Source organism: Thamnophis sirtalis, unplaced genomic scaffold (genome assembly GCF_051295495.1).
Source record: "Thamnophis sirtalis isolate CommonGarterSnake01/CBP01778 unplaced genomic scaffold, rThaSir2_p1.2 scaffold_1, whole genome shotgun sequence".
NCBI lineage: Eukaryota > Metazoa > Chordata > Lepidosauria > Squamata > Natricidae > Thamnophis > Thamnophis sirtalis.
The window spans coordinates 113,347,575-113,491,753 of record NW_028261381.1 but is presented as its reverse complement, the minus strand read 5'-3'; the positions used below and the strand labels follow the sequence as shown (position 1 = coordinate 113,491,753).

The window sequence follows — 144,179 nt, the reverse complement described above, 5'->3', positions numbered from 1 at the left end:
GTCTTGCGCCTTGTGCATTCCAACAGTTTTTATAAATGACTTAGGCAGGGTATAAAAGGGATGCTAAGAGCTTTAGTGGCACAGTGGTTAGAATGCAGTTTTGCAGGCTAATTCTGTTGACTGCCAGAAGTTTGCTTCTCATCAACTCAAGGTTGATTCAGCCTTCCATCCTTCCGAGGTCGGTAAAATGAGGACCCAGATTGTTGGGATCAATAAGCTGACTCTGTAAACCCCTTAGAGAAGGCTGTAAAAGCACTGTGAAATGGTACATAAGTCTAAGTGCTGTTGCTATTGTTACTTACCTAATCTGTAGATGGCACAAGGGGGATTGCTAGCAAACTCAGAAGATAAGTTCGAATAGGATTCGAACATAGGATTTCATCCAACAAAATGCTGTTCAGTGGCAAGAAATATAAGATCCTGCATTTGTATATGAAAGAAAAATCAGATGCACCAGTACAAAATAGGCATGACCTGGTTTAACAGCAGTACTTGTGAGAGGGAACAGGTGTCCTGGTAGAACCCAGATTAAGCATGAGCTAGCAGTGTCCTGAACCTGCCAAAAGAGCCTCATTTTTGGGGCTGTATTAATAGAGGCAAAGTACCCAGATCAAAGAAGAGATAGTTCCACTTTCTGCTGCACTAATTAAACTGCACTGGGTATACTGGGTCTAGTTTTAGTTGCCTCAATACAAGAAGAAGACTGATAAGCTGGATAGAATGCAGAGAGAATTAACAAAAATGACAAGGAACTTGAAGGTTAAATCCTGTAAACTCAATGCCAACTCAATGAAGCGGTGGACGTGATGAACCAGGGCCTTGAGGCCATTAAGAACTGGATGAGTGCTAACAAACTGGTACTCAACCCGGACAAGACCGAGTGGCTGTTGTGTTTCCCTCCCAATAATTTGGCCACTGTTCCATCGCTCAGGCTGGGGGGTCAAATTTTACACCCCTCAGATCGGGTTCGCAACTTGGGAGTCCTCCTGGACCCACAGCTGACTTTTGACCATCACTTATCGGCTGTGACCAGGGGGGGCGTTCGCCCAGGTTCGCCTGGTGCGCCAGTTGCGACCCTACCTGAACCGGGAGGCCCTCACAACAGTCACTCGAGCCCTTGTGATCTCTAGGCTGGAATACTGCAATGTGCTCTACATGGGGCTGCCCTTGAAGAGCATCCGGCGACTTCAGCTAGTCCAGAATGCGGCCGCGCGAGTGATTGTGGGCGCACCATGGTTCGCCCACATAACACCTATCCTCCGCGAGCTGTGCTGGCTACCTGTTGATCTCCGGGTGCGCTTCAAGGTGCTACTTACCATCCATAAATCTCTCCATGGTAGTGGATCTGCGTACTTGAGAGACCTCCTCCTGCCGATTACCTCCCTTCGACCTATCAGATCTCACAGATTAGGCCTCCTCCGAGTTCCATCCGCCAGTCAGTGCCGACTGGCGACTACGCGGAGGAGAGCCTTCTCAGTAGCAGCTCCGACCCTTTTGAACGATCTCCCCGTGGAGATTCGTACCCTCACCACCGTCCAGACCTTCCGCACAGCCCTTAAGATCTGGCTATCCCATCAGGCCTGGGGATAAGATTCTAATCCGCCCCACCCGAATGTTGAATGAAAATTGTGTTTTATTGTTATTTTCTTTTTTTATTATTCACACAGTTTTATGTTTTTTTTTGTCTTGCACTCCCCTTCCCATGATTTGTAAGCCGCCCTGAGTCCCCTCAGGGAAAAGGGCGGCCTATAAGCTTTAATAAAAATGAAAATGAAATGAAATGAAATAAACATGATTAAAGGAACTACCTTTGTTAGTCTGAAGAAGAGAAGGCTAAGTGCTCCATCACTGGAAGTTTTTTTTTCTAACAAAGGTTGAATAGCTATTTATCTGGGATGTTTTGAAGATTCCTGCCCTGAGCAAGGGGTCAGAACAAAAGACCACCAAAGTCCCTTCCAATTTTATGACTCTTTTGTTTGTTTGTTGCCTTTTTTGATGCTTTAAAATATGGAAGGACAGTGACCCAAGCATCTTGTTTATAAATGGGGTTGTACTCCATGGTATTTGTTTGGAAGTATAAAATTTCTCTCAGCCTCCTGTATTAAGTTCTAATGTGTGCTATGGAGTATGCCTCAAGGTCTTTCTTCTATCTGAGCTCTAGAGACTCTAAAAATGTTAGTAACGCAATGCCTCCTTCCTTCTGAGCGTAGTAGATGTTTACGGTTGTATGGAAGCTGCACAACTCCATTTGCCACGGTTTCCATTATTGTACATTCTCATTAGCCCTAATATTCTCATCCAAATTGTTCCTTTCTCTTGTCACATGAATCAAGATCTTAGGCTTCTGTTATATTACCCCCCCCCCAACTTGGCATTACATCATTACTAAGAAAATCAAGCGATTATGCAACAGGGGCAGAAACTGGGGAAAAATGAAAAAGATGTGGTGTGCCTGAAAGCTGGAATTCCTCAGGAAAATGATGTTGATAATACCTACAACCAGAGTTGCCCAACTTCAGAATTGAAAAATACAAGGCTAAATCTGTTTACACAGGGCAGGAAAAAAAGTACCAAAAATAGGGATTACAATTTAATGTTGACCAGAGCAATCAGCTGCTATAGTAGATTCATCTTAGTGTACAATACAGAGTTTGATCTAGCTCGGCCATATTATGTTCTGTGTTTGGAGTGATCAGCTGAATTGGAGCCTGCAAGGTTAATCAAAATGTACCAAGTTGAGTGTTTGGAAATTCTACTAAACTTCCACCACGAGTCTGTCACTTTGGTTCCTTCCTTCACAGAGTGTCTTTCTCATCCTTGGCACTCCAGCTATGATTTGATATCTTAGTAAAAGAGATTATTCAAAACAGGGCATTTCAGCACATAAGCTGTCATGGCCCCATCGGAGCCTGAGTCTGAGGAGGAGGATGAGCCGGAGCTGGGGCCGACGGAGGTTGAGGGGGCAGCCTCGTTGGCTCTGGAGGAACATGGGGAGGAACAGGATGAGGCAACCCTGGGTACCTCGGGTCTGGAATGGCTTTCCAGCAGGGAAGAATGGGGGCAGGATGACCAAGAGGGGGAGGAAGAGCGGGCAGACAGTAGAGATGAGGAGTGATGGAGCTCAGGCGATAAGCAAGAACCACCTCCTCCTGATCCCTGAGCACGGAGAGTGGAGAGGAGGCGGGAGCAGTACAGGCCGACCCGATGACTCAGGAGGAGAGCACCCAGACCCTCTTCACAAGGCACACCTGGGGACTGAGACTTAAGGAGACACTGTAGGCAGGGGCGCTTGTCAGGAACAAGCGCTGAATTCATGGAGTTTTGTGTGCCATTGCCGACATCTGGAGTTTACTGGGCTTCTTGTCTTATTGCTGCCTTATTCCTTTGCCTTGCTGGACTTCTTGCCTTGAAGCCATCATGCTAACAGCATTTTGCTGGACTACTTGCAGCCAGAGGCTGCTGGAGGTGTGTGTGTGAGAGCGCCTTGCTCCGGGACCTGCCACAAACATGGGAGGATTTGGGGGAAAGTTGGGGCAATAAAGGGGAGTTCAAACTATCAGCTGTCTGTGTTGCCTCCATGCCTTAACCTGGGTCATCACAGAATATTCACATAAACTCACAATTAAAAATCTAGCAGTAATTCCCTTTTCATGCAAAGTGTTATGGTTTTCTCCTATACAGGTAGTCCTCAATTTACAGCAGTTCATTTAGTGACCGTTCAAAGTTACAATGGCATTGAAAAAAGTGACTTAAGACTGTTTTCATACTTACAACCACTGTAGCATCCCCATGGTCATGTGACCAAAATTTGGACACTTCGCAATGGACTCCTATATATGACAGTTGCAGTGTCCTGAGGTCCTGTGATCCCCTTTTGCGACCTTCTGACAAGCAAAGTCAATGGGGAAGCAGATTCACTTAACAACTATGGCAAGAAAGATCGTAAGATGGGGAGGAATCATCTAACAACTGTCTGGCTTAGCAACAAAAATGTTGGGCTCTATTGTGGTAGTGTAAGTCAAGAACTACCTGCATTGTGCTTCAGATGGGGGACATCCTCTCAGGATTGCTTAGAGACTTCCATTCTCTGCCTGGTAAAGTGGCAGCTCTTAGTTCTGGGCTAAAGGAAGAAGCACAAAGATTTTGCTGAATTAATTTTATTGCACTGCATTAAAAGAGTCTGGAAGCCACTGCATACTAATGTGATGAAAATGATTTATTGTTATTCAATAAATGTTAATGTTGACAGATGGATAGCCGAGAGGCACATAGGTGTATCTATCCAACATCCGTAGTCAAAAGAAAGATGGGCATATCCAACATGCACCCATTGATGGGCTAAATTTGTCCTAATGTCGCAGGTTTAGGGGGGGTTGGATTACCAATTTCCAGATGCTCAGAACCATCTATTTGAGGATGCAGACCATTTTCACCCAATGCTGCCAGGATAAAGCACCTTTCTGCACCTGTGAGTTTTTATTTATGTATTTATTAGTTTGTACAAGATAGCAGGTATAAGTATAAACATGGACATGAACAAAGGAAATGAATACAAATAAATGGGGACAGTAGGACAGGGATGGTAGGTATGGTGATGCATGCCCTCTTTATGGATCTCTTAGGAATGGGGTGAGGTTCACGGTAGACAGTTTAAGGTTGAAGCTGTGAGGGTTAGAGGCAGTGGTGGGTTCTGGATCCTGTTCCAACTGGAACGGTTGGAATGGGCCCTGCGGCATCCACATGGACGCGTGCAGCACACACGCACACACATGCAGCATGCGCATGCATCTTAACGCCTCCATGAGCCTCCGCGATGCTCCAGCTGCTCAGTGGAGCATTGTACAGGCACTGTACATGGCGTGCGCATGCAAGAAGCGCGGAAGCCTTAAAAGACCAGTAAGGAGCTCGGGTGGGCGGGCAGGCCATCCGGAGCACCGTGCCGGAACGATATCCAGTGCTCCAGGCAGGCTCCGGTACGCCCGTACCGGGGCATACTGCCTGCAACCCACCACTGGTTTGAGGATGTAACAATGGAGTCGGGTAGAGCATGCCAGGTGTTGACCACTCTGTTGCTGAAGTGGCATTTTCTGCAATCGAGTTTGGAATGGTTTACTTTGTGTTTATATCGATTGTTTGTCCATGTATTATTGTGGTTAAAGCTGAAGTAGTCATTGACCGGTAGGACACTGTCACAATTTTGTGTAGTTTTGTGCAGTTAGGTCGAACCGCGGTCCGGTTTTGGTGGTTTGCAACCGAGACCATGTGCTGAGAAGTTGCATAGAATTTAGAATGGAAAAGACCACTGTTTGTATTATAGGTTGGAATGTATTTCTGGTAACTGAACTGTTTCTCAACGCAGTCTGTCATTGTGGTCATGAAAAGATAGGCGTAGTTCAGGACTGAAAGAGATTTTTCAACTACATTGAATTCAATTGCTCAGAGAAGCTGTGCATTTGAACTAGGTTCTGGCAGCATCATATCACAAGTAAGTATTTGGAAGACTGCAGTCACTTTGATTCATTGGCCTCAAAGGTACTCTTCAGAACTAACTTGGCAGGCTTCTTTTTATTGTTCAATGATGACTGTTCCCTCAAGGATCATTATACTCTCACTGTGATTTTTAAAAAAAAAAACTTGTGAACTATTTTAGGAACAATGGAATAACCCAGCGGCGTTACACATATATGCAGAAGCACTACTCAGAAAATGTGAAAGAGCAACATATCTCTGCAATGTATATTGGTATTTATACCTCCTGTTTTTCTTCACAGATGATGTATGGTTTTGACATTGTGGGTTTTTCACACTGTGTCATTGCTATGGATGGCTGTCATTCCATCTTTTTTTTTTCCTTCCTAGCAATTGTCAAATAGGTGCTGGGTCTGCTTTATCAAATCAACTTAATATTGATCTGTTGATTGCAACAGAAATGATCTGCTGGCCTGATGTTGTGGGATGAGAGAAAGCAACTGGGCCAAAAATATCCAGGCAGCTTTCATGCCTAAAGTGGGACTAAAATTCAAAGGTTTCTGGTTTCTAACCTAGACACTTAACCATTAGACCAACTGGCTCTCATTCCACTATGCTGTTTTTTGGGCAGTTTATAGACATTGATGTTAGGAATAGTAGCCTTTAGCATCATGCCTTTCTCTTTAGAAATTCCTCCCTGTGAAACAATAGATTTCCCCCCTCAATAATAACACATCATTTCCCATCCCCCAAAACTCAATGATAACACAAATGTGTTTACAATGACAAATAAAGTCATTTGTGGTCAGTTGAGTTGCTAAGCACTAGTTCATAATCATGTCTTTAAGAAAGTGCAGGAATGTTGAAGAGCATTTGGGAATCTCTGCTCTCCATTAACACCCCAAATCCGAAGTACAGGTAGTTCTTGACTTATAAGAATTCATTTAGTGACTATTCCATGTTACAACAGTACTTTAAAAAAGTAACTTGTAACCATTTTCCACATTTACAACCATTGTTGTATCCCGATAGTCATGTGATCAATATTCAGATGCTTAACCACTAGTTCATATTTATGACACTTGCAATGTCCCAGGGTCATATGATCCCCTTTTACAACCTTCTGGCAAACAAAGACAATGGGGAAGTCAGATTTACTTAATAACCATGTTACTAATTCAACAACTGCAGAGATTCACTTAACAACTGTGGCAAGAAAGATTTAAAAAATGGGCCAAAATGCACTTAGCAACACTCTCACCTAGCAACAGAAATGTTGGATTCAGTTGTGGTTGTAAATGAAGGACTACCTGTATTCCTGAACATATCAGTAGTTGCTCAAACTTGCAATCTGTCAGACTTCACAACTTCACTTGGCTGTAAATCATAGCTCTCCATATACTTAAACGTGATGGAAGAATTCCAGGTACCTCTCAGCTAGATTAGAATCCTGGAGAAGAATGAAATCTTAAACACAACAGCTGACTCTGCACAAGTCAGACATGTATTGTATATCTGTGCTTCAGGGTTTTAACCTAGGGTTCTTTATACCACCCTTCCATGTTAATGTATATTTGACAAGACCTAGTGGCCTTGGGCAATTGAGATGGGTTTATGATCCTTTCTAGTCTTCTCTAGCCCTCTCTAGCTTGGGAACTACTCATTTACACTTTGCCAACAGGCTTGAAACAATCAATAAGCAAAATATGGATGTGGCTAGGTCACCGAGGAAAGGGAGGCACCACAAATATATTTTTCCCCTAGCTCCCATGCCTTTATCTTTCACTGCCACACTCTTTAGTTTTCAGCACACATTGAATCTTAATGTCTTGTCAGTTAATCAATAGAAGAGCTGACGGGCACCATTGTTGAGCTGGGCTTTGGACATCCCTTGGTATATTTCTTCTTAGAAACTCAGCCGTAACATATCATTCCCCATTCTGCAAACACTCCATGACAACCCAAACCTGTTACAATGGAGACTATTTTCCAGAAGTTTTATTTTCTCAGTGTTTTTGTGAACGGAAAATCTAACTTGAGAGTAGCATTTCTGACCTAGCTCACTCATCATAACACCAACAGCAACATATTCTTGTCTCCTGAGAACACTTCATGCATTTCTTTGAGCGAGGCTTTTTCTATCTTAACATTCAGTTCCTTATTTTTCAAAATAATTGAGTCAGATTTTAACTCTTGCTAGACTGTGTATCTCCCGAAGGGAAAAGATGGGCTGAAACTTCTAGCCCCATTCCTGTAAGTTATTGAAGCCAGAAGGTTGTTTTACACAAATGATTTTTTTTTAGTATCTGTAAATTGGCAAAAGTAGTCTGGGTCTCTCTCACACACATACAGTACCTGGGGGTTGGGAAGAGGATTGTGAAATGAGGTAGCTCTGCGAAGACAGGTGGTGTCAACAGAAACCATCAAATTGCTACCCCAAGGCAGGGAAGCGAGGCTGGTTCTGTGCAGACCCAGGAGACTTCTGGGAGAGGAAATTTGGGGATTTTAGTCATTCGTTCTATGGGGTCTGCCTATGGGGACAGAAGTGAGACAAACTAAACACTAAAGGACACCAAAAGAGGGGAAATTCACTCTTTCACATTTATGAAAGCAAACTCCTCTTATTGCCTATAATTCCTCTTTTCTCAGTACTTTATACAAACCAGTGGCTTGCACAAACAAACATTATTGTTTAGTTTTTGGATTTGATGGAATTGTTAGGTTATTGTTAGGGGGTGGAGTTATCTTTTATGTTCTTGAGATTTGGGAAGACATCTTTGGCTGTCCAACTAGTTAAAGATATCTTTATGGATAACATATCAGTGTCATAAACTGTCACTTTAGAGACCGGGCACCCCATCCACCCACATTAGAAATCCAACATCAGTTAAAAAGGATAGAGCTAGGGTTTGAGCAGAAAGTGGGGAAAAAGAATTGGAAAAAAAGAAACCATTTTTAAATATGAAATTGGGGAAAGGAAAAAACCTTAAAAAGGATTAAATTAGAGCTGAGGAAAGAAGGAGCATGACTGTCAGGTAGAATATTTAAAAAATGGAATGTCTTCTATTGCATCCAGTCCAACGGTCCCAACCGTTTCTATGGAAAAGTGCACTTTTCCAGAATACAATGACAGGGTCTTTTTTACTTTGTGCATTTACTTTGGTTGTATTCTGTAGATGAATGGAAGTGATTGATGGTAGTAACCAGAAGCTCCACTACCCATACCCCAGAACAAGGTAAAGCATGACCCCATCTCTTTATCCCATCGAAAGTTGCATTGCAGGTCTTGTACAACTACAGAGAATATCTCCTCTGCACGTCAATTCACACATTGCTTAGAGAGAAGACTGCTTGGCAGATGGTTAGTTTCAGTTCTCCAAATGCAGAAGACCCAATAGTTGAACTGACATCACTAGAACATTATGTGTTCCTGACTATTTTGACACAAAGAGAACTAGCTTCCCACTGCATAATTGATGTATATTGGTGAAACACGGAGTCAAAGTGTTTGTTTACTTTAATCACAAGGTACTCTGAACTTGTGAGATGCCCAAATGAGGTGCTGGAAGAAGAGATGAAAAAGCAACCAGCAGGAATCCCTGAATTGTTCAATTTGCCAGATCAATCCTATTCGTGTAATTTTCTCCAATGGGCAGCCAAGAGAAAATCACTTATCTTGCCTACAATGATTGATTTGCTCACAAATCACAAACAATTCAATAGTGACTTAAAAGAGAAGCAATAACTAATCATGGGAATTATAAATGTTATACAAACATTGTTTTGTACAGGTTTAATGATGATCAGATAGCCCTTCAAAAGTTGAGGAAAGTCCCAAAGTTCTATCTTCCAAGATGACTATGGAGCTTATTACAGTTCTTCCCACTTTGAATTATTCTGCAATTTTCTGTTCATGATTTTTCACCAAAGAATAAAATTTGTATCTATAATCCAAGGGACAGATCAAAAATTCCAACAGAATTCCATATTTAACTGCAGGGAAGCAAATACCAAATCCAGTACTGTCAGTAAGAACCATGCTGTGCCATTTTTCTCCCATCTGCAAAAAATATATATTTGAAATGAGGACAAATTAATATATAATAATACTTTCATTAAACTGTTTATTCAATTAGCTATTCTACTCCTTAATTTAGTAAAATCTCCTTACTGATAAGCTCTTACTGGTTTGACAATACTGAAGCATATTTTTTACAAACTAAATGTTACCACATGCAAAATTAATAGGTTCAGAGGTTAAAGCAAAGGAAATAAATTATTTAAGTATCCTAGTGCTGTTTCCACAACTCTTGGGCACACTTTGTATGATTAGCGATGACTCCTATCATCTATTTAAAAACCTACTGTATATGCCAATCAAGCTTCAAAAACTGACAACAATGCTTAAGAATGTTGAAGTAGTTCAAATAAATATTTCAAACTGGAAACAACAATGCATTTCATGCTTAAATCTCTGAGATCCAGCCTAATTTCGACTTGTTTCAAACTAACCCAATTTAATATGTCTATAAAATTCACTTCTATAAAACAGTAATAGAAGCAAATGATTGAGATTCTAGAAGTGGAAATAATTGGATTCCATAGCAGCTAAAAAAATCTCCCACACAAATAAAGTGGAACTATTGTCAGGCCTCTAGGCAGGGGTGAAATTCAGCAGGTTGTGACAGGTTTGGGAGAACCAATAGTGGAAATTTTGAGTAGTTCGGAGAACCGGCAAATACCATCTCTGGCTAGTCCCAGAGTGAGATGGGAATGTAGATTTTGCAATATCCTTCCCCCAGCAGTGGGGACGGAACGGGAATTTTGCAGTATCCTTCCCCTGCCATGCCCACCAAGCCACACCCACAGAACCAGTAGTAAAAAAAAATGAATTTCACCACTACCTCTAGGTCTTAGTGACTATGGGTTAGAATATTAATTATCTTTGGCATATACATTTGGGACTATCAAGTATGAATTCTATATAGTGTAAGTCAGTACTTCAGACTGAGTAATAGGTGACTGAATGAAACTATCAACTTGCCCTGGTATTCACCTATTATAGAAATACAGATGGTCCTTGACTTACAACAGTTTATTTAGTGACTGAAGTTACAACATGCTAAAAATGACTTATGATCATTTTTCACACTTATGATCATTACAGCATCCCCAACATGATCAAAATTCAGACATTTGGCAACTGGCTCATATTTATGACAGTTGCAGTGTCCCGGGCTCATGTGACCACTTTTTGGGACCTTCTGACAAGCAAAGCCAATGGGGAAGCCAGATTCACTTAACAGCCATGTTATAACTTAACTGCAGTCACTTAACAGCTGTGGCAAGAATGGACGTAATATGGGACAATATTAGTTTAACAATTGTCTCATTTAAAAGCAGAAATGTTGGGCTTAATTGTGGTTTTAGGTTGAAGATAATAAATCATGTCATAAAAGTATGTTACAATAACCCCACCAGTGCTCTCATTTCCCTAATTTATTATTAATCTATATTCATATACTTGTATAAAAATGAGATTTGTGTATTTCAGTTCCAACCCCATTTTTCTTGTGGTTTTTTCCATAAACTCTGAATATTTGAATCCGATATGTGCAGAATTTTTGTCAGTTCAACTTTTCCACTAGGGAGACAAATCAATCTATTATTTCATCTCTGCAACATTTTTTTAAAATATACGAATATATAATATATTAAATATATAAATAAATGGAGTCATTTTAATTGATCTGAAAGTATTACTGTGTCAAATAATAGGCCAGGAAGTAGTGGCTAAAAATAATATTTTATTTGTAAATTGACATTCTCTAGTAAATTTGCACCTATCTCAACTTCTCTAATTGTCATTTTTGTGGTTGCCATGGTTTCCAGCTTATAGGCAGGTTGTATCATGGGAGCTGTTGATGCCTAGCATCATGGCCTTGGTTACCTTGGTGATGTTTTTCTCTATTGTGGCTATGGCTAGTTGCCCAGCTTGCAGTTTCCCAGCCAATAATTTGCTTAATTACATTTAGAGAAGTTATGTGTTCATCTCTGGATACAACTTGGAAAGCATCATCTCCCCAAAATATATATTTGTTTGTAAATGTTCATCTTCAGGAATTGATTCTTTCTATTATTCCTCCGTCTTTTTTGAATATATGTTGATTCAAATGATACAAAACTTTTTCAGTCAAGATTTCACCCATTTCATTCCCAAAGTATAGTTGTTTTCATAAGCTAGCCACATTTCTGCTGCCTGGAAAAAATGGTATTTTTTCCATTCTCTACTGGGCATATAACTTCCCAAATGAAATATTTTTTTAAACCATCACAATCTCAACTGGCATTTCCCAAAATACTAGAAGTTGGATTAGAAGACCTCCAAGGTCCATTGAAACTCTGCTATTCTGTTATTGTGTTAAAGAAGCCTTTTGCTCTGCCACATCTTCCTGTCCTCATCCAGGAAGCTGTAAAATGCATTGATTGATTTTTTTTAAAAAAAAAAATCCTAATCCTAAATTCTAAATCTACATCTAAATATTAAGAAATTATTTTCTAAGACCAACAAAGCCAAATATGTAAATATAAAAAAGATCTTATAGAGAAAAGGGAAATATAAGGAGGATAAGGGTAAGCAACAATCACACACAGGATTTTAAATAAAATCATTACAGTGTATCAGTATAGTTAAAGTGATAATATTACCTCTTTCATAAGGTTTTGAATTTCAGCACATGTTCATGGCATAAAGCTGGCTTAGGAGTTCTGGGAGTTGAAGTCATGCTGGCTTAGGAGTTCTGGGAATTGAAGTCCACAAGCCATAAAGGGATCATAGTTCCCCCACCAATGTGCCATAGAGGGTCAATCAGGAATTGTTAATAGGCTAAACCAAGGGTGTCAAACTCGCCACATCATGTTGCTCTCATGTGACATATCACAATGTTTTTCCTTTGCAGAGCTGGAGTGGGCGTGGCCTGCAGGTGATGCATCTGGCCCGTGGGCCGCCAGTTTGACACCCCTGATGGGCACTGAACTCATCTTAAGGATCCTTAATGGTATTAGGCAAAGTGTGGTTTTCACCAATTCTATGCATAAATGGGATTACATGGGAGGATCTCTCTAGGGAAATAAAATAAGGATGTAATGGGATTCAGGGCTTTCAGTATAAGGTCAATTTATCAGAAACTTTGTTTGCTTGTTTATGAACTGTGTCCATTGCCTGAAGCATAACAGAATCAATGCAGTTTACTGAAGTTAGCCAAATAACACTCTGTACATTACAAAAATCAATGTGATAATCAATTAAAATAGCAAAATCCAAAATTAAACCCCCAAATCGGGTAGCTAAAATTTGTTTGTTATGGTACTGCTTGTACCATAATTTCCCAAATATCTTAATTTCCCAAAGCTTTGGAAAAACCAGAATTTCACCTTCTTCCACGAGGCCATGGAGGGGGAGGGGATTGTTGTTTGAGGGAACAAGCTGTTCCAGACTCTGCTTCCCCTTCCCTGCTACACACATACAGCGAGAGTTCTATAGGTGTTTATTCAACCTCCCTCCCCAAAACAGGTCCTCGGAAAGCACATTCTGTTGTGTATGGCAGTTTCCTGGTTCCACTAAGGGGTGCCATACTCAGTTCTGATTGGTTCCTGCTTGACAGCTGGCATATATAAAGAGCTGTCAAGCAGGGTCTCAGTGTTGCCATTATCTGAGATACCCACGTAGTGAAATGCCATGTTGGCAACCTGTTAGCAATTAACTGTTAGCATTAAGAGATCTGGCTTGCCTCAGTTCTTCCCTCCACCCAAGTTCCCCCAGATAGAACACCCCCATTGTGCAGGTCCAGATTCTGAGTTCAGCACAGCAAGAGTCGCTGGGTAACCAAGTCCAACGGATACATAGAAGGTCCAGGAAAACACAATTCAAATGGCACGAGCACACAAGACACAGAACTGGACATGTTGGTCCAGCAACACTCGTCTTCGAGGCAGGATTAAGTAGGCAACGGGGCGCAGCCCTTCCTGAGATGCAAGGTTGCCTCTTCATGAATAATCTAGCTGACCAGCATTATGCCTGTCTCCTCTCTGTTCCATGTGCTCTTGGTTCAGGAGGAGGTGTGGACTCCACCTCTTCTTCATTGCAGCTGCTTCCAGTCCTCACCTGGAGCCTCCTGGCCAACAGATCCTCAGACTGTATTTCATCTAATTGACCCAGCTGAGGCTGCTCCATCAGGCTAGCACTGTCTGAGCCCTGATCCTGACCAATACTCAGCTCCGTGCTTTCCTCTGCAGACTCACTCACCCTCTTCCCCTGAACTCTCATCTGGAGAGAGTTCTGGGGGCAGATCCATGACACAGAGAATGTTTGCCCCTGGGCCCCCTCCTACCATACTTCCTGGCTGTTGGGCCCATTTTTAGCAGATGTTATGAAGAGTAAAGAGGATGTCTTGACACAGAGAGGAGATTCCTTACCTAAGCGCTGGGAGGGATACTGCTTAAGTCTAAACAATGGAACAGGAATGTGAATACCTCCTCGAGACCGATTAGATCTCATAGATTAGGCCTCCTCCGAGTGCCATCTGCCAGCCAGTGCCGGCTGGCTACTACGCGGAGGAGAGTTATGGAACGATCTCCCCGTGGAGATTCGTACCCTCACCACCCTTCAGACCTTCCGCGCAGCCCTCAAGAACTGGCTATCCCGCCAGGCCTGGGGGTAAAGATTTGATCCGCCCCCATCCGAATGTTGAATGAATGTTGTTTACTTTTTAACTATGTGTTATGTTATATGTTACTGTTTGTATCCCCCTCCCTATAAGTTGTTAGCCGCCCTGAGTCCCCTCAGGGAAAAGGGCGGCCTATAAATAAACTTATTCCTATTCCTATTCCTAATATTGTATGTTTCAGACACCTTCCCAATTTACATAGTATCAAAGAGGGAAGAAGTGAATCATAATCAGATTTTCAAGATTCTGTCACTAGAGCCAATCTTCATAACAGTAGCTTTAGCCTTAATATGGAGATGAATTCTTGGTCTGATCTTGGGGTTCAAAGATAGTTTAGTTTTTCAAGTAAGGTGAATAGAAGCTATTGAGGTGTTTTTGGTGCTCTCTGAGCTTGCTTGTTTTCTTACAGACATTTCATTACCCTAACTAGGTAACATCATCACTGCTAGTTCTTACTAGCACTGATGATGTTATCTAGTTAGAGTAATGAAATGTCTGCGAGAAAACAAGCAAGCTCAGAGAGCATCAAGGACCCTTTATTTCAACTCTGAGGTACAAATATTCTCCTTTATTAGAAGCTATTGAGAAATTGTATTTTTAAGGCTTTTGGTGACAACTAGCATCTTGAATGACATTTGGCAACATATGGACAACTAGTGCAGCTTCTGCAGCAGAGGTGCAGTGTGGAAATATCACAGCTGACATGAACATATATGCCACTGCATTCTGATTCAGCTGAAGTTTCCAAGTAGTCTTCAAGGGCAGCTTGATATATAATAAGTTATAGTACTCTAACCCACAAGTAAAAGGCATGAATGGCCATCTTCAGTGCATCCCGTTATGGCTAAGGCCAAAGGAACATCGTCTGAAATTACAAAACCTTCCTGATTGTGATCTCGGCCTACTCTTGGAGAAATAGCTGTGAGGCCAGGAGGACCCCAGACTGTGAGCTTGCTGTTTCTGGGGAAGCACAACTCCATCAAAAGTCAAAGATAGTCCAATTCTGGAATCAATCTAACGATAAAACAATAGTCGTCATTTTGTTTGGGATGAGTCTGAGCCTGTTTTCCCCCATCCAGGCCCTGTCAACTTTCAGATCAGGTCTGCATTGTATCAGTTTATGCAGACATTGATTTTTGGGGGTCGAATTGTTAGAGGCTTTAGGGGGCACTGCAGGGCCATATAAATCTAGAGGCTTATTTCAGTTAACTCTTTTTAATTATGTAGAACAAAATGTTCTCGCTGTGGGTACTGGAGTTACCAGAGTTGTTGTTAACTTTCTATATATTTGAAAGTATTTTTTTCTTGTTTTGTACAGAAAAGAGATTTTTTGTGGGTGGCTTCTATAAAATGTCAATAATTTTTCTAATTTCTTATGTGTTCAGAGCCAAATGTACTCAAGGCCAATAGCTTGGTAGGTGTGAAGGAACCGGAAGAATGTGAAAACTGAAGGTTTATTCTAAAATAACTATAGAAGTGATTACATAGCAATTGTCCTGCGAACAATTCAGTTACATACACAAACACACACACACACATACACCGATACATTCTATATATATAGAACGTATATATATAAACGTCTTCAGTGTGTCCATTTCTATTGAATTATACAGGAATGTAAAGGGAATCAATTATACTTAATATACTGGTTCACTATTGTTAATTTACTTGTTAATTGAAAATGGTTTGTAGCTCATAAAAGCTTATGTAGCTATTCTTTTTAAGGTACAGTTGCATTAGATGTAGTCCTCGACTTACAACCACAACTGTGTTAAGTCCTTGACTTGCGACCGGTCCTAGGTCCTTCACTTACGACTGGCCATAAATCATTGACTTACGTCTGACAGACGGCAACTGCTCAGCCATGCCTGATTGGCTAAGGCGCGGCAGGCTGAGCCCGGGCTGTTTGCACCATTTCTGCCACATCGGTCAGCAAGGCTTCAGCTGACGCAAAGAAAATCAGTCTCTTTAATGATCGAAGGGGCTCCTTGCGTCATGGAGGTGGACTCAGGATCCTCCTGCTCCCTCCTCTCCTGGAGTGCCCTCTAAGATGTGTCCATCTCTCTCCCACAACCAGCTGACGCCTGCTGATACCACCCTTAAGGACTACCAGGGTACTCAGATTCCCACCCTGGGCAGTTATGCGGTTTGGGTGCACTATGGGGATTTTCATGGGAAGCTTCCCATTCTAGTGGTTGAAAAGCCCATCGGCCCTGTTGGGCCTGGACTGATTCCCCTCGCTAGGCCTGTCACTCCTAGGGATTCACCAAACATCTGCCATGGCTCCTTCTGTCGTGGACATCACCTCCAAGTTCGCTGACGTTTTTGACGGAGCATTAGGTGAATATAGGAGTTCCCCAATTTCCCTAAACTTAGACCCCCCAGGTTGCCCCTATCAGGCTTAAGGCTCGCAGGGTGCCATTTGCCTTGAGGGCCAAGGTTGACATGGAGCTTGACAAATTTTTGGCACAGGGTGTCCTGGAGCCAGTCGACCACTCCAAATAGGAGACTCCCATAGTGGTCCCCGTTAAGGCCGATGGCTCTATCAGGATCTGCGCCGACTATAAATCGACCATCAACCTTGCCCTCCAGGCAAATCCATATCCAGTTCCGGTTGTGCAGCACCTGCTCCACTCTTTGGGGCAAGACTACATATTTGCGAAACTGGATATAGCCCAGGCCTACAAGCAGCTCCCGGTGGATGACGAGGCTGCCACTGCCCAGACCATCATCACCCACCAGGGTGCTTTCCACTGCCGCCATTTACAATTTGGCCTCTCCGTTGCCCTGGGGATCTTCCAGAGCCTCATGGAGCACTTGCTCCATGGGCTCCCTGACATGGTTCCCTACTTCTATGACGTCCTGATCACTGCCCACAGTCAATCAGGGCTCATCGAAGTTCTTTGGAAGGTTCTCGACTGTTTATTTGTGGACACCCAGGGCATCCACCCCACTCCCTCCAAACTTGAAGTTGTCAGGAACGCCCCCCCTTCTTCCTCCAAGGCAGAGCTGCAGGCATTCCTCGGCCTCTTGAATTTTTATGCGCCATTTTTGCCTCACAAGGCATCACTTGCTGAGCCGCTTCATCGGTTGCTCGACTGATCGGTGGCCTGGCGCTGGGAAAGCTGCGAAGCGCATGCATTCACGGCTGTCCAAGCCATGCTTACATCAGCAGCTGTCTTAGTACAATATAGTGACAAACTACCACTGATGTTAGCATGTGATGTCTCCCCTTTCGGTGAGGGGACTGTTCTGAGCCATGTCCTCCCAAATGGCCCAGAAGCCCCCATAGCTTTGTATTCCCAGACACTCTCCTCTGCCAAGAGGAATTACAGCCAGATCAACAAGGATGCTCTGGTGCTGTGTCCGGGATTAAAAAGTTCCATGACTACCTTTATGAATAGCACTTTACTTTATTCACCGACCACAAGCCTCTCCTTGGGCTTCTGGCCAGTGACCGTCCTACCCTGGCCATTCTGTCTCCCCTCATGTCTCGCTGGACAGAGTTCCTTGTGGTGTATACATATACGCTGCAATACCGTCCAGGCAAGCATATGGGGCATGCCAATGCCCTTAGCCACTGCCCACTTCCTTTCACTGACCCTACCCCTGTTCCCTCGTCCTCTGTCCTGTCCATTGCTGATTTGAACCTTCCCCTGTCTTCATCCAATGTAGTCACCCATTCCCTTGCTGATCTTGTGCTGTCCCAGGTGTTCACTTGGGTACAGAGGAGGTGGCCTTTGAGAAGGATTGGGGAGCACTTCTGCCCTTTCAAGACCTGCCAGCTAGAGCTCTCCCTCCACAGCAGGTGCTTGCTTTGGGGCGACAGGGTGATTATTCCTCTCTCCTTGTGCCACCAGGTGCTAGACCGTCTCCATCAGGGCCACCCAGGCATAGCTCGCATGAAAGCCCTGGCTCGCAGCTGTCTGGTGGCGCAAGATGGACAAGGAGGTAGCTACTTGGGTTGGCCATTGCACACCCTGCCAACTTTCCCGCCCTGCCCCTCCAGCTGTTCCCATTAGAGACTGGGAGGTTCCTAGAGGACCCTGGTCTAGGGTCCATTTGGATTTCACGGGCCCCTTCCATGGTCAGAATTTCCTGGTGGTCGTGGACACCTACTTCTGTTGGGTGGAACTCCTGCTCATGGCATCTACCACTGCGGAGTCCACCATATGGGCATTGCGGCGGGTGTTCCCCACACATGGGTTGTTGGACACAGTAGTGATCAACAACAGACCTCAATTCACCGCCGCAGCCTTCCAGGATTTCCTGACTGGGCAAGGGATCCACCACGCCCCAACGACCCCCTACCATCCTGCTTGCAATGTCCAAGTGGAATGAGCAGTCCGCTCAGCCAAAGAAGCGTTGGGGCACATGGACCAGGGGGATTGGCCGGACAAGGTGGCGACTTATCTCCTTGGCCAACACTCCACCCCATGTCCAACAAAAGCCCCACGGAGCTGCTGATGGGCCGCTATTTGCGAATTTCCCTAGACAGGCTGCACCCTCTTTATAATGCCATGCAGCCTCACGACCTGGGGGTGACTCCATGCCTCTTTGTGGAGGGGGACCTGGTCTTTGCCAGGAGTTTCTCAGGGGATCCAAGGTGGGTGCCTGCCACCATCACCAAAGTAACCGTTCCTGTTCTTATAGGGTCAGACTTTCCGATGGCAGCAAGTGGCGGCGCCATATGGATCAACTAAGGTGCCGCCTACCCACCGAGGCCTTCTCCCAATCAGGCCTCTCCTGCCTGGCCACGATCTTCGGGCAGCCTGCCCAGGCATCTCCTCAAGCCGTTCTGTCGCTGCTAATTCAACTACCTGTTCTAAGCTTGCCGTCGCCATTGGTAGGCTCGGATGATGTCACCCAGAGCTCCACTCCCATTGGGGAGGAGCTACTACAGGGATGACCTACCTCACTGACCGCTCCCCTGCAATGAATCATTCTGGGCGGGTCCGCCGCCACCGTGCCTATCTAAGCAAGTACGCATGCATTCTTACCACACATGCATACCCGCTGGGGGGGGGGAAGGACTGTTAAGTCCTCGACTTACGACCTGTCCTAGGTCCTCGACCTACGTCTGACAGCTCAGCCGTGTCTGATTTGCTAAGGCGCAGCTGGCTGAACGCGGGCTGTTTGCACCATTTCCATTGGTCGCCCTGCTTGACAGCTCGCGTATAAATAGCTGTCAAGCAGGGTGAGGTGCTGAACTCTGTACATAGTTATTCTGGTTAGCTGTTCTTTTGAAATAAAGCTGTTCTACTTACCTCAGCCATTCCACGTCTCTTCCACGTCTCCTCTCCCATATCATGACCTTCCTAGCCACAATTGTTAAGTGAATCACCACAATTTATAAATTAGTTACATGATTGTAAAGTGAATTTGGCTTCCCTTTTGTCGGGAGGTTGCAAAAGGTGATCACATGATCCCGGGACACGGCAATTATCATAAATATGGGCTGGTTACCAAGCATTGGAATTTTGATCATATGACCATGGGAATGCTACACAGAGGTGGTATTCAGCTGGTTCTGACCGGTTTTAGTGAACCAGTAGCAGAAATTTTGAGTAGCTTGGAGAACAGGCAAATACCACTTCTGACTGGTCCCGCCCCCATCTATTCGCTGCCTCCTGAGTCCCAACTGATTGGCTGGATCTTTTTTTGTTGCCCTGCACAGAAGGGAGCTGGAAAGCAGGTTAGTGGGGTGGGGAGGGAATGGGGATTTTGCAGTATCGTTCCCCTGCCATGCCCACCAAGCCACACCCATAGAACCGGTAGTAAAAAATGTTGAATCCCACCACTGATGTTGCAATGGTCATAAGTGTGAAAAACAATCATATGTCACTTTTTGAATATTGTTGTAAGTTTGAATGGTCGCTAAATAAATAGCTATAAATTACCTGTATTCTATACTAGAGTAGACTAGAGTTGATAATTATCAGGTGCAAAGAATCAAATCCAAAGTTCCAGTTAAGAAGATTCATTGCTCAAGCCTATGCACAAGAATATATTCAATTAATAGCATTAAATTGGCGCTAGGTAAGAGTTAATGGAACTCAAGGGGGAAAGCTGGATTTGGATTGCTTGTCAGAATGTAATGATTCCAGGCTGATTCTTCTCTTAACTCTGTCCCCATGCTCTGCCTCTTTTTCTCCTACAATAATTATTGTTAATTCGTATAATAGTTATGCTTGTATCTAAATTGGCCAGAAATTGGTTTTTTTAAAAAAAAAAATTCTTTAAAGTCCTGTCCTTAAATTCAGTGGAATTTTTAGAGTAATTTACAATATATATTTTAAAATAATATAACATCAAAAATGCTATATAGCTAAATAATATGGCTATATCTTCCAAAATTACAATATGGCAACTTTAATTGTTGAAAAGCAGACAGGAAAACTCACCTCTTAAAAAAGTCAAAATGATGGAGTGGTCTGAGACCAATCTCCTGTCTTTCCTGTCTCTCTCTTTTTTTTAATATATATACCGTATTTTCACGACCATAAGCCGCACCGGATTGTAAGCCGCAGTATCAGTTAATGTTAATTTTTTAAACTTTTTTCACATATAAAGCGCACCGGGTTATAAGCCGCGCTCAGAGACCCGGCTCCCCTTGGTTCCTCATCGAATCACGTGCGCAGGTTGCAACTGGAACTCCGTCTGCCCGAGTTGGGGCATTTTCTGGCTTGGGACGCTCCGGCGGCTTCTTCGGGAGGCAGCCCGCCGGCTTCGGCGAAGGCTGGGACGGAGAGCGCGGCGACTGTGGAGCATGTGCAAAGTACTTTCGCCTCCACGCCGGCCCCCCTCACCGCGCGCCGGCCTTCGGGGATGAAGGGGCAGGACTTCCCGGGCGGAAGGCATGCCTGGCTCTGCGGCTCCAGCCCCGGCACCTTTCAGCCGAGCCTCTCCCGCCAGGCGGCCGCCTTCCTCCGCTGAGCGGCCCCGCGCAGCCACGCCACCCCGGGAGATCGCCAGCGCGGGGGCCTGGGGCGCCGCGGTCAGGTCGCTCTGTCCTCTCCGCCTCCCGCGCCTTGCCCGCCGCCCGCCCGCCCAGGATGCTGACCTACTGCCATGCCCAGCGCCCGCCACTGGCCCGCTCCTGCGCCTCCGCTGCCGCCGCCGCCGCCCTGCTCGGAGTCCTCTGGCTGCACACCTGCTGCGGCATGCCCCATGTCATCCGCATCGGTGAGCCAGGTGGGGGGGATGGGGGCGGGCAGGGCGCCCGGGTTGCGGTCCCCGAGGCGGGCGGGTGGGCGCACATGGCAGGCGTCGGCTAGCGGGACATTTCTGGCGCGGGAGGCTTCGGGCTCCGCTGCTCTCCCGGCTCTTGCCCGGCCGGCGTGGTGTGCTGGGAAGACCGGCGCCGCACTGGCCACCCGCGCGCCCTTGACCGGCAGCGCAGAGTCGGCTGGGGCGCGGAGCGGAGTTAGGCAGGGCGACTGCCGGGGCGGATGGGGTGCTTGGCACCGGCAAATCCTGAAGGGCTGCGCCGGTCTGCCGTCCCTTCTTGCGGCGGCGGGGGTGACGGAACAGCCCAGTCTATAGGGGCTGGGAGCTGGGTGGCTCTCTGCTCCGACTCAGAAAGTAGCGAGGTTGAAGGGAGAGACCCGAGGGACGTGTGCATGCTTGCGAGCTTCAAGTTTGAGCGTCGGGAGGGAGAGATTTTCGATCTTTTTTCACACATAAAGCGCACCGGGTTATAAGCCGCACTGCTGGTTTTTGATAAAATTTTAGGATTTTAAGTGCGGCTTATAGTCGTGAAAATACGGTATATATATATATATATATATATATATATATATATATATATATATATATATATATATATATATATATATATATATATATATATATATATATATATATATATATATATATATATATAATAATTTATTTATTTTTTTAAAGCAGGAATATATCTTCAAAAGTGATAATATCTAAAAATGGACACTTTGTTACTGAAATTATACAACTGACACTTCTTATTTGTGGATAAAAGTTTCCAAGCACAATATTTTGAGTAGTTTTCATGATTTAAAAAACAGAAAATGTTGAGCTGCATCCCAAAATATTTATTATTGCTTATCAATTTTTTAAAAAGAATAAAAATACACCTTTGAAATACAGATAAATGTTTGATTTCAAAAGTATGTAAGTCTAAGTACTATTCCTAGTACTATTGCTATAAAAGCTAAGAAGGAAACGAAAAGATCAGAACGCAAAAGACCAGTCTTGAAACTACCATATCCATTTTCTAAACATGCAAAAGTCTGAAGGAGTCCATTGCCTTTATTCTTCAGTCTATCAGCATAATTGGCAGATATGAGACAGGGTGGATGTTACGTAATACAGTAAAGCGTGTGGGTCTTGCTAGTGTCAGGAAGATTTGCTATTTGCACATCAGAGTGACCTTGCTTGCATATAAAACAAGAACAAAATTACATTGCCAGGCAAGCAATTCTATATAGGGTTGTCAATTATTGCAGCTTTCTAGATTCTATGCACTTCACAAAATATATTCCCCTCCCCAACACACACACACACACGTGAAAAAGAAAATACATCCTCTTTGAGTTCTATGGTTTTAGGTATCAGGACATAATAGATAAAAGTAGGCAAATATAACCTCAGATGAACAACAACTCATGACATATTACACCATGTCATCTTTTATTTTACAAAAAGAAAGGTCATCTCTCCAACATTGTCTTGGCCAACATTGGATCATGCAACAGAACAATGATCCACGGCACAACAGCAAATCTACAACAGAATGACTGGGGTGGGGGTGGGGGAATCAAGATGTTGCATTGGATGTAACAAAGGTTAGAAGGGAGGGAGGGAGGACAGTAGGGAAGTCAGGATGGAGAGGAGAAAGGAGAGGAATAGGAAAGGCAGAAGAAGGGGGGAAGGATAAAGAGGAGGAAGAGAAAGAAGAGAAGGGAAAGAAGGTGGGAAGAAAGAAGGAGAGAAGAAAGAGAAGAAACTGGGGAAGGAAGGAGGGAGGGAAGAGAAGAGGGTAGTAAAGAGGGAAAGAGGGAGGGAAAGAAAGAGAGAAGGAGAGTTGAAAGGAAGGAAGGAGGGAGGGAGGAAAGGAGGGAGATTAAGAGAAAAGGAAGGAGGAGGGAAAGAGGCAGGGAAGGAGGAAAGGTATGTGAGAAGGAGGGGGGGATCGAGGGAGGGAAAGGAGGGGGAAGGAAAGGAGGAAAGGAGAAAAGAAAGGAGGGAAGGTAGGGGAGAAGGAAGTAAGGGGGGAGGGAAGAAAAGGGTATGGAAAAGAAGAAATGAGGGAAGAGAAGAGGGAGGGAAGGAATAAGATACCTAACCTTTGATGTTTATAATGATTTGATAGTATGGGAATATCTCGAAATGTAGTTGTATTGTTTTTTACAAGTTATGGATGTTGTATTTTCTTTTTACCAATAAAATCTTTAAAAAAAAAAAAAAGATGTTGCATTGGCCAGTAAAAGTCCAGACCTCAACCTGACTGAAATGCTGTGGTGGGACCACAAGAGAGCTGTGCATAAACAAATGCCCCCAACCCCCAATAAACTGAAGCTATGTTATAAAGAAGAGTAGGCCAAAATACTTTCACAACAATGTGAGAGACTGACGAAGTCACACAAAAAATGATTAGTTCAAGTTATTGCTGCTAATGGTGATTCTACAAGCTGTTGGATGGTACAAGGTGCACTTAGTTTTTCACACATGGTTTCTCCATTTTGGCTTTCTTTGTGTAAAATCAATAATAACATGGTGTAATATGTCATGAGTTGTTGTTCATCTGAGGTTGTATTTTACCTACATTGAAGAACTCATGTGCAAAAAGCACATTGCCACGACTGCCTTCTTGACAGCCCTGTTTATAATAAAGTTCTACTATTGGTGATTAATGACTACAGAAAACAATCAATCTTTACTATAGTCAAAGGTCAGCATAAATTCTAGTGAAGTTTTTCAGATCTGATGCCTGCCTTCCCACTCACCCCTTCTTAATTCCTGTTACGTCATCTTTTTTATACTCTAAGCCAGAGGACAAAGAAAGTCTACATAAACCATTGAAGCTGTTTGGGTTGGTACAGTAAACAGGGTTAAATGCTTGAAATAAATAAATGTCTCAGTTAAGCAAGCTTGGGCGACAACCAAGGAATTGCAGGGAACACCCCAGGAGAAGACACTGGCAAGCTACTGTCATAGTACTGCCAAGAAAACTGCAAAGTTGTGTCCAGGTAGTCACATTCACTTTAAAACAATATTTATGAATACTCTGAGACTGCTTTAAGAAGGGTGCGATATTGTCTAAAAGAGATTGAACACTACTATCCATACAAATAAACAAACATTTCCTTGAATGGTCATTCCACTGTCTCAAAATTCAAGTTCAGTTTATTGACCCTCAATCATTCTGTTACTGATTCCAAGCAGTCATTCCCTGAATTGCCTTTGGTAAAGATGAGCTGCAAAGAAAGCCGAGAAAACCAACAAATATCTGAATAGCAGGAGCTGTGGGAAAGCCAAAAGATTGGCACTGTTATATTTTTGATCCAATCACAAATAAGTTATGGGGAAGGGAGGTGAGAAGTAAGTGGAGTGAGGTAGGATCTGTCCAAAGTGCCATCAAAACTAATTCAGATAGGTCTTTGGTAAAGTCAGTGCCTTTCTTTGGCAGCACCTTTTAACAGATTAACAGACTTGGAAGGGACCTTGTAGGTCATCTAGTCCAATCTCTTACCCAAGCAGGAGACCCTAAACCATTTCGACAAATGGCAGTCCTGTCTCTTCTTAAAAGCTTCCAGTGATGAAGCTCCCACAACTTCTAAAAGCAAGCTGTTCCCTTGGTTGATTGTTCTCAGTCCAAAAATTTCTCTTTATTTCTAGGTTGAATCGCTCCTTGATTAGTTTCCATCCATTATTCCTTGTCCGGCCTTCAGCTGCTTTGGAAACTAGCTTTACCCCCTCCTCTCTATGGCAGCCCCTCAAATATTGGAACACCAACCCTAACCTTTTCTTTCACTTGTGCAGAGATTTTGTGTGATCCCAGTCAACCATATTAGTTAAGCAACATCCTCTGGCTGACAGAACTGCAGCTGAGTTTCTTTTGATTAAAAAGTGTTATCTTCTGTTCTTCATGACCTACTATCACTATAAGCTTACTGGTCACCTATATATGTGTAGAACAGAGACCACAAGGAAGTAGCATCAGTTGCTAACATGTAATCATGGTTGTCCAAGAGGCTATCTGCTTTCCCACAGTGCAGTCATCCACTCCCTCCTCAAACCTCTAGATTTAAACATAAAAGATGGTTTCCTACAGATTTCTTTGAGCATCTCAAGGAAACCGAAGAGAGAAGGACAAATGACATTCATGTACCGTATATGCATGTTTGGAGGCATCGTTCCATCAATCTCTGACACAAGCCAGAAAAGTTCTGATTTTAATCATTTTTGTTCATTGTTTTGTTTTGTGTTGTGTTGTTATAAGGTTTACATACCACTTTAGGCTAGGCAACTGTAAGCAATGTACAATTAGAGCAATTATATTATATGGGATATACCAATGCAAAGTTTAAAAGATTACATCAAATTTAACAACACTAGATAAAGCAATTTACTATTTCACTTTGAGCTCATCAGTTCCTGAAGGTCCTCTGAAGCAACTGGGTCTTACTGAGTTTTCAGATGTCCACAACGGGGAGTGCCATGTTAACTTCAAGGGGCCATCTCTTCCAAAGGAGGGAGCTCCTACCAAGACTGCCCAATTTTTAAGTCCTTCCCTTGCACCTGTTATGGGGGGGGGGCTTCAGCTGGGATTCTCTGTTTGCATGGTGTGGCTAGGCAATATCTACCTGGGAAAAGTGGTCTTGCAGATATACAGACTGTATACTGTATACTGATATACTGAGCTGTATATCTATATTAGGTTTTATAGGTGATGGCCAGCACCTTGAATTGCACTTGAAACATATCGGTAGACAGTGCAGCTTTTATGGCAGTGGCATTACATGGCAACAATGAGACAATTACATAAGCCTATAGGCTGTGCATTTTTGCATCAGATGAAGTTTCCAGATGTCCTTTAAAGGCAACCCCTTGCCAAGTAAATTGCAAATAATCTAGTTGCAAGGGTGACTTTTTGGAAGGGCTCCCATCTTAGGAAAGATAGACAAAATCCCTCTGTGTCATGGTTTCCATCTACTCTTGGAGCAGAAGCTGAGAGTCCACAAGGATTCCCAAGTAATGTAGGCTCATCACTTCTGGGCACAGGATTCTCCACCAATATGTGAAATGCAGAGAGATCAAGAAGAAGAGGGCAACAGTGACCCTTGGATTTTTGCTGCGCATAATAATCAAAATCTGTCATAAAATGAGAAACACTAAAGTAGAAATGCAAAACATGCAACCACAATTCTACTTTGAATCAAAAGAGTTTATTTCATGATTAGTTCAAACATGGCAATGCTAGAGATTTGCATCAATACTTAAGTTAGACTGTGCTCACATGACACGAGTTGCAACACGGGTCAGAGATAGCAGCTATGTCCAGTGAGGAGCAGCTACCATCAGTGGCCTCGACATGATCACAAACCTTCTTTTTTATATCTTTTCCCTCATATCTTCTGTTCCTTTGGAATATTACTAGAGAACTTCCTCTTTTTGCAGAGTTCTCCTTCATTTACTGTATCTTGATATGGCCCTCTGAGATCTGCTACCCTCTGCCATTTTCACTTTCCTCTTCACTTGATGTCCCAGACAAGCAATGTTTAAAAATATCAAAAAACTGCATTTTATAAGGCTTTCACAACAAGGATTATAAATGTCCATTTATCTGCAAGTTTTAGCAAGTTCTATAATATGCCAACTTATGGGTCTCTACTAAGAATACAGGTGTACAGGAGCATAGGTATAGAGTCAAATAATACTTGAACAGGAGGGGTATTTTTCCTCACACATACAATATCTTCCTTCTGCAGCAAGCAGAAAACTTTTCAATCTTTTTAAGTGGACCAAAAGGAAGGATTTCGTAGAAAAATATAGAAAGAGATTCAGTATAGAAGATTTTCGATCTTCACAGCAGCCCTTCAGTCATTTTTATAATCTCCAAGAAGCTAGCTTGGTATTTTTTTAAAAATTTGGCAACTTTAAGATGTGTGGACTTTAACTCCCAGAATTTCCCAGCCACAAATTCCCTAGTTAAGGTTAATGTCTTGATGTTGGCAAGTTTGAAAAACACTGAGCTATCAGGATTCTGTAACAGAGTTAAAAGATGGTTGTATTTTATCTTTAGAGGGGAAAAAGATGTTATCTATCTCTTATTGGCTCATCTGCCAAAGGAGATGGAAAGGGTTGAATCCGATAATTGCCTTAAAGATGTACCAGGTGTACTGGTGTACAGTAAAGGCATCAGGCAGAAACTGGGAGATCATGATTTCTAGTCCTGCCTTAAGTACAAAGCAGCTGGGTAAACTTGGGCCAGTCCCTTTCTCTCTGCCCTAGGCAGGAAGCAATGGTCAACTACTTTTGAAAAACATTATTTAAAAAAACTGCAGGGACTTATCCAGGCAATCTCTAAGAATCAGACATGATGGGAAAATCGCTACTTTAATTAGCTAAACTCTTTAATTAAATCATTTATTTTGGAGATATAATGTTTTGCTTGTTAAGTGAAGTGTATATAGATTTTCCATTAAGCTTTATTCTTTATTCTTTATTCTAGAGCCGAGGTGGCGCAGTGGTTAAATGCAGCACTGCAGGCTACTGCTAGATCAGCAGTTCAGCGGTTCAAATCTCACCGGCTCAGGGTTGACTCAGCCTTCCATCCTTCCGAGGTGGGTAAAATGAGGACCCGAATTGTTGGGGGCAATATGCTGACTCTCTGTAAACCGCTTAGAGAGGGCTGAAAGCCCTATGAAGCGGTATATAAGTCTACTGCTATTGCTATTTTCTACTTTTTTAATAGCTTTCTCTTTTTTTAACCTTGTTAAAAAAAAACTTGCATTGTCATGCTCATGAGAGGTATTGTGGGGACAACATACCAAAGAATGGCACTGTAATGAGAGGAGGGTCAAACCTAATGTTCTAAAGCAGGGGTGTCAAACTCAAGGCCCAGGGGCCGGATCCAGCCCACAGGGTGCTTAGATGTGGCCCATGGAGTCACCCTAGAAACAGCAAAAGACCAGCCTGTGGTGCCTCTGTCAGTGAAAATGGAGCTCAGGAGGGTCGCAGGCAGCCCTTATGAGCTTCATTTTCACTGGCAGAGGGTTGCAGGAAGCCGTCACAACCGAAAACGGAGCTTAGGAGCCCATTTTTGCTGACAGAGCACTTGGGTCATCACAGGCACTACCAACATGAGTAATGTTGAGCTGGCCACACCCACACCAGCCACATCCACCCCGCTCCCCAAGGTCAAACACAACCCTGATGCTGTCCTCAATGAAATTGAGTTTGACATCTCTGTTCTAAAGTTGGTGACCCAAAAGGAGTAATTCTTTGGGTGCAATACTTATATCTGAAATATTAAGAAGGGTTCTGAGTAAGTAAACCGCTAAATATATCAGGATTGGCCAGTTGAAATTTTGCTTCAACCTTTTCCCTAAGAAGATTTCCAATAATGAATAGATTTTTCAGGATAGAGAGGCCTTTTGGGGAACTAGTGTTCCTTTCTCCCATTTTTTATCACTTCTTTGCTAAAGGGGGTCTTATTCATGTTGTGTAAGAAAGGACAACCCTGGGAATAAGATTCAGTGAGGGATAGAAAAAGTTGAGCAAGAGAATCCTACGTTCTTAGTAACTGAAAGGGAAACATTGTCTTTTTTTAAGGCTTTAAGTCTCTAGCATTTTGTATATTGGATGGATGGGTGAATGGATGGATAGATACAGATAGATAGATAGATAGATAGATAGATAGGTAGGTAGGTAGGTAGGTAGGTAGGTAGGTAGGTAGGTAGGTAGGTAGGCAGGCAGGCAGGCAGGCAGGCAGGCAGGCAGGCAGGCAGGCAGGCAGGCAGGCAGGCAGGCAGGCAGGCAGGCAGAGATAGATAGATATCAAGGTAACAAGATAGTGAAGTATCTAGATATCAAGATATTCATGATATATTATATGGATATATGTACAGGTAGTCCTTGACTTACAACCATTTGTTTAATGAAAACTTAGAATGATGATAGCCTCAGAAAAAATGACATGACCAATTAAAAATACAAGTGTTGCATCATCTCTGTGGTTGTGCGATTGCACTTTAGGCACTTAGCAACTGGCTCTCGTTTAATGACTGGTTGCAATACTCTGTTGACATGCGATTGTAATTTGTGACATTTTTGCCAACTTATTCTAGCAAAAAAAAAACCATTGGGAGGGCTGAATTTGCTTAATGTCTGTGTGAACCACTTAACACTATAAAATGGTTGTAAAATAGGGTCCAACTCTACTTATGATCACAACAACGTATGATGGAAATCTGGGTCCCAATTGTGATTGTAAGTCAAGGACTACCTATAAATAAATCATATAACTAAAAAAAACCTACCCTAAGCATCCAGTAAGCCCATTTAAAGTAAACCAAATGCTGGTTGCAAAGCCACAGTTTAGAGTTAGTATCACTGCACTTGTACAGAGTAGCTTCAACACCAATGTATTAATCAAATTAGGAAGCTATATAGCAGTAGCAGTAGCACTTAGACTTATATACCGCCTCATAGTGTTTTACAGCCCTCTCTAAGCAGTTTACAGAGTCAAGATATTGGCCCCAACAATCTGACTCCTCATTCTACCGACCTCGGAAGGTAAAATAACTATTTAAATAACTATTAAAATAGAACAAGGAGTAACAACAGGGCAGACACCATTCCACTCCTCGAAAGAGCTATTATAATAGATGTTGCAGTATTTATCAATACACATATGGAAGGCTGAGTCAACCTTGAGCCTGGTGAAATTCGAACTGCCAAATTGCTGGCAGCCAGCAGTCAGCAGAAGTAGCCTGCAGAACTGCATTCTAACCACTGTGCCACCATGGCTCTGTCAGGACTAAACAGATGAAATTTTTCTCCAATCTTTTTCCTAAGATTTCCAATAAAGAACAGATTTTTTCAGGAAAATGAGGCCTTTTGGGGATAGACTAAGTTAAGAATTGGAATCTCTTTTCCTCCCTCCCCAGAGCTTCATCCTCAAGACCTCTACTAAGATGACAGAATCCATTTGGTGTCAGAATTATGATAAGCTGTGGAGCAAGCTCATATTAGTATTTCACCTTTTTAGTATGCATGGTTGAAAACAGGCAAGATTAAAGTAGTTTGAAAGCTTAACACTAAATCTTCACTCTTTGATCTATGAACTAAAATGTAAAATGTCAAAAAAGTTCACTGCAATTATTATTTTAATTATTTCTCCTTTTCCAGTTACATTGTCAGTTGTAGTTTTGAAGTAGCTGAGGAAGATAACGGTTAGCCCCAGCTATGTAATGCTCTGAAAGCATTGGTAGAAAGAATTAATCCCACATCCCCATTTACTACCCATGTGAAAAATTGCCTAGCTCTGATGTTCTGCTATTAAGAGATAAAATTAGCAGAGGGCATTTGCGTAAAATATGCCTCTATGTAAGGCATCCATCAAACATTTAGCATGGAATATATAATTAATGTGTATTAGAACAGGAAGAAAAAGAGGGCTCTTCTATACAAGTATTACTGATAAGGGATCCCATTGATGAAATCTCAGAATTATCTTCTTAACATGAATATTGAATACTTTTTCTGGAACGTGAATTTTTTGACTACTTTCCACCCTTGGGATGCTAAAACCAATCATAATTGCAGAATGTGAGCTACTTCTGAAACAACTCATCTGTTCTTTTCACTTTTAAAAGGGCTATTGTGCTTTCTTCCCATATTATGCTACTTTCCTTTAGAATGTTGTTGCAGAAAAATGCATTTAATAGTGAGAGCCAATTTATGTCTCTGTCAAGAAGCTTGATTGGATGTATTTTGTACCAACTTTGGCCATGACATTTCACTCAAGGAGAGAACTGCTGCCTTGAGGCTGTGGTCTAAATCTAAAAACATCTTATGATGCCCCAGTTCATCATTCACTAAACTGCTGTGATATTAAAAATCTTTGAATGCTTGAAGGACATCAATGAAGAGGGATGGTGGGTGTGCATTGTATGTGTGTGTGTGTGTTTTCTCACAATAACTACCAGCCAATAACCCACCTGCCTACTAAGCTACAGGACCATATGGACTAGGGTGCTTAAATCTGACCCACGGGGCCAGCCTAAAATAGCAAAGGACCAGCCCGTGGTGCCTCTGGCAGCCAAAATGGGGTAGCACAAGTACTGGTACTGCACATCAGATCTATAAAAGCTTGAGTCCACCACACTAGATAGGATGTGAAGCGCAAACTATGCAGAGAAACCTCAGAGACTGTCTAACACATATGGGCAGGGCTTAAGATGCAGGCAGGAATAAAATACAGTGAAGCACTGCACTCCCTACAGGAACATTTGCATAATATATGGGCTCGGCCCGTGATGGCAAACTTATGACACGCATGCCACAGGTAGCACACAGAGCCCTATCTGCAAGCCTATGAGTGGGTTTGCCCAGCTCAGCTCCACTGTGCATGCGTGTGCACCGCCCACCCACCAGCTGATTTTTGGGTAACTGCTGCACATGTGAGAGGTGTGCATGCATATGCGGGGGGACATGTGCACATGCATGGGGGGAGTGTGGAGGTGCAGCATCCCCCCACACCCTGTTTTTGGTTCCAGGAGGCTTCAGGGAGGCCTGCTAGATCCAAAACATGGCATGAGGGGGTCATGCGCATGCACAGGGGGCAGGGAAGCACAGTGGTCATGCACATGCATGGGGTCACGTGCATGCACAAGGGTCATGTGCATTTGCAGTGTCACACACATGCACGGGATCACATGTGCATGCACAGGGGACAGGGTGCATTGCATTATGGATGCGGGCTCATGTGTGCATGCATACCTTTAGCACGCGAGGACAAAAGGGTTAGCCATCACTGGGCTAGGCCCTCCTAAGTCCAGAAAGTCATGGAGAATAACTGGCTAAGATCCTTGGGACTCCCAGATTCAGATGGCCGTGCAAGTACTGGCCAATCAACCAGACACTGTGGTAGTAGATAAGGACCAGATGATCACAGTGGGGATAGATATAGCAATGCCAAATGAGCAACATCAGAGAGGAGGAGCATAAAAAACTGGAGAAGTACCAGGGCCTGAAAGAGAAACAATAGAAGATGTGGAAAGTAAAGGCCAAAGTGGTCCCAGGTATGATATAGGAGGGCTGTGATTCCTAAGCTGGGAGACTGTTTCCAACATATCCCAGGAATAACATCGGAGCCAGAAGATACAGTGCTAGGAACAGCTAAGAAACTGCAAGAACCCTCAAACTCCCACTGTGCTAAGATATAAACAGCCTGCATTTGGCTATTGCAGGAGGTGCATTGTATTTTAGTATAGATTGACTGAGACTCAATCAGGATATTTCTTTGTTAAAACTGCAACATATCTAGTTTTTCTCATAAACCGTCCTTATGTCTAAGGATAGATTTAGCACTGATATCGTGCTATCTCTGAAGGAGCCATTTGCAATTTGCATCCTCCATTAATTTGCAATTTAGACTCCATTAATGAGTACTTATTCAGTATGGCAACTCAACCAGCTATGGGTCTATTTTAGAACTCCCTGGCTTACATTGTACCATCTTGTCAGCAAGAAAACCATAGATCTTTTCATGTGCTTTGCTGAAATCAAAACAAATGTTGCCCAAGCATCTCCATGAACTATCAGACTGCCATCCCTATTTTGAAAAAAACAAACACCATATAGTCAAAATGAAGTGCTTGCTTGACCCACAAGACTCTTTTTAGCCCTCCAACAAGAAATAGGAAAAGATATGTACGGATCACAAATCATATGGGCATTCTTTGTTTCCCTTTATTTTGGTTTTCCTGAATCTCCTAGTTTCCTTGCTGCTCTCCAGTTTCCCTGTACTTTCTGATGATCTGATGATCCCCATCCCAATTTATTTATTTTTTTAAAATAGTTCCAGTTTTATACTCGATTTCTGCCAATTTGCCATGAATTTTATCTTATAGGAATCCTTCTACTGTATTACAAAATTTCCACTATCATTCGAAATCAATCCATTCATGCCACTGATAATTCAGTGTGTGTATGCTTCCTCCCATATTTGGGCATACCAGGGGTTGTGACACAAAACACATACCTATTTCCCTGGCTCAGCTGATAAAGGAGGAGAACCTCTGGCTTAGTGGCTAACACCACTGCTTAAGATGTAATACAGCACAGGTTCAAATCCCAGTAAGGGTATGGCTAGCTGATGAGAGCTAAATAGCTTGAAATAGATCTATACTAGTCTCCCTTTATTTATTTATCAGCACAAATTGCAACACGCACACACACACAAACACACACACACACACTCACACGTATATCCAATAGTAACTATATAAATAGTAGTTACTATATAAATTAGCTGAAAGAATAAATCTCAGATGTGGCTATGTTTCATCTAGAATCTAGTTCAAGAATAACCTTTGTATGGAGGGCCAGTTAGTGGCCAGTTGTTAAATTATATTTAGGATGTCAATGTTAGGCATTTAATGTCTTCCTGCTTTGGATAGGAGGTTGGATCAAAAGAGCTCTAAGATGCCTTCCAAGGATCCCTCCTTCTAATTCTATTCCCCACCCCCCAAACAGCTAATACTTGGCTGTCACCAAGAGGAGATGAGGAACACACCAAGGGATATCTGGTTCATATGTCAGGATAAAACAGAAAATGTTCAGTCAAAGGGTTTCTGGGACTTAACCTTGAGAGACTTTTGTGACTACCTAGTCCCAGAGAAGATCGATCTCTTTCCGTGCCAATCCTAAGCTTATCACTGGCTTATCACTTATCAGGAAGGGCTCCACAAAACATGCGTCATCCAGATATGTAGTGGAAGCTAGAGGGCTTTTCCCAGGGAAATCCCTCAGGCATCTTGGTTTCCCTCCCTTCTTTCTGACTGGCAGCCGGGAATGCCAAGTGACCAAAAAAAAAAAAAAAAACACCCAGAGAAACCCGAAGTTGGCAGCCAACTAATTCTACTGCAGAGTTGGGGGCTGCAGAGGATTTCTGGACGGAGAGAGCGGGCGGGGGAGAACAGCCGGCACCGTGCCCAGCAAGAAGGACCTTCAGTTGGCTCGGCCGCCTCTCCAGCGTCTCCCAGAGGCGTCTCCAGCCTCTTTCCTTCTAAAGTTAAAGAGCAGCCGCAGTCTATCCCGACTTGAACGGCAGGCAGTGAGCGCAGCAGCCGGAGCCCCTTTAGCCCTAAGGACGCACCTGACTCGGGAGCCGGGCGGGCTGGCGGCAAAGGCGCCCCGCTCGAAAACCTGGACTGGATCTCCCGTTTGGTCTGCGCAAGGAAAGCGGGACCAATTAGAGAGGAAGCTGCAGCCGGAGGCAGAATCCGGTGGATTCCCTCAGCTCTCTCCTCGCCAGCCCCCCCCGTCCCCCCCCTCTCCTTAGAGGGCCCGAGTCGGCTGCTCTGGAGCGGAACGGAGGAACTTTCCCGTCGACTGAACACCGGGAGCTGGGCTGCGGGATCTGTAATGGCCAAGGATGTCTTCGGAGGGGGAACCAGAGCCATCCGCTGGAAATAGTCCAGAAGCAGCAGTGGCGGCGACGGCTGCAACTACAGATGCTACCGAGGAGGTGAGAAGCCAAGGGCGTCTGGGGGGTCTAAGGCATCTTGTTTAGGCAACGCCAGGTGGACCAAGTCGGAGAAGCGGAGCTGTCTGTACCTGAGGATGCGTGTATAGTTGCACCCATCCTCAAAAGAGCCAGCGCGAAGAATATATCCGAACCCAGAATGAAGGGACGTTGTGTACCCATGCAACTTGGATGTGGCACTAGGAGAGTTAATTAGGGGGGGGGGGGCAAAAACCACAGATATCACTAGGATTCTTTCAGGTTAGGCCTTCATTAAACCCACACAAAAGTGTTGTTTAAAATAGACAGGTCAAGGAAAACAATAATAAGGCAGAAAGGGGTCCTTTTCATTTTCTTTTGTAGAAATGATTGAAAACACAGTTGGAGATCTGTACTGGTAATCTCTAGTGTGTGTGTTTGTGTGCGTGCATGTGCATTTGTGTATGCACACTCATCCTTTTCTTAGGATAAGATGGGTGAGCAAAAGAAGTTTTTGTTGTGTTATGTTGTGTAAACTTCTCTTCCTTGGAGCAGTACCCAGGGCCTATCTGGGGCACTAACCAGCCAACCAAAATGTATTGTTTAGCCAGTCAAAGGTGATCAAGTTTAAAGTCATTTCCAATTGCAGAGAAATGTTCCAAAAAACCTTTCTCTGGACTATGGATAAACATATGATTCATTCTTACTCTGTTAGGCTCAAGGATCTGAAAACTATAAGCTGGGTCCCCCCACCCCTTTTTTTTTTGCTCCTGATTTCCTCCCTACTTTTTATGAATATATCCAGAGTGAGTTTTCTCTGATAAACAAGTGCTCTCTCACTCATTGCTTTGCTGCTGGTTTGAGTGACATTTCGTACGATTGGGCTTCCAAACTAAAAATGTGCTGATCTGATAGATGGAGCAGAACCAATCTGTTTTCCACCTGGGTCCACAAAAAACATTGCAGATATATTTGTCTGTCGTGGTGCAAACTGCTAGCCCTGACAACAAAATGCCAATAGAATCCACTTGTACATGGTTTTGTAATCATAAATTTGACGTTGTAAATTCAAAGTCCTGCATGGTATACGAGGTCCCCGAATAAGATCTAAAAAAAGAATGTTGCTGAATCAAATCAAGGGCTTATCTAGCCTAACATAGGAATTCCTTGGGGGCCAACCAGGGAACCCGGCCAAATCCTTGTTGGATGTGAGCACAACACCATTATCCCATTACATTCATTTTTTATGTGTTAATGTATTCCATGCTTTTTTCTCCAGGAGCTTAAGCCAGCATACTTAGTATCCCCACAACTGTAAAATACATTCAGCTGAGGCAGTGCCAGATCAAGGGCATCCAGTGATTTCAGCCAATAAGGATTTGAAGTGGGTCTTTCCAGTTCCAGGACAATTCTTTAAATACTGGCCCATACTATTTCCTTTAGGCTCCCGATAATTAGTACTTAGGTAAAAGTTCCCCTCGCACATATATGCTAGTCATTCCTGACTCCAGGGGGCGGTACTCATCTCCATTTCAAAGTCGAAGAGCCAACGCTGTCCGAAGACATCTCCGTGGTCATGTGGCCGGTATGAGTAAATACCAAAGGCACAGGAAGCACTTTTACCTTCCCATCAAAGGTGGATCCTATTTTTCTACTTGCATTTTTACATGCTTTCGAACTGCTAGGTTGGCAGAAGCTGGGACAAGTAACAAGCTCATTCCATTAGGCGGTGCTAGGGATTTGAACCTCCAAACTGCTGACCTTTCTGATTGACAAGCTCAGTGTCTTAGTCACTCAGCCATGGCGTCCCTTTTAATTAGTACTTAGATGCGTATTTTTCTAATGTTATAGCAATAGCATTGGTAATAAATGCTATTCCTAAAGGAAATCAACCCTGATTATTTTTTGGAAGGACAGGTGCCGAATCTGAATTTCAAGCACTTGGACTACCTAATGAGAAGAGAGGAGTCTCTGGAAAAGACCCTCATGTTGGGGAATGATTGAAGGCAAAAGGAGGAGGGGATGGCAGAGGATGAGATGGTTAGATAGTGTCAATAATGCAGTGAACATAAATTTGGACAAACTCCAGGAGACAGTGGGGGGTAGGCTGGCATGCTATGGTCCATGGGTTTGCAAAGAGCCAGAGACAACTTAGCAACTGAACAACACTAAAATAAATATTACTATACTGTAATTGTATAATAATAAACCATCATTTTAGTATCTGTAAACAAACTTTAAACGTTGTCTAACTTTAAATTTAGTAGACCCCAATCTTTTGTTATTGGAATAGTGCAATAGAGTTTCCTTTCATTTGGTCTGAAATTCCCAACAGCAGCTTACTTGAAAAATTGTTTGTTCTAATATTGTGAGATCTCTATCCCTCCTCCCATTCCTTTTAAAAGATTAAAAGTACCCTTGAAATGGTTACTTTGAAAGTTGTTAAAGTGTTTAGGTTGTGGTTCTTGCTTTCTACACCTGTCCATCTCTACGGTATCTTTTTTAAGGTTTCGCGACCAGAATGTTAGACATTATCTAAACTGTAGTCGAACGCATTTTGGTTAAATTGCCATGATTTTGAAAATATTATTTTCCTAGTAATATTGTAATGATACCCAAGTAAAATGTGTCTTTCACAGTAGCTTTAAAATGGGTCAATATTTTAATCAAGTTTTGCAGCATCATTTTGCTGGGTACTTCCAATTCCAGAGAGAGAAGAGGAGAGACAAAAATGGACGTCGCTCTTTTGATAATTGCTTATATGATTATATTTGCCATTTTAATCCTTATTCCACTTATTTCTTGTAGTTCTTGAAAAAAATTGATTGATTTGATTTGATTTCAGTGCTGCCCATCTCATCTAGAGGCATTAGCCATTTAAAAAATAGTTGATCCCCTACCTTAATTATGCAGTTAATTTAAAACCAAGTTTAAAAACGTTGCTCTCAATAATAATTCTTTTCTAACCTTTCTGATGTTGTTGTTGTTATACTGTGTGTGTGTGTGTGTGTGTTTGTGTGTGTGAAACTCAGGGCAGCATGCATCACGCGCTAGCCACGCCTATGCCCAGTTTAGTGAAGGGGGGGAATGTCCCAATATGTCATGTAACACCGCCATGACGACACAAGTTTGAAACCCCTGTTATAAACTAATTTTTGTGGGTTTTTTAGAATTCAGTGCTCATCTCATTCCTAAGCAGCCAAGGGAAGGGCCCAGTCTTCAGTCTTAGAATGATTACAAAGTTAGTTTACAACTCTAGATAAGAAAAACAGATAGGACCAAAAGGAAACTAGGGTCATTTTCTTGTCTCCTATAGAAAATTATTCTCTGTATACCATGACCAGCACAACAAAGACATAAATACTTCAATTATCAATGCCTTGTTTACTATGATAATAAAAAAATAAATCACACTCCATAATAGGGGGTGGCAAGCTGTTGAAATTTACTATGTTTCCTTGAAATAATTACAACTACCAGCCAATTACTTACAAATCAAAGTGCTTGCAGGGTTGGGAGGCGGTTATGTTACTGGAAATGTATCTTCCAAGAAAGATTTATTTCTGTATCAATCTTTTTAGCTGATGACACAGGGTTGATGATATAGTATAGGCCAGCTTCAAGGAGACAGTTGTTCTGCTTGATCTGCTTCCATTGGTTGCTTTACTTTTTATCCCCACATTTGTTTTAAGAACTTTTCAGATGGACAGCATCTTGAGTCATAATGTATTTATTTTAAGTACATCAATAAGCCCGCTGAAGTCACTGCAAATTGCCTATGCTCTACAGCAGGGGTGTCAAACTCACATTGTCACATTGTCACTCCGGTGTCATGTGGCATATTAGGACTTTTTTTCCCCTTCACTAAACCGGGTGTGGGTGTGGCCAGCATGAGACACATCCGGCCCTAGGGCTGGGAGTTTGACAGCCCTGCTCTATAGGTTCCCTTCCTGATAATGACATTTCAGCATGGGTTTTACAAAGAAATCAGATGCAAAATAGTCAGTTCCTGAGCAATCTCTTCACCTCCTTTAGTATTGTTATGTCCTTGTTATCTGATTATACGAATGCTTATTTATCTGTCATAGTATTTCTGATGCATCTAATCATGTTGCTTTTATGGATGGTCTTGATGTTATTACAAATTTGTGCTTCAAGATCTCTTTGTTTGTCATCTACTGTCTGTTTCTGTTCCTTTTGTACAAAACTACAATCCTTTTCTATTAATTTATTTTTATTTATATGATTTATATGGCTGTCAATCTCACACAAGCAGTTCTGGCCAGTTTACAAGATTAAAAAGAAACAACCCTCCCAAAACATTTTTCCGTCTTCAACCTTTTTCTTGATATTTTTATTGACCATGCTGCTGATCTCTTTGTAGCAGTTTTCCTCACCGTCTCTAGCTGAAATTCTGCTATTTCTTCCTAAGCAGCATGACAAGACTAGACCCTTGACTTCTCCTCTGACCTCTCTTTTTACCAGATGCCTCATTTTAGAGAAATTGCTTCTTCTGAAGCACTTTCCTATGGCAATATTCCATTTATATTTTGATACGCATAATTATGTGATAGTCATTCCAATTAATTCAACAATGCTATGTGTTATACTACGTATGTGCAGGCTATTCTGATAATGTAGTTTCTTTACTATTGACTCATCCTGATTGATACCGCAGTGTATCGCCAGCTATGCTCACTAAATGGGATTGTGGCTGTTTAAATTACCCCGTTATTCAAACTGGGTTATTACACACCCACTGCACTCACATCAAGCAAGGGGCCTGCAGCCTCCTTCCATACTGAATGATTCCCAATTTTCTGGAATTATATTTTTAGGGGACTAAAAAAAATCCAGAGAGAGAAGCTCTGCTCACAACTCTTTGGAGTCTTTAATTAAAATTAGTCCTTTGTGATTGCAGCATTAAATGGCTATATCCAGAGAGCCTTTTAACTTAACTCCTATGTTTTAATGCGAATGCATGTTTAGTTAATGAAAGTAAATGAGTTGAGTTAATGGAAGTAGATGAAAGCAAGGTGGTTTAAGGTTACCAGAAACCTTATTGTTGAAATCTATTCCATGAGAAAAGCTATCGTGCATATGATGCTGCAAATATAAAAATGGAAGTTTTAAATTAACTTAGCTTGCATCCTGTTGCCAAAATGGAGACCTAAGGTAATTATATTTCCTATAATATAAAAAGCTCAGAAATATTGCTCATTGCTCTCAGATAAACACTGTCCTACATGTAATGCTGGTCTTAGTCAATTAAATAGTAAGGAGAGAAGGGGAAATAAGGCACATTTAAGAGATATTATAAAGCAAAACATAAAGAAAAATGAGATAATTGCAGTGGAGAAATATGGGGACAATGATTTATACTGATAGCTAATTTAGTGTATTGGTTAAGTCACCAGGCTAAAAATCTGGCAGATGGTGAATTCCAGTTCTGCCCTTTGGCATGAAGCCAGCTGGGTGAACTTGGGCCACCTATTCTGTCTGAGTCTTGGAAAGGAAGCAAAGGCATAACCCTTCCTCAAAAGTGGCAAAGAAAACCCAAACCCAAAACTGCAGGGACTTGTCCAGGCTACTGACTGAATTGAAGGCAACCCAAAAATACAATAATACAATACAATACAATACAATACCAGAGTTGGAAGGGACCTTGAGGTCTTCTAGTCCAACCCCCTGCCTAGGTAGGAAACCCTATACCATTTCAGACAAATGGCTATCCAACATCTTCTTAAAGACTTCCAGTGTTAGGGCATTCACAACTTCTGGAGGCAAGCTGTTCCACTGATTAATTGTTCTAACTGTCAGGAAATTTCTCCTCAGTTATAAGTTGCTTCTCTCCTTGATTGGTTTCCACCCATTGCTTCTTCTCAAAAAGGAGTCTCTAGTAAGTTAATCAGTTTAAAGTAAGCTCTCTATATAAGAAATAACTACATCTCTACAGAAATAGAGCACAACAATGATGAGAACTATCTTGAATGCATTTGGATCAATATTAAAGGTTTGGTGGGGGGGGAGGGAGACATTGCCATAGGTCTATGCTACAGGCCGCCCAACCAAGCAGAGGAAATATATGAACTTTTTGCTAGTCAGCAAACTAAGGTATGTAGGAAGCACATCACAATAGTAATGGGGGATTTTAACTACCCTGACATCAACTGGGAGACAAACTTGCACTTTCAGTGCATGGCGAACCGGTGGTAAAATTTTGTGAAACCCACCACTGGACCTATTTAAATATGTTACTACAAATCATCAACATATTAGTTCTCCTTCAGTTTGATACGTTTTAGCTATTCTCCATACCAACTCCACAATATTTAAATTTTGATAGTTTCTTAACATACGCTAAAAAGAACATTTTAATATCCAGCAACATCCAGAATTATATTAACAATCCTGTTGATTTCAGTATAAAATGTGATAGCCCAATGAGGGTAGCCAATGCTTAAAGATTTATTAACTTCATTTTAAGGTGATGTATGATGTAATTAAAGTGATCATCTACTGGTGGGATGGGACATTCACGTTCATAATTCCAGAAGTCATGTAAGTAACTAATATCAATTGCAATTCATTACATCATCTTCAACTGCTTTAAACAAGAAAAGTTACTAATTTTGAAGAAAGGGTTAATTCTTCCCAAAGTACCCACCACTGTGGAATTTCAGAAGCAGTGACAACATCTGGATCAGATAAGTTGAATAAACCACCAAGAAGTACCAGAGGATAAATTGGCATTGTTTTTAAAAAGGACTTTCTCAGAATTGAGTTGATCCAACATAGTAATGTTGAGAAAAGTCCAGTTTACCGTGTGTGTGTGTCTGTGTGTGTCTGTGTGTGTCTGTCTGTCTGTCTGTGTGTGTGTGTTAAACATGTCTAAGTTTAAACACTATTTTTAAATTGGAATGTAATTTTCATAGCTGTGCCATCCTGAGTGTCTATTTATGGACAAGGACTGGTTTCGTTTTTTTACTCTGATTGCTGTATTTGTACATTGTTCCTCCTAATTTCTGATTTTCTTTTCTTTTCTTTCTTATGATTATTTGGTATCTTTCTCCACTGAAGTGTTTGTTTTTTTTGGATGACCTGTTAGATTATGCAAAATCTTCTAGTGCAGACTGAAAATTAATAGTCTTTGATCATTGCTCCAGGAAGCTGGGTATTAAAAATATTCAGCATGAATGTAGCTGATTTTCAATAAGCATTCTATATATCCTTTTTTTAATGTAAGGTAGACCTTTGTACATAGTTCCAATTTTTGGAATGAGGGAAATTGTCACTTATGTCCTCATCATCTCACAACTGGATTATAGTTTTATAATGTGCTTTATTCAGGGCACATTGCCTTTGAAAGTTACTTAAAAATGGAATAGTCCAATTGCAGAGGGGCCAATCACAGTTGAGCAGCTTTATGCCCACTTAATGAGAACTTCCTAAATTTCAGATGCAAGTTAAAGTTCTCATTATTATTTATAGATCTCTTAATGTCTTGGGGCATCAGTTTTTAAGGACCATTTTCTTAAATGAGACTCTTCCCACCCTATGCATTCTAGTAGAAAGATATGTTTATGTTCCTTTTCCCCAAGGTTTTGGGCGACAGTAGCAGAAATGTTTTCTTCATACCTGCTCAATCCTTCAGTGTTCCCTTCTTCCCCAAATCAGAATAGCTCCTTCCTCAATGAACAACTTAACAACTAGGGCAAGAAAGGTCATGCAATGGGGCAAAATTCACTTAACTGTCTTGCTGAACAACAGAAATGTTGGGCTCAGTTGTGCTCATAAGCCGAGAACTACCTGTTATCTCTTTGTGCTTATGTGTAAATAAAGGTGTACTAATCTACCTTTCCAGCTCGGATCCTATTTTGGCGAAGGGCATTCCAGGGTAAGAACCTTGCCGTTGTTTATGGCTAACCATTTGGAGGAGGCTCTATGTATTTCACTTTGGCTCCATGAGGATATCAAAGCCTTTCCAAATATTGTATCATAAAAAGTTCTCTAATCTCAGAAATAATCATAAAGAAATAAATATACAGAAATCACTATTTGGATGTCTTCAATGGTTGAATTTACACAAAGGCTATCTAGAGTGTTACATACTGGGATGGAAAAGAAAGGGAAAAAGATCTATAAACAAGGACAATGTAAGGCTAAATTGCACAGGAGATATGTAGATACATATATTAATTTCTTGTAGCTCATATATAAATGTTGAGGAAAATCAGTGATATGAACCTGAATCTGAACAGGACTTAAGTTCAACTGACTGTAGTTCTTGAAATGTTTAGATGGACTCTTTAATAGTACTTTGCCATAAATTTTGCCCAATATTGGAAGAAACATGCACCATCAACAATACTTTATTGGAAATTCAAACCTGGATAGCAGCAATGGCACAATTAACAGCATACATCCAGAAGTAAAGTTATACTAAATATAAGGCAGAATGCAACAAAACAAAACAAAAAAACCCCAAGCAATGACAATAATGGTTTCTAAGACAGTCTAAATGTTTATAAATCGTGAAAATTAGTTGGAATATAGAGAAAGGGGAAGTTATTTGTTTTTCAAAGTTGCTTTTTATTTTTATTTTATGTTTGTTTTTTTCTTTATTCATAAACAAATATAAATAGTATTAGGAAGACTAGTTTCATGTAGTGGTTAAGGCATCAGACTAGAAATTTGGAGACTGGGAATGCCATTTTAGGCATTTTTTTTAAAGTTAGAAAATACAGCACTGTAGATCCAAATCATTACTTGCTAGAGGCAAAGAATAGAAAAATAGAATATACCTTTATTATGGTCATAGACCAGCAATAGACATCACTTTTTACAATATGTTAAAAAAATAGTACTGACATTAATAGTGGATAATAACATCCCTGTTAAGAAAATACATGTTCTCAAACTGTTAGGGTCACTTCCTACTTTACATGGGTGAAAAGCCGATAAGTATGTGAATTAATATAATGTTCCAAAAATTGTTCGAGATATCTCCAAAAAATTGTTGCAAGTTGACAGCTATAATTCTGTAACCATTTTTTTTTTCTGGTGGACATTGCAGCAACACGAGGCAAAGAATAAGGTAGTTCCTTTTCATTTAAAAACATCAACTGAATTGACCATTAAATTTTAGTTCAGTCCTTATGCTGGGACAACATTTAGTGCCTCATAGAAAAATAGCTCAGTAGTTCAGAGACTGCACAGCAAGCGGAAAAGTACTTTAACTGTGTCTTTTTAATCTTACTGCTGCCTCTCAGGATCAATTTTACCAAATTAGAGGGACTGTCTTGCTAGTAACTTTTAGAAATGCAGTCTCTTCTTTTATTTTCAGAACTCATTGAGTTGACACCATTCAACAGCTATTTCAGTTATATTAGTCAAGATTTTCTTGCATTTTCAGGATAACGTTAGTTGGTTTATTGATTGGATGGCTCATTAAAAACTTTTAAAAACTCAGGAGTTGGAGGCAAAAAGAATATTGTAGAAGCATTAATAAGATAATAATTATTCATAATATATTTAAATTCAAGTATCATGTACAGGCCTTTTTTTAATCCTTGTACAACCTCCTTGGTGGAAATTTTGAAATGCTATAACTGATAGATAATCAATTGTGCAATTGAGCCATACTTTCATATTTATAAAACACAAATTAATGTACATCTAAGATTATGTAGCTTGGAAAGAATAGCTGTTTAATTGAGCACGAGTTTCCCTTTAAACACACGACTAAATCATAGTTATCAGATTTTTCTATTGTTGTCAACTTGGCAAGATGTACTCTATATCAAAAATTATATTTCTAAATCTGAAAATACTAGAGTGTTAGGTAATTTAAATTTTCTTTCTAAACAAAATAGCACAACAAAATGCTATGGTCACACCATATGAAGAGTTCAAGCCATGAGTAATTTATTACCAACTTAATTAACTTCTAAAGAATTAAGCTTGGAAAAATGTTTATAAGATTTGCATGTGATGAATTCATTTATTGTTCATTTATAATAGTTTGTGACGAGCTTTATATAAATTTTTGTCCTGTTGCAGCTTGTGTTGTTAGATTGGGTAATTGTAAAGTGACCAAGATGTCAGTCTTAAATATGAAAAATGGTCATAAATCACTTTTTTCAGTGCCATTGTTTTAAAAACTTGGAGATATTTCTAAAGGGTTTATTTAAGTATAGCTTGACCATCATTTCCCTTCAGCCCTCTTCTGCTTTAAAGAAGATTCTTTAAAGCAGAAGTGGGCCAAAGAGAAATCTCGGTCTCTTAATCTATCCCTGAAAGATCTGCAGTGGATTAACAACCAACAACAAGCTGTAACAGTGACAAGAATGCTACTTTTCTACCTAAATTAGGCTGTGGAAATGAAGAAGGCTTGTGATACCCCTAACATTACTGAAATGATTTTACTTTTTCATTTTTCCTTAAAAATACCACATAGGGTGTAAGTACCTTCTTTGTCCCATATTCCCAGATTAGGGGCAAGACATTAGGTGAGGTGCCCCAAAGAAGATGTATAGCATATCTCCCTCCTGCCCCCAATACAGGGGAGGGGCCCTGAAGTGAAGACCCAGAAAGTTTTTGGGTGAGGGCAGGAGATTTGAAACTTCCAGTTTTCTACATGCTGGATGAACTGTTTTCTACATCCTGTAATGCCTTTCTCCCAAATCTAAGCAAGATAAAAGTAGTTAACTTTGTCTGGTTGTTAAATGGAAGCCAGAATTTCTCATGGAAAAGATGTCAATTGGGTCAAGAATAAACTATTTCCCAACTTCAAGGCCAAGAGGTACAGTAAATTTACCACTTTATAATGCTTTGGTAAGGCCACACTTGGAATACTGCATCCAGTTTTGGTCGATGTAAAAAAGATGTTGAGACTCTAGAAAGAGTGCAGAGAAGCACAACAAAGAAGACTAGGGAACTGGAGGCTCAAACCTATAAAGAATGGTTGCTGGAATTGAGTATGTATAGTTTAATAAAAAGAAGGACGGTGGTCATGATGGCGAACCTATGGCACACGTGCCAGAAGCGGCACGCAGAGCCCTCTGTGGGCACGCACGTCGTTACCAGCTGTTCTTCTGGTTCCCGGTGCATGCACATGCACCAGCCAGCTGGTCTTCATGTGCGCCAGAGTGCCAGAAACCTGAAAACCAGGTAGCCGGTACACGCATGCACACTGGCCAGCTGGTCTTCGGGTTTCCAGCACTCCTGTGTGTACATTGCCATGTTCTGGTTTGGGCACTTGGTGCTGAAAAGGTTACCATCACTTGACTAGAATGACATGATAGCAGTGTTCCAATATCTCAGGGGTTGCCACAAAGAAGAGGGAGTGAAGCTATTCTCCAAGGCACCCGAGGGCAGGACAAGAAGCAATGGGTAGAAACTAATCAAGGGAAGAAGCAACTTAGAACTAAGGAGAAATTTCCTGACAGTTAGAACAATTAGTCAGTGGAACAACTTGCCTCCAGAAGATGTGAATGCTCCAACACTGGAAATTTTTAAGAAGAGATTGGAGAACCATTTGTCTGAAGTGCTATAGGGATTCTTACTTGAGGAGGGGGTTGAACTAGAAGACCTCCAAGGTCCCTCCCAGTTCTGTTGTTCTGTTCTGTGGGGTTCTGTTCTGTTCTATTCACTGAAGTTTTTACTTAGGTTGTTGTATCTATTTTGAAAGTGTATAAAAGTATAGTTATCTGAGACTTGTACATCAAGAACTCTCCAACTAACTAGATAAATTACATGTTTCCTTAAAAATAATCATATAGCACATTATTATTTAAGAAAAGCAACCTGAAGTCTTCATCTTATTAAAGTGTGCTTACAATAGTCACTTAGTTGTATCAGCTTACGAATTGACTCAAATCCACTATTAACACTGGAGAATTGATAACACTTCTAGACACTTCCCACTCTGTTAAAAACAATTTTAAATAGAACAGATTGTTAAATAGAGCAGAGCTAACAAATCCTGCAAAATGCTTGTTTTCTTTCACTATGCTAAATTATTTCAAAGCAATTGTTTGTTTATTTATTGGAGGAGTCAACCTGGGACATATTGCAAGTTTGGAATACCCTCTACCTGAAAATCCTGATGAGATGTGCCTTATATCTCTGAAATATGAAAATTTAAAACATGTAAGATTAATTACTGTATTATTTGACCAAAAATGATCTTTCTCTCTTTTCATTACTGTTCTTTCTTTTTTCTTCTCTGTTATCTGATTTTCAGCAAAGACCAATCAAGCAATCTTTGAGTTCTTCACTGTGCAGAGAATCTCACTGGAAGTGTCTCCTTCTCTCAATTCTGATATATAGTTGCCTGGGGGCTATAGCTTGGTGCCAACTCACACAAGTCACTAAGCTCAGTTTTGATAGTTCTTTCAAAGGCAAGTCTATGATTTACCATGACAGTCCTTGCTCGGATGGCTATGTGTATATTCCATTAGCATTCCTTGTTATTCTTTATGTGGTCTACTTGGTGGAGTGTTGGCATTGCCGCACCAAAAGTGAACTTCAATACAAAGCTGATGTGGAAAGTGTCTATGATCGAATTGCCAGAATGAAACAGGCCACACCGTGTATATGGTGGAAAGCCATAAGCTACCACTTTGTCCGACGGACAAGGCAGGTAACTCGGTATCGCAATGGTGACTCTTATACAACAACTCAGGTTTACCATGAGAGAGTCAATACCCATGTGGCTGAAGCAGAGTTTGACTATTCCCACTGTGGATTCAAAGACATATCTAAGGAACTCATGGGCCTGGAATGGTTTTCCACCACAAGACTAAAGTTCACGAAATGTTTCAGTTTTGCCAACATGGAATCTGAGAACTCTTACTTGGCACAGAGAGCTCATTTCTTCACAGAAATAGAAGGTCTGGATGATTACATGGAGATCAGGGAAGGCATGAAACTCAAAAATATAGACTTCAAAGAAGTCATGATGGCTTATGGAGACCCAGAACATCTTCCCTGGTATGTATCCCATTATGCTTTCTGGGTGGCTGCTTTGATGATGATTTCATGGCCACTGAGAGTCTTCATGGAATATCAGACTGCACATGTACACTACCATGTGGAGAAACTTGTTGGCCTGGAGTACAGTGTGCCTTCTGTGGCAGAGGAGCCCCTCTACAGATACCGAATCCCCAGGGTAAGCACTCAGGACAGTACTGAGCTTGAGTGGCACATCTGCAGCAATCGCCAGCTGATTCCCAGCTATTCCGAGGCCATGCTCCTGAACCTGACCCATTCTTCCGTAGGCAACAGTTACTCGATTCGCAGATACAGTGAAATTACTCATGGCTGTGAGACTTGCCGTCATGCCTCCAGTACCTCCTCTATCTTTTCTCGCCACAATGGCAGTGCAAACTCACAGCTCTCTCTGAACACTAGCCGCTTCTCCTTATGCCAACTTCATGGCTCTCACAGGACAGGACTCTGGAGAAGTCACAGCAGCAGCATCACTGACCGTGGTTGTCAGGATGACCAATGCTGCTCCCACTCTAGCCAACTGGTTATCAACGAAAACCCACCCACTTACCAAGAAGCTCGTTTTTTCCCAGTACTAATTGTCCATAGGTCAGAGGGCCAGGAAAGGAGACACTTCTGTCTCCGCCGTGCTTCTTGCCTGGAGACCTCGCTCTGACTTTCTGTTAAGAGAGTTTTAAGGGCAACTACTTGTTTGCCAATAACAGCAATACATACAACATAAACTCATTAGTCTCAATTGTCCATTTATCCAAAAAAGAGACTCATTCATGTAGAAACCTAAGAAAAGTCAACTCTGAATCTAAGGGTCTCAATAAATACTGTAGGTTAGTTAGGATGTTATCATATGATTGCTTCTTCAGGGATTTTTACAGTTTGTATCGTTTTATCCCCCTTTAATCTAAAGCTCATGGTTAGGGTAAGAGAAATTTCTAAGGCCATCATGTGAACTATACTGAATTCAGGTCCCCCCTGAAAAGCTCCATATACACCTCAACTCCTATGCCATAATAACCTGGTTCCTGTGTATGCTACATGATGATAAGAGCCAGATTCCTTATTTTATTATCTAATTTTAAAATAAATAAAATATTGTGTGTCATTCAGAAGACATAATAAAAATGTTTATGCCTTCAATCATCCCATAACTTCTCTATGCTATTGGCTTCATTTCACTTTTCTTCTAAGACATCCCTGTCTCTATCTCTTTCTTTCACTCTCTCTTTGTCAAACTGATAGGAACACACTTTGCTTCCTCTCCTATTTAAAACTATTAAGGAAATATGTGGAAACATGTGACATGCAAAGACCCTTTCTTCAGTCCATGTTAGAGCAGTCTATAGCACAAAACTAGCTTGGTGGCTTTGGGCCCATTGCAGATAATCCTTAATTTACGGCTACAATTGAGCCCAGATTCTGTTGCTAATGAGATGTTTGTTAAGTGAATTTTGTTCCCCTTTGACTTTTCTCACCACAGTTGTTAAGAGAATCACTGCAGCTGTTACCTTAGTCATTCATTCATTCATTCATTGGCATCCTTCAGTCTCAAAAAGACTATGCTATCGTGCTCTGGAAAGAGGTAAAGCTGGAGTGTCCTCTCCAGAGCATGAGGCCTGGGTAGATTAATATGGAAGATAGACTGTTACCCAAGCAGCAGATCCCCCCTCTCCACGTTGCTGAAATAATCCAATGGAGCAGCAGAGCTGATATGATTGGTTCCAGCTGCGTCATAGGAGTTACAAGAAAGTGGTTGTACCCAGTCACGGACTGATTCTGGGACTCCGGTTCCGGATTTTGCCTCGAGGTTGACTCCTGGAGCCTTTTCCAGTAGTGGATATAGCCACAAGGCAGTGGAGGTTTGTAATCAAAGTTTCCCTTCTCCTAGGAGATGTTACCTTTTAACACCGTTATTAAGTGAATCTGGCTTCCCCATTGACTTTGCTTGTCAGAAGCTTGCAAAAGGAGATCACATGACCCTGGGACCCTGCAATTGTCATAAATGTCTGGATTTTGATCATGTGACTATGGGAGTGAGAAACTTTTTCCCCAGTGTTGTTGCAACTTCAATTGGTCACTAAATGAACAATTGTAAATCAAGGACTATACTTTCTCTCGGCCTTAGACAAGAAACAGTGGCAAATCACTTCTGAAAACCTGTGCCAAAAGAACTGCAGGGACTACTTTAGGCAGTTTGAGGATTGGAGACAAATGAATGAAAGGTTGGGGAGAGTTAAGTTCATGATTATTTAAATAGGGATTTTGTGTGTGTGTGTGTGTGTGTGTGTGTGTGTGTGTGTGTGAGAGAGAGAGAGAGAGAGAGAGAGAGAGAGAGAGAGAGATCTTAAAAGACAGATGTCTTAAGAGAAGTTCTTAGAAGAGACACTACTTCACTTCCCATCCTACCCCCTGCTCATAACAAGTTGTTTAGAAGTCAACAATCTAATCGTCTCCAGGTGTTTTTTCATAACACCTATTGACAGTACAGTCAGTGATGAAGGGTTCCAAAGTTCAGTTATGAAAATATCAAGAAATCACTAGATTCTTACTTCTAGCTTTCACCAATCTGATGTCCGTTAGATATATTGTACAATTGTACAAGTTCTACGCCAACACAATGCACCCAATTGTGTGGAATGCTATCTCAGTATCATGACTGAGTAGCACATCTAATTTACCGGTAATTCTTCTCATTTCCTCAAATGTTCCAACGCCTGAAATATGGGGGGCGGGGGAAGAGGAGGGTAGAAAAATACCTTATTTTCTATTTCCACTATGCAAGGGGAAAAAGCAAAATATGTGAACTGAGAGATTTAATAAGATCTTTCTCTGGTTCATCACAGATGTGTCTGCCATGTCTCACTATCTAACATTCTCTTCTTTTCTCTCCTCTTACTAAAATGTGCTTTGGCTTTCATTTACTCCCCCCCCCCCCGCAATTAGTTCCTTACCCACTTTCTTTAGTTCTTTATCCTCTCTCTGTTGGCTTTCGTTCTGGCCAATTTTCCAAGGTGAGTCCAAGTATGTATCCATCCTCCTTTTTTTTTTTTGCAATATACTGTAGTCTGCTGGTGCTGATGAAGTATATTTCTCTCCCACACAGTTTTAACAGGGCATCTTTCCAAAGAAGTAAATAGCATGCTTTAGTACCATTGGCTGAAGCAGTGATTTGCACTGCTGCACATCCAGTCCTGTGCTTTTCATAAAGAGCAGTCCCAAATGGACGTTTTTACAGTACATGCCAATTATTTGCTTAACATACAAAGGAGCTTGAGAAAATATAAGGTTCTGTTAAAATAGGCTTGAACAGAACGGCAGAACAAAAAAGGCATTCTTGTCTCACTGATGAGAGTCTATTTTTATGTTTTTAATATATTTCCACTGAGCAAAATGATTCTTTGGTCTGCTCACCTATTCTTAAAAGTCTGGGCATCTTTCAGGTACCCTCACAACCAAGGCGTCCACCTTCCTTCCTTTTTCCTCAGGTAAAAATATATTCTCAGAAGCTTCACATCAGCAGTCTGTGGACATAGAAACACATGCACACACACACACACACTCATGCATACATATTGAAGAAATCTTCAGAAGGAATATGGGTGTGGGCTGCATATGTCGATGATTCCTGAATTGCAACAGACTGCCAAACTGTATTATTGTCTTTTATAAACACCAATGCATATGCCGGTGTAAAGAAAATAAATTATTAACGATGTTGAATTTAAAAAAATCTTCTTCAGCCTAGTATTCCCTCAGAGGTATTGGCTATTGGCCAACATGCTGACAACAAAATGGAATCTGTGGTCTCATGGTGTAAGAATGAAAAAAGCATGAATTAGGGACTAACCCTACACCGCCTTTTATTTAGTCATATGTTGAAATATGTGTGAATACAGATGCCTTGGCAAGTCATTTTTCGGACTTCTGAAGCTAAGCAGAGTCTTGCCTCATTAGTATTTGGATAGGAGATTATATGGGATCCCAAGGCTAGAGGTCTCATATAATATCCTACAAAGAAGGCAGTAACAAAGCATTATTTCTATAACATTGCCAATAAAACCAACAACCCTGCATGAACATGCCTATGAAATTGTTTAATGTCAGCTCTCTCAGCCTTTATTATACACAGACTTACCTCGCACCTGCGTAATTGTTTCTGACAGCACTGTTTACCATCCAAAATATAAATATTTTACAAATCTTAATGTGTATATTTCATTAGCGATGTAGAAATTAATTTTCACTGTGCATATTGACTGGATGTACTAGAAGATCACTGCTTTTAGTGGAGAATGTCTTTGTAGCTTTCTTGCTTTGCTGATAATTAAACGGGTAGAAGCAGAGGTGGCATTCAGCAGGTTCCGACCAGTTCTGGAGAACTGGTAGTGGAAATTTTGAGTAGTTTGGAGAACCGGTAAATACCACCTCTGACTGGCCCCGCCCCCATCTATTCTCTGCCTCACGAGTCCCAACTGATCGGGAGGACATGGGGATTTTGCAATATCCTTCCCCTGGAGTGGGGGGGAAATGGAGATTTTACAATATCCTTCCCCTGCCATGCCCATCACATCATGCCCACCAAGCAATGCTATGCCTACTAAGCCATGCCCACAGAACCAGTAGTAAAAAAATTGAATCCCACCACTGGGTAGAAGTGTTTTGGTGCTGAGGTTCAATTATAAAACTGGTGCCCCTAATGGGCATAGAAGGCATGACGTGTATGTGTTTTACATAAATATAAGCATAACTATAATCTTTATTGTCATTGTACTTAAATACAACGAAATTGGTTATCAATACGTAGCAAAATGGTGAGTGGGACAATACTGCACCCCAGAACTGAAAAATAGCATTAAATGAATGCATTTTCCAGGACGTCTGATATACTTCAGAAACTTAGCAATATAGTTTTCATCTCAATTTTTTTTAAAAAATTAATTGATTTCACATCTTTATTATTCATCAGCCCCATTCAGAACTATATGAAGGCAGTGATGTTGTGCAGAGGCATTCACAACAACTGTCAGAATGGAAAACACAACCAGGGAAGCATAGTCCTACTCCTCTTTGTTGGATGCAAAACAAATTAAAAGGGGGCGGGGCTTAGATCACCCAGTCACACCCATAGTTTGTGCCCGTTGCTGCTGATGCCTATGGGGTTATGCTAAATGACCTACATTTACTGCTATCTGATAGTCAGTCTGGATTTACCTAGCAAAAGCACAATTGAATTCACTTTATCATGTTGCCTTAACGATCTTCATTCCTTTTAAAATCCTTTAAGAGATCCATATAGGAGAACTGTAATTTTGATTCATGACTATAGCCCACCCGCCCCACATGTCACTCCTTACTGTCTTTACAGCAGGGCTCAGAAAAATGTGTGGGCAGCTCTAATCTAATCTGCTCACCGAAAGCATGCAGAACCCAGAAGCCGAGAAATGTTACACTCGGAGGTACATGCTACAGCAGATACAGAGCTATTTACCAAACACAAATGAATTACCCAGTTGCTAGAATGTGTAAATCTATCATGTGACAATAATAGAAAGGGTAGAATATCGAGGCTGCAGTCACCAACCTTAAAGCAAGCAGTATTTATAGCATCAAGAAAAAGCTTATGAATTCTTTAGAACTAGCTATCATTCTGAAATGCTGTGACGTAGGTGTGCTCAGAGCTTCCTCTCTAAGCTCTATCAATGGATAAAGAGATGCTGGTTTAACAAACAAACTTTATGGAACACACTGAGCTAACCTTCATTCTACTTCTTAGGAAAAGTATGAGAAGTCCTAGGATACTCAGCTCTCCAAAGAAGGTAAATTGGGTCAAACTTTCCCATCCAAGAAATGACAATCAGGTGTTAAGTTTGAGGAGCACTCTCCTAAAAAAATGGTGCACAGACATTGACTGCCATCAGCAGAGACTGTTATTCATGACACGGGTTTATGCAGTGGTGGGTTCTTACCGGTTCGGCTGAACTGGTAGTGGTTTGGCAGCCTAGGTCGCTGGAACCGGCAGCAACCCAGGCCTGCCACGCCCCCGAACTGGTTCAACAGGCAGCGCCAACGGCACCACCATCTTGTCCTTTCAGTTCTGTGCATGTGCAGAACAATTTTAATTGCACTGCGCATGCACGCACTGCACGCATCAAGCCACACACAAGCGAACCAGCAGTAGTGTGCCTGCCGGAACCCACCCCTGAGTTTATGGATGTGAATTGAAAGAGATCCTTGTAGATCAAGATGCTCATAAAGCTAGAAAAGGCTACAAAATCGGTGCCAAAACCAATCCATAGCCAGGAAAATAGTGAACAGTACACCAATGAGAAAATGCAATATTGCTGTCCATTTTCCATTAGAAAATTGCCACAAGAGTGAGGCACAAATTACTTCGGGAGGCTGCTTTCATCTCTATACACCAGACTAAAAAGTCAGTGCCATATAGGTCAATACTACAGCTGCATTGCAAGACTTGGATGACTTTGCGGATACCAAAAGAGATGTCATGGTGCAGGAGTAAGATGTTCCCACTGAATTTATGGAGTGTCAGTCTCAGGAATCACCTAACGCTGATCAAACACAGCTTTAGTTGTCACATAATGAAGCATCCCCCCACCCCACAACCCTCAGACTCAGCAAGTAGAGCTGAGAACAGAACAAAAACATTCAGTGAGGGTCCCTGCCGAGCATCTTAATTGAAGATAGCTGGCTGCAGTAACCTGATTTAAGAGGCAGATCTGACCTATGTTTCTACATTAGAAATAGCTACCTAACCTCCTGCTCTAGTGTGTCGTTCCTGTGAATCCTGCTCATGAAACCGCCCTTTGGACTGACTGACAAACCTGATCTGGCTCTCTGAACTTCAAACTGGATTTTAAATTCTCTTCTGTATACTCCTGTTGAAAGCGAAACTGTGGAATCCTTGGTGTTCTCTGACCTTGGCTGTCCGCTTGCAAGTGTTTCATTACCCACCTAGGTAACACTCCACAATTCAACCCTGAGTTACATGCAGTATATTCTCCTCTATTGGAAAGTGAAACTACCAAAGCAAGCTCTCTTTCCAAAGATACTTTGTTGATTTCCTTTCCTTTCCTTTGTCTGTAGTTATCTGCTCACTACACTGCTCCATTTGAGGAAACTGCTGTGCTCACCTAGCAATTGGGTGGGAGTATTTGAAACAGGACAAGAGATGGGAGCAAATACACCATGGTAATAGCAAAAATTCAGCAGGCCATTCTTGAATTCCCTGTTGTCAATGCTGAGGACATCAAACACCCCATCCCCACCCCCAAAAAACAAAAGAAAACAAAAAACCCCACCTTATTAGGGGTCTTCTGTTAATTTATTGTGTCTGAACAAGTCAGAGGCTCACTTAATTAAAGAGCGTCAGAGCCAATTCTATGTTTTAGGGAATCTATAGCAGATCAAACCTAATATTAGCAGAGATTACCTAATCTCCTAATTTGGGAGAAGTTAGGTCAGGGTGAGGTATTGCAATATATAATTTAATTTAATCATTAAGTCATTTGTGGGCCAGCCCTGATGTGAACTGCTCCTATATAGTCACAGAGCAGAGTTCACAGCAAACATCATTCCTGTTTAGCTGTGTTTCAAACAATTGTAATCTCCTAGCATGCTCTACAATAACATATCAGCAGGGACACTGGAAATTAAAATGCTACAAAAAGATATTATTGAAGAGGGTTGCAAGATTGTAGTAGGCCCTTTCAGCATTCTTTGCCAGCTACCCTGGAATTTGAGATGTTGATACCAGTCATCTAGAATAACATGCTTCAAGCAAGATCTGTTGGAAGAATTTGCATAATTTCAAGATGTTGCTACATCAAAAGGAATTTATGCTGAAACTAAATCCCTAGTAAGAGTTGCCATGCAATATATTGTTATGCAACATGCACAGTGCAGTGGTTAAAGTGTTGGCTTAGGAAACAGGAGACTGTGAATTCTAGTCCCGCCTTTGGCATGAAAAACTGGCTGGGTGACTTTGGATCAGTTACTCTCTCTGAGCTGAACTCACCTTACAGGGTGGTGGTTGTGGGGAAAATAGGAGGAAGAAGAAGGTATAGGTATGTTTACCAGATTGAGTTGTATATGAAAAAAGAGATTAAATTGATTCCTAAGAGACTAAATAAATAATTCCATTGCTGAAATCAGCAGGGTAGAACAAAATAGCTACTTGCCCGAGATCACTGTGTTTGTCATTCATATGTGCAGAAATTTCATCAGATTATTCCTGATTTTCCTTCATTCCCTTTTCTCCTTCTTTGAACTGTCAAAATTTCTGTGTCTGAAGAATGTACCAAAGTTTACTTAGGCCACATAGATAACTATTCTGTTATCCATTATAAGAGCTCCAAGCCATGCTGTCTAACTTTAGGGCAGTGTTTCTCAACTGTGGCAACTTGAAGATCTGAGGTCTTCAACTCCCAGAATTCTCCAGCTAGTAGGCTTCAAACAATTCAATTCGGTTTCAAGCAAGCACATCTTTGGGTTGCTAGGATGGAGAAACATTGCCTTAGGATCTTTATTGGGCAACAAAGCAGAACAGAGACTATAACTTCCTTCAGGGGAGGACAGAAGCAGGTGGCGAACAAGTCTTGTAGTACCACAATTGCCAGCAGCAAAAGACCTTTGGAACTTTTGCTATTGGTTATCTATCTCACAAATGGAATAGGTCACCTTGCAAAGAAGGAGTTATTCTCTGCAACTGCTTTCCCCCTGCTTCTCCTGCCACCCAGAAGAAATCTGGTGGGAAGGGAGAAGACCCGGGTTCTCTTACCACAGGGGACAAAACAGGAACAGGAAGAGAAATGGGTCTTTTTGTCCTTTCCCATAGGAATGTGGAGGCTGCAGGTTGCAGAGCTCCAGAGTTCCCCAGGTAGGGAAGCATTGCTATACTGCAAGGGGAACAGTTGTACCGAACAGCTACCAACATCCATTTAGCTTTGCCACTGACAAATTTACAGAAGGGCGTTTTAAATGTGTCTAGCACTCCAGGGTATGACTGCTAGCCTAGCACTTAAAAGTACTCCCCCAGCTTAACTTGCTGCAATGCCTAAATTGCAAGCTGGAACTTTTTCTACATGTGTCCAGAGATCTTCTGGAAGCCTGCTGGACATGTATTATGCTGTCACTTTGGCAAATCCAATGAAGCCTGAAAGAATTGGAGATTTTACTGCAGGGGTGCTGGCTGCTTTTTCCATGATTCAGCTTCCCTGCCCCCCTAACTTCAGTGTTAAAGGTAAAGGTTCCCCTTGCATATATGTGCTAATCATTCCTGACCCTAGGGGGCTGTGCTCATCTCCATTTCAAAGCCGAAGAGCCAGTGCTGTCCGAAGACGTCTCCGTGGTCATGTGGCCGGCATGGCTAAATGCCAAAGGCTCATGGAACACTGTTACCTTCCCACCAAAGGTAGTTCCTATTTTTTTACTTGCATTTTTACGTGCTTTCAAACTGTTAGGTTGGCAGAAGCTGGGACAAGTAACAGGGGCTTACTCTGTTACGCGGCGCTAGTATAACTTCAGTGTTACACGACTATAAAAGCCCCTTTACAACTTAGGCACTTGGAGTGGACATGGAACTTGCTGACGGGGGGGGGGGGGGGGAGATATCCTTGCAAGTCACCTTTCAGTGGAAAAGAAAACTTTCTGTGGAAGGAAAGGAGAACCAGGACTCAAAGCCCCACTTCCCTCCCTTCTCACTCTGCTTTTCCTGCCATCCATTGTTTGACTAGACAAATTGAGAGATGGGTTTGGAGCTCTGACTCTCCTGCTGTCAAAGGGCAAATGGTAACCAGATACCAGGGACTGGAAGGGTGGCACACTCACAGACATCAGGTAGCCAACAACAGCAGAGCAGGCACCCTTGAGAGACTGGCTGTTCAGCATAGCTTAGGGTGGAAGAAGCTGGAACAAAGTCAAACAGCGGCCGCGTTCACAGGAGTGGCCCGAGGATGATGTTGCATTCTCAACAAATGTGTAATGCTGGAGAAGCACTTGATTCCTTATATTGAGAAACACTCTTTAGCAAGCACAGAAAAGGCTTCTTAGGGCTGACTGTGGAGGTTATAATGACATCACAAGACCTACATTTTAAAGCTATAAATCGAGGTTTCTTGCTGTGCAATTGTTCATTCAGTCATTTCCATCTCTTCGTCAACAACATTTTGCTATGACTGATTGTTGTAAATGAGTTCTTGTAAGCTCCTGCTTGTGTCATCAGTGACAGCATCTGGCCACCTCGACCTCTTGTCAGCTTCATTTTCAATTGTCCTTGATTTTTCCCACGCATCAAATTCTTCACATTGTGAATCCAAAATACTTAAGCTATAGCTTTATTGCTTCTGATTTTACTTTCCCACCAGACACCTGTGCTGATTTAACCAGCTTGGTTTTGTATCTTTATTACTTATGTGATGTTCCCTTGTTCTTGTCTTCCATGGTTTTATCTGTTTTCTTTGAGGTACCCAGAGAGCTCCAGCGAATAGGCACGTAATGAAGAAATATAATTACCATTATATGTGGTATTTCTGCTACTGGTTAAATGAGGAAAAAAAATCATGAAAATAGTTTTTGTACATTTTTTCATTATAGATTTTATAATGAATTCTATATTCTGTTCTAACTCTTTGCCAACTTAAGTGAGGCAGGAATGAATATCACTATTTTAGTGAAACCACACTCACAAAGTCACTCTTCTCATACAAATAGTCTCAGACACGTTCATCTTATTCACTTTTAAACTTACTCATAATCCATCCATGCATTCATCTATCCATCTACCCAAATACACCAAATGTGACTCAACTGAGACCCTCAATTCCCAAGGTTCGATATCTTTCATTGGCAGTTTACAACAATCTTTTACTATTGTCTTGAGATGGACTCAAAAGTCACAGTAATTATTATACTAATTACGGAATTCTGGAAGTTAAAGAAAGTAAGTACATCTTACTAGTGTCCAAGCTAGGCTCCCACAAATAAGTATCGGACTTATATTCAAACTACTATTAAACTAATCCAAGTATTTCAGCATAATAAATGCATAATTTCTAACTATTTTTCCTAATAATTCATACTTAAAAATGAATACTTTTTAAGTTGCCTTTGTGTCATTTAATATAGAAAGTAAGAAAAAGTTTTACAAAACAGAAAATTCAACAAAACACTTTAAACACATGGGAATTTCATTGATAGCTGCACATTACTTCAATAAAATAAAATAATAGGTTTAATGTTGGAGACCAAATTTCAAATTGAATAAAGGGGAATTTTAGGAACACTATGAAAAAACAAGTTGTCTTTCTTAAAATATAACAAATGGGAAACAAGGTTTATTATTAAAGAATTACAGGAATTGTGGGATTATTTCCCCCCCCCCCAAGCTAAATGAAAGCACGTTAAACACTTATTTAAAGGACCAATAAGCAAAAGCGTTTCATCCTACTATATAACTATCCCGCTGTATTTTCATACTTAGGTAGTAGAAGGGCATTTTTAATTAGCAGAACTTTCATAATGCTCCTAAGGGTTTGAACCAGTAGGTTGCTTTACAGGCCAAAATCTCATGCTGACAGGAAGGGATATTATTAATTGAACACTCTTACAATGCTGATAGGACTTATGGTTTCTTGATATCCAATTAGCATATCTGATGGAAATAGTTTTTTACACATCCTGGTTGAAGAAGAGTTCTTGGAATCTGAAAAGTGTTCAACTATTTTGTATACCTCTAGTTGGATTAATATATATGGCCACAAACCAGATGTTTTATGAGAATATAATTTTTTCCCTATTAAAAAAACCTGATTTTTCCCCCCTGTTGGCATATGAAAGCTAAGGCAGCAACTACTACTTCCCCATTGTTGGTATGAAAATTGAATGGATGCATCCGTGAAATCACCAGGAGTGGGGTTTAAATTGAAATAGACTTTATCTTAAAGTTTGCTAAAACAGATAAATTTGATGATGAATTATTTGGAATGCTTCTCAATTTCTTTTTATGTAAACAAGATTTAAATAAAGCTCTTCATCAGGATAAAAAATAATAATAATTGTACCAAACCAGAAACAAGTCAAAAGTTGCATTTATGCAAAACCAGAAAAGAGTTTGAATTATGATTATAATAGCCAAAGCTAAACATTTCATGCACGCAGGAAGTAAGAAATGTACAGGAACTGGGGAGGGGGGAATATTAAGAGTACTCTGTATTATTTTTCTCTTTTATTTAAACCTAATTACAACCTTGAAAACTACTTAATCTTATCTACCTACCATCATGCTTCATAAAGGAAATACTAACAAAGTAGCCAAAGGAAGTAATAAATATTTCTCTAAGGAAGTTACAGCTGGAATTTGAAGAGGTAGCTTCCATGCTTAACATTACAGCACAACGCATTAATCAATTCAACAGAGTTTTAATAGAAGAGAATATGTGTACTCCGGGTTGAACTATGGAATCCTTGATGCGCTTGGCTTTCTTGCAGATGTTATATTACCCAGCCAAGTTTCATTACTCAATCCAACTCAATAGTTCGGCAAAAATCGATCAAAAATCTGGTAGCACCTTTTCTAACAGATTTTTGTGAGCTTAAATGTGTTAGTTAGAAAAGATGCTGATTTGTTTTTTAACCATCATAGAGTAGCATGGCTTTCTTACAGAGCTTGCCAACTATTTATTGATTTCAATATTCAGAAAAATTACCTCCCTTATTATTATTACTGCTCATCATACAGTCAGCCAGATGTTCAGACTGGATTTGGCATTTTTGTCCACCTATTGAGTCCTTCCCAAGGAGCTGGGATAGGCAGATGTGGATGGTCTTACTTATCGTCACAGGATGTAAGCTGTTCTGAATAAAGCTGCCTTTTGTAATTGACTGGTAATGAATTTATCAATGCCAATATTTACATATTTTACTGGGTTTTGCTATTTCTTATTATCAGTTTTTTAATACAATTGATACATAGCTCTTTAGGGTCCTAATTTGGACAATGTGAAGTAACCCAGTATATTTAGACAGCTGTGAAACAACAGCAAATTGTTATGTAATTTGTTATGGTATTACTGCCTCGAGAGGCTGTTGGGATATTTTCCTATATTTTGTGTCAAAATAATTGGCCATAGCTCAGGCAGCCAGATATCCTGGATCAGCCATACACAGGGAATTAGGGAATACAGTTACACACTCTCTTTTCTCCAGTTTTCAAACAGTTAAGCAAGAATTACTACATATCTCTGCTGCCCAATCTGCAATCAAAACATGATAGCCCAATTCTTGTATTTCTCTGTTGGCTTTAATTTCCAGTAAACTGTACTGACAATTTGGATTAAGGCATTTATACAGGAGAGGGCAATCCAAACATACCAACCTTACATAGATTTTTTACAGTACAAACAAGCAAGAAGCAAATTTACTTCTTCCCATAAACATCCAACTAAATTTAGTAAAAATGTACATTTTATGATGGTCTATGGGAGAGAGACTATAACTCAGACCCCCCCCCCCCCCGAATTTAGACACATAATGTTGATTGGCTGATGGTCCTAATAACTAGGTAGAATGTCACACAGGTCTAAGGAGACTAGGTTCAAGTCCACATTTAGTTTAATAACTTTGGGCCATTCACTATATTTAGTCCATCCCAACTTAAAAGGTTTTTGCTGTAGAACTGGTCTTGGAGTAAGAAATATGCAGCTGCCATGAGGTCTTGGAGCAAAATTGGGTTCAAAGAAGTTAGCTACACAAAATGCATAAAATATCTGAACCATACATTATGAACATAAGATACAATATTCGTAATTAAGAATTCCCCACATTCACTTATTTCACTGGCCACATTAGCAAGAGAGGGCAAAAAGAGAAGTGGGATTAAGGTAAACTGTTCAATGAATTTGTATGTAATGCTTTGATTCCATGGAAAACACTCCGTGGAGAACGTCTAATAAAAACTGAACATAAAATGTATAATCTATACAAAAAGAAAAAAGGAAGAAGAAACTACATTCTCACTCTTGGATTTTTACTGGAAGAAAGCCACATCGATGTTGTATGCCTCTGTAAATATTATTTATTATTATTGATCTACTGGCGACCTTCTCTGGGTGAAGATTGAAATGGGTAGTCCTTTATTTGTCCGCGTCTCACACAGACCCTTCTGTTTTCTCCCTCCCTCTCTTTCTTTTTCTCTCTCTTTTTCAAACCATGACCTCTCTGATTTGGGATGAGCTGCTCCTTGAGTAGAAACTGCGGCTCGCTGACTAACTTGCGCGCAGAAAAAAGGTGGCACCCGCGCCTTCCCCTCTCCTTGAAAACGGGAGACCACGTTGATTCTGCCGCAGGCCTGTTATTTTCCACTTCGCGGGGGGATAAAACAACAAAGTTCAGGAAAGCAATAGGATAAGCCGTCGATGGATTAATATTCATGAAGCCGGTGATGTCATGAGCAGGAGAGCGCCATTTCCTGGAGGAGAAGCAAGAAGCCGATGCCAAGACTTGCAGAAGGAAGTCGCGGCGGCCGAAGGAGGGAGCTCCGCGCCGGACCAAGCTCAACTCGGCGGGCTCGGCGGGCCCGATGAATTCTGTGCACTGCGGGAGGGAGGCCGGCAGGGGGGGACCTTCCCGACTTGGTGATCGCAAGCTCAGGGAAAGGGAACAGAGCCACCGGCCGAGCCAGCGCTGGTGGGGTGCCTGGCGCTGCCATCTCCAGCCGCTTCTTCTGTTCCTGGCTTGCCGGGCGCGATCGCGTGGGCGCCGAGCTCCTCTTCGCGCCCAGATCGAGGGGGCGCGGACCTTTTCTTTCAAGGAAGGGGCGTCGTTGGTTTTCCTCTTCCTTTCCTCCCCGCTTCCTTTTTGCTTTGCTGCCCGCCCGTTCTCCCTTTCCCCCTTTCCCTCCCCTTCCTTTCCTCCCCGACTTTGAATTTTGGGGTCCGACGCGAGGCAAGCGCTTTGGAGGTCGCAAGGAGGATGGTGATAAAGATGATGAGGGGGAAGAGATGGAGATGAAGCAGACTATGCAGATGCGGGGACTCCTGTTGCTGTTGCCGGCACTATGGGCTCTGTTTTCGCGGGACTTCAGGGCTGTAACAGGTAAGGAGATTCCGTTCCTGCGAGTTCCCTCTCGGCCAGGGGGACGGCAGCCGACTCTCGGCTTGATTTTCCCCCTTTAACGCTCTCCCGCCCGCTTGATTTTACATTTCCCAAGTGGGTGCGCTCCAGCTCCGAGTTTCTTGTTGGGCTATGGCTATGGAGATTCTCAGTCATCCAGGTCATAGTTGTCCCAAAGGTGCTTTTTCAAGAGGCAACTGGACTTTCTGATTTGTCTTTGAAGACGTTTCGCTTCTCACCCAAGAAGCTTCTGAGCTGAAGAAGCTTCCTGGATGACAAGCGATTGCTCTTCAAAGACAAACCAGAAAGTCCAGTTGCCTCTTGAAAAAGCACCTTTGGGACATTGTTGGGCTATGGGTCACTTCTGTTCTGCAACCGAGTAGATGAAGCGGCACAACCAGAGCTGGGGCTGCTTTGGAGTGGGAGCCTTTCCCTTTCCGGCACTCCTGTCCCGATGTCCCTTTTTTTAAAGAAAAATAAAAAATAAACAAACCCAAGTAGAGTAAACTCCCATTGATAGTTTTCTTCTTCCTCCGAAGGGACTTCCAGGAGAAGAGAAGGTTTCCCTGCTGCCCAGGTGTAAGTGCAGTAGTTACAACGACCTTCCCATCTATTCCCAGTGCTGTGAGACTGGCCTGCATCTTTCCTCATTGGAGCTGAAACAAATGACAAACATTAAGAAAACTGTATTTCATGGTTTATATTTTTTTTGGTGTTGTTTTTTGTTTTTATGATTATTTGGTAGATGATGGTGAGTTCATGCCCATCTTTGTACCCTGTCAAGTTGAACCAATAGTTTTGTATGCCAGGAATTTGACTCTTCCATTCCACTCCATTGCCTGCTTTCCCAATCTTCTCTGTAACATTATTTGGAGAGTCCTTGGTAGAGTTAGAACTTCACTGAGGTGGAGATCCTTCCCATTAAAGGCTTCCTAATTGGATGAATTGGTCCAGTTCTAAATGGAATGTCCAGTAAGTTGGTCCCTGCAGTATGGCCTCATTATCTTTGTAGAGGTTTTAAGTGAGGATTTGTTGGATTAGTACACTTGAAGGTTAAAAAAGTCACACTCTATGAGAATACTCATACGCAGATATTTAGCATGAAATATATTTAAAGGTTTTGCCTTTAAAACCAGGCTCTATCATCAGGTTAGGATAGGTAATTTGTGACTCTCCAGTAGTTTGGAACAGTAATTCCAATTGTTGCATCAGTCGCCAGGATGTCTAGGACTGTTAAGATTTGTAATTCATTAACATCTGGAATGCCATAGATTCCTCAGGCAGCTGTCCCAGGTAGATGAAGTTGTGGATGATAAAAGGGCAGTGATTTGTTTTTTATTGTAAGTTTCTCTTCTGCTGGTATGACAGAAAGGAAAGATACTTGTGGAGTTTTCTGTCCATGTACCAAAATAATGATGACTTCAGGACTATGGCTGGCTAAGGTCCATGAAAGGTTGCAAGCATGCTTTGGTGTTATATCTCAGGCAGAAAAATATATATTAGAAGGAGAATCATTGGCTATTTTAGTATTTCTTTATTGCGTCAACATCATAAATATATTTGAGGTCTTTGGCAGCTCTATTTATATTTCCATAATTGAATATTGGCTACAGCTCTTGAACATAAGGGTATCCTTTTTCTCTCTGTGACTTTATCCCAAGCATTCATTTTTATGGAAAGACAGGAGGTTAAAAAAACTGTTTACTTCTTCTACAAATGGTAATAAATATACCACTGATAATGTTTTGTAGAATTTGAATAAATATGTCTGTACATCACCTCATTAATGCTTTTGTGAAATACTGATAGAAATAATGTTCTATCAAGATCCCTACTGAAATGTCACAAATGCACACATAAATTGATTTTCCAATGAATTAGTAACATTTATAAAATTCTTGAAATTAATACCTGTTTCTTCTAAAATAAGAGCTCCCCGGATAATAAGCTCAATTGGACTTTTGAGCGCATGTGCTAAAATAAGCCCTCCCCCGAAAATAAGTCCTCCCCCAAAATATTGCAACACAGCAGCAGCCATGGGATGACCACGCTCGCCACCTTCTGCACCTCAAAAATAATAAGACCTCCCCAAGTGCTTATTTTCGGGAAAACATGGTATTTTGTTTTCTAACTCAGAACAGGTTACAATTTGGAAGTCATTTATTTATGGACTGGCTCTATTATTGTAATAACTCACCCTCCTACTCTATTGGTGAATTATTGTAGTTTGGAACCATAAATGTTGTCACTGGGTCATAAACTAATAATTCCATGTGGGATCCATCTGTTACCAATTTCCAAAGTTAGCTGGTTAGTGTGACTGACTGAATGAAGGCTGATGTCAGTATTGAGTCAAAATAATCTGTGGGTAGAAAATAAGTGGATATAAATAGATAGAATAAAAAAAACAATCAATCTCAAAGAAAAACAGTAATGATGATTCTTTGACATAATTTAGGTTTGTGGGTCAGAAACGATCCTGGATATTTTCTTCTGGAAAAATGTTTTTGAGAATTAATGTAGATCTTATCTTACTTGCAGACTCAGATCATAGTATCTGGAAAGCATGCAGATCCTTCTATATCTATAGACTCTGCAACTATAGTCCTCTGTTGCACCTCTTTTGAGTAGTACAATCTGTATAGTGGTTAAGGCATGGGGATAGAAACTAGGAGTCTGTGAGTTCTAGTCCCACCTTAGAATGAAAGCTGACTGGGTGATTTTGGTCCAGTCATTCTCTGTCAGAATAAGCTTCCTTACAGGGTTGCTATATGGAAAATTGGAGGAGGAAGGAGCATTCTTTTTTAATTTTTATATATGTTTTTTGTCTTGTTGTGAGCCGCCCAGAGTCCCAAGGGAGTAGGGGGCATACAAATGTTAATAAAACTAAAACTAAACTAAACATTGTATGTATTTCCTGACTTGAGTAATCTATAAAAATAATAAAGGCGGGATATACATGATAGAAAAGAGAAGGAAGGAAGGAAGGAAGGAAGGAAGGAAGGAAGGAAGGAAGGAAGGAAGGAAGGAAGGAAGGAAGGAAGACTAATTAGAGTCACTATGAGAGCATGTTGAAAATGCTGAGGTTTTTGAAATTCCTCTAAATGTAAGAACTTGAGCTATGCAAACTTTGGACCAGGAAGTGTCCATCAGTTTTAGTTGCCATTGATAATGTGTGAGATTAGCAAAAACTCTATACAAGCAGGCTGATCAGGTGCCTGTTCCAAATTCAAGCAAACCTACATTGCAGTCTTATATATCTGGCAACTAATACAATAGGAATTAGAGGAATATTCCTCTGATAGACATCCACTTCCGTTTCCTTTTTTCCCTCTTAAGAATCCCAATGCCAGTAGTAAAGAATGTTTGCCAAAGCAGAAAGTTAATATGCTACACTGCAAATACATCTAGAAGGACTTGGTAGTTAATTGTTACACCTAGCTGATAGCTGGACTTGGTAGTTAATTGTTACACCTAGCTGATAGCTGCAAAAGTAAACTGAAATTTCTTGCCTACCATATTTTTCAGAGTATAAGATGCACCTTTTTTCCTCAAAAAAGAGGCTGAAAATCTGGGTGCGTCTTATACATCGAGTACAGCATTATTTTGCCTCCTGAACCCCGCCCCTTCACCAAAATGGCTGTGCATAGCCTTATGAAGGCTTTCAGAGAGCACCTGAGGGGGCTGAGGAGGGCAGAAATAAACAAAAAATGGGCCGGTTTTTTTTGTCCCCCCAGCCCCCAGCAGAACTCTATAAGCCTCCATAAGGCTATGCATGCAGTTTTTTTGACAGAAAATAGGCCCATTTTTGGAAAAACGGGCCGTTTTTTGCCCCCCCCCCCACAGGAACACTCTGCAAGCTCCCCAAGGCTATTCATGCTTTTTATTTGAAAAAAAAACGGGCCCATTTTTGCAAAAAAACAGGCCGTTTTGGGGAGGTGTGCATAGTGCAAAAACTTTTTTTTCCCTTTTGGAAAGCTCTTTAACTGATTGATGAGAATTACATTGATCAAGTGCTGTGCCAGCAGGAACAAAGTTAGGTGCTGTAGATTGTCAGCTATTCCCTTCTCCAGCACATGGATAAATACACCTGGAAACATCTACCTACCTACCTACTCTCTCTCTCCCTATCTACCTTCTGTATTTCTCTCTCTCTCCCTCTATCTACCTACTCTCTCTCTCTCCCTACCTATCTACTGTATTTCTCTCTCTCTCTCTCTCTTTATTTCTCTCTCTCTATCCCTCTACCTACCTACCTACCTACACTCACTCTCTCTCCCTACCTACCTACTGTATTTCTCTCTCTCTCTCTTTCTCTCTATATCCCTTTATTTACCTACCTACCTACTCTCTCTCTCTCTCCCTACCTACCTACTGTATTTTTCCCTCCCCTCCTCTCTCTCTATCCCTCTATCTATCTACTTACCTACTCTCTCTCCCTACCTACCAACTGTATTTCTCTCTTTCTCTCTTTCTCTTTCTCTCTCTCTCTCTCTATCCCTTTATCTACCTATTTATTTATTTTATTTATAAAATTTATATGCTGCCCAATTCCGAAGGACTACCTACCTACCTACCTACCTACCTACCTACCTACCTACCTACCTACTCTCTCTCTCTCTCTCTCTACCTACCTACTGTATTTCTTCCTCTCTCCCTCTCTCTCTCCCTCTATGTATCTACCTACCTACCTACCTACTCTCTCTCCCTACCTACCGTATTTCTCTCTTTCAATTTCTCTCTGTATCCCTCTCCCTACCTACACACACACACACTCTTCCTATCTACCTACTGTATTTCTCTCTCTCTATTTCTCTCAATCTCTCCCTCTTTATCTACCTACTTACCAACCTACCAACCTAACTATTCTCTCTTTCTCCCTACCTACCTACTGTATTTCTCTCCCTCTCTATCCATCTATCTACCTACTTACTTTTTTAAAAAAATTGCCTCTTCAAAACCTTGGTGCGTCTTATACTCCAGTGCGTCTTATATTCCAAAAAGAATGGTAATTTGAAAGAGAATAGTGGTGATTAGACCAATAGGAAGAGGGGTAGGGAGTTCATAGTGTTGTGCAACATCTTTTGTGTTTTTCTCATACCCACACCCAACTGTTTAGGCAGCTTTTATTTGTTTAATAAAGGTATAGAATTAAAGGTCAAGGTGTGCCTTGAATGCAAAATAATTGTTAAGCTATTGCTAACTGAGCTTCTTATTTCTATAACCATTACATTGTTATGATACATTATTGACCATGCTTCAGTTAAGCAACAGTTATGTGTGCATACATGTATGCATGTGAATGAATGCTGTGCTTTTCCATAGAAAATATATACCTACCCTACGATTTTTCCGGAATTACTTATGCCTTAAATGGTTATTCATTTCCCACAATCAAAAGCCAAAAATATGCTGTACCTTATTTTTTATTCTTTCTTTCTTTCTTTCTTTCTTTCTTTCTTTCTTTCTTTCTTTCTTTCTTTCTTTCTTCCTTCCTTCCTTCCTTCCTTCCTTCCTTCCTTCCTTCCTTTCTTTCATTATTTGTGCAGGGCTCTCCTTCAAATGTGAAATGTATTTTGCTTACTAAAGATTATGGCAAGTATGGTGACATGATAAATCTGAAGTTGTCTGCAAGGATAGCTTTATTTGTTCATGATTGTCTACTTTAGCAAGTGGATTACTGAAAAGCTGAGCAGTTTTGCTATTGCAAAATATTGCCTTTATTTCATGAATGTCATGAAATAAAGCCCACTTTTTGTATCTATGGCATGGTCATAGGGCGACTAGCAGAAAATTTATTGCTTCAAAAGGAGAGGGAGGATGTTTTCTGCCACATGCCCATATGCACAAACACACGTAATTTAATCTCATTTGTTGAATTAAATAATAAGGGCTTAGATCATGTTTCTGAGTGTGTGATTAATTCCTTAGCCCAGCTACAAAAAAGTGCTGTGTCTAAACGTAGTATATTTTGCCAGCTTCACTGCTCTTAGCAATTTATTTAAATTAAATGAACAACAAAGAAAACATTACCTAGAAAATGACATGGGAACCATTGGTTTTACTGGCTGTCAATCCAGTAGAAATCCATAATAGAACAAAATGCTTTTATTCTGCAGAGATTCCTTAGTTCCACAAGTATGGTTTTCTTTATTTTTATGTAATGTATTTATATTGCATACCAATATACTTTAAGCAATTTCCAATACTATAGCAAAATAACATAAAACAATATAAGACATAAAATACAAATATGAACTGAAAAAAAAAAGAGCAAAACTGGCTGCAATATAAAACAACTATAGCCGGAGATTAGTACAAAACATTTTAAAGTTCCTTAAAGATTTTATGGTTGAAAAAGAGTGAGAAAATAAAAAGTCAATTTTCCACTAGAAGAACTACAACATGGTTGCTTAGTGCACATCCCTGCAGAAAGCAATCTGAGACTCAGGTATCATAATTAAAAAGGCTCTTCACCAAATCTTACTATGTAGTCTGTGCTAAACTTTGTAGCATGCCCTGATATTAGAACTTCAGCAAAAATGTTCTGTAGTTGGAAATTTTTGACAGTATGTTCTGTATATGTTGCTGCTAGATATGTTGCTGCTGACACATTGCCCTTAGCTATAATGTAGTTTATCCCTTCCTCCCTCCCTCCCTCTTATACACTAACTTTCAATCTATTTGGTAATCAAAGTGTCTTACATCTGGGAAAAAAATCAAATTCAAATATAAACAAACCAATAAGAGCTAGACAAAACAGTTAATATTGATTAAGCTAAAATTTCAATATTGGTTAAATAGAAATGTTTAACTAAATGCTTGATGGAAGAGATTATTACTTCCCGTAGAAGAGTATATATGTATTGTACCTCAGGGTTGAGTCCTTGGTGTTCTCTGAACTTTGCTTGTAGATATTTCATTACCCAACTAGGTAACATCATCAGCGCTAGTGAGTATGGTGATTGCTCCCTGTTTATATACATTAGCTTGTCCTTCCATTTTAGGTGGGGGGGGATTGATTTCTCCTTGGTTGGTCCTTTTTTGGGTGTTGACTGCTGGAGAGGAACTGGAGAACACTCCAGCAGCCAACACCCAAATGAGCAAGGATTAACACCAGCCAAAACAATCAAACAGAAAACAATACTCTAATCAAAGGGGAGTGGGGTTTTTTTTGTATACAATGAACTTTAAATATTGTAAGTCACTCCGAGTCACCATGTTTGAATTGGGTGATCAATGACCATGTAAATTTGTTTAATAAAAACATACTCTTACCAAGGAGAAAACAACCATCAATATTGGCAGGGCAAGCATTTTCTTAAATCATGTCACTTTTGATAATTTGAATTAGATTTTTTTTAATTTTGGAAGATACGAATGTAGAAGACAAATTTATATAAGTTTATAAAATTTATAAATTTGCAAATGACACCAATATGAGGGGAATAGCCAATACTTTAGAAGATAGGTTCAAGAACCAGAAGGATCTTGACAGACTTGAACACTGGGCCCTTTCTACCAAAATGCAGTTCAGTGGGGAGAAAAGTAAAGTTTCACAGTTAGGCAAGAAAAATGAAAGGCACAGATATAGAATGGCTCAACAACAGTAACTCTGAGAGGGATCTAGGAATCCTAGTAGACAACCACTTAAGTATGATCCAGCAGTGTGCTGCACTGCCAAAGAAAGTCAATATAGTCCTAGGTTACATCAATAGAAGAATAGTATCAAAATTACATCAGAGGTAGGTTGCTCCCGGTTTGGTCCAGATTGGGTGAACTGGTAATGGCGACGGCGGGAGGCAGCACCCACCTGCCCAGAAGCTTCTGCGCATGCGCGCAACCGCATGCATGTGCACAAGCAAATCGGTAGTAAAAATAATGGAAAGCCACCACTGAATTACATTAAATGTTAGTATTGCTTTATGCTGCTTTGGTAAAATCACATTTGGAGTACTGCATCCAGTTTTGATTATAGCAATACAAAATATGATGCTGAGACTCTGGAAAGAGTACAGAGAAGAGCAACAATGATGATTAGGAGGCTGGAGGCTAAAACATATGATGAGTGGTTGCAGAAACATTTGCAGATGATTTAGTTTTGGCACACTCCTTAAAAGAGATTGAGTAAATTAAAAGTAAATTAAAAAATTTTTGGTGACTAGTAGATTTCAAGATTAATACACAGAAGACAGAAATATTTACAGAAAATATGAAGATACAAGATCAAATAGAATTGAGAAATAAAACAGTTTTTAAGATTGAGAAGAAGGTAAAATATTCAGTATAACTATGACAAATACAGATTTTACATTATTTCCAAATAACTCTGTTAAGTTAATGAAGTCAAAAAGACATGTTAAGATGGGATCAGTTGCAATTGTCATTGTTAGATAGAATTTCTGTGACTCAGATGAATATTTTATCTAGAATGTTATTTTTGTTTCAGACGATACCTGTTGTGACAGCTGACATAGCATTTAAACAATGGCAGAAGTATATATCTAAATTTGTATGGCAAGGATAAAAAACAAGAGTTAAATATAAGGTATTACAAGATGTGAAGGAAAAAGGAAATTTGGGCCTACCAGATTTTTAAACTATATTTTGCATCCTGCTGTTTGATTTGAATGAAAAGTGGGTGTTGTTAAGAAATAGGTTATTAGATTTTAGAAGGTCACGATTTGAAATTTGAGTGGCATTCACATAAATGTAGATTTCAAAAGTCTTTATCTCAGGCAAGCTATTCTTAGAGTATGGAATAAATTTAAATGTAGAGTCTTCTTGAAAACACGTTTGCGGTTTACAGTGCAAGAAACAGTTTATAGAAGAGAAGCAGCAAGTAAACATAAATAGTTAACTTATTACAATGTGTTAGAATTTCTCTCAAGGAGATTATAAAATGAAATCAAAAGAATACTTGATAATGGAAGGATGCTCTTATTAATGATTTTCTTATGAACAATTAACAGAAAAGTTTAAAGTGGATAAAAGACTTTATGATTTTGAAAAGAGAAAGCAAGTTTGGAATAGAATTATATGCTAATGATGAACAAGTTATTGCTAAAATGCATAAACAATTGCTAAAATATTAAAGAAGAATAAGCGAAATAATGGATAATAAAATGGGTAAAAGATAGGCTCTAATATGCAGATAGATCAATAGAAAATATGTGATTGAAAGGATTAAAATTTACATTATGCTCTAGTATTAAAGAGAATGTTTATAAAATGAGTCATCATAGGTATTTGTCACCAAAGACATTGTCTAAAATATAAAAACGTACTTCAAATCTTTGCTGGAAATGTGAACATTATGAAGGGACATTTTATCATGCCTGGTGGACATGTAAAATAAAAACCTTTAAAAATGGGTAGAAATAGATACATTAATTCAGTTTTGAAAGGTTAGATACTGTATAGTTGAAACCAGAGTCTTTTCTTTTGATATTAATGGACAAGCAACTAGAAAAAGTAATGGAACTTTGTTTTTATATACTGTATGACAACTGAATAAAATTATTGTATGCTCAAAAGTGGAAAAGTTCAATGATACCCACAATGGAGGAATGGTTGGTTGAAGATGGTGGAACTAGTGGTGATAGTTAAATTACGGTAACACATTTGATTAGAGAAGGAACAACACTTATATTTATGGTTGACTTGTAACCTTTTAGAAACTTTTTTACATAAAAATGAGAACAAAATGCAGTTATGATTTGTTATTTGGTGCAGTGATTAGAATGCATATTGCAGGCTAACTCTGCCCACAGCCAGGAGTTCAATCCTGACTAGCTCAAGGTTTTCTCAGCCTTCCATCCTTCCCAGGTCAGTAAAATGAGGACCCAGATTGCTGGGGAAAATATGCTGACTCTATAAGTCTCTCGGCATTATGAAGTGGTATATAAATCTGGTTTCTGGTTTCAATGATTAAAAAAGATGGGTAAGAGTGAGTTTTCTTTTGTAATCATAGAATAAGAAGTAACGTTGTAATTGTACTTATATTTGCTGAAAAGGAAATTGGAATCTTCTTTTTCTTTCTATTCTTTCTTCATGTTAATCTTTGTTTTTCTTGTCTCTCTTTTCTGCTCTTGCCTTTTATTAATTTGTGTTAGCTTTTATGCTTGTTGTAAAACTTTCAATAAAAATATAACAACAAAACAAAACTGGTTGGGCAATCTACTACTAAGAGGCAGCAATCCCTACATTGACTTGTATTGATGATATTACTAGTACTACTTACTAGTAGCTACTACTATTGCTAGATGTTACTAGTTACTACTATTGATGTGACTTGTATTGATGATGTTACTAGTTGAGTAATGAAACAAGCAACAACCAACCTCAGAGAGCAGCAAGGACTCCATAAATATTTATTTCTTAAATAGCAGGAGAATGGAAGTACATATTTCCTAAGGTTGTTTTGTACAATCCAGGAGCTACTTCAGAGAAAGCCCTTTTCTGCACATCATATAGTTAAACTCCTCGCACGACGACTATCTTCAACGGGGCTTAAGCATATTACATGAATTTACATGAATAGAACTATTTGTGTTTTATTTTTTAAAGTAAATCATAGCTTAGCATGGTGTACATCGTCAGTCAATATTGTGCCTCAATTAGGGAAATTCCTAGTTTATCATTGGTAGATGAATATTTTGTAGAGATGCATTATTAATATGCTGGACAGATGTAGTGTCTGCTTTTTAAGAGATCAGTGAAACGCAAGTTCAGTTCTCACATTTTGCACTGTGTGCTTTGGCTTTGATGTAGGAAAGGAGAATAATTGTTACAGCTGTTTTCACCAAGAGAAGCAATAGGTAGACTAAAATGCGTGTTTGTTTGTTGGCATATGTCGCTAAGTGAGTTGACCATGAAATACTTTTTAGTCTATGAGTAGTCCTGTTTGTTTTCCTTTTTTTTAAAATCCCATTAAGAACTGAATGGAGCCTGAAGGCTCAGGGGTTAAAGATGCTAAGCTTGTCATTTGGAAATCAATCTACTTGCTATGGAGATGTTTTTAAATCTCTTCTTCTTTAGGATTCTTGAGATAAGGCAAGAAGACAGATATAATTAATCAATAGCAAAATATATAATTAACAAATAGCCATATTTTATCACTTTTTTGCAGGACTAACACTACCTACCAGTAGTTATTAGAGACAGGACTCTACCTATTGTGTGAACAGCAATGGCACTAGCACTTAAACTTATATACCACTTCACAGTGCTTTTACAGCCCTCTCTAAGCTGTTTACAGCGTCATCCTATTGCCCCCAACAATCTGGGTCCTCATTTTACCCACTTCAGAAGGATGGAAGGCTAAGTCAACCTTGAGCCTGGTGAGATTCGATCTGCCAAACTGCTGACAGCCGGTGATCAGCAGAAGTAGCCTGCAGTAATGTGCTCTTAACCACTGTGCCACTGCGGCTCTTTAGAGGGTTCTAATGTTTCTTTCTCCTTATCATTCGACAACTGTGATATCTGGCGTGTTGTGTTCCAAATGATGATCCGTCTATATTCGAAAGTCCCACAAGATCTTCACCTTCTCATTTTCAATAACTTTTTCCACTTTATGTTCCCATGAATTTCAGATACAGGTAAATCGTATTTTTTACATAATGACCAGTGGATTAATTTAGCAACTTGGTCATGTCTAGCTATGTAATCAGTTTGTGCAATTTTGCTGCATTCACATATTAAATGTGAAACAGTTTTGACTTTGTCGTTGCAAAGTCGGTAGTTTGGATTGTCGGTGGAGTTTTGTATCTATGCTTTCATGTCATTAGTTTGTAGTGCTTGTTCTTGAGCAGCCAGTATCAGACCTTCCATTTCTTTCTTGATTGTTCCTATCGTAAGCCATGCCCATGTAAGGTTGTCAGCACGTTTTCCTTCAATGTTTTTCAAGTGTTGTCCATGCAAAGCTTTGGTTTTCCATCTATTTAATCTGTCATCCAGCTGTTTTTCCTTATATTCTGCCTTTGTTTCTGTTGTTTTTATAATGTTCTCCATTTTCACGGCCTGCAGCAATTTTTCTGTTGTTGTTATTGTAGTAATTGTAGTAGTAGTAGTTGTTATTATTATTATTATTATTATTTATTATGCTATATTTTGCCATTAGCACGTGTGAAATATCTAAAAAGATTAATATTGCTCAGTTATATAAAATTGTTCCAAAAGTAACCAAGATAATATAAAGCTACCAAGAATGTAATAATACTGATGGGCAATAGTCTAGTGCTAGGATGGTGAACCTATCGTACGCGTGCCACAGGTGGCACATGGAGCCATTTGTCAGGGCACATGAGGTGTTGCCCTGTCAGCTGGCCAGCACACATGTGTGCGCTGGCCAGCTGACTTTAGCCTTTTTTTTGAGGCCATTTTTCACCCTCCCCAAGATCAAGAGCCTGGGGACGGTGAAAACAGCCTCCCCTGCTCCCCCCGGAGGCTTCAGGAGCTTCCCTGAAGCTTCCGGAGCGCAACCCCCCCCGGCCCTATGGGCAAATCGGACATTCGGGAATGGACTTATGGTTTGCTCGTAGGCCCGGTTTAAGTTCTCCGGAGCCTTCAGGGGCCTTCCGGAGGCTTCCCTGAAAGCTCTGGAGGATGAAAAACAACCCTATGAGCAAACCGGAAGTCACTTCCGGTTTGCTTGTAGGGCTGGTTTAAGCCCTCCAGAGCCTTCAGGGGCCTTCCTGAGGCTTCCCTGAAGGCTCCGGAGGACTAAAATCGGACCAACGGACAAACCGGTTTGCTTATAGGGTTGTTTTTCATCCTTCAGAGGCCTCCGGAAGCCCCCTGAAGGCTCCGGAGGACTTAAACCGGCCCTACAAGCAAACTTTAAGTCCATTCCTGAACTTCCGGTTTGCCCGCAGGGCCAGGTTTTGTGCTCTGGAGGCTTCCGGGAAGCTCCTGAAGCCTCCTGAGGGCCTCCGGGGGCGGGGGGAGGCTGTTTTTGCCCTCCCCAGGCTCCTATAAAGCCTCTGGAGCCTGGGGAGGACGAAAAAAGCATGCAAAAAATGGGGGGGTCGCGGCTGTTATGCACGCATGCACGCTGGGGTGTGTGTCGCACATTGCATTATGGGTGTGGCACGCCCACACACGACCCCCCTGCACTCCCCCCACTTATGGCACGCGAGCCAAAAAAGGTTCTCCATTGCTGGTCTAGTGGCTGAAATCTCTTCTTCTTGAAGCTTAGTTATTGTCTAGTTTATTTTCTTCCTTGCAGTATATCGTCATCTTTTCTACCAATGCTGAATATGCTATACTTCAGACTATCTGGTCTGTTAAAAAATCTTCATGGTCTCCTCCACTGACATTAAATGTGTCTGGTGGCCCTGAAACATATCCTGAAGAATACATTTATTCTATAAATGGAGAAACATCACAATCTGCAAATGAATTAGTGACACCTTTCCAAAAGAGAGATGAGATCAGCATTTGGCATCTATCTTGAGTTTGGGGGTTGCCTGGCTACTGGTTCAACTAATTCTGCACCACACATCAAGGAAAGGGGAAGAGAAAAGGAGAGAGAGAGGGAGGGAGAGAGAGGGAGAGAGAGGGAGAGGGAGAGAGAGAGAGAGAGAGATGTTCTGAAAGTGGTTGTTTTCCTTTCAGGGCTAAGCATTCAACCATGCTTTTCCATCCATAGAGTTTTCACATAGTTCAGAAGCTTTTGCAATTAAGAGAAGCTGTGAGCTGAATGACTCCCTATGTGAATGATTTCCTTTTACTCCCCATAGAAATAGTTCAAAGCTGTGCTTTCTTTAAAGTAATGAATATTACCTGGGAATCAAAAAGCCTCCAGAGGGAATTTTGGTGGAATTGTACTATTGTTCTGAGAATAATTCTTTCAAAAGCATTAACTCTGCAGTGTTGCAAGGCTACCTAATTCATCTGCCTGTACTGCTGAAAAATTGCTACTGGGCTTCACCCTGCTGATTTCCAAATTAGCACATTGTCCTGCATAGTTTTATTCTCCTTTGCCATTTCCTAACTGGAAATTCAGTGCTCGTATCCTGTAATTATCCCAATACATATATAAAAAGCTTCAGATGAGGTGCATTGAAGCGGTTGTGCATTTAGTTCTTTGACTGTATCACCCTACAGATCAGAAACCTTGATTGATCTGCTGTACTCCCAACCTCCTTGCTCCCCTACCTGGGAGCACGGATGGGCGGGAGGTTCCTTTCTTCTTTCCAGAAGCAAAAGGGGTTGGAATGCCAATCAAACTGACCGTGTCCCAGGGGCAGCCAGTGAAGCTCAACTGCAGCCTGGAGGGAATGGAAGAACCAGAGATGCTGTGGATCAAAGATGGAGCTGTGGTGCAGGGTATAGACCAGGTGTACATTCCAGTAAATGAAGAACACTGGATAGGCTTCCTCAGGTAAGAATGACATATATAACAGGATAGGCTAGATCAATGTATGATGAATGCGAATATTAAAGATTAGTTTATTGTGTCCTTTTCTGTGGAATTTTTTTTGGGGGGGAAGGGCATTTGTGATTCTCTTGTCCCCCCTTATTTATTTTCCCAGTAGCCCCATGAAATAATTTAGGTTAAGCCAAAGGACAAAATATCCAACTGGGCAATTTGTTTCCTGGATTTATTCTTTATTTGCTTAATATCTGCTGAGTCTAAGCCAGTGTTTCTCAACCTTTGGAACTCTTAAGATGGGCAGACTTTCCCATTCAGTGTGGAAAATTCTGGAAGTTGAACTCGGCGCATCTTGAAGTTGCTGAGGTTGAGAAACACGGATCTAAAATTTTCATGCTTTCCAGTTCTTTCCCCATTTTCGTTGCTAATGATTTATAACATTTCTACATGCCGGTAATACTGAAATCTACGTTTGTTACTTAGTAGCAATCCTTATAACAAATCCTAAACGTGCTGAACAAGTTCAATATAATTGCCCCAGCCCACATCTCCCATATTACCACCTCAGCCTGAGGGAGAATGATTTTCTGTAGGCAAAAGTGGGGAGCTATTTAGGGACTGCATTTTGGAGGGACAATACTACCGTAAAGTGTGGTGAGAAGGCTAAGTGGATGGATTTTCAATTTCTTCCTTTGTTGTAGGAGAGGAAAGCCTCTTGGCTTTTTGTTGGTTTGTTAAGCTTATTTTAGGGGATTTGCGCCTGTAGCAAGATAATGGTAAATGGTGTTACTGTTCTTCAAAATTACTGTACTCCAGGGACATACTGGGCATCCATGTGGAGATATCAGAGAAGTCAAGATGATAGCTACAACCCACAGAGCTTTGATTGCATGGTTGTTACTGCCATTATGACTTTTACAACAGACACACGCACACACACACACACACGCATACACACATGCACACATTGCAGATACCCTTGGAGCCACAAAAAGTGGATTTTATTCATCTCTGGCCTAAGGAAAACTATTTTTGCAACCTGGTCTTAAAAAGCCCACTTGAAATAGGTCCAACTATACATCCAACTGATAAAGCTGCATGGTACCATCTTTCTCTCTCTCTCTCAACCACACAATCTTTTTCTTTTTTGTACCACACATCGTTTCATCGATTAGAATTTCTTGATGGCACTTGCAGGAATTTAAGAAAGGAAGGAACAAAAATGTTTGGATAAGGTAGAAGGTTTGGTGGGTGCCAAGCAACTTATCCTGTACCACATTTGTTCCTGTGCAGAAACTATTGCAATCACTGGAAGCAGAATATATTTTGCAAATACCTGAAAATAAAGATAAAGGTGGATATATATAGATGCAGTTTTCTTGGCGACAGTAGAAATGCAGCTTTATATGCCCTTCTCGGGGGCTACTTTTTAATTTCCCAGTTTGTCTAAACACAGCTGTCTTTCTAGCAGTTCTAACCAGCCTAACCCAGACCAGTTGGTAGGTGCTGCTACTTACTGTGTGTATCTGGTAGTGGGTTTTTTAAAAAAAAAAAAAACTAGGGGTCTTGTTTTCTATATCCTGGATTCATACATAAAAAAGGGGTCATTTTTATAAGTAACAGGGATACTTGCGTTCTTGCATATTCCAGTGCAAGAACGCAAATTGACATGGAATAGTCCATTCCCAACCTCTTAGCTTTACTAGCTAAGGAATCCAGAAAAAAACTGTCCTTTCCTTTCATCTCTAAGATTGGCATTAAAGAGAACTAGCAGCCAACATTGTATTAGTCCCCACAGTTTTCTGCTGAATCTGTAGTTGTCATTTTATCCAGAGTGAGCTTTCTCCCCTCTGGTTGCTTTTGTTTCCAGCATTGTTAATGATAGCTTTCGAAGATAAAGAAAGCTCTATACTCTTTTTTTTTTGTTCCCATAAACTCTGCAACAAAACTAGATGGTTAGTTTTTGAGATATAATTAAACATTTCCTTGACATTGTTTTCCCCCCTTCACATTCTTTTCACCTTGACTTTGATTAAAAGGAGATAATTTAATTCAGCCTGTACTTCCTAGATCAAATCTGAGTTCTGCTGAGAGAAGATGTGTCATACAAACCAAGCCTTAGTCATCTCCCGCAAGAAATGTTCCAGAGTGTTTACTCCATCATTTACTTTAACCCAAGCATGCTTCAGTCAGTTGACGTAGAAAATATGCTTATTGTGCTTCTGTGTATGTCTATTTAAAAAGTTGAACCTGTTTTCATGGTGCTTTTGCCAGACGTACTTGAGAAGAAGCTATCTGCAAATAACGCCTTCAAGGCCTTCTGAATAAATAGTTTCTGGAAATTTGTAAATTGTCAGCAGAGCCCGTGAAATTTTATTGTGCTTCTATAATGAAATTGATATCTCAGTGTTTGCAGGAAATTAATATTTCAATGTTCTACAGTGACAAGCGTTAATGTTTGCACCTCAGGCAACCCTAACGAAAGTCTGCATTGGAGACTTCATGTTGTGTTGGTTGAATAATATTGTATGGAAGGAGAAGTCAACTTTGATGGACAGGTCAAGGCAGGCAGCAAATTAACAGAGAAATCTAAATATGAAAGTAGACTTCCTGTCTTCATGTACGGAATAAGTGTTATCAACAAAGCTGAACACTGTCACTAGCTGAAACTTTGATAATTTTAAAAACTAGTGATGAGTGGTGGATCGGGCATTGAACTATGGCTGGGAAGATTCAGGTCCAAATCCCTCCTCAGTCATGAAAATTCTGGCACATTTTTTTGACCACTCACTTTCTCTTCGTGCAGCCTACTTTACTGGGTTATTGTGGCAGGGGTAAAATGAAGGCAGCTTCCCATGGAAATCAACTTGAGCTCCTAGAGAAAAGATAATATATATTACCATGTGAATTAATAGCTGGGGGTAGAATATCTCTCTTGGATGAAGTTTTTAAGATGTCTCCCCTAATAGCTTGTACAACAAATTGAAGGGATGCCAGGGAAATGTTTCCTAAATGTTGTTATTATTTACCTGATATCTGAGGCAAGTATATAAGTCACAGTGTTTGCATGATGACATCATCATGCATGCTTCATCATTTATTGCCTTGCCTCACCCGCCTTGCCTCTCCTAAGGGCATCCATGGCTGTACCACATCCCAGTGAAATGAGTTATACTCCCAAAGGCATTATAATATTTCCCTTTCTTACTGATAAGAAAATGATTAATTTGTTAGGAGGCTTATTAAATTTGAGCTATGCTGAGTAAGGTCAAAAAAATCACAGATCCTTAAGTAATTTCTTTTATGAAGAAACATGTGTGCTCTTCACTCTTGTAAAACAAACACATTTGCTCTCTCTGCATATTTCCAAACTTCAGGTTTAGGGCTGAATGGTTTGGCAGCATCAGACTTCCTGGAATCAGTGAATGATTTAACTCTCTCAAAATCTTCAGACAGGAATTGCACAGTTAATTCATGTGGGTAGTAATCCTAGATTATTACTTATCTTCCATTGGTGCCAATTTTCCTAAACCCTTTTGGAGAAAAAAAACAATCTTCCTTCCACTTGATTCATTGCAGTGTTTTTGTTTCTAGAGAAATTTCCCCCCACCAGATGTCTTCCAGATGTTTTGGGGTCCCATAATTTTTGGCCAGGATAGTCAACACTTGGAAGCTGTGTTAGGGAAGGCTGTTCTACAACATAGTTCTTGCTTCCTGATCTATTCTCAGAAACATTTTTAGGTGAAACTACCTGAAGGGGAACTTGTGTGTTTGTTTGCTTGTTTGTTTCCCATCTCAGCCACAAAGTGACTCTGGGCAGCTTACAATGCTACAGGATCAATTCTATGACAATGAATATATCTTGTTTGCAAAATGATCCCAAGTTTATCCCATGGCAATTTTACTCTATATGGCTAGTCTGGGAATGTCTTCCAGGTAGAATCTGCTAGTTGGAGGAGATAGAAATTGACTAGATTTCATTTTGAGATCCAGTTTAATGTAGTAACTAAGGCATCAGACCAGAAACTAGAAACTAGGAGACCATGAGTTCTAGTCCTGTCAGCCAAGTGGATAATCTTGGGCCAATCAATTTCTCACAGCCCTCGTAATCAAGCAATGACAAACTACTTTTTAAATTTTGCCAAGAAAACTACAGAGCCTAGGCTGGACAGTTGCCAAAAGTCAAAACTGACATGAAGGCGCACATACACAACAAATTTTTTCATTTATTTCATTGATGCATTTCCTTTCCTCCTTTTTAAAATATCTAGGGTGAGGAAAACAATAACACTAAAAAGACTACACTATTCAACTTCTGACGAATTTAGATTTTCTGGAAAAACAAAAGAATTGAGAATGTTTTTATATCCACACGTTTGTTTGTGTACAGTGTTATTTACCATTTTATATTCCCCTTTCAACTTTCTAGCTTGAAGTCTGTCGATCGGACAGATTCTGGAAAATATTGGTGCCAAGTAGAGACCAATGGGAAGAAAGAGGAATCACAGCATGTATGGCTTATTGTGGAAGGTAAGGGGTCATGTTGCTGACTTCTGTCTGGGGCAGTAGCGATTACTCTTAGCTGCGAGAGGAGGCTGCCTTGATTGATGTTAGCCCATTTCCAGGGACTGTATAGCTATGGTCAAAACAAAAATACTCTCATAATCAGCCAATAAAGATCCAAGTGGTGGAAGGGAGTAGCTGTAGGCTATTACATAATTTTTGTAATCTTTGGTAGTACAGGACATGGAACATTTCCAGTGCTATTTCCAGATTTGTATTTGAAAATGTGCATAGGAAATTGCTAGAATGTGGCTGTCTGCCTATGTCTTCACAATAGAATAATAAGATGAGTATGTTAGTGAGCTTACCAATTGTGGAGGAAGGTGTAGATAATTTTTTAAGACACTAATTTGCCTCTTGTGAGTGAGGAGAAATTGATTTCCTTCTCTATTTTAGTTCTTAGATCAGTGGTGGGTTCTGGCCAGTATGGCCTGGTATGGCTGTAGTGGTAGTAGTCGGGAGTCATGACCACCGTACAGTGGCTCGTTTGGCCCACCCGTCTGCCCGCGTTCCATACCTCTTTTTGAAGCAACCGGGCCAATTGCACATGCACACACAGCATGTGGCGCCTGCGCGACCTCCAGCAAGCAGCTGGGTGTCGCAGGGGCAGTAGAGTGTGCATGTGTGCACAGCACACGTCAGGCGCGTGCACAATGCACATCAGGTTCATGCACAAACAAACCACAAGCAGCGTACCAATTGCAACGGTAAGAGCAACCCACCATTGTCTTAGATATGTGTTATGAAAATAGGGGGAAAGGGAGGTCATATATTATTTCCTGTGGCGTTGATTTCAAATCTAGGGCTTAGCTTTGTTAGGCAATTCCAAAAGGTCCCAGTCAATTACAGAGAAATGTTAATCAGATTAAGGAGAGGCAGGAGACTGGCTAAACACAAGCTAGGGTTGTGTTCATAGCTCAATAAGCTGTGATCAGAGAGAAGTTGGAGTCCAGTATTAGATTCGGTAGATCATAATCAAAGAGACAGAGGATAAGACTCAACAGAAAACTGGGCTGGAGGATTATTGTTAGATAAAGTCAGACAAGCTAAAACTAATGAAAAAAATGATACTTTGGAATAGAGAGTTCTTATATGCAAATGCTGCAATCTGCTTGGCTCGCTCAAGAACCAGAGGACTGGTGACACAGGAGGGAGATTGTCTGCTGGAGGCTCTGATTAAATATCTCTCTTGGTATCTTACAGCACATTAAATTGTAATGGTTGTTGGGGTTTTTTTTCCTCCTGGTATCACTGCTTAGATTTTAAAATAATCTATATTTTGATATTTGGCGAATGTAATACCGTAGGATCTTAGCTGCTTATTAACACACCCGTGCTTTTAACTGTAGTGAAACTGTGTGGGAGCAACATATAGGATTTTCTTCCCTTCCTTACTTCTGTACTTGGTAGCTTATGCAGATTGGATGGAGGACATATGAGAGAGCCTTTGGCCTGGTAACTATGCATCTGGGAAGTCCAAAAATTACATGATTCATAAAGGATGGGTGGCTTCCTTTAACTTACCTTGGGAGGATCTGTATGGGCTTTAATTATGGCCCTGGATCCGACCATGCTATTAGTGTCAGCTTGTATAATAACTGGAAAGGATTCTGCGACAGGGCTACATTCTAATGCAGCAAGCAGCGCTTGCTGTTCTGACTCATGGCTGAATCAGAGCCCCAGCATGGGCTCAGAGTACCATGCTCTTTAGATATTTTTATTTTTTTTGGCACAAAAATACTTGTAATACTGTGTGTCCCCCCCCCCCTTTAACCTTCTTCTGGAAGAAATAATGAGACCTTCGGTGGTGCTAAAGCAGATAGAACCGATACAGGAGGGTTGCATGAGCCTGTGTCAGCCACACTGGGAACTAGGAAGCCTCTGCTCTTCCTTACTAGCTTTTGGAGTTTTAAAAAAGCAGGGGAAGAGGGGGAGAGAGGCTAGGTGTCATTTTAAGAAAAAATGAGTTCGCTGGAGAAACCTATAATAGAGAATCTAGGTAAGAAAAATTGGGTGTTTTAATATATCAAAGGCTATATCAGAGAGAGAGAGAGATACACGAGATACATACACCCTGATGCCAACTAAGCTCATCTTTGTAAAATTGAAGCAGCCAGGCTTACCCAGTCATAGCTGCTCCTCCTCCAAACATCCTCTCTTTAGCATATTCTCTATGTTCCTTCTCCTTTCCAAGTGTAAAAAGGAAACAGTTGTCTTTAGTGTGGGAAGGGAAAGGAGAATTCTGATTATAGATCTCAGCTCTTAAAGACAGATCAGCCTAGAAAACCAATGTTCTGCATGCCAACAGATTCTTTTATGTAGGTATATGGTAGTGGCATTTTGCAAGTCTCAATACGCTTACCCCCTTCCTTCCTTCCTTCCTTCCCTTTATTTTCATGAGAACTAGGGAGGATCTTGTCTGAGGTGTTTTCTCGGGTTACATTTCTATCCTTACATATATAGAAAATAGAATCCACCCCCACCCCCACCCCCGAAAATTGTACAGCTAAATGCTTCTGTTGACATAACTTAAACTCTGAAGGTCAAAGTATTGTTTTTATTTTACTAAAACAAAAAGTATCAAGTTCAAAGCCAACAGAGTCAAAGAGCTATTTGATTTGGATTTTGAGCAGCTGTTTATTTAAGAATGAAAACAAAACAAGCTGTCAATTAAAATTATTACTCAATACTTGTGTCAGCCTTGCGAGTTATTTAATATCTGAAAGAATATCATTAAGTTGTCTTATGGCAGATATATGTCCTAAAATACTATTCCAACTTCTAAAAATGAAAAGCAGCTCCAGGAGAACACTAGAGTACTGCAGGGATTTCCCTAGCTTTGAACCAAACAGATTAGGAGAACTCTCTCAAAATGAGATCAGTCCCATTGTGGGTGTTTCCTAACATTCTTTCAATCCTTCAGGATATTTTCACTATCCTAGTTTACCTGTGCTATTAGTTTTCTGCCCAGATAGCCTCACAAAGCACTTTTTTTTTTCTGTAGGGATCAGGAGTTACAGTTGGGAATATGAGGGATACTTGAGTCTGGTACTTTGCTTTGCTTGTAGGCTTTTCATGTCATATATTTATTTTGAAGTAACGTAAGTAAAATAAAAATCAAGGAAGCTTGCAATCTGGTGGGCACTAGAAAGGTGAGGGTGGAACAGTGGTTCGTTTCAATTTTTTTTAGAACCTCTTCTGTAGGTGTGGCCTGCTTTGTCGGAGTGGCTTGCTGGCCCGGTGACTGGGTGGGAGTGGCTTGCCAGCCATGTGATCTGGTGGGAGTTGCTTGCCAGCCATGTGACTGAGTGGGAGTGGCTTGGTAGTCATGTGACTGGGTGGGCATGACCAACTTGTAAAATGTGGCAAAACTCACTTAACAATGCTCTTGCTTAGCAGAAGCTCAGAAAACTCTGGCATTTGAAGCACGCAAGTCTTAAAGCTGTCAAGTTACAAGACCCTTGCACCCCAACCCTTTAGAAAAAAAACCCAGGGGTGTTCAAACTTGACAGCTTTAAGACTTGTGGACTTCAACTCCCAGAATTCCTCCTCTCGCTCTTCATCTTGATGATGTCTCTGCAGCTGCTGGGCATGGATGGACGGAGGTAGCCAGAGTGGTGCCAAGGCAGCCCGGTGAGCGAGCTACCTGATCCTCCATTGCTCGCTCGATCTTTTGCCCGGCTGGGCCACCTTAGCACCATTCTGGCTACCTCTGTCCATCTGTGCCCGGAAGCTGTGGTGACATCATCAAGATGAAGAGCAAGAGGGACAAGCCCGGCTGGGAAAGAGAGTCCTGCTGTCGCTTCGTCTGAATTGCGAATTGATTCAGGCAGGGCACCGAGGCCCCTTTGCTCCCACTTCGTCTTGATGATGTCACAGCAGCTGCCAGGTGCGGATAGACAGAGGTAGCCAGAGCGGCGCTGAGGTTGCCCAGGCGGACGAAAGAGTGAGCAATGGATGGAGGATCAGGAAGAGCACCGAGGCCCCTTCACCTCCCTTCGCTCCCATTTCATCTTGATGATGAAGGCTACTTCCGTCCATCTGCACCCGGCAGCTGTGGCGATGTCATCAAGACGAAGTGGGAGCAAAGGGAGGTGAAGGGGCCTCGGTTTCCCACCTGATCCTCCATCGCTCGCTCGCTCTTTTGCCCACCCGGGCTACATGGGCAGAAGTCCTTTGCTGGCGGCCAGACCACCCCTCCCCGGACTTGCTTTGCTGAGCATGGAGCAACAGGCGGTATTTTGCCTGGGGTGGCCAGCGCCTAGGAGGTAAGCTCCCGCTGCCGTACCTGCCCCCGTGCCTGTGCTTGCTGGCAGCCAGGCATCTTAGGCAAGTCCGGGAACCTTGCAAAGGTCTTGTGAGGTCCCCAAACTTGCCAAAGATGCCAGCCGCACCGTGTAAGCTCCCACCGCTGTCCCCACCCCTGCGCCTGTGCTTGTTGGCGGCCATGCCTACCCTGCGCTCTAAGCAAGCCCGGGATCCTTGCAAGGCCACAAAAGGTCCCCAGACTCACTTATAGTGCAGGGCTGTGGCAGGCCACTCCAGCTGGCCTGCTCCCCCCCCCGCCCTGCACTTATTTGCAGCTTACTTAGCTCCTCGGCAGGCAGCAATAGAGAGCCAAGCAGGAAAAACGATAAGTGGGTTTAGATAGGGCTCTTAGAGGCGGGCGGGGTAATCGGTGAGCCAGCCAATCAGTGAGCGGTGGGCGGGGCAAGTGTGGTGAGGACAGATGGGGAGAGCAAGCGAGCAAGCAGCGACTGGATGGGCGGGGGGAGGGAATGAGGGGGTGGGGCAGATGCTGGAACCGATTCTAAACAGCATGGTAGATTTGTGGAACCTCTTCTACCGAACCGGTTTGAACCCGCAGGAACCCACCGCAAGATTTTTCAGAAGCAATTTTCCATTGCTTCCTTCCTAGGGCTGGGAGAAAGTGACTAGCCCAAGGTCAACATGATATACCAACCTAATAAATGGCTTCACGTTTACATACATTAAATATGTCTAAGGATAAACAATGAATCATAGTCCTCAAAAGCAAGAAAATAGCTGTCTTTGTGCTAAACCAAAATAAAACAACCCTCATCTTGGTTTAGCATATTATATGAAGCAAACTTGTGTTCATTTTACCAAGCTTCATATAATATATTTGCACCAGTTCTTTGAATTGACACTTGGTGAACTTCTTGTTGAGAAGAGGACAAATCAGGGAGTTCATGACTCATAACTCAAGATACTTTCCCCATATGTGTTAGTCCTCTCATAATTAAAAAGGTAGAAGGGTGAGACCTTTAGATGATTAGAAAGTTTGTTTGGGAGGTGATCACAGCCTTTATGCTCACAGCCATAAAGAAAATTGGATGGTTAAACCCAAACCTAATATTAAAGAGCTTGACTGAACTCATTAGAATGAAGTGACTAACTTATTAACACCTTATTAAGGTTTTTAAATATTTTTAAATATTTTCAGGTGCTTATAACATGAAAAAGAATTTTAAAGTGCATTGGCCCTTTAAAAGGTTTTTAAAATTTTTGCTGGGAAAGACAAACTGAATGTTTTGGGGTTCTACAGATCAAATGTGTTCATTTACAGCATGGATAGTTAACTAATGCGTCCTAGATGCCTCTGATTTCCAGGAATTAAATTAAAAGTGAATTTAGTGGCTTAAAAATTAGAAAAAGGAGAGAAGTGGGTAAGGTATGAGGAAAGAAACTTTTCCATTTGATGTTTTTCTCTGGATGTACCCACATTCTTCTTGCTCAACCTATTGTTTAGATTTGCTTATTCAAGCCCTAATATTCATGCTACCTCATAGCATTTGATGAAAGGGCCTTTTTCATTGGCCATGGAGCAGTTCCTGTTCTAATCAGTTCTGAGGAAGGTCATGTTGTCCTGTTGTGTTTATCCAGGAGATTTGGACTTTGCCATATCCTTCTGTATCTTACTCTGTTTACTCTATTTAATTACAGTTATCCTTCTCTATCTTACTCTGTAGAGTTCAGTGAACATTGAGTGGTACATTGAAATCAATCAAGAAAATGCTTCTCTGGTTTAGAATCATGTCCAAGATATTGCAAGCAATTTATATAGTTGAAAAAAGCTGTGTCAGCTTGTTTTTAGCTATCACTTAGAAAATGTGTAAAGTATTGGGATATTTGTTTAAGATCAGGCAGCTAATCAGAGGTCAAATGACTTAAAAGTAAGAATGAACATTCCTGCATAGTTAGGACTCTGTTGGGGCTTATTTTTCTTTATCTGATAGTGTTGCCATTGTGTAAATATCAGTTTGTGATATAATCCTATCAGAGTTAAACACTGGTAAGGATCAGTGATTTCCATAAGTTTAGATTATGCATTCTTCCCACAAAAATTGCTAAACATAGGCAAGTTTGTCCAAAGTTATTATCTTCAAATGCAAATAAGTGGTTAGAATTTAAAATAAATCCAAACTTTTTCTAAATGTCAAGAAAGTATATGTTAATAAGTTACTTACATAACTTATGGGGGCGCCAGTCAATTATGGATAAAAACCTATTTGAAAATAAAATCAAAGAGTGTATAGAAAACAAACACAAAAAGCTGGGTGGACAACCACTCATATCTAAGTGATTTGAAACTAGAGAAGCTGTGTTTTTCTATTAAAAACTACATTTTTCTCAAAGCTATTTTGAAAAAGACCAATTAAACTTTGAAATATATGTTAGATACATTTTCAGGTATTTGATGAGTATGAAATGTTTGGATTGGTGGAAAATTTTATATTTGTCATTGAAGCGTATTTTTTATCCTCTTTTAGGCATTCACAATAAATATAGTATTATTATGAATATATCAACATTGGTACAATTTCTCCCTTCAGTTAACAAGTCACTTAGCATTAATTAGCTACCCTAACATATAGCATTGACCAGAGGTGTCAAACTTGATTTCATTGAGGGTCGTATCAGGGTTGTTTTTGATCTGAGGGGGAGAGAATGAGGTGGCCGTGGCCAGAGTGGGTATGGCCAGCTCGATGTCACTTGTGTCGGGGATCCCTGTGGTGGCCCGAGTGTTCTGCCGGCGAAAATGGAGCTCGGGAACCTGTTTTTACTGGCAAAAGCACCACAGGCCAGTCCTTCACTGTTTTTTCAAGGATGGCTCTGTGGGCCAGATCTAAGCACCCCATGGGCCGGATATGATTTGGTTGGTTGGTTGATTTACTGGACATATATATGCACCTGGGCCTTGAGTTTGACACCCCTGGCATAGACTAAGACATCAAGAAAAGCACTATAGGGCAAATATTTATTTGATTTCCTTCACTGTAGATTTTATTATTTTTTGGGTTAGTTTAGAATAAGGATCAGCTATATCTCTGAATACATTTTTATAATGTACCCAAAGAAAGGTATTCAGAGTCAGAATACAAAATAGGAGTATAACTTCTGACAGTTTCTAAACTTGAGACATGTTATTTTGGTGCTTTTAATATGTATGCTTCTAATTATGTTGGCATCTTTTAATTATTTCTCAGATATACATCTAGGCGCATAGTAAAATGCTTTCACTGAATAATGCTCATCATACAGTTTACACAACAAAAGAGAAAAGACTAATCCTTCGTCAGGAAACCATATTTCTTTGATCCCCTTTCTGTCAAAAACAGTTGAAATTTATCTTTTAATTACCTGAAAGAAGGATTAGATAGTAAAATCCCCTCTCTGCTCCGTTTTCCTACCAAGCAGTCAATAAGTCAGGTTCCAAATTTTCAAGACAGGCTAGGATAGTTTCAAAAATTACCTGGCAGTGTATCAAAACATTTATTCCTTTCTTTCTCCCATTCAATGATCAACTTATTCCTACAGTAACAAAATATATAAAGACATGTTTGATCCGGCAAATGACAGTGGAGTCTTCTTTTTGCAGAGAAAGTGACAAAAATAGCCACAAATACCGAAATATATTCTGTGAGAGCAACAGAAAGTTAGTGTTTTGTTAAATATAAGCTGCTAAGAAAGAATTAGTTGTGTCTATTTCAGTTCATAAAATGCAAACGTCTCCCATTTTATTCTTCAAGGTGTTCCCTATTTCACTGTTGAGCCAAAAGACCAGTCAGTCATCCCTGGTAGGCCTTTCCAAATGGCCTGTGCTGCAGTAGGACCACCTGAGCCAGTGACAATTGTCTGGTGGATGGGCGATTCCAGGCTTGGACATCCAGATATCTCTCCCTCCACTCTAAATGTGTCAGGTAAGGCTTCTTCCTGTGATAAATGAAAACTATTCAAAAGGGAATTAGGTGGCTAGTAGGGCAAAGGTATAAACAACAGTAATAATCAGTTTCTGAGACAATGTAAAATTGTGTCTCAAGTGTGTTAAAAAGGAGAAAAAACAAATGAGAACCCAATATAGAACTGAATTCACCAAAGACAACAGGTTTCTAAAATTTCTGAATGGCAAGTTAGATAATTCAAAAACGAAGATGTGTTCCTTTCTCCCCCATCCCAGTATTTTGTTGGAAAGACGTTTTTATTTTCAAAATTGTTCATTGTTTGTAATGACTTGTATGAATGTTTCTATTTTCTAGCAAATATCAAAAGCTTACTATGTGCACCAGTTTGTAGTAGGTGAAAGAAAATATTGTTGAATCTGCAACTAGGGAGATTAAACAATTACCACCTAGAACAGGGGTGCCAGGCTCATGGGCCACCGGCCGAATGCATCCCATGCTGGCCACACCCACCCTTGTTTTCGCGAAGGGGAAAAAAAGTTGTGATACGTCACGTGACGACAGTGTGTCGTCGCAAGCTTGACCCCTGACCTAGAACTTTGAGATTTTCAAGACAAATTTAAAGATATATCTGTAGTGAATATTTTTCCTATGTTTAGGAGCAAATAAAAGTCATTCTAGATTTAAGACAAAATAGGGAGCCCTGCCAAGGAGAATTTCCTGTTGGTATTTATCTTAAAACTGGAAAAAAAATTGCTTCATAAAACAGGTATATATGTGCTTGGAAAGCCCTTAACTAAGCCCTAACATGCCCTGTTTCATCTAATGCCCGTTCTGCACAAACACTAAGGAGGAAGTTAAAGATCAGATGAATCTGCTAAAACTTTGTAAAAAGTTATAGCTCCTTCGGCATGCAAGAACAAAGTTGTATAAGGAAGGGGGAAAAAGCCTGGCATCAGCAGGGAAGAGCACAGAAATGCTAAAAGAAAGTAATAATAGACCAGGAAGAAAGTAGGGTGGGAAGAGGCAGTGTTTTCAGTGGTTAAACTAATTTATATTAAAAAGTTGATTACTTTTTCAGGGCACAGTCTGGCTTTTCTGTGTTTATATTTGCCTATACCTAGAGGATATTGGGAACATGCTGAATATTGTATGAAAGAGCAACAAGAATGTTTTTATTGTTTGATCACTTGATGCCAAATATGCAACTTTGAGATTTCATAAGAAGGTTTTAAAACTTGTTGACATCTCTCGAGTCACCTTTTGATCTACTTCTGCTTGTTAACTTCAGTTTTAGTGGAAGGTAATGTAAAGATTGCTCCAGACAAGTTTTGACAGTACACCATGGTTTCCTGAATAGCAGCCTCAGCTTGTAGCTCAGACTTAAGCATATGTTGAAACAAGTACTACAAGGCAAGTTGAAGATGAGATTAAAAACTCCAGGGACCAGTTTCCACAGATGTATTTACCTCAAAGCTTCCCACTTTCAGTTTCCTAACTAATGGAGATTTGGTGGTATCAATTGTGTTTCTTTCACAAGCAATACCACAGGTAGTTACAAAATCAAAATGAAACATATGTGCAGTGAGGCAAATTGGACATTGAAAAGTAAGCTTATAAACTGATTCAGAATCTCATTGCTCCTCTAGGTCTTTTGCAGGGAGCTTAAAATTACATTTTCCCAGTCACAATAGTTCTGTGATTCCAACCAGCATGATGTCAGTAATAATAGCAGAGTCAATGCTTTTGCCTGGGGGAAATTGCTAGATAAGCTCCAGTCAGAGGCCTTGCTTCTTATCATTGGGTGGGTTAAGGGACAAAATAAACATTCCAAGAAACATTCCCTTTCTGGATGGATGGCCTTTCATCCCATTGTTCCATCATAAATAATTGTAGGGACGGTAAAGCTAATTGTTACTTATCAGAAACATCCTATTTGGATAACCTTTTTGCAGTGATTTATTCTGAAGAAGAGATGATCCTTTATTGAAGGTCGGGGCTATTGGCACTGGACTCATTGGACTTAGAACTTCCCAACTTCTGAGTTCAGTCGACCTCCCATGTTCTTGGTGATCTTTATTGTGGGAACTGGTAATCTGTTCACATTTAATACCAAGCTACCATGTAGGTTTTTTTGGTTCTCCAAATTTAACTAATGGAATTTGTAAATCATGCTTCATGGTTAGGATGGGGGGGCAGGGGTGGTGGGTTCTGGCTTCTTCTACTACCGGACGTGCTTTGCACACATGCTTGATACGTGCTATATGCGCATGCGCAGTAGGTAAATAAATGCTTCTGCACATGCACAGAAGCAAAAGCCGATGGTGGTGCCTATGGCTGCACCTATGGTGATGCCGATAGAACCAGTTTGTGGGGCTTGGCCGGCCGAGTTACTACCTAATCGGATGAACCGGGCCAAACCACTAGGAACCTACCTCTGATTGGGGGGAGGGGGGAGTTATGTAAGGAACTGATTGATTCTACCCATCCCACCCAGTGTGACAGGAGGGGTGCACCCTGGATCTCCTCAACTAAAAATGCCATAACCCTAACCCAGTGGTGGGATTCCAATAATTTAATCACCAGTTCTCTGCCCTAATGATTTCTTCCAACAAGCAGTTCACCAAACTGCTCTGAAAGTTAACAACCGGTTCTCCCGAAGTGGTGGGAACTGGCTGAATCTCACCACTGCACCCTAACTCTGCTGCCTGGAACACCATACCCTCTGAGGTTAAATTGATCCTGACCCCTGACCTTTCTCAAAGCATTGAAGAGAGAGATATGTTCCAGGGTTTGGGGTTTAGATGGTCTGTGAGATGTGATCAGTGGTGGGATTCAAATAATTTAACAACCAGTTCTCTGCCCTAATGACCAGCTGGATAGGCGGGACTTGGTGGTCATGTGACTGGGTGGGCATGGCCAACTCAATGTCACTCACGTCGATGGACGCTTTGCCTTAGCTGTTACAATGTAATAAGGGTTAACGGGAGAGGCAGTTTCTGTAAGCAGGGCAATAAAGATGAGGCTAGAAACACCACCAGAATGTTTCCTTCCTGCCTTCCTTACAGGATTCCACTGTAAAGTGGAAAAAAAACAGAAGGAGTTTTCTTCCAACAACCAGTTCTCTGAGCTGCTTAGAAAGTTAACAACTGGTTCTCCCGAATAGGTGTGAACTGGCTGAATCCCACCACTGGATGCGATGTTCTTGTGCTATTAAGATCTTATGGGGTTTGTTCTCATTGGTATTTTTAAATATATTGTTGATACTGTTTTTGCATTACTTTAATGTTTTTATTCTGCATCTTGCAACTGCAATCTGCAATTTTAAATTGATTTATTATACATACATGCATACATACATACATACTGTATATACATGTACAGGTCTACCTGCAAACTACCTAGCAGTTCCACCAACCTATGATACGGAGGAATCATTTTACAGGATTTTCTCACTACCAGGAAGCTTGTTTATGGGATCAGATGAAACATCCTTTAAATAAGTTTCAGATTGCTCAAGCATGATTACCTGGATTTTTACAAGCTCAAAATGAAGTGGAAATTCCATTTTGATTTGAAAGCATAGTTGATTTTGTTTTTCAGCCATGCTCCTATTTTGACCTATTAAACTTCCTTCACATGTGCATGCAGTATTCTGCTCTCTAGATTAAAAAAAAAAAATTCAGGCCAAAATGTAGATGAAAACACAAGTCTGAAAGGAAGAAGAAAGGTAGAAGTTTGTCTTTCTTCACAGGGTGTGCAGACAATGGCTCTGAAGAGCTAACGTGCTGTTTCTAGTTGAAAGCTTTTCCTTCTGCAGCTTTTATTTCTGCAGACTAGTAGTAAAGCCAACATATATTCCCAGATATATACTCATCATTCATGTGCACACTTTGGGAAACTAAAGTTGCTAAATTTTCAAAGGAAATAGGAACTTATTAAACGATGTCTGTGATCCCTTTCCTGGTGACTGCGATAAGCTTACCTTTGAAACAGCTTATTTATTTCACTGGAACAGCCTCCTTTCCTCTCCCTCGCCCATAAGTATAGTGCCCTCCCTTTTGGGGGTCCCAGAAAACTATTAAAACCTGTTTTGGATCCAGGGCTGCGATTCATGTATTGATGTATTTTGGGAGGCCTGTTGTGATTTGTGTTCCTTTTAAGATTGTTTTAGGCCAGCCTGTCTGTGCAGTTTTATAGTTTAATTCTTTTATCAAGGATTTTTAGTTTTGTATGCCACCCAGACTCTTTTGGAATTGGATGACTATAACCAATAAATAATAAACATACCAGCATGTAAACAAAACACCCACATAATTTTGGATCAGCTTTCAGTTTAGTCTTTTGAATTGTGTAGGTAAAATCTGAGCAGTGCATGAAACCTATAAAATTCTACCTTAAGGATGACGAAATGTTTAGATAGTTTTCTGGTTTTTTTAAAAGTATTTTTTTACTGATTTCTAGGTATTAACCAAAGCACAGTTTTCTTCTGTGAAGCCCACAACATAAAGGGATTATCTTCATCTCGGACGGCCATTGTACAGATTAAAGGTGAGAAACCATTTCCTGTCCTTCCACAGATGGAAACATAGAAGGAGGTTTATTCCCTCACAGGAAAAGAGAAAAAATACTCTGTTTCCCTGAAAATAAGAACTTCCCTGATAATAAGCCCAATCAGGCTTTTGAGTGGGTGCGCTAAAATAAATCCTGCCCCAAACATAAGCCCTCGCCCCCCCCAAAAAATATTGCAACACAGCAGCAGCCATGAGGTGACCATGCTTACCACCTCCTGCATCTCAAAAAGTGCTTATTTAGGAGGTCAAAAGAAAATAAGACCTCATCTTATTTTCAGGAGAACATGGTAGTCTAAACTAAGCTACAGTAATTTTTTTTCTCCATGTTTTAAAACTGCTACACACAACCCTCAAACATGACTTCTTAGCTGATTCTTCATGTTCTCAACAGATCTATTTAGATTTTTTTTAAAATCACTATATTTTTATGCAGGCCCATCCCTTTATCAGGAAAATTTGCTAATAAATATAAGCCACCAGCAGCTGAAGGGGGGAATGAGATACTAGGGAACAAACCTTGTTTTAGCTTAGGAGGCCTACGGTTAGAATATCAAAGGTCTTTTTAGAAAAAAAGGGGTGCTGTAACTATAAACCTCAGGTGCAAAAATATGAGAAGATGGGATGAGTCAGAATGTCACAACACAAACTCCAGTCTTTAGTTCTTGTGCCATGACATTATATATAGAAAGTCAATAATGTGGTTCGTGTCACGACAGTGCAATGCATGCTTCCTCATTAGTCTCTCCTATGGATGCCTATGATCATGACATCGTCTACAATATGTAAATGAGAACAGCATCTTTTTTGGCCGGCATACTGTAGATTTGGTGTCTTGGCAGCCAAAGTGTCTCCCACTTTTCATGAGCTATTGAAAGCAGAAGGGTACAGGCCACTGTTTGGAACAATTACATTTCAAGAAGACATCGCTTTTATATCTTTCTAGAACTTTGCGGCACTAAACTTTCATTTAAAGCATAACAATATTTTGCTTGTAAAGTATTTTTTTTCTCCTCCCGCAATTTGTTCTATTTAACAAGAAACTAAACATGTAGGTTAAGTATAATTAATACTTTTGTAGGGCAAGGAAATATAATTGGGGCTTGATTGGCTGCATTCCTTGTGCAAAATATAATATATACGAGTATGTTGTTATGACTGAGTTGAATTAATAAGAAGAGTGGATTTCTTTTTCTTTTTTAAAAATAGTCCTATTGAAGTTTTTAATGAACAGAATACAGGCTAAACTAGAACAAAAAATGTTCAGAAGGTGCAAAAAGAAAAAGGCACCATAGATAAGAATAAAGAAGAAGCTTCCAACCTTCATCACACTGAGCATAAGATGATTAACTTTTCACTCTTTTTTAATGTTACGTTCTCTCCATAACCTAACTTACCTATATGGAATGCATAAATCATCTTGGTTCAGCAAATAGTTTATCAGGAGTTAACAGAAATATCAGACAAATAGCTTATTCCTGGCCAAATAGTGAAACTTTATATTAAAGGAATATTAAAGTTTTGCTCTACTCAATATTGACCTTTAAATCATTCCTACGGCATCATAGCACTTGAGCTTTCATCATTCTTTGGCGTTTTAAATGAGTCTTCAAAGCTTTTACCAACCTTCTTTGTAAATCCCCCAAAAATGCATTGTCCAAATTTTCCTGTTGCAGCTGTCCCATATCCAGATCTTTTTCCTGAGTTATTTTTTGTATTCCCATATTGGTAATCTCAATTTTGTTGTCTTTCATGCCTTCAAGTTCTATATTGTTTATGCACATTTTAAAAAAAGTTTTTCTCATCTTCTAAATGTTTATCATTGAAATTTCCTTTCTGACGTTGGTTATTAATATTTTAGTCCATGGTTTATTTTTTGAAAGCTCTTTAAAATAAGAAAAAGGTATAGCCTGCTTAGCTATTTCAACTCTTTTCTGCCTAATTCGTTAGTTCCCTCTAGTGTTTATTCGCAAGCTTTAGTTCCTAATATGGAACTAAATTTCAGTCCATTTCAATTCCATTTCAGTCATTTCCCACAAGTGTATTATTTAACTACATACTTGTTTTTTTCAAATCTTATAACTAAAATAATCAATATTCCAAATGTCTCTGGTCTCCAAATCAGTTTAAATCTTTTTAAAATAAAAACTGCTTTTTTGGCTTTTTGCCAATTGTATATTATTTTAAATTCTTAAGACTCTGTTTAAAATGTCTTAAATCCAAAGAAAAAAGAGAAAACTCACCAGATATCAAACTAAACTCACCATTTTGAAGATCTCTAATTTCAATATAGTTGTTAATGTTTTCAAATGTGATTAGAAAATGAGTTTAACTGTCTTAGTGTCCTTATGAAAGGCTCTGCCATGACTGAAGATGTTGTCTCCCTTGGCTTAAAGCACATAAACCTCTGGGAGATCACCCTTTTTGGTCTCTGTATGAGGAGCTGCCATTCAATGCACTCATGGACCATCTCTTGGTCTTCCCTTTTCCAGAGAGATTTGAGGAACTGGTCTTTCACTGGTCTTTCATTCTTCACAGCGGTTTTCATCTCTGCTCATTTGTGGATTTCAGTCAGTCAAGGCTCACACGAGAAGCCAAAAGAATGGATTCTTTTCCAAAGGGTCATGTATGCAGCCATAGCTATCTTGTACAGACCCTTGATCCATGATGAAGAATGTAATATCCAATGAAGGTTCAGGATTCTGAAAGTTGCTTTTCCCTTAATCAAGGAATGTAATTACTTCAGTAGTTTTTTTGACAAGGTTATGCAGCCATTTTAAATTGGTGAGCACATTTATAATCTAGAGAGCACATTTTGGTTACTTGACAAAATGACCACTGTAACCTTGCTTAATCATGAAATGACTGTTGTGGTAGGAGAAGCCAGTCACAAAGCACTACTTTTATGCAATCAGGGGCTGCCACAAAGAAGGACTCAAGCTATCCTCCAAAGCACTTGAGGGTAAGACAAGAAGCAATGGGTGGAAACTAATCAAGGAGAGAAGCAACCAAGAATTGAGGAGAAATTTCCTGACAGTTAGAACAATTAATCAGTGGAACAACTTGCCTCCAGAAGTTGTGAATGCTCCAACACTAGAAATTTTTAAGAAGATGTTGGATAACCATTTGTCTGATGTGGTATAGTGTTTCCTGCCTAGATGGGGTTGGACTAGAAGACCTCCAAGGTCCCTTCCAACTCTGTTATTCTAATCTATTCTATCCCTATTTTTATATGGGCGATGCTGAAAGCTGGCATTTTGCTTTACAGTGCACCACCTTCTGATAGATAGACAGTAGGTAAATAGACAGACAGACAGAAAAGACAAGTGAGACAGGAAGCCGGGGGATACCATAGATCTGTGATGAAGAACCTATGATACACATGCCAGAGGTGCGCACAGAGCCCTCTTTGGGGGCACGTGCGCTGTTGCTTCAGCTCCGCCAGCTGGTCATCAGGTTTCTGACATGCGCTTGCGCAGTCGCCAACTGGTCGTTGAATTTCCAAAGTGTGCATGCACGCCGGCCAGCTGGTTGTCAGGTTTTCGAGGTGCATGTGTGCGCCGCCCAACTGGTCATTGGGTTTCCAAGGTGTTCTGGCGCATGCGTGTGTGCCTTACTGTTTGGACACTCTGTACCTAAAAGGTTCGGCATCACTGCCATTGATATTACATTGTTTTCCTAAATTTGGATCTGGAATAAATGTTGCCAAATATAAGTGTAGAATACAGATATCCCTTGCTTAGCAACTGGTTGTTACCATTTCCAGTTAGCCCAAAGATGCTTTTTTCATGAGATAACGTGAAAGAGACAACTGGACCTGTCTCAGACCCGAAGAAGCTTCTTGGAGAAGAAGCTAAACATCTTCAAAGAAAAACAAGACCATCCAGTTGCCTCTTGAAAAAGCACCTTTGAAACAACCATGGCCTGGATGACTGAGAATCTCCATAGACATTCCCAGTTACAACAATGATGAAATAGTAACTTTGAAATCAACACCCAGATTTTATGACCTTCCAGGTCTGTAAAGAAAAGGAAAGCTGAAGTTAGATCATAAGCACAGTCACAACTTTAACGATTGAATTGTTGTCCCAGTTATGATCGCTAAATGAGGACATCTGTTGGTAGAAAGATACTAGCATTTTTTGTGTGCCGATCTAGTCAAGTTCTTTCAGCTCAATTAGGGTTGATTTATGTGAAATGTCTTCACAAAAAGCCTTTCTAGTAGTCATTGCCATCAATGATCTAACTCTTATACAGGTAGTTCTCACTTAATTACCAGTCGCCTAAAGATTGTTTAAAGTTCCAACAGGCCCCCAAAAGTTACTTATAACCCGTTCTCAGAGTTATGATTGCCACACCCCACACACACCTCCCTAGGGGAGGTCAGATGTCAAGCATTTGGCACCTGGCTTGCATTTACAACTGGTTGCAGTGTTCTGTGATTATGTGACTACGATTTGCAACTTTTTTCTACCATTTTTGTTTTGCCAGAAAGTGGCAAAAACCACCTATTTGGGAGAATGGATTTGCTTAACAGTCACAGGATTCATGTAACTACTGCAGGGACCATCCTAAATATAGTCATAAAATATACTCAAGACAGGTGGTGATCTGCTTAGCAACTACAATGGCTTGGGACCAAAATTCCCAATTCAGCTGAGGCTGTTAAGTGAGGGCTTCTGTAGTGATTTTTCATCCATCTTGCATTATGCTGTTATATTATTATTATTTTGTTGTTAAGGCCAAGTTGGAAGTCAAATACAGAACGGGTGAGTTGAAAAGGACAGGTGTAGAGTGACACTAGGAAAGAAAATACTGAGGGTCACCCCTAGTTCAGTAATTTGTTTAGTTTTTCTTGGTTTAGAATGATCTGTGAACCAAGCCATTACTGCTTAGTGCTGTGCCAGCTCAAGAATATAGGATGCCTCTTGGGCCACCTTCCACAGGGGCAAAGCTTTACATTTATAGAACGGTTTGGAAGGAGAGAAGTTTGGCCCTGTAAGCCAGTGTTGATCTGAACAGGTTGTTATATTGGGGTGGGCATTGTCTTCTAGATCAGGAGCTGGAATTCAACTTCTCAACCTGGCAGCGTGCTGAAAGCCTTATGGTGAGATAATGGCATAAACTGAAAAGATGGGCCTGAAAGAAAAAGAGCAATTTTCTGCTCAGCTCTGGAGATCTCTGGTGGGCATCAGAGTGAGAATGAGAGCATTTTTCCTCACAGAGGAAGTGTGGTTCCAAATCTCCAAAACTGCTGCTGAAAAATCAGTATTTTACTGTTGTATTATTTTACAAATTTTACTTTTGAATTTCAATACTGCAGTTGTGGGGTATCCTTGAAGCTGCATGTGTTATACAGTCTAGATTATGTTCAGACCAGGCCATTAGATTGTTTCCAACAAATCACAGTGAGGGGGGAAATACTGATTTTATTTATAGATGCCACTTTCTAATTCATTTGACCCACTAGAAAGAATTCCAAACTTCTTGAAACTGGGGATGTTATTTAATTCTTAACTCAGGGGTATCAAACTGCATTTGATTGAGGGCTGCATCAGGACTGTGTTTGATCTCGGGCTGGGGGGGGCAGGGTGGGTGTGGCCAGCTTGATGTCACTAGTGTCAGGGGTGCCTATGGTGGCCCGAGTGTATGCAGCCCTCCCGACCTCCATTTTCACTGGCAGAGGGTTGCAGGAGGCCGTCCCAGCTGAAAACGGAGATTGGGAGCCCATTTTCACTGGCAGAGGCAGCGTGGACTGGTCCTTCGTTATTTCCAAGGCAGCTCTGTGGGCCAGATTTAAGCACCCCTGCTTTAACTCTTGAGTTTTTAACAGAAAACTGCATTAGATTTGTTTGGAGCAGCTCAGAATGAATTTTAGGATATATTTAGAACTCTTTGGGCAAGATATTTGAAAGCCCTGCAAGGAAACAAAGTATGAGGAATTTCTGCTCTAGAAACTAATGGGAAGCAAATTACTAGGCAAGATCTAAAGATAAGAGGAAGCGTTTGCCAAGCAAAGAGTGGGAGTTGGTTTCAAGAATCAGTGGCAACATGAATGGAACCATTGAGCCATGAGTGGGAACAGGAGATGACGGGAGCAGTGAAGGGGTGGAACTGAGAGAACATATGGAGAGTGAGGAGCTTGAGAGTAAATGAGAGGAAAATGGGCCAGAACAAGAGAAGTGAGAGGCAACCAGCTTGAATTTATATTTAAAAAAGACAACAAACCAAGGAAGAAATTGGAAATGGTTTTCTGAAACCAGCAGTGTCATCACAATCTTTACCCTTTTTATTTCTAGTGTTTTCCAAAAAAATGTGTAATGATTAGGCAACTGTTCCTATGCGTTCCCACTTTCTTTTCCTGTTCATTGACAGTTCCTTGTGCTTTCTCATATTCCTTTTAAACATGTGTTTTATTATGAGACTCATCCAAATTGTCACTTCATTTCATTTCAAACTTATCGTCTCTTCCTATATACTTTTAATGAAATATTGCCAATGAATGCCACAATGACAACAGTGATGAAGTACAAATGAAGGGAAAAAAAGAAATTAATCTCAGAATACTTATGGAAAGAGGACGTCTGGAGCTTTTTCAAACCAGACTGAATTGTGAAGACATGTTCTTTCCTTAGCATCGTTTGCAATGTAATTAGCAAGGAGATGTATCAGTTTTTAGTCCAGGATAATCTAAACCAGGCTTGTCAAACTCAATTTCATTGAGGCCGCATCAGAGTTGTGTTTGACCTTGGGGGCCAGGGTGTGCATAGCCAGCTTGATGTCAATTTTGTCAGGGGCTCCTGTGGTGGCCTGAGCGATCAGCCAGCAAAAATGGGCTCCAGAGCTCTGTTTTCAGCTGCGCTGGCCTCTTGCAATCATCTGCCAGTGAAAACTAAGCTTAGGAGGGCTGTCCTCCCGAGCTCCATGTTCGCTGGCAGAGGCACTGCAGGACAATCCTTTGCTGTTTCCAAAGCGGCCCCGTAGGCCAGATCTAAGCACCCCATGGGCCAGATCCGGCTCATAGGCCTTCGGTTTGACACCCCTGATCTAAACCAAAAGGGTCCTACAGGGATGGATCATTCCTTGAAGTTGCCAACTTTTGTTTGGTTCTGTGTTGTTGGCTTTTGTATTCATAAGAGCCATAGGCCACCTCTGGAAGTAGTATTCACTACACAATATTCAGTGTGTAGTGTAGGAGACATTAATTTTTTGTAATGTCCTATATAGCAGAAATGAATAAAATAAGGGCAAGGAATGCTAGGTTCTACTCTGTGTATCTTGCCCCTGACATTACATATCTAATCTAGCGTCCTCTGTGCATAATCTGCAGATGTGTAAAAGAAACAGTTCCTGAACTGTGGTTTCTCTCCTAAAGTATTCAGATGTTGAGTAATAGCGTAATTTAAACCACGTGACATTGGGGAGTGCCTGCCATATGCATATACAATATAACGCATGAATAAAGTTTGGCTCAAGCTGTGGAAATTCTGAAGTAGTGCAAAAGGTTGGGTGTAGACTTTTTACCGATTAATGTGATTTGTTTTCCTAATTACCAATGAATGTAAGTTCTCTGGGCAGTTGCCAAAACTGCTCAATATTACATCAAACAACAAAGAGGAGAAATAGATTACAAATTCAGAAATCAAACTATAAAATGTAAATTATTTTAAAGTCTGTAATCAGTAATAATATACTAGAATAATAATAATAATAATAATAATAATAATAATAATAATAATAATAAATGCAGTTGTTTTGAAACAGGCTATAAAATAAACATAAGAACAAATTTCTCCTGTAAATCAGGTTTATTATTGAGTGCTATGTCAAAAGATCTTCTCTCTTAATCGGAGGGGGAAGAGAGGGTATTATACAACCTAATTTGGAGAATATAGAAATTGGGTAGGAAAATATGGAAAAGGTCAAACATCTTCCATACAATAGTACTGATACACATACATAGAAGCTTCAGTTGATGCCAGATTTTTTATACAACCTTGAAAATACTGGAATTACAGTAATTGAACTTCCCAAACAACTATGACTCATAATCAGGGGACTGAGGGTTTTCCAGCTAAATGAGAGTTGCTTGCCTGCACCATCAGTGACTCCAATGACTTCAGCAGCAATTGCATCCCCTTTTGTGTTTGCTGAGACCAAGAGAAAGTGATGCTGCTCTGACATTGGGTGATCTATCACTCAGATGAATCTCATTACGTACCCAGAATTTTTGCAAGCCTCATAAACTTCAGAATGAGATAGAAGTTTTAAAAGTGTTGATAGTCTCGATTGGCTCAACAGAATGAACGTAAATGGATGCTTGGTGAATGACGTAGGGTGGCTTGTTTGTTAATAAAGATTTAAAATGCCACATTTTGAATTTTCACCGAATATTGTTTATAAAAATTGAACAAATGTGCCTGAATTTCTGTAGATGTTCTTTTCCAGTGTATTCCAATATTTTAGTAATGGCAGCTACTTTGCAGTAGTGGTTAAATCACCAGTCTAGGAACCGAGAAATGCTAAATAGACCCATTTTAGGAATAAAGTCAGCTGGGTGACCTTGGGCCAGTCACTTTTTTTCAGCCCTAGGAAGGAGACAATTGCAAGTCAGCCAAGATTTGCCAAGAAAACTGCTGGACATAATCTAATGGAAGAAGATGTGTTTTTGTATGTGTGTGTGTATGTGTATCAGTAGTATTATAGGAGAAACATGCAAGTATGACATACGGGTAGTACTATGCCATGTTATTCGAAAGGTTTAATAAATGTCAGATTACTATCACTTGACTCTCAGACTCCGTAACAGAATGTTTTTGAAAATAACAAATGTTCCTTATTTTCTCTGTTTAACCATCAACTCGGGGGGGAAAAGATATGCCATGTTAATCAGGATTTAAAATGTCATGAACAGGCTACCTCTGCTCATTCATAGCTCAATTAGCACCTCTCAGGGATCTTGTCCAAATTCCCCAGACTGTATCACTTGCACATTTCTATGTAAATAACTGCTCAGTTTTGCATATGTTAAAAATCTTCCTTCTGTTTCAGCAACCCCTTTCCCACCTCTCAATGTGACAGTCACTAAGATCACCAGCAACAATGCCAGTGTGACTTGGCAACCCGGATTTGATGGCCTTTCCCCCCTACACTCTTGTACAGTACAGGTATGGAAACGATTACATGTATGTCCTTCTCCAGACTAAACTGCTAAACGTTTTTGCACGACAGAACTTATTTTTTAATTTGAGTTTCCATTGTTATAAACAATGGAGCTTTATAAATTCCCCATTATTTAATCTAATGTTATTTGTTTGACTTTGTCACAAACAGCAGACTAGGGAAAAAGTTAATCTGTATTCAAGCAGACCTCTAATTCTGTGTCCAGACCATGATAAAATGCTAAGGATCAGAATGAAGTTATTGTGGGGAAAATGGAAGGAGGAAAGAGTATTAGGTATGTTGAATTATTTATGGAAATAATAAAGGTGGGATAAAAAATATCTAAAGGAGAGAGAGAGAGAGAGAGAGAGAGAGAGAGAGGGAGGGAGGGGAGAGAGAGAAAGAGAGGGAGGGAGACTGAAAGAAAGAGAAGGAGGGGAGGGAGAGAGGGAGGGGAGAGAGAAAGAGAGGGGGGAGGGAGAGAGAGGGAAGGAGACAGAAAGAGGGAGGGAGGGAGAGAGGAGGGAGAGAGAGAACATAAAATCTTGTTCAGAAGTGTGGATTGTGAGACAAATTGGAATGGATATATCTTTAAAACTACTGATAGGCAGGCAACTAGGAGTTTCCACTTGAAGGCAGCTGTTAATCTTTTCCCCCAAAAATAAAAAAGCAAATCAAATGGACTTTACTTTTAATTTACTGAATCTTACAGCTCCATTACGTTCTACCAGTCAAGCTTTTGTTTCTAGCTTTCATTTTCAGTGTTGGAACAAGTTATATTTATGTCTTACATGCCCTGGTTTTACAAAGACTGCAGATTTCATCTGGACATCCCTTGTCACCATGAGTGACAAAACTGCTCTTTGAAATGGCATAGGTAAAGGTAAAGGTTTCTTCACACATATGTGCTAGTCGTTCCCAACTCTAGGGGGCAGTGCTCATCTCCATTTCAAAGCGGAAGAGCCAGCGCTGTCCTAAGATGTCTCCGTGGTCATGTGGCCAGCATGATTAAACACCAAAGGCGCACGGAACACTGTAACCTTCCCACCAAAGGTGGTCCCTATTTTTCTACTTGCATTTTTTTATGTTCTTTCATACTGCTAGGTTGGCAGAAGCTGGGACAAGTAACAGGAGCTCACTCCGTTACGTGGCACTAGGGATTCAAACCGACAAACTGTCGAACCTTTCTGATCAACAAGCTCAACATCTTAGCCACTGAGCCACCGCATCCCTTGAAATGGCATAGGAGAATGCTAAGGGGGCATCTTTACTGCAGGAAAGGGAAAGAATAAAAACATTCCCAGATGTAAGAGTTCTTGCCAATGAGAAAACATTTGGCCAATAACTCCATAGGAAATATTATAAAGCATTTCTGAAGCTATATTGTTGTGGAGCTCCAGGAAGAAATATATAAATCATGAACAGACCATTTCATGCTTGAGTTTCAGATAAAGACAGAGAACTTGAGGGATTTTCTGCTTCAAGTACAAAAATCACTTAGTTGTTGGTGATATTGCAGAAAGGCTGAGGAACATATGCCTGCTCCTCCTATGTCTCAAGCATCAAATCTTCCGAGGCCTGTCCCAACAGGAATCACTGAACAATAGGCAATAACAAGCTTTGCAACCTGATCATGCATTGGAGCAATTGATTATGGTAATTGCATCTCAGATTGAACCAGTTCACACAGTTCTCCAATGTGTTGTTGTCAAAACCGAGCTGCAGGTGTCCCTGAAGCAGAAACACCAGAGGCCAAAGTCCTGAGGGTGTGGCAGAGTCAAGAATAAGAAACAGCACGCAAAACAAGGGTGGAGATCTTTTTTTTCACTTTGAGGCACACCTACACTTATATGACATCCATTCATTCCATGGCTGCATTCCAGCAGTGGGCAAAGCCAAAATTGGGGTTGACCAAAGCAACACCTACGAATGCCTGTCATATTGATACTCATTCTGAAATGAAGAAGCTGAGACTTAATTTATACCATGGAGATACTATCCGTAGGAAAGAAGACGTATGTGAAGTAGACATTTGCAGTTATTGGAGATGTCTTCTAAAATTCAAATATGCAGTGTAGGACTTCTCATAAGTTTTTAATGGTGAGACAACCTTGGTGATACCAGTATTATTTTTTTCTGAGATGATCTTCTCCACCAGCTGTGGCCCTGTCTAGAGAAGATCTATGCATCGATTTAGCATTCAGGTTGGACTGCTGTAATTTTTCTCTAGCTGGATTTGTTTTTGAAATTTTCAAAGCTGTTTTGGAATTTTCTATTGATGAGAAAGTGGCTAAATGTATTTGTTCAGAAGTTGCCTATATTCTGCAAAGTTTTGTAGGGTATAAATAGTTCAAAACCTTGTTGCCACTACTCCAGAATTATAAATTTAGACTTTGTATGCTGAAGTTCTCTTCACTCTAGTTCTCCTTGTGGTAGGCAGGGAGGAGAGTATTATAGCCAGTCTCTTGGTGTACAGCTAGTGGATCATTCAACATTTTATTTAATAAGACCACATTGTCTGAATAGATCAGGGGTGTCAAACTCAAGGCCTGCGGACCAGATCCGGCCTGTGGGGTGCTTAGATCTGGTTCATGGAGCTGCCCTGGAAACAGTGAATGACCGGTGCCTCTGCCAGCGAAAATGGAGCTCAGGAGCCCGTTTTTGCTGACAGAACACTTGGCCACGTCCACCTTGCCCCCCCAAAGTCAAACACAATTGTGTTGTGGCCCTCAATGAAATCGAGTTTGACACCCCTGTTAATATTAATAGATGATCTTAATATAAACTGTTTCTGTCAAAAAGTTCAGAACTTCATATTTATGGTCAGAATTAGTTTCTTCTTTTTCACATGGTTTGCCAACACTATCCAACCGCAATTACCAAATGTGTGCTGCCAACTGTGTGTGTGTGCATGCATGAACATCTCTCCAGTTTGTTATCTTTCTGTCCTCTAATAGGAAGTGTCCTCTTAACTCTTCCCTTTCCTTAGTAGGGTGAAAGTACTCTATTGTTTCATCACATTGGTCACCAAAGTAACAGTGGGATCAGATGCCACTGGTACTTTCGCTAGCTGCACTGGTTGTCATTGAACTCTGATTTTGGTCCAAAGTACTGGTCAGGCTCTAAAACCTAAGTGGTTTGAGGCCAAGTTGCCCAGAGGATTTTTTTCCCATCTGCATTTAGATTCACAAGATTTGTGCTGAGCTGTTGGACTCTGAAACAAGTGCAAAGGGAAAATCCCTTTCAGCTGTCTTCTGTTGGGTGAAATCCCTTTCTTTCAGGTCTGGAAAATCCCATAAAGCTCACTTATTCTCACTGACTTTCTTTTAAATTAGTTGAGTTGGCACGATAAATGTAACTCTTCATGGATTTTTAAACTAGACTGTTAAACTTTATATGCTAGTTCCTACAGCTTATTTTGGTGCTGGAGATTTCTGCTATGTTTATTTCCCAAATACTTGAAAATTGCTTTGAAAAGTTTTACGATAGAGTGAAGAAAGGATTGGAAAATGATAATGTCTGATGCTAGTATCATACAAATATATGTATGTACAGTATATATTTAAATCTGTTGGACACCAATCACTGCAACATATGTATTTGTGTCAGATACTGGGATGCAAGTACATAATTTACATGATGCGCTTACACACCCATGATGCGCTTACACACCCATGGTTGTCATCATGGCTTGTGGCAGATGCTTCTGCTAAAGATGCTGATCACGAACAGTTAGGTTTGGAAAAGCTTCCTATAGTCCTCAGTTGATGGTGTTTTTCAAGCCTCTTTGACAATACAGTTTTGGAAGACCAACTGCAGTCCAGGGGGAAGAAAAAATTAACTCTTTCCTTTCAGGAGCAGCAAACAAGAAACAGCCTTCTCTCCCCCCCCCCCCAAGAAAATATTCCTTTTTCTTCTTTATTATCACTTTGATTAATTTTGCTTCAGATTTTTATCTGTTACTTGTATCTGTTTCTTATGTAACACACACACAACACTTTTAGTCTCAATGCAGAGCTTTTTTCGATAGCAACTGAGATGATGGGAAAGGACTATAAATCCTCTAAATGGTTGACTAGGCAAGAAACTGCAAGAATAACTTTCCAAAAACACAGAAAAATCAGCTAAGTTGATTTGTTGTTGAAGAGATAACAAAGCCATTATATTAAAAAAAAAAATCCAGGAATTTACATGGAGTGCAATTGGCTAGAAGCAGGAAGGATAATTTCACCTGGGCTTTGTTTTGGAAATGGACTGGTGTGGCACGAAGCTGTTTACTTTGAGAAAAACAACTGGGCTTGAGTTTTGCAATCCCTGAAGCAAATGCTATATATATTGAAGTAAATAGTATGTTTTATATTTCTTGCTGCGGAAAGCCATGAGTCAGCCTGGGCTGCATCTATAAGGAGAGATGAGAATTTCAGCTGAGAATTCAAGCCCCTTTATACTAAATGAGCAGACTCATCTCTATAGATTAATGTAGCTACTACCCTGGACGTCTTAAATTTTAAAAAAATATTCTTCCAAAATATTTGAGTGATTGCTTGATTAAGATAAAATGTCTCCCATGAGGCATTGATTTGTGGTAACTGCATAGACACAAACTATGATTAGAAGTAATCAAGTCGACAGAACAAGGTGTTTGAGTGATGTTGCAAAAACAGAACTGGGGAACAAAGAAAGAAAAACGGAATGGTTGTTTTTAAAGCCTGTTTTTTTTTTTAGATTTACCTCAGTCCTGTGATGAGCCATGGACTAAACGCAATTTCTCCAGGTTCTTTTAGGCCACAGAGTAGACTTAATCCTGAGGAACAAAGAAAACTGTAACTGAAAGCATGAGTAGCCAGGTAGTGGCTGTAGTTTGACTTATTTTATTCAGTTTCATTAGAGATGCAGAATGCCCTCTTACCTTTCAAGAAACCAAAGAGCCCCCCCCCTTTTTTTTTTTTTGCTAATGGCACTACTTTTATCCTTGCATGCAACCCTCCCCTGCACGGTCTCTATTGCTGTTTTCCTGGGACATTTGACAGATCAGAATGAATTTCCTCTTGCACATTAGAATTCTGCCTGCTTGTACTAGGTACAGCCTATTCTTCCTAACATGCACGTCCATCGGTCACTGCACACAGTGCTAATCTCTCTAAGTTCCAGGCTCCTCCCCACAACCATTTGTTCCATGGCTGAAGCAGAGAGAGAGAGAAGCCAATTGCAAACTTCTTAGACAGTGGATTCCACCCCCATCCCCCCCCTTTACATCCATTTCTGTCCCATGCTGGGAAAAACAAAGAAGCATTTCATCCTCTGATCTGTCAAGTTTAGTGAGGCAACCACCCTCCAGTATAAAAAGATCAACTGGAGCCCAGAGTTACCCCAGCAAAGAAATACAAATGTGCCATTAACTTGTAAACATTACTGCCCCCTGAGCCATCTTTCTACTACTAGCAGTCCCTGGTGCTTGTAGGAAAGGAAGGGTTGTTATTTTTCTAGGGCTGCAGAAAAGAGCTGAATACATGCTTGTAAAGATACGATAATGAAAAGCAGGCTCACTCATACTGTTATCTCTGGCCGTAATGCATACAGTACAGAGGTATACAGACTGCAGAGACTATTTCATTGGATTGATGGTAGAACAAAAGGTATGAGTGGATGCCTAACGTAAAATGTGTGTGTGTGTGTGTGTGTGTTTGACTAATTGAATAGGTTTCTCCTTGAAACTAAGAGGGATGTATGACGTGAAAGGGCCACAGTAGCTCAGTGGCTCAGTGCTGAGCTTGCCGATCAGAAAGGTCAGCAGTTCGAATCCCTAGCACCACGTAACAGAGTGAGTTCCCATTACTTGTTCCAGCTTCTGTCAGCCTAGCAGTTCGAAAACATGTAAAAAATGCAAGTAGAAAAATAGGGACCACCTTTGGTGGGAAGGTAACAACGTTCCGTGCGCCTTCGGCATTTACTCATGCCGGCCACGTGACCATGGAGGCATCTTCAGACAGCTCTGGCTCTTCGGCTTTGAAACAGAGATGAGCACTGCCCCCTAGAGTTGGGAATGGCCAGCACATATGTACGAGGGGAACCTTTATCTTATGACGTGAAAAAAGGGAATCAATAGAAATGTGCAAAATAGGTTGGTAAAATAAAATAAAAAAGACATCAAAGTCCAAAGCCCAGTTAGCCAGAGGGATTAAAAACTGCATCTAGATTCAAGGGTTATTTTCATGTCGCAGTTTTCCTCCTCTTGTTGATCTCCAGAGGTGACTGCAATGCCAAGAATTCTCACCTGTGAGATCTCAGAACTATTGTAGGACGTATGAGATTTCTCATTTTTTCCATTAGTGCAGTTCGTTGCGGTTTTACTGACGCTATAAGGGTGGGGGGGAGGAAATGCTGCAGTTGTATTTATGAAATACGCTTGGCCCAGGAGGGATTGGCAGCAGCTTTCAAAATGCCAGATTAGTCTAATCTTCGATTTTTGGTGCTTGTATGCTTGTTATTATCATTATGCTAATCTTTTGATTATTCTAGAGTTTCACAGGGTTCAATTGTTTGAAGGATTCATCACTGCAGTTCAATGGCCCAAGGCCAAGATGATGCATAGTATATCATTTATTTGATGCAGCCCTCCTATGATTTTCCTCCATGACGCATTTTATGTGAAATCCATGAATCTGTTTCTTCATGTTTTTTTTCCTTTATCCCTTTATCCCAGCAGGTAGCTGAGCTGCAGGAAGAGGTGGTCACCGAAGTTTTCTCTGTCCCTCCCTTTACAAGGGCTTTGCCAGGTTTAAAGCACGCCACCAATTACACTGTTCGAGTTCAGTGCTCTAATGAGATGGGCAGCTCTCCTTTTTCAGATTGGGTCTATTTTCAGACCTTGGGATTAGGTAAGACTTAGAGGGCTAGAATCTTAAAAAATATAGTGGGTTTTGTTTTTTTTGTTGTTGAATCAGAAAATATTTGAAAAATAGCAATCTCCTGATTAATTGAACAGATATACTGTCTGATTAAACAAAGATTACAAGGAACGTGCAAAACTCAGGTGGTTCAAGCAATCAATCATCTGCCTCCATATTCTTCCAAGTAGAATAGAATAGAATTCTTTATTGGCCAAGTGTGATTGGACACACATCTGGATAAAATGAATGTTTCAGTGTTTAGAGCTTGTTGAAAAGGTGGGAAACCTTTTAGAAGGCTGTGTAGAACTTAACCACAAATTTAATAAATGATTATTAATAGCATTTAGGATATCTTTAGGATTTCCTAAAGCTTTTCTGTACTTTGAGGCTTACTCTTTTAAACAGCACAACAAATACATTGCAATTTTCTTTCCCTTGCAGCTCCAAATTGTACTCCACAAAATGTACACATTATCCAAAGAGATTCTTGTCTGATTTTGGAATGGGAAGCAGTAGCTCCAGAAATGTTTGGGGAGAATGCCTTAGGATACAGGTTGGAGTGGAGCCAAGATAACATAACTCAGGTAATAAACTCATGCTCTTGGTGGAGCAGGCCAAAGTCTATTTAGAATAACCTTTTCTAACCTTATAGCCTGCAGATGGATTGCTCTTCAACTCCCATCATCCTTTAGCTAGCTAGTGGTCAAGCAGGAAAATATAGTAACAACAGCCCAATAGGCTTAAATGTCCAAACAAAGAAGTTCAATTAACCCATAGATCCTTATTACGAGTGATAAATGACCTTCATAAATTGAAAATGCTGCTAAAAGATTTCATTGCATCTTGTGGCAATGAGTTCTAAAAGGTAATAATTTGAACGATTAAATAGCAATAGCAGTGGACTTATATACCGCTTCATAGGCCTTTCAGGCCTCTCTAAGCGGTTTTCAGAGAGTCAGCATATTGCCCCCAACAATCTGGGTCCTCATTTTACCCACCTCGGAAGGATGGAAGGCTGAGTCAACCCTGAGCCGGTGAGATTTGAACCGCTGACCTGCTGATCTAGCAGTAGCCTGCAGTGCTGCATTTAACCACTGCGCCACCTTGGTTAGAAAGCAGCTTGGTTAGAATGAACTACCAATAAAAGCAGTGGGGTCTCCATATTGGTAAGATATGTATTCACAGATTTGTGTTTTTATGGTGGCAGTTGCGAAATTTATCATACTAAAAATTTGGCTGCTGCTTGTTGCATGCACATTGAGTAATGATGCTGAGTTTCGCAGTGAGAAGTGTTTCTTTGTGTATTGTGTGCATTTATTCTGCATCTGGTTTTGTTTAACTTGCTGATTAAGGCTGGAGAATCTCCTCAAAAAATAAAAGAAATACTTAAAAAGTAGTTAGTCCAGAATGCGGCTGCGCGAGCGATATTGGGTGCACCGAGGTACACCCACGTTACACCTGTCCTCCGCGAGCTGCACTGGCTACCAATTGGTCTCCGGACGCAATTCAAGGTGTTGGTTATCACCTTTAAAGCCCTACATGACTTATGGCCAGAGTACCTTCGAGACCGCCTACTGCCACATACCTCCCAGTGGCCAGTAAGATCCCACAGATTGGGCCTCCTTCAGATGCCGTCAGCCAGATAGTGTTGGCTGGTGGGCCCCCGGAGGAGAGCCTTCTCTGTGGCTGGTCCGACTCTTTGGAATCAGCTACCCCCAGAGATTCGGACCATACCCATTCTCATGGCCTTCAGGAAAGCTGTAAAAACTTGGCGGTTCCGGCAGGCCTGGGGCTGTTGACCTCACTGTTGAGGTCCAGCCCTGATTAGAATGAATGTATGAAGTGTTGCTATTTTAAACCGTTTTCTTTTGTTATGTGTTCGTTATGTGTCTTTTTTTTCTCTCTTTATTTTTGTAAGCCGCCCGGAGTCCTTCGGGATTGGGCAGCATATAAATGTGGTTAATTAAATTAAATTAAATGTAATAATGAACAACTGTCACTTGAATGACAATGCACCATTTGTGGGTTTTTTTGGTTACAGGGGAAAATGATTGTGAAGGAAGCAAGAGCTAACCTTTCCATGTGGAATCCCTTAAAAGACCTTATAATCAAGGTCTGTATACTCAGTTCAGCCGGTTGTGGACCTTGGAGTGAGCCCTTACTGCTTACATCCCAAGATTTAATAGGTAAGTGACAAATGCAGGAAGCTTTTCTGTTTGCGTTGGAGGAAAATGGGCTGTTGTTAATATGGTGCATCAGATGAGGAACAGTGAGAGAGCTGGTACCATTGTATTTCTCTGGCTGTGCTCTTTCCAATATTCCCAGCTGCATATGTAGTATGTTTTCACAGATGAGAACCAAGCAGCTTCAAACAATCTAGCAGAAGCAAGGACTGGCTGGGACTATCACAAATTTTCTGTGTAAGGGAACGTTTGACATATGAAGGAAAAGAGCAGTATAATACAATTGGCTCCCCTACTATTGTTTGGTGTTACTGTATTATTAAAAATGATTGAAAGACCTGTAAGCATGATATGGCTTAGATCAGGGATGTCAAACTCCTGGTCTGCAGGCCGGATATATCATGCGTGAGCCTTGCCGAGGTGGCGCAGTGGTTAGAATGCAGTACTGCAGGCCACTTCAGCTGACTTCTATCTGCAGTTCAGCGGTTCAAATCTCACCGGCTCAAGGTTGACTCAGCCTTCCATCCTTCCGAGGTGGGTAAAATGAAGACCCAGATTGTGGGGGCGATATGCTGACTCTGTAAACTGTTTAGAGAGGGCTGAAAGCCCTATGAAACGGTATATAAGTCTAACTGCTATTGCTATTGCTATTGCTATGCCCACGCCCGGTTTACAGAAGGGGGGGAAAGCCCTGATATATCACGTGATGCCGCCATGACAACGTGAGTTTGACACCCTTGGCCTAGATCAGTGATGGCAAACCTTTTCGGCACCAAGTGCCAAAATCGGAATGTGTGTGCATGTGTGCAATGCACGCGCCGGAGTGCCAGCAACCCAAAGACCGAAAGACCAGCTGGCTGGTGCACTTGCCTGTTTTTTGGCCGTTGTTGGCCATTTTTCAGGCAGTTTTGCAGGCTGTTTTGAGGCCCAAAAATGGCCTGGGTTTTGGGCCTTTTTCATGTCATTTTCAGGTTGTTTTCCAGCACTTGCGAAGACCAACTGGCCACATTGGAAACTAATAGAGCAGCTGGCAATGGCACATGTGCCCACAGAGAGGACTCTGCGTGCCACCTCTGGCACTCCCGCCAAAGGTTCGCCATCACAGGCCTAGATTAATAGAAATAGTATTTTCTGCATTTGAGATATCCCCTCCCCTCCCCCCCCCGAATGAGTTATAAAGATTCCCAGATCAGGGTATGTAACAGTTTTTGCTCTTAGTTATAAAAGAATTATAGGGAGCCATCGTTAATTGCTTATCTTTTGAAGTACAGCAATGTGTAATTATAGCATTGCAAATGCTATATAAACATTATCTTATGTTATATTATGATAACATTATCTTAAATGTAATTATGCATTGCAAATACTATATAAACGTTATTGTATGTTATATTATGATACATTATCTTAAATGTAATTATGCATTGTACAGGTAGTCCTCGACTTTCGAGCACAATTGAGCCTAAAATTTCTGTTGCTAAGTGAGGCATTTGTTATATGAGTTTCGCCCCATTTTACAATTTTGCTTGCTGTGGCTGTTAAGTGAATCACTGCCATTCTTAAGTTAGTAATATGGTTGTTAAAGTGAATCTGCCTTCCCATTGACTTTGCTAGTCTGAAGGTCACAAAAGGTGATCACTTGTGGTACAGTGATAGTAAAATACATAGATTTTTTTGATTCAAAATGTACAATTCAATTTGAATGAAGTATATGTAATGATTGTGGAAGAAACGCACAAAATGTATTTGTAACCAATCGACATGCTTTCTACAAGATGTAATGAAGGATGATTCTTTTTTTGTGTGTTTTTGTTTAATTAAAACAATAAAACTTTTTTTTTAAAAAAAGGTGATCACTTGACTCCGGGACACTGCAATCATCATAAACATGAGTCAGATGCCAAGCATTTGAGTTTTGATCACATGACCATGGGGATACATGCAATGGTTCTAAGCCTGAAAAACGTTCATAAGCCCCTTTTTTCAGTAACATAAATTTGAACCGTCACTAAATGAATTGTTGTAAGTCGAGGACTACCTGTAATATAAGTATTATAGAGTATGGGCATAAAATGGAGGAGTGGGGAATTGTTCCAAATGGAAACAGCTGATTTTTCATTTCTTCCTGGAAGTTTCCCGCAAGGTTTCCAGCATGGGTTTATTTTCTCAAACCAAAGGAAAACAGATTTTTTGATACATAAAAGTGACATTCAACACTTCAGAGGAACTACTGTAAAAACCACACTGGGTGGTGTAATATGATTGTGTTAGATATAGTACAACTTGCAAACATCTCCGAGATAAATTTTGCATCATGTTCCAGCTGCATCTTTGAACAATCAGCCTTTGCCTAAGAACAACATTAGTAAGATTGATGACACCAAAGGCCCAGCATGTTTAACCCTCTCTTCTAAGGATGGCAGGTCCAGAAACTGACCAAATGGAGATGTACCACTTCGAACCGCGGAGAACATCAGCTTTGGCTGTGTTGCTGCATCATTTTAGCATTATTTAGAATATGACTAGCGAACCTCCTTCTAGGAGTGGACCTCTTTCATGGATAAAAATACTTATAGGCTAAACATTTCGCTTTCTCACAAGGATTATATTTTCCAAACAGGGGGGCAAAGGCAGCCTCTTTATGGAACATCCTGGGTTCCTGTGGTTTTAGGAATTCTGACCGCGCTGGTTACAGCAGTTGCCTTAGCCCTAATTCTTCTACGGAAAAGAAGAAAAGAAACGCGGTTTGGGTAAAAGTCTTTTTTTTCCTTTTTTTGCTGTTCATCATTCCCATTGTAATTTCAGTATCCCTTTGTTCTGAGATCCTCAAAATGTTGCCGCCTGATATGTCAGCAGGAATTCCTTAGCTGGCATAGCGTTTAACCATGTCAAACATTTCATTTTCACTTTATGTTTTATATACCCTTTCATAGTCTTTTTCATATTCCCTCCCTCCCTCCCTCCCTCCCTCCCTCCCTCTCTCTCTCTCTCTCTCTCTCACACACACACACACACAGACACACACAGACACACTCACACACACAGACTGATGTTGGTATGGAAAATATGATAGTCTTTGTTCTCCTGATTGAGAATTGAAATCTTAAAATATCTGCTTTCTGGAATGGAAAAACTGATGACCTAATCAGTCTTTCCATTCCATAAACCAGTTGTCCTGGAACTGAAAATATGAGCATGCGCACGGCATCGAAAACCCGGCGATTATATATAGGACATGATAGCACCAGGGCGGGTGGGTGGGTGGGCGGGCCCAGCCGCTGGTCGCAACTACCGGTTCGCCCGAACTGGTCTGAACCAGCAGCCACCCACCACTGCCTTCATATAACAACCTGTAGAATTGGCTTCCAGATTTCCCTGTGCCACTGACTATATTACACTTTTGCCAATAAGATAGTAGGGAAAGAAGGAACCGTAAGAAGAGAGTGGCATAGGTAATAATGAAGAAGCAGCAGTAGATTAAGCCTTAGAGGAATGCTATTTTCCCTCCCTTACAATACTGTATTGTAAATGTAACCATTTTCCAGAGACCCTTTGGAAGTCTGAAAGAATTTTCCTGGGTCTTCTGATATTTTGCACGGCCTCAGAAAAAAGAAAATAGTTGCCAAGATAAACAGGTTCTTAGCTGCTGTCTGTAGTAAGTACATAACTTAGGTTTTCTGGTACTCTACTTTGCACATTTTATGAGATGTTCATTGCTTTCCCCCCTGTTTAGTCAAGCCTTTGGCAGTGTGGTCGGAGGTGATCCTATAGTCCATTTCAGAGCAGTGCGATCATTCAACCGAGAAGTCCCAGAGCTTATTGAAGTAACATGTAAGTAAAATATATGTGACTCTTTCTTCAGCAAGTGTATTTCCATTCTCTTAATGGAAATTCTCATCAAACCATTTCCTAAAGCACTGTGATGATGATGATGATGATGATGATGATGATGATGATGATGATGATGACGATGATGATACATGTAATATTCTATTCATTTGCCAAATTGAAAGACTACATAAGATCATGCCTTATGCAAAATTGGTACCCCTATCCATGTTCCTTTGACTTTTGTAGGTTGGGGGGGGCACACAACAAAACTGGATTACCATGTCATCAAGGATCTGTTTTCATTCTGCTTCCTTTTACCTGAATCCTGATTCAAATTATTTATGAGTAAAATGAATATCTTATTGGGTATAAAATCCAGCTGACCATAGAGTCTATGTTCTCACATAAACTGGAGACGGTGATCCAACTGAAGTTTGAAGCAGTGATACACTTTTGTACTATATTTCAAATCAGAGTTCAACTATTGTGCTGCTGTTTGGAACTTGATTATAGCATAAAAGATAGAACTTGCCATCTTCAGATTGAAGCATAAATTGCAATCTTTGAGGTTGATTCACAGACACTGTTTAAAGCAATCTGTTCCCACTTGTATTCTCCAGACTTTAACTCCCAGAATTGCCAGTTATTAAGTGGAGATGACCATGATGGGAATGGCTGGATTTTAAACTCATATTTCCTATCATTCAAGGGAAGTAGTGCAAATAATTTGAAACACTGAAATGTTTTAGCACTGAAAAAAGCAATGTTATTGCATCTTTGTTGCTTTACATCTTTTATAAGAAGGGAATCACTTCCTAGGGAGTAAGAGTGAATTTATTTAGTTCATTTTTCATGCACCCTTACTTAGTGTTCTTCAAACTGCTGCCTTTCAGTGCATCTAACCTTAATTCCCATGTTTTCCACTCATGGTATCGAAGGTTGTGCTAGCCAAATATAATGAGAGCTTGTAATTTAACGTATCTCAATGCCCATGGTGAGGAAAGATTATTCTAAACTATGCAACATTAACTGTTCCTTGGATCAAAAGTATATCAATCTAGACCCGTGGTGGTGAACCTATGGCATGTGTGCCCGAAGTGGCACATGGAGCCATGTCGCCTGGCACATGCAGCATTGCCCGTTCCTCTTCTGTGTTTCTGGTGCATAGACGCAAGCGGTGATCAGCAGGCCATCGCCCATGTGGCAGAACCGGAAAACAGAAGAACTGGTCTTCCATTTTCCGCTGTGAGCATGTGCGCTGACCAGCTGATTGGCATGTGCATATGCGCACCAGAAGCCAGAATACTTGCTGGCTGCCATGCATGCATGCGCCGGAAAACAAAAGTTCATTTTCCAGCAGGCATATGTCCCCTGGGCAGCTCCTCTTCCTCTTCGTGGCCCAGGCGAGCGCGTGGGTGCATGCGAAGCGCCCACACACAAACGAAGCGCTTTCTTTTCAGCACTCGGTACCGAAAAGTTTCGCCATCACTTATCTAGACCATGATTAATGCTAGATTTTCTCCTGGTTAAGTTGCCCTTGTTTTCTTCTGTTTATTCAGTGGACAGTATAGGAATCAGTGATGAATTGAAGACCAAACTGAAAGATGTCCTAATTCAGGAGCAACAGTTTACTCTGGGAAGAATGCTAGGCAAGGGTGAGTAGTCCCTCAAAGCCTACGGAAAATGCACTTACTTTGTTTAAGCTCAGTCCTTATATTGTCGTTTGCAAATATCTCATTTCTAAGGATTTAGCCACACTAAATGGCAGTGACCTAAAGTGCAATAGTTACAACCGAATGTAACTAGGAACTGGAACTTTAGATGGGGAATACTCATCATTCCATCGGTGCTTTTAGAAGAGAACCGAGGCTGATAGATTGAATTGTCTTGGGCTAAAAAAGCAGGTCTGCCTGTACATTGCGATTATTCGAAGCATTTTTGAGAGCATAAGAAACGCACCGTATCAAAGAACATGAACGTTAGAAAAAACAAAGAACAATAGTGTAAAAGTGGAACTGGAGAATGCATTTATAAAATGTGTGAAAGCTGCAGGAAATGAATAGAAGGAAAGCTAATAGGGAAGTGGAAACTACAAGGGTTATGGCAGCAGAAATATTTTTGGAGGATCAAGAGAGATTTAGGAAGATTATTGCTGTAGCTTGTTACTAGCACCCTGTCAAACCTCCAGATATACAATGCAGTTAAACAATTTTATGTCCTATTGATTCCAGCATAAGTTTATTACCTTACGTTTCAACCAATTCCTGTTTTTCTGTATTCCTTGGGAAGAAAAAAAATCTGTAGACTTTCAACGCAAATATGGTGGTTTTTATATTCCTTCTCAGAGAATATTCCCATGGAAGAACATATCTGACTGGAAGAAACTCTACTGTATATACTCGAGTATAGGCCGACCCGAATATAAGCCGAGGCACCTAATTTTACCACAAAAAACTGGAAAAGTTATTGACTCAAGTATAAGCCTAGGGTGGGAAATGCAGCAGCTACCGATAAATTTCAAAAATAAAAATAGATACCAATAATGCCATTGCCCATTGAATAACATATACAGCCTGCCTGTGCCCATTAAATATACAGTAGCCATTGTAAAAATTTGCTCTGCATAACAAATTATTATCACACAATACCGGTGTATTCAATGAAATACTTCACTCACCTCATGATGCTGATGTCCCGCTGTGATGATGATGTCCCGCCTCCTATGACACACGGCACAGTCCTATCATTGGATCACTGTACCAGAGGAGGTGGGACATCGCTATGTGGCTGCTTGCCATAACAAGGAGGAGGTGGGACAGAGCGTTGCAGAGCGGCAGGAGGGGGAGGAAGGGGAATCGTAAGATAGCCCTGCATTACATTAGAACGTGAGGAGGGGGGATGGTGCGGTGCACGCTGTGCGGCAAACTGACACAGAGGGAGGGGAAACTCAGGGGCGCTGGGCCATTCACGAGCGTCACCCAGCGGCATGGCCCCGCCCCTTTTTCTCCTCCATTTCTGGCAAATTTTTCACTGACTCGAGTATAAGCCGAGGCAGCTTTTTTCAGCTCAAAAAGTGGGCTGAAAAACTAGGCTTATACTTGAGTATATACAGTAATTTAGTAGTTTACATTTTAATAACTTTTAACCAAGGCTTTCTACTCTTAATCCTAAAACTTTAACTGAAGTGTCGATGAAGGTTCTCAGTCATCCAGGTCATGGTTGCCCCAAAGGTGCTTTTTCAAGAGGCAACAGCACTTTCTGGTTTTTCTTTAAAGACGTTTCATTTTTCATCCAAGAAGCTTCTTCAGCTTTGATTGGATAGTGGGAAATGGAAGGATTTATACTTGCAGACAGCTAATCATTTGTGTTCTTTTAGAGAGTCATTGAGGCCACCTTGAAGTTTATCTATGTCGTCAGGGTCATCTGAGTAGTGCAAATGGGTGTGGAATCTGACTATGACTATGTTCTAGACTGGAGACAGATGATGCTGTATCCCACCCCCTCTGATGAGAGAGGGCTGTTCAATTTTTACATAGATGGCTTCTTTGGTCCCTCTTTCAAATCAGCTGTCCTCTCTGTCCAAAATGTGGACTTTGTTGTCTTCAAAACAGTGTTTTTGCCTTTTAAATACAGCTGTCTTGATCCTCCTAGGTTGTGCCATGTGATTATGAAGTGGTTGTTTTGTTTCCCCAATTTAACTGTAGTGAACTTTTTAAATTATCATACTCCTTTACTTTACTTCTTTTTTGTAATTTATTAGGGGAATTTGGCTCCGTAAGGGAGGGTCAGTTGAAAATGCCTGATGGCTCTCTCCAGAAAGTTGCAGTGAAAATGCTAAAAGGTGAGTAAATCTAAACTATTTGAACTGTCTCCATGCCATTTTGTACCATAAACCTTCCATTTTCTGAGTTTGTGACTATATAGTCACCAAACTACATATAGTTGGCTGTGCTTTATCTGTCTTCCCATTTTCCCTTTTCTTCTATTGCCTATAATTGACATAAATTCCTTGAATGTGCAATTTGTTTATTTCATGTATATGGCAACCGTTCTCATCAGTGCAATTCTGGACAGTGACCACAATTAAAAACTTCAATATAAGCATAAATGTAGAGATATAAGCACAACAAAAGTATAGCATCAAAACCAAGACCCTTCAGACATCCTCTAGTTATGTTGGTTTTTAATTCCCATATGCCCGACTCGGTAGCATAATGATGCTGCATTCTATAGTTTAATTTATATTCCATTTTTCCCATAACTTAAATGTTTGACAAATGTGATTCACAATCTGCACATTAGGATTGGTAAATTAAAATATGACTAGTAACACTGTTCATATCCAATCTATTTGTAAATCTATTTGACATATTTAATGGCCAGTTCTATGGATTAAGCAGATTGCACTGTGCCCGTCTTGAAGTGTTATTCATAGCACCTGTTTTTACTGCTTTTCCTATAGACTTCCAACTGCTCTTTGTACATTCTGCTCTTTTTTTGAATTTGCCACTAATGAGTTTAAAAGAAATCTCAATAGTACTTCCTTTTCTTTTAGCTGACATTTTCACTTCCAACGACATAGAGGAATTCCTGAAAGAAGCTGCTTGCATGAAGGAGTTTGATCATCCACACATTACTAAATTAATAGGTGAGCATTGTCACATTTAATATTTGCCCTAGAGGGTCCCAAACTATATATTTATCAAATCAAATCAAATATTTATTGTCAATTGCACAACATGTGTACAATGAAATTGAATGAGCCTCCCTTGGTGTAGCCCACCCAAGGACACAGAATACATCTCAATAAATCAATACGTAAGAAGAATATTATATACATGTTGCATGTTACTCTGGCACTGCAAGTCTATCACATTAGCTTGATTGTGGTGTTATGTTGCAGTAAAAGGTTTGACAGCCTATGAATAAAAGTTATTTTTCTGCCTATTCATTTGGCTGGCTATGCTTCTACAGGGCGGGGCATAACCTTTTCCTAGGGGGTCACAGCAACACTTGTAATAACAACACAAATAATTCATACACCATTCGAAAGCCCATCAAAAACTGAGTTTATTGACACGATTTAATAGTCAGTATGACCACCATTAGCCCTTCGAACAGCATTCAAACGAGGTGGATAAGAACACAACAAATCTTCAAACAGTTCCGTTCGATTTTCCAGATTTTTCAACACAGTTTCCAAATTCATTCTCAAAGTTTCAACCGAATATCGATTTTGACCTTGCTCCTGAATCTTCAGAGCTTCCACTTCATCCTTAATTATGGCCCCAATGTTCTCTGCCGGATTGAGATCTGGCGAATTTCCCGGCCAGACGTCATTGCCCCAAAATTCGACATTGTTTTCCTTTAACAATTGCTGAGTCGCATTTGCACGCATGCAAGGAGCTTTGTCATGAAGAAAGACAGCCTCACCAACCACCAAGACATTGTCTGGATCACTGAGAAATGGAATGACATTCTCCAATAAAATTTTCTCACGGAAATAACTGCCATCCCAGGATTCCCCTTTATCCTTCAAAACCCAATGCAGTTTCTTGGCTATGAAAATGACGAAAATCCCGATGCAAGTCGGATTGCGAATGATTTGTCGATATCGTTCATGTTTGGCGATGTCGTCGACGTCTTTAGCCCAAATTCGATCGTTCTGGAAATTCGGTTTTCGAATGGCATAAACGAAGAATTCGTCAGATGGCGCCAAATGAAGAAAATCTTCCTCGGTCCATTCAGACAACCAATCGCACAACCAAAGCCGATCTTGAACGTGTGTTTGAGTTTTCAATGGTTTGCAAATGACGTGGAATGGCTTCAAACCTTCTCGTTCTCGATATCGGCCGATTGTCCTTTGATCAACTCGTTTTCCACGAATTTGAAGGATTTCTTGGGCCACTTTTCGGTTTCCTTTTTGTTGTTTGCGACTGCCAGTTGCAATGATGGCTTTGCTTTCTTGGGACAGTTGCAGAGGACGCCCTTCTCCAAATTTTGTGAAACATTCTTGGGCTGTTTTGTTCCAATTATCAGTAACCCAATCCGGATGACGTTTCAATTTGTTTGCAATCCATTTTCGATTGATAAACGTCGCTCCAGCATCGCGAGCCTCTCGAAAGGCAATGCATTTTATTCTGTCAATGATCCTTTGTTCTTCCGAATCGAATTTTCCAGCCATTCTTAAAGCAAATTTAACATTTAATAGCTCATTCAATTCAGTTTTTTATGGGCTTTAAAATGAGGTGTCGCGGAAGTTGTAAACTGCTGTCGATCTTGCTGTGACCCCCTAGGAAAAGGTTATGCCCCGCCCTGTATATATCCCCTGCCCAATGGTAGGAGAGTAAAGAAATGCTGTCCAGGGTGTGAACCATCCCTGAGGATTTTCCTCACTCTGCTGAGGCAGTGGGACTTGGCGATTTCATCCAGGGAGGTTAGGGGGAAGCCCATGATTTTTTGTGCTGTGCTTATTTGTAGAAGGAAATTTATTAATTTACTAAATCTATCAATATGGCTGCCCATCTTACAAATCCAACCCTGGGTGGCTGGCAATCTGTTGAAACAATAAAGAAACAATATAAGCAAAGAATTTTAAAAGCAACAATGGTCACCAAGAATAAACCCAAACGAAACATTTAACAGAGCCTTTCCACAGAAAATTAGAAGGAACGGTAGTCACCAATATATTTGGAGTGTAGTTGTTCTCAGTGCATATATATACTGTATTGTTACATTTCAAATAATTCTTCTGAAGACTATTGTTATTTGATAGTCCTCATTTTCTCTAATATATATTGGTTCTCAAAAATGAAGCAAGTAGTTGCCATGGCTGATAAGTATAACTACCAGTCTGAAACCATCCTGTTGCCTTAGATCAGGGGTGTCAAACTCAATTTCATTGAGGGCAACATCAATATTGTGTTTGACCTTGGGAGGTGGGGGTGTGTGGCCAGCTATATGTCACTCACATCAGGGGTGCCTGTAGTGGCCCGAGAGTTCTGCCAGCGAAAATGGACTGTTTCCAGGGTGGTCCTTCGGGTCAGATCTAAGCACTCCACGGGCCAGATCCAGCCCCTGGGCCTTGAGTTTGACACCCCTGCATTAGATGGAATGTTTCTGAGTACTAATAAGAAAATATCCCCAATTTGGCGTTATCATGAGATATTTTTGACCGCTACTTGATCCAAATAAAAAGTCAGGTTATTTGAAGAATACCTAGGTTTTTTTGATGCCGGAAGTCCTCAACTTACAATAGTTCATTCAGTGATTGTTCAAAGTTACAATGGCAGGGGGAAATGTGACTTATGACCCTTTTTTCATAGTTATGACCTTTGCGTTATCCCCATGATCATGTGATCAAAATTCAGATGCTTAGCAACTGGTTCATATTTATGACCTTTGCTGGGTCCCAAAGTCATATGATCCCCTTTTGCGACTTCTCACAAGCAAAGTCAATGGGGAAGCCAGATTCACTTAACAACCTGGTTACTAATTTACCAACTGCAGTGATTTCCCTTGACAGCTGTGGCAAGAAAGATCATAAAATGGGGCAAAACTCACTTAACAGATGTCTCACTTAGCAACATAAATGCTGGGCTCAACTGGGGTCGTAAGTTGAGGATTACCTGTACCGCTTAAATATAGCCTTGTGAAGCAAATAAGAGTAGATGGGATGAATGCATGGATTGCATTTAACTAAACTAAGAGTTTAGAAGTGCTGCCTTTTCAGAATGTAGTGTTGCTTTCAGCAGTTTGTGCAGCGGGAGCTATGCTAAGTATTTATGGTCATTTATTACAGGTATTGTGGTTCTTGCAAATTCACATTTCTGTTTTCTCAAATCAGGGGTCAGTTTGCGTAATCGGCCTAAAGGTCGCCTTCCAATCCCAATGGTTGTCCTGCCCTTCATGAAGCATGGAGACCTTCACTCTTTTCTACTAATGTCCAGGATTGGAGAAAACCCCTTTGTAAGTTTTTTCTCTTAAGGCAACATGGAGATTAATTGATCTTCTATCGCTTACACTGTTGTAAATTATTCTCATGTATTGATTTGTTTAGTTCAGGGGTAGTCAACCTTTTTATACCTACCGCCCACTTTTGTATCTCTGTTAGTAGTAAAATTTTCTAACCGCCCATCGGTTCCACAGTCATGGTGATTGATAAACAGGGGTGGGTTTCAACCGGTTCGCGGCAGTCCCTGCGATCCGGTTGGTCGCCGAACCCGGAAGTAAGTAACTTCCAGGAACGGTGAAGCCCCCCCCCCGCACCCACATGCCCCCGCGCGCCCGCTCCTTACCTGGTTTTGCCGAATTCTGCGCTTCCACGCATGCGCAGGACGCATACAGCGCCTGCGCGATCCTCCAGGAGCAGCTGGAGCATCGCACAGACGCTAGTACGCATGCGTGTGCCACGCGCGTGTGCGAGGACGCCGCCAGCCTCGTTCCAACCGAACCGGTTGGAACGGGGCGAGAAACCCACCCCTGTTGATAAAGTAGGGAAGTAACTTTACTTTATAAAATTTATAAAGCAGAGTTACAGCAAACCCCTACCGCCCACCATGAAAGCTGGAACGCCCACTAGTGGGCGGTAGGGACCAGTTTGACTACCACTGGTTTAGTTGGTTGGTTCCTTGCAGGGCTGCTTACTGTATTTGCTGCTACAAGTCCAAAAAGATTCTGAATGGCTTACTTCCTCCTCTTCCAGTAAGTTGGTTAAAAATTAAAATTAAAAACAAACGATAAAATAACTATTGGCAATTACAGCTAAAATTATAAAAGGTTTCAGCATCTAAGGAACAAACATCAAAACACAAATAAGCAAAAGGGACTTGCAGCTTATGTCAGTTCTACTCTCAGTTTTCTTAAACATCCAGGTTTTAATGGCTTTCCTGAAGCTTGTAAGAGTTTAAGGGGGAAGCTGATCCAATAGGGAAAAGGGGTTGCATTTAAGAAAGCCTACCTCATAACTCCCCTCAAGATGATCATCCTTGAGAGAAGAAATTTAGTGAATTTAGTAGGTGGCTCAGTGGCTAAGATGCTGAGCTTGTCGATTACAAAGATCGGCAGTTCAGCAGTTCGAATCCCTAGCGCCACATAACGGAGTGAGCTCCTGTTACTTGTCCTAGCTTCTGCCAACCTAGCAGCTCGAAAGCATGAAAAAATGCAAGTAGAAAAATAGGAACCACCTATGGTGAGAAGGTAACAGCGTTCCGTGTGGCTTCGGCATTTAGTCATGCCGGCCACATGACCACGGAGGCATCTTCGGACAGCGCTGGCTCTTTGGCTTTGAAATGGATATGAGCACCACCCCCTACAGTCGGGAACAAGTAGCGCATATATGTGAGGGGAACCTTTACCTTTACCACATCATACTGGGCAATTGGAAGAAAGTGCTATTTTAGATAATCAAGTGCTGAATTATGTAGGATTTAAAAATATCATCTAGCATCTTGAATTCCACCTGGAACCAAACAGAGAAACACTGCAGCTCTCAAAGTAGAATTGTAACTTGGGAGAAATCCAGTTTTTGAGTGGATGTATTCTGAACCAATTGAAGTTTCTGGATAGTCATCAGGAACAACCACTTGTAAAGCAAATTGTAGTAATCCAAATCTTATGTGGGCTGTTAATTATATACAATGAAAATGGTTAACACCTTTAACCATATAAAACATGTGGAGAGTTGCAGCTATTTTTAGAACCTCCTGTGCTATCTGCCATTAAATTTCAGATTCAGAAATGCTAAATGTGCATTTCAGGGGTCAAAATCAAGGTGAGCTGGTTAGAATGCAGTATTGCAGGCTAAGTCACTGCTCGCTCCAGGAGTTCGATTCTGACCGGCTCAAGGTTGCCATCCATCCTTCCGAGGTTGGGAAAACGAGAACCCAGATTGTTGGGGACAAAATGCTGATTCTGTAAACTGCTTACAGAGGGCTGTAAAACACTGTGAAGCGGTAAAGAAGTCTAAGTGGTATTACTATTTTGTTGCCAATAGCAGTGAAAGTGTTCTTTGCTAATTTTTGTATGTGTGCTGTGGAAGAAAATATTTGCAGCTCAGGGCTGAGTTTAGGAGTCATGGGACTCTCTGAGCTTCATTGTTTTCTTGCAGATGTTTCATTACTTAGTTTAGGAACTTCATCAATGCTAGAAGAAAGTGGGGTTTGCTTTCAGTTTATATACAAGTGCCTTGCCCTTTCGGTGATGGTAGGCATATTTTGGGTGATCTGAGTTGGTAGGTCCTTGATTGGGGTGTTGTTTATAGTTTGGTTGTTGATCTAGTGTTAAATCTTGGTGTTAATCTCTGCATATCTGTGTGTTGGTTGCTACTGAAGAAATTTTTGGTCTTTTTCTTTTTCTTTTTTTTGCTTTTTGATTATCTATTTTGAATGGCATGTAGATGTTGTTTATCTCTATGTACCTTTGGATGTCTGATTTGTCATCCATCATGTCAGGCTTCCAGGAATTCTTTTAATATTCTTGGACTTAGCCTGGTCTAGGATGAAAAAAAAATGTTTACTAGCACTGACCTTTGCAAAGTCTTTGCATTCAGACTGATAATGCTGCAATTGAAGTGCAATAGTGTTGTTTAGGGTTTTTTTTTATTGAAGTATTTTTTCAGTCGGGTTAGAGCACATGCAATGCTTGGATTAGAACAGTTGTAAAGACAAGGTTAGGCTTTAAGATATTTACTGGGAGGATTTGAGGACATACAAGAAAGGATTTTTTTAAAACACCAAAACACATTCATTGATATTTGTAACCTGCTTGTCACCAGTACACAACAGATATGTTATTGCTGCTGCTAGATACCATACACAGCTAGAAACATCTAGCCATTGGAAAGCTTTCTCTCTTGCCTGATGTCATGCTTCCCCCTCTGCTAAATTTAATGGATGCTAAATATATATTTAAAAAATCCATTGGTCGAAATCATTTGCCCCTGTGATTCTGGAGAGGTAGAAACTACAAAGTGTGTCCTTCTTCACTGCTCCCATTAGGGAGACATAATAGATATTGGGTTGCCCAGATTCAGCCCTTGCCCGAATGCTGCTTATAGACAAAATGATAATAGCAATAGCACTCAGACTTTACAGGCTTTACGTTGCTTTATAGTCTTCTCTCAGTGGTTTACAGAGTCAGCATATTTCCCCGCCAAAATTGGCTCCTCATTTTACTCACCTTGGAAGGATGGAAGGCTGAGTCAACCTTGAGGATGGTGAGATTTGAACTGCCAAATTGCAGGCAGCTGGTAGTCAGCAGAAGTAGCCTGCAGTACTGCACTCTAACCACTGTGCCACCACAGCTCCTTGTTTCCTCTTGTTACAGCACATGTAGCTAGATTTTTACAGCAGCAGAGGAGATCTGTCAAAGTCTCATGGGCCAATATCCTGCAATGCATTTCCTATAAATATTAGTTGTTTAAATTTTAGATATTACCACTTCACTGATATTAATAGATATTTTTACTTTCTAGTATTTTTACATATCACACTTAATATAATTTTAGTATATCTGATATAGGTTGTATTCTGGATTTAACATATTAGATGCTAGCTAGGTTATTTAACAAATGTATTTTAACTCTGTCTTAAATTTTATTTGTTTGTATTGGTCTTTGAACACAATAAATTAAATCCAAAATTGAAATTCATATTTGTACATTAACAGCCTATTGATTCTTGGAGTGACAATTTTTTTTCTAAGAAAAATCATGGATATCATTTAAATGAAGGAAATTGCTGGGCGGTTCTTCCTACATTATATTATTTGTTTTGCAAAGTTTTGCCAGTTGAGAAAACATACAACACAAAGTAAAAAGAAGGCCCTTCTCCTGATGTCCTGCCTCTTATGTGCAGGGAATTTGTTATAACTTGGCCTCTAACGTGACTAATAGAGAGAACTTCTGCTTTCCATGTGTTGTTAATTCATTTATTTTTAAACACTCTTAGTGAAACACCAAAATGGTTGTTTCCACAGTAGGATTTAAGATTTAGGATTTTCTATGCTACTGTGTTTCCCCGGAAATAAGACAGGGTCTTATTTTCATTCAACCCCCCAAATAAGCGCTTGGCCTTATTATCGGGAAGGTCTTATTATTTTTGAGGTGCAGGATGTGGCGAGCATGGTCACCTCATGGCTGCTGATGTGTTGCAATATTTTCAGGGAGGGATTATTTTCAGGGGAGGGCTTCTTTTAGCGCATGTGCTCAAAAGTCCGATTGGGCTTATTATCCGGAGAGGTCTTATTTTTGGGAGAAATGGGGTACTTTTGTTGTATAATTTCTGGAACTCATAATGGCTTAAAATATTACATTTTCTTCCTAATAATCTACCTTCCACTGTACTTCTTTTTTTTTTACAGAATTTGCCTCTGCAGACCCTCTTAAAGTTTATGATTCACATTGCTAGTGGCATGGAATACCTGAGCTCGAAAAACTTTATACATAGGGATCTAGCTGCTCGGAACTGCATGTAAGTTCGCAATGTCCTTATAAGAAGAGTTAAAGCATGCATAAAAAATAAATTTAGAGGCGCTAGATTGGGAAGGCCTTATTGTACCTATCTGGGGAAGAATTGGGGCTGAGATTTAAACAAAATACTTGAAATTTTATTCTAAGAGACAGGTAGTCTTCAACTTATCACCACAATTGTGCCCAAAATTTATGTTGTTAAATGAGACAGTTAAGTGAATTTTGCCCCGTGTTTAACCCATTTTTTCTTGCCATAGTTGTTAAGTGAATCACTACACTAGTTAGCGTTAATTAGCACGGCTCTTAAGTGAATCTGGCTCCCCCCCTTGACTTTGCTTGTCAGAAGGTCGCAAAAGGGGATCACTGGAACACTGCAATCATCATAAATATGAGTCAGTTGTTGAGCATCTGAATTTTAGATCATGTGACCATGGGGATGCTAGAGGAGTCGTAGGTGTGAAAAATGGTCATGAGTCCCTTTTTTCAGTGTTGTTGTAATTTTGAACTGCTGTATGTCGAGGATTATCTATACTGCTCACTTTGATGTTCTGATTGATGAAAGCAAACATCAATACAATACAATACAATAGCAGAGTTGGAAGGGACCTTGGAGGTCTTCTAGTCCAACCCCCTGCCTAGGCAGTAAACCCTATACCGTTTCAGACAAATGGCTATCCAACATCTTCTGAAAGACTTCCAGTGTTGGGGCATTCACAACTTCTGGAGGCAAGCTGTTCCACTGATTAATTGTTCTAACTGTCAGGAAATTTCTCCTCAGTTCTAAGTTGCTTCTCTCCCTCATTAGTTTCCACTCATTGCTTCTTGTTTTACCCTCAGGTGCCTTGGAAAATAGCTTAACTCCCTCTTCTTTGTGGCAACCCCTGAGATATTGGAACACTGCTATCATGTCTTCCCTAGTCCTTCTTTCTATTAAACTAGACAAATCCAGTTCCTGCAACTGTTCTTCATATGTTTTAGTCTCCAGTCCCCTAACCATCTTTGTTGCTCTTCTCTGCACTCTTTCTAGAGTCTCCACATCTTTTCTACATCGTGGTGACCAAAACTGAATGCAGTTTTCCAAGTGTGGCCTTACCAAGGCATTATAAAATGGTATTAACACTTCACATGATCTTGATTCTATCCCTCTGTTTATGTAGCCTAGAATTGTATTGGCTTTTTTGGCAGCTGCTGCACACTGCTGGCTCATATTTAAATGGTTGTCCACTAGGACTCCAAGATCCCTTTCACAGTTACTACTATTGAGGAAGGTACCACCTATACTGTACCTGTGCATTTCATTTTTGTTGCCTAAATGTAGAAACTTACTCTTTTCACCATTGAATTTCATTTTATTAGATAGTGCCCAATGTTCAAGTTTGTCAAGATCCTTCTGTATCTTTAGCCTATCTTCTGGAGTGTTGGCTATTCCTGCCAGGTTGGTGTCATTTGCACATTTGATGAGTTCCCCATTTATTCCCTCATCCAAATCATTGATGAAGATGTTGAAGAGTACTGGGCCTATAACAGAGCCTTGGGGTACTCCACTGCATACTTCCCTCCATGTAGATGCAGTACCATTGAGGACTACACGTTGAGTGTGGTTGGTCAGCCAATTACCAATCCATCTGGTGGTGGTGCTGTCTAACCCACATTCTTCTACTTTATCTAGTAGTAGGTTATGGTCTACCTTATCAAATGCCTTACTGAAGTCCAAGAAACTATATCGATGACATTCCTCCGGTCCACTAATTTTGTCACTTTGTCAAAGAATGCAATAAGATTAGTCTGGCATGATCCGTTTTTGACAAACCCATGTTGGCTTTTGGCTATTACTTTGTTTACTTCTAGATGTTCACTAATTTGTTGCTTGATTATCTTTTCCAGAATCTTTCCTGGTATTGAGGTCAGACTGTTAGGTCTGTAGTTTCCTGGATCTATTTTTTTTCCCTTTTTTGAAGATGGGAACCTCATCAGCTCTTTTCCAGTCCTCTGGCAGTTCCCCGGTGCTCCAGGATCTCTGAAAGATATAGTTCAGTGATTCTGAGATCTCGTCTGCCAGTTCCTTCAGAACCTTGGGGTGTGATCCATCCGGTCCTGATTATTTAAACTCGTCTAGGGTAGACAAATGCTCACTTACCATTTTCTTCCCTATTTTAACTTGTGTTCCTAATCTGATTTTTGTGGTGCTGTTTTTGATAGGTTTGACTGTTTTAGCCCTTTGTGTAAAGACAGATGCAAAAAATGAATTAAATAGTTCTGCTTTCTCCCTGTTGCTTGTCATCTTCTTGCCACTTTCTCCCAGCAATGGACCAATTGTTTCCTTAACTTTTTTCTTGTTTTTAACAAGTTGGAAGAAGCTTTTTTTGTTATTTTTTACTTTGTGGCAAGCCTTTCTTCATTGTGAGGCTTAGCTTTCCTCACTTCATTTTTACAAGCTTGGGTTATTTGCTGATATTCTGCCTTAGTTATGTCCCCCTCTTTCCACTTTTTATACTTATCTTTTTTGTCTTTTAATTTGTCAGAGTGTTCTTTATGCAGCCTGTTATGGAACCTGTTATTTTTGTTCTTCATTGGTATTGTGCTAGACTGGGCTTTTGTAATCTCATTTTTCAAAATTTCCCAAGCTTCTTAAGTTGTTTTCCCCTTGAGGATTCTCATCCATGGAATTCTTCCCAAGCTCTCTGAAATTAGCTCTCTTAAAGTCCAAGACTCTAGTTTGACTTTGTTCTAGTACTTGTTTTTGCAAAATGTTGACTTCCAATATCGCATGGTCACTTGCCCCCAGGGTTCCTGTGGCTTCAGCAACTTCTATTATTTCCTCTCTGTTAGTGAAAATTAAGTCCAATATGGCTGATCCCCTTGCTCCCTTCTCTACTTTTTATGAAACAAAATTGTCTGCTAGATTCATTAGGAACCTGTTGGATCTTCCACTTGGTGTAGAGTTTGTTTCCCAGTTGATGTTAAGGTAGTTAAAATCCCCCATTACTATTGTGGTGTGCTTCCTACATACCTTAGTTAGCTGACTAGCAAAACGTTCATCTACTTCCTTTGCTTGGTTGGGTGGCCTGTAGCATAGACCTATGGCAATGTCATCCCCCCCCCCCCAAACCTTTAATATTGATCCAAATGCATTCAAGATAGTTCTCATCATTGTTAAGCTCTATTTCTGTAGAGATGTAGTTATTTCTTATGTATAATGCAACTCCACCCCCTCTTTTATTTGGTCTATTTCTTTTAAATAATTTAAATCCTTCTAGCTGTATGTTCCATTTGTGGGTTTCATCCCACAAAGTTTCTGTAATGGCAACAATATCATATCTGCCCTCATTGAATTTCTAATGTACCCTGTTTATTCCTCATACTCTATTCATTGGTGTATAGACATTTGAGTCCATTTTGATTGACCCTGTGTTTACTGTCTACATAACCTGTGTTATGCTTGACTGCCCCTATTTTCTTTCCACTTTTATGATTCATGCACATGTATGGCACTCACTATTAAATGCTTGGTTTTGCTTGATAGCAGGAGTGATAATCTTACCCACACAAACATCTATGTTACATGCACTGATAACCCTATGAATTTTAGATTGCTGGGGACAGAAATGTTCTGTATCTATTAATTCTCTGTCCCTGCTGTTCAGTTTAAATGTTTATCCAGAAAATCTGTGAATGTAATGCCAAGTAACTCAGTCACTTTCTTGGATGCGTGCAAACTATCTCTTTTGTACAGTTTTTCATTGGACCAGCTACAGGCATCATGTCTAATAAAACCGAAGCCTTTCCTTCCTATTTTATTCCTTATATACTGGTGAAACCTCTGAAAAGATAAGCCTACAATCTACACTACTAAGTTCATACCCCAAGCTCTGGAAATCATTCTTCACAGAAAGTACATCTTTTTGGGACAGATCATTAGTGCCAAGATGTATAATAGCATCAATGTCACAGTCCTTACTTGTATTCTTGACTATCTTAAGAATACCCCTCTTGTCTCTGCTGGCAGTAGCACCTGGCAGACACCTGACCTCTTTTAAAATCTCCATATCCTTTCCTAAATTTACATCCCTTACGATTGAATCACCAACCCGAAGGTGACTTCTTTTTTTGCATACCTTGCTCTTCTTGTGTGACTGATGTGTGATACCTGGTTCCCCATTTCATCTTTCCGAAGAAAGTTCTTCATTTTGGACCACGATCCCTGCTTATTTGAGTCATCATCACAACTACCTTGACCTATCTCTTTAGTGTTCCCATGAAGGTCAGCAAGGGCACCATATCTGTTATGCTGAGTCACAGCAAAAGCTTTGTGTTTATGGTTCACAGCTCTCACCCTGCCAGATCCCACGGTTGTCCAGATTGCTCTTCTCCTGCAGGATCTTTGCGATAGAGGGGACTGATAGCATGGCATCTCCATAGAGTGGAATGGCCGAATTGGACACCTAATTTCTGCTTGGAGAGCACAGATTAGAGATTCTAGATAGGTAATCTTTCTATGTAGACTAGTATTTTGTTTACAAAGGGGACAGTATCCAAATTTGAAAAGAGTACTGCGAAAGACAGGTGCAAAACAGCTATTACATTGAACTAAGGCAGTCATTTTGAAATAAATGACTCAAACACACTAATCCAGAATGTATTATTGCTATTTTGGTTTATAGATGTATGATTCGCTACTATCTCAGTCTCTTTGTCTCTCTGACTCCCCACTGGTATCCAGCAGCTCCAATCCCAGCCTCAGCAAGGTTCAAATGAAATGGAGTTAAAGGGCCCCCACCTCAGTCTCTTTGTCTCTCTGACTCCCCCCTGGTATCCAGCAGCTCCAATCCCAGCCTCAGGAAGGTTCAAATGAAATCATGATTGATTCTTCTTCAGCAAAAATATCAGAACGATTAGGCATTGAAAAATCTCTTTCATATGACAGCTGATGAATTGGCACTGTTTCAGAGAATGCATACTTCCACTTTTCTCCCTTTCCAGAACGAACAATTTAAGACAAAGCCATCTGCATTCTTTAAGGATATTCATTTCAGCCTGGTTGCTGAAAGAGGAGCAAGGACCCTCTGTGTCCTAAATTTATTGAATTTAGGAACAGCACCCAGCTGAAATTCTGTGCCATGCTGCTTTTGGTAGTAGATACTGTTAATGGGCTACGAGAATAACCTTGGGAGATAGGAGGAAGAACCAGTCAGGGTAATGGTCAGTCAAGAAATATTTCAACCCACAGAAGGAATGGGGGTGTGTGAGGTTGGGTTACAGCCGTGATGGTGAACCTATGGAACATGTGTCACAGATGGCATGTGGCGCCCTCTCTGTAGGTGCGCAAGCCATTGCCCAGCTCAGCTCCACCGCAATGCACGCATGCCTCCCACAGGCGAGATGATTTTTGGGTCTCTGCCATGCATGAGGGAGAGGCATGTGCGGGGCGTGTGTGAGGGGGAGCGCCCCCCATGGCCTGTTTTTGGTCCCAGGAGGCTTCAGGGAGGCCTGCTAGGCCCAACATGGGTTGGCGGGTTGGGCATGTATGTGCAGGGGCGGGGATCCCAGGGGGCGGGTTTCATATTCGCATTGCATTATGGGTGTGGGCACGCACGCTCACGCATGCTTTAGGCATGCGAGGACAAAAAGGTTAGCCATCACTGGGTTAGAGAAAGCATCTTGGAGGGAACGCTTCCTTGTTCTCTGAAAAGTAAAGGCAAGGGCTTTCAGACTTGAGAGATTCTGTTACTTAACCTTACAATAAGGTTGATATTAGTAGTTATGTTTCTTGTTTAGGCTATTTTGAAGGGCTGACAGACGCTTGCTTGATCCCAGATTTGCTCTATTCTTCACTTAACCCATGGGTGACAAGCAGGAATTTGTCGATGTAATATTCCTTCAAATTGAGCCAGCCATTGGATAAAGACAGGATTGTTCCAAGGAAGAACATTGTAGAGAACACCGCTTGATTCAGGGTTGGACCTTAGAAATTGGAAAATAGGAAGTTTTATGTGTGTGTTTGCTGCCTTGAGTTACTTATAAAGTAATAAAGGTGAGATAATAATCAGATAGATTAGATTAGGATAGACAGACAGAACAGTTACTTTCTTTTCTACAGCTTAGTTACATATAGGTATATAGAAGGGAAAATCCCACAAATATACCACTATTTATGGCCTCTCCAACTAAATAAACAAGCAGTATGTAGTGTATCCATATTCTCTCTGCATTCGTAAATAAATACTCCTCTAATAAAGACAATTAGTACTACTTTAAAATGCTTGGCACAATATATTCAAGGCAAAACTATTGACTAGCTGAATTCTTTGAGCCCCTGTGTGAGAAATACACAATGTCACTGCCTGAAAGCAAGGATCTATCCCCAGAATCCCTCTAGAAAGTGCCGTAGCTTTTGCAGTAGAGAAAAGTATTAAATGCACGAGGAGTAACTGTATTGAACATATAAAATAAATTTGTAGGGGAAGCAACATGGAGTGAATCACCTACTTTCCCCCTCATCACAGCGTAGTCCACTGTGAAGGTCTGTTCACGAGGACCAGCAGGCGGCCATTAAACATTCAAGACTTTGGCTCAGCAACAGCCTGAGCATCTTTTATCTAAGTGTTCCTGTGGAGCATGTTGCATTGGCACGAAGAAAGAGTTCTAGTCTGAAGCAGAGAATCTAAACCTTCTTATTCCTGTGTTCTTTCTGTTGATGCTCCTTCTTCTACATCTTTCTCCCCCCCCCCCTCCACCCCCTGGCCTTTTCTTTTTTTTTGGTCTCTGTTAGGCTGGATGAAAACATGAATGTCTGTGTTGCTGATTTTGGGCTTTCGAAGAAAATCTATAGTGGAGATTATTACCGTCAGGGCTCTGCCTCAAAGCTCCCAGTGAAGTGGCTTGCATTGGAAAGCCTGGCGGACAATCTCTACACAACCCATAGTGATGTGGTGAGTGGAGGGTTGTTTTTTTTGTCTTTTTGTGCATTGCTTTTGTAATTATCAACGTGATGAAGAAATATCTATTATTCCATTTTCTTGACTAGGTGTTTTGTGACCGGAGGAGATCATGTTTATTTTTTGATGATCTTTGCACCATAATTGTTGTAGGTACTGATATGGGTCAGACCACGGCACAGATTTATTCTGCCATATCATCATGAACAAAATCATGACAAGTGAAACGTGCTGACTTTTGACCTGAATCTGCAGCATTGGTCTGCAAAACAATCAATCACAGAGATAATTCCTAAAGAAAATAGCAGCTTAATTCACACCTTCCTTCGAAACACCCAGTTGGCAGAAATGAGACCTGGATCTCCTCCAGTCAGCGCATTAAAGTTTTTTATTGGTACAATAGATTTTAGATCTTTAATATGGCATTTGTGATTGTCTATAGGACCCTTGATACCTATCAAGTTTAATGCTCTGGTTTTAAAAAAAACCTTTTAATTAAAATTTATATAATGGGGAGCAAAATGCTCAAGGATAATAGATATTTCTTTGTATGTTTGACTCCCATAGGCATATTTAGAAAATAAAATTGGAAGATAAATCTGTGCCCAATGGGCAGCATTTTATGAAGCAGTTCATAAAATTTGCAATGTCTCTAGCTTGGAAACCTATGGGTGAGATAAGGCAAACCTCCATGTTTTTGATCGTGGAATGTTTTTGAAGCTTGCGGATATAAACTTGCAGTAACATTTTGCATTGGATTTTTCTGGTTTCTATTTTATCACGTCTGATTTTCTATTCTCTGTCCCCTTTATGTAACCTTGTCCTTCTGCGTTATCACACAGCAATTTCCAAGCTTGTATCTACACTTTCCTTAAAGGCTGTACTATAATATAAATTCTAACAATGAATTATATGATATGGATCATGCAAAATCTTGTAACAACAGGAAAATAAATACAGATTTAAATCCCTATTTGGGAGCAGAATTTCCATTGCCTAGGTGAAGCGGTCATTATGTGAAACTTGTGACCGTACCACTTAGTGATATCTGCTCCAGTAGTCATAGTTGTGGTACCATTAGGTGAGGGCCTCACACTTCTCCTCCCCTGCCACGCTTGCCTCCACTTCAATTTCCTCCACCCTTCTATGTTTCCCCAATCCCTGCTCTTTTGGTTCCCCTGCCCTCTGTCATCCCTCGCTACCCCCAGCTGATGTTCACTGTCTTCTTCCTCCCGCTGACGTGTACCTAGCTGAATTTTGAGCATGCAACTGCTGGAATGCTGCACTGGTTGTAATTTTAGGTACATATCATTACCATTCATTCATCTCCATCGTAATTTCAATCAGTCACTGAACGAATGGTCATAAAGCAAAAACTGCCTAGAATGTAAAATCTACAGTTCTCTGAGTTCTTAATGAAAAGGAAAATGGGACTGTCTACGCTAATCTGAAGTCTATGAAGATCCTTTTTTGCAAGTATCAAGAGTCAGATGTTTCTCAGAAGTAATGCACTGTACACAATCACTTTAAGTACAAGGGTTCATGAATTCAGTTCCCAGGAGAACGTGTGAATTCCATAGTAAGATCTGTTCCATATAAAATGAAAACTGCCACATACTGCCTCCTGGTGGTCAACAAAAGTAAAAACCACCACCCAGGATATACATTTTTGTACAGGAAAGTAAAGCCATTCTTTTGTTATTCCACATGTATTCCTTCGGCTGTTATATATATTTATATGTACAGTATATCCTGGGTGATGATTTTACTTATGTTGACCATCAACATAATACATATATTTACACACACACACACACACACACACAAGCTAAAGAGTTCTAAAAAATAATGCGAAATACGACTGATGCAAAACACTGATTACCAGACATTCTCCTGAGTCAAACACAGTTTCTTTTCTGTTTAAAATATATGTAATTCTTTTTCTTCCTCACCTCTTAATTCCAATTCAGTGGGCATTTGGTGTGACTATGTGGGAAATTGTGACCCGAGGGCAAACTCCGTATGCGGGCATTGAAAATGCAGAAATTTACAACTACCTCATCAGTGGGAACAGACTGAAGCAGCCCCCAGAGTGCCTCGAAGATATGTGAGTGGCTTACTGGCCTATTATCTTACCTAGGCTTTGTGTAGAAGAGTAATCATGTTTTGAACAAGTTCAGTATTGTTTGAACAGGAAAACCTACTTACCAATGCCCTATGCCTCTAGGAGTGTGATTGCATCCACATACTTTTAATTTGAAAAAATATATGGTGTGCTTCAAGGAAATGTTTCTAAATTACTTTAAATAAGCATTTATAACGTAAACAGATATGGCGGTACCCACTGTAACAAATGCTCTATTTCCAGCACATATGTTGTTGTGTTGTTGTACAATCACTTAGTCATGACTTTGTGACCCCATGGACTACAGCAAGCCAGCCCCCTCTCCCATCTCCACTGGCCCAAACCCCTGCCCAGACAATCTAACCACCTTGTTCTCTGCCATTCCCCTTCTCCCTTTGCCATCAATCTTTCCCAACATTGGAGTCTTTTCCAGTGACTCCTCTCTTCTCATTAGAGGGCCAAAGTATTTGAGCCTCAGTTTCAGTATCTGTCATTCCAAAGAACAGCCAGGGTTGGTTTCCTTTTACAGCATATATAGTATAAAGGTAAAGGTTCCCCTCGCACATATGTGCTAGTTGTTCCCGACTCTAGGGGGCGGTGCTCACCTCAGTTTAAAAGCCAAAGAGCCAGCGCGGTCCGAAGACGTCTCCATGGTCATGTGGCCGGCATGACTAAATGCCGAAGGCGCATGGAATGCTGTTACCTTCCCACCAAAGTAGTCTCTATTTTTCTACTTGCATTTTTTAGGTGCTTTCGAACTGCTAGGTTGGAAGAAGCTGGGGCAAGTAACGGGATCTCACACCATTACGCGGTGCTAGGAATTCGAACCGCCAAACTGCCAATCTTTCTGATTGACAAGCTCAGCATTTTAGCCACTGAGCCACCGCGTCCCTCACAGCATATATAATGCTTGCTGATTGGGAATGAGTTACATTTTGTAAAAGATATTCAGCATTTTAGTGTCCGAGAGTCTTATCACCTCATACATACAGAGGACCATAATATTCCTTTGTTCTCAGGTCCCAAATTCTGGAAATTTTAAAACAGGTTAAGCCTATTCTAGGCCTTAATACAGCATTGCAATGTATTTCCCAAAAGATCAAAAGTCACAAATTTACAATGAAATTCAAAGTCTTAGTTCAAGGGGATTCCAGAAATCAAAAACGAGGATTTGAAAACTATAGGCCCTACAGGTTGCAGGTTATCCACCTTGCATTCTTTTAATATTTATTTATTATTGCCTTAAATAATCCCAGCTATAATTTAGTAAAGAACAAGTGATTGTGTCACAATCATATTTAATGTATTTGTGTATAAATACAACTAAATTGTATGTGGTTAATCTGAAAAAAAACAGACCTTGCACTTGTGGGAAAATGCTAGGAAGAAAAAAAAAATACCGTGTTCTCCAAAACATAGATTTGTGCTTAATCAACACACAGAGCATATCATTTAAATAGAGTAACAATCCAACAATGATGGAACTGTAAGGTAAATGAAGCCTAAAGGTACAAAAATATGATGATATGAATTCAGTTTAAGCATCTTGAGAAATCATCCAGTGGGCAGAATATGTATTTCTATCGTTCATTAGCCTCCGTATCCATTCCTATGATATGGAGCTCATTATCAGCAGCCATTTTCAAGAGGGAGGGGAAATGCAGATGGCTCTCCTTGTTTTGTCTCAGCACTCTTGTCCTCTGGCTTGCCTTGCAGCTACGATCTCATGTGCAGATGTTGGCATTTGGAACCCAAGCGACGTCCAAGCTTTGGAGCTCTGAAACTGCAGCTGGAAATGATTTTGGCAAGGCTGTCATTGCTTTCAAACAGTCAGGACCCTCTTTATGTCAATGTTGGGAGATCCCAAGAAGCTTGCAGCAGCGAAATCACCATGAATTGTCCTTTTGGAGCCTTGAATGGGGAAGCGGGAGCAATTGCTGCTGTGACTAGTGACTACCGTTACATCATGAACCCGTCGTGCCTTGGAAACGATGCAGAAAGTGAGAGGCGTCAGGATTTATATGACGGAGAAGCCCAGAGCCTCCTTTACGATCTAGAGATGGGAGCAAAACTATGTTAGCCCAAATAACAACAACAACAACAACAACAAAATAGACTTTACTTCTCCCTCCAATAAGATGTGTCTATCTTATTGTATCATCTTATGGTATCACCAAACAGAGACGGTTGGAAGCTGCTTTTAACCAACAGAAGTTGTAGTAATTAATGTCAGCTGTGGCTTCTGACAGCTGTTTTGGAGCTAATATCTCAAATTGATAGAATCACCTCCTGGCCTTCCAAGAGAAATCCTGCAATTGTCCGTGAAATGCAGTGAGAGTAGCCTCTGAACAGCCTGCTGAGTCGCAGTGTTCTCCCTGGGAGTTGGGTTTAAGTACTCTGCATATTTGGGGGTGAAGGGTTTTGGGTGTTGGTGGGTTTTTTTTTGCCCCTAACATATGTAGGAGAAGAGGCATGTGTCACATACTCCGATCCACGGATACTATCTTTCAGAGCATGAGAAACAAAGAGCCTAATTTAGCAGTAGCTACCTCAGTGGTCCTCAAATTGGGTTCTATACAGCTGCTTCTCTACAATGAAGAAACAATGGGCTTCTTCTCAAGAGTGGTATTTAGCTGGCCAAGGAAAGCGCTCCTAGAAAGATAAGGAGTTGAGCAAAAGTGTTCCAATTTCCCTCTTTTTCCCCACAGGCTCTTATTTACTTACCTATGTTCCTTTCCCCTCCTCCTCTTCTACTTCTTCTACTTCTTCTTCTTCTTCTTCTTCTTCTTCTTCTTCTTCTTCTTCTTCTTCTTCTTCCTCCTCCTCCTCCTCCTCCTCCTCCTCCTCCTCCTCTTCTTCTTCTTCTTGATTTGAATCAGGCAGATTCCCCCCACACCTTATTTATAACAAAACTGTGTGGAGAGTGTTGGAATTTATGAGAATAATGCAAGACTAATAAGGATACCTACATTGGAATAATTTGGTATTAAGATCAAAATCTTGGACCCTTTTGCCTGATAGTAATCCCCAAATTCAGTGGCATTTTCTTATGAATAGGTATTATAAACTTCTGTTTCCTGTCTAGCTGCTACAATGGTATGGCTAGCCTTGCTTTCCATATTTATTCCTTCAGAACGTGGAGGAGCTAAACCTCCCCCAAAATGAAAGTGCTGAGAGGTTTCATATGGCTTATAAGTATATATTGCTTAGAAGTAAGCAATAACATTTTTGCTATGAAAACACACACGTTTAAAACAATAAAAGGAGGCAATTCTTTACAAACCTATTAAATTTATGCATCTAATCTGGCACCTTTTCTTTTTTAGTCAATATTAGCCCCTCTAAATAAATGATTGACTGACATCAAATGAATACTTAGAGGATTTCCCCCCCTAATACAAAAAAAGAGCTGTTTTTAGTTTGAAAGCTTGAGAATCACTGGCTTGTTAAATTAAACATCTTCTTAAATGCTTTTCAGCTTTTCTGTGAAAATTAAGTTCCGTTGCATTATTTTGTGCCTTCAAGTCTTGACTTCTGATACGGCTACCTAATTCAGCAACATTCCAGAAAAAAGATTCCATTTGAAATTTGTGATTTCTCAGTTTAACTTGAACAATTAGTCACAATAGGAAAGTACTGTATCATGTGCTTTCAAATGATATGTCAATGAACACTGTTCATTTTTTTTTCTAGCTATTTCAAATATAATGTAAGGCTTGGGTACCTAATGTGATGTCCAGAAGCAACAATGTGCCTATCAGTGCATTTCTTAACATCTGCAAAAATCTCTACCATACCTGATTGTATTTGTTTAAATTCATTTAGTAAGTACAACAATGATTGGAAAGCTAGCATGTTCTAAAACACAGCACCAGTGTTAAATTTCTAATAATATTACTGAACTTTCAGTGGCTGCAACTTTCCTTCTAGTAAAAGATGTTTACGACTGACTTCATTTATCTTAGCAAGCCATTTAGTGGGAAAGCCTATATAGTATTTTTTTAAAACGCTCATTCATTTTAAAAGGTTAAAAAGGCTTAAAATTGTTAGCCATACTCTCTTCGTTAATGGTGTTCACCAAAAATATTTCTTCCTTCCAATTGTAGAAAATCAGTAATCTAGTATTTCTGTAATTCTAGTCAGCAAAGAAATCCTCATGAGGGACCTTGACAAGGTTCTTTCTACCTATTATTTTACCTTTTTGTTCTTTTCAATCTTTTTTCACAAAAATTGGATGCTTAAATGTGACATGCCTCCAAGAATTAAGAGAGGAATTACCCTACTCAGGTCACAATACTAATTCCATGTCTGCTTCATTTCTTACACAACCGTTCCCTACCCCAGCTCTTCAGATAAAAGTTAAATGTGAATGTTAAATTCCATCACAAAATATTGAGCTGGGCTGATAGAAGAAACTGCATTTTATAACATCTGAAGCATTGCAAGCTGCAGGAAGCTCCCCCATTATCACTTGTCAGTGTAGCTAAGAAATAGAACCCACCCGAGTCTCTACAGATGAGACCATGATTTGAGCTTACTGAGCCGTGGTGCCTCAGTGGTTGGAATGCAGTAGTGCAGCTAATTCTGGTCACTTTCAGTACTTTGATCACTTCCAGGCACAAGGTTGACTCAGCTGTCTATCTTTCTGAGATCAGGAAAATAAAGACCCAGATTGTTGGCAATATGCTCACGTTGTAAACTGCTCAAGAAAGTATTGTAAAGCCCAAACATTTGGGCACCAAGGACAGGTGCCTGCGAAGTAAGTATGTACTATCAGGATGTCATGGAGCACTATCAGGATGTTATGTTATGTAGGAGTTTGTTTTTTCCTATGTGGTTCAGCGTGGCTCTGCATGCCCTGTTATCCACTGGGCCATGGGTGACCGCTACGCCTACACAAGGAATTATATTACAACAGGTGCCGTGGAATTTTTTTCCTCCACGGACCGGTGTGTGTACGCATAGTTTCATATGTTACCTATTTCCTGCGCATGTGCAGATGAGGGTTCATTCACTTGTGTAGCCGGTTCCTATGGGGGCTGGGGACTCCTGCTGTAAAGCACTATGGAGTGGTATATAAGTCTAAGTACTATTGTTATTAATTATGCTACGTTTAGGGGATAGTAAAACTGGTCCCCGCAAGAAAATTGGGAGAGAAACAATTTATTAAAAGGCAGTAGTAGTACTTGGCCTTTTCCTATTTCTATCTGTTCTATGGAGAAATTTTCTTAACTTCTACCACCAGATTCCTTAACAACCACTATGAACTATATTATAATGTTCATTTCCTTGTCTGCCTTGTTTGCATATTTAGTGACTTTTTTTTTTTTACATAAAAGCAGGGAAAAGCAATCCATTCTGGCCGGAAAGGGCAATAACAAGGATGGTTGTTGTCCAAAAGCCTTTTACACCTGAACAAAAGCTGTGTGTATGTATTTGGGAGTTAAGCAAACTGCTCCTATGCCTTATTCAACCACATTCCTTCACTATAGGGACCTTTCTTCGTGATCCAGTACCCAATGAAATAGAAACTTCACATCATCATAATGCAATGTTATCAAAAGCAAGTCAATAATGTGGTGCATGGTAAAACAGAGGGCATGCTAATGATATAATTATGAACAATAGTCCTGTCAATGATGTTAAGAAATTCTATATTTCATGTTCTGGCTTGAAGTGAAAGAGTTGGGATCAAATAATTATCCAACTTCAAATATCATATTTGCATCTAAGTCTCAACGAGAAATAAATGTTCTGTTATAGTTTATGGGTACTTACTTGATTGAATTAAACCTCCCTTCTATTAAACTTAAAAGAAACA

The 144,179-nt window shown here is 40.6% G+C and overlaps 2 protein-coding genes across 4 annotated transcripts; both read left to right on the top strand.

The window, feature by feature from the left end:
• Nucleotides 1–34,845: 34,845 nt before the first annotated feature.
• LOC106548260 (transmembrane protein 151B) lies at nucleotides 34,846–50,201 on the top strand. The gene is made up of 2 exons (XM_014065604.2): nucleotides 34,846–34,938; nucleotides 47,162–50,201. The coding sequence occupies exons 1-2, from the start codon at nucleotides 34,846–34,848 to the stop codon at nucleotides 48,581–48,583; spliced, it is 1,515 nt and encodes a 504-aa protein (XP_013921079.2). The 3' UTR covers nucleotides 48,584–50,201.
• A 12,334-nt stretch (nucleotides 50,202–62,535) lies between these two features.
• On the top strand, nucleotides 62,536–140,457 carry TYRO3 (TYRO3 protein tyrosine kinase). 3 transcript variants are annotated; one of them, XM_087722337.1, is made up of 20 exons: nucleotides 62,946–63,030; nucleotides 63,588–63,627; nucleotides 77,251–77,434; nucleotides 81,855–81,955; nucleotides 90,043–90,213; nucleotides 94,657–94,743; nucleotides 103,815–103,930; nucleotides 110,629–110,803; nucleotides 111,257–111,399; nucleotides 112,857–113,001; nucleotides 115,619–115,748; nucleotides 116,732–116,829; nucleotides 118,389–118,484; nucleotides 120,590–120,670; nucleotides 121,385–121,477; nucleotides 124,676–124,797; nucleotides 129,190–129,299; nucleotides 136,068–136,227; nucleotides 138,204–138,340; nucleotides 140,075–140,457. In XM_087722337.1, the coding sequence occupies exons 3-20, from the start codon at nucleotides 77,268–77,270 to the stop codon at nucleotides 140,436–140,438; spliced, it is 2,496 nt and encodes an 831-aa protein (XP_087578463.1). In that variant the 5' UTR covers nucleotides 62,946–63,030; nucleotides 63,588–63,627; nucleotides 77,251–77,267; the 3' UTR covers nucleotides 140,439–140,457. The 3 variants fall into 3 exon arrangements, with proteins under 3 accessions (XP_087578456.1, XP_087578471.1, XP_087578463.1); XM_087722330.1 differs by lacking the exon at nucleotides 63,588–63,627 and having other exon boundaries at nucleotides 62,536–63,030; nucleotides 110,632–110,803; XM_087722345.1 differs by lacking the exon at nucleotides 63,588–63,627 and having other exon boundaries at nucleotides 62,547–63,030.
• Nucleotides 140,458–144,179: the final 3,722 nt, after the last annotated feature.

What these genes read in the sequence shown, in the direction of transcription:
- LOC106548260 (XM_014065604.2), top strand. Translation starts at nt 34,846, where the DNA reads ATGTCTTCGGAGGGGGAACCAGAGCCATCCGCTGGAAATAGTCCAGAA. An exon ending in CTACAGATGCTACCGAGGAG is followed by an intron (nt 34,939 to 47,161) that starts GTGAGAAGCCAA and finishes TCTGATTTTCAG; the next exon opens with CAAAGACCAATCAAGCAATC.
- TYRO3 (XM_087722345.1), top strand. Translation starts at nt 62,937, where the DNA reads ATGGAGATGAAGCAGACTATGCAGATGCGGGGACTCCTGTTGCTGTTG. An exon ending in CTCCACTCTAAATGTGTCAG is followed by an intron (nt 90,214 to 94,656) that starts GTAAGGCTTCTT and finishes ACTGATTTCTAG; the next exon opens with GTATTAACCAAAGCACAGTT. An exon ending in TGCAGTGAAAATGCTAAAAG is followed by an intron (nt 120,671 to 121,384) that starts GTGAGTAAATCT and finishes CTTTTCTTTTAG; the next exon opens with CTGACATTTTCACTTCCAAC.